At 42.8% G+C, this 144,179-nt stretch overlaps 4 protein-coding genes, 1 long non-coding RNA gene and 1 pseudogene across 5 annotated transcripts in view; 1 reads left to right on the forward strand and 5 right to left on the reverse strand.

The window, feature by feature from the left end:
• Positions 1-8,843, reverse strand: part of LOC129824126 (myosin light chain kinase 2, skeletal/cardiac muscle-like) — a 22,940-nt gene extending 14,097 nt beyond the window's left edge. Inside the window, exons 1-6 of the mRNA XM_055883491.1 lie at positions 6,807-8,843; positions 3,465-3,623; positions 3,200-3,281; positions 2,170-2,716; positions 1,618-1,946; positions 963-1,068 (exon numbers count right to left, since the gene is read on the reverse strand). Coding sequence (XP_055739466.1) covers positions 963-1,068; positions 1,618-1,946; positions 2,170-2,716; positions 3,200-3,281; positions 3,465-3,623; positions 6,807-7,340 — 1,757 coding nt within the window. The 5' untranslated portion in view covers positions 7,341-8,843. The remainder of the gene's footprint in view (positions 1-962; positions 1,069-1,617; positions 1,947-2,169; positions 2,717-3,199; positions 3,282-3,464; positions 3,624-6,806) is intronic.
• A 42,836-nt stretch (positions 8,844-51,679) lies between these two features.
• Positions 51,680-79,889, reverse strand: LOC129824485 (proproteinase E-like; annotated as a pseudogene).
• Positions 79,890-80,529: 640 nt separating this feature from the next.
• LOC129824127 (ranBP-type and C3HC4-type zinc finger-containing protein 1-like) lies at positions 80,530-85,764 on the forward strand. Its single transcript, XM_055883492.1, has 9 exons — positions 80,530-81,567; positions 82,004-82,178; positions 82,311-82,406; positions 82,513-82,654; positions 82,740-82,830; positions 82,929-83,208; positions 83,290-83,408; positions 83,592-83,702; positions 83,805-85,764. Exons 1-9 carry the CDS (start codon positions 81,310-81,312, stop codon positions 83,847-83,849), a joined length of 1,317 nt encoding a protein of 438 aa, XP_055739467.1. The 5' UTR covers positions 80,530-81,309; the 3' UTR covers positions 83,850-85,764.
• Positions 85,765-88,030: 2,266 nt separating this feature from the next.
• Positions 88,031-89,044, reverse strand: LOC129824130 (uncharacterized). The gene is made up of 2 exons (XR_008754716.1): positions 88,848-89,044; positions 88,031-88,623 (listed from the first exon to the last, which is right to left on the reverse strand). It is a non-coding gene; the product is annotated as an uncharacterized LOC129824130 (long non-coding RNA).
• A 1,786-nt stretch (positions 89,045-90,830) lies between these two features.
• Positions 90,831-92,706, reverse strand: LOC129824129 (exosome complex component RRP41-like). Its single transcript, XM_055883494.1, has 3 exons — positions 92,224-92,706; positions 91,565-91,771; positions 90,831-91,312 (listed from the first exon to the last, which is right to left on the reverse strand). Exons 1-3 carry the CDS (start codon positions 92,392-92,394, stop codon positions 90,953-90,955), a joined length of 738 nt encoding a protein of 245 aa, XP_055739469.1. The 5' UTR covers positions 92,395-92,706; the 3' UTR covers positions 90,831-90,952.
• A 2,712-nt stretch (positions 92,707-95,418) lies between these two features.
• Positions 95,419-109,283, reverse strand: LOC129824128 (cAMP-dependent protein kinase catalytic subunit beta-like). Its single transcript, XM_055883493.1, has 10 exons — positions 108,882-109,283; positions 104,594-104,655; positions 104,212-104,340; positions 101,502-101,600; positions 101,161-101,243; positions 99,793-99,919; positions 98,432-98,527; positions 98,163-98,285; positions 97,734-97,898; positions 95,419-97,013 (listed from the first exon to the last, which is right to left on the reverse strand). Exons 1-10 carry the CDS (start codon positions 108,925-108,927, stop codon positions 96,888-96,890), a joined length of 1,056 nt encoding a protein of 351 aa, XP_055739468.1. The 5' UTR covers positions 108,928-109,283; the 3' UTR covers positions 95,419-96,887.
• Positions 109,284-144,179: the final 34,896 nt, after the last annotated feature.

Below are 144,179 nucleotides of genomic sequence, written 5' to 3' on the forward strand. Positions count from 1 at the left end.
AGAATGTTACACATCAAGATAATACATCCCCTGAATTGATTGGGATTTCACGGTCAGAACTTGAACTATCAGAACTATTGTATCAGTATGTCCTCAAATACAGAATCAGATCTCTTCCAATACAGGAAAGTAATATCATTTTGTGAAGGTATTGTATCTTGTATTGATTTCTTCTTTATTTCAATAGATGAGAGTAAGAAGCCTCTGAAGATTTGGATTAGCGATTAGCTGCCAGCTGGCAGAGGAGGTATGGTTTCACATACCTTGAAGGCTTCGAGTAAAAATAACTTTGAAGCTATGAACCAGGGGAGAGGAGAAGAGAGGAGAGTTACACAACTCAACTTGTCGAGGACATCTCTCTTCTTCTCTCTCGATCTTTGATCTAGGTTAGATACTTTTTTCCCCGTGGGTACAGTTCCAAAAGACCCATTGGAGAATTGACTAATTTATAATAACTCAGTATGATGCAGAACAGAGTGCGACGGAGAGTAGTCGTTGATAGCCTATACTCCCTGAGGAACGATAAGCCTAAGCAGACATTATTTTACATTACTAGTTGAAACATTGCAGGAATAAATAAGAGATAAGATCACTGCTTTTGTCAATCGCACACAAGGAACTAATTAAATGTACTTCTGCTTTTAACCCAACCCGCCCGAAAGAAATACAGTACATACGTATAGGTTTTTGAAGAGTTTTGAGCAGCTACCACACTGGGCGCCCGGGGAGCTGTTGTGGGGGGGTTAAGAACCATGCTCACGGACACAATGGCATCTAGGACTTGATACTAGTAACGCTCCGGTTACTGGCTCGCCTCTCTAAACCTTAGGCAACCTGCCGCCCATGTGTTATATCATATGGATACAATTGTTCTTGAATTTGAAGATGAACAGTTGAAAAGTAATTTTTACCTCCTGGTTCAAGTCCTCATGTATCGCTAGGAACAGGATTGGAACACTTACCCTCCTAGAATCTCAACTCTGTTGATGGTGTAGAAGTTGTTGATCTGGTTGGGTTTGGCCGACACTATCCGATGGTTGAATGGAGCTGGTGGAGGAGGACTTTTGTCTAAAGGGAGGTATGAAATACATACAAATATATTCTTATTTATTTATCCTTCATTTAACCAGGGAAGTCACATTGAGATTGATATCAAGTGAGCCCTGGCAAACAGTAGCATGGAGGGGAAATATAAGCTGTATTGTTAATCAGTTAACATGTGCTCTTGTAATGGTACCTCAGGATTGTCATAATCAAGTAATCACCCTGTGCTTACTCACACCCTGTAGTAAACATGACAGAAGATACAAGCTTGGTTATGCAAACTTCAGTTCTCTCGTACTTTGCTACTCCTAGAGAGCATGCTTTTCTGTCCAAATCCAATAAGGTTATGAATATTTTCTACAGAAAGAGATAATTGCCACCATATCAGCAATCTATTGGATTTCATATTAGGCCCGAATCCTAAGATATGTTTGCGTAATTCCAGTCTTCCACTGAGATCCATATGTGATTTATGGAATCGTGTGCACATTTCAAATGAATAAGATTCCACCAACTTACCACCTTTCCACCAGACTTAAAGTCACGGTACCCCATAAAGATGCTGGTCCTCACCAATGAAGAACGGTTCCCCAGTAGACTGCTTGACTTCTGTGGCCTGATCTTTCCCCAGCCTCTTCTTCAGCTCCACACGGATATCCACCCCGTATGCCTTGAAGACGCTCCTTCCCTCATCCTCTGGTCCCTCTGCTTCTTCCTCCTCCTTCCTCTCCCCCTCCCTCTCCTCCTCCTCTCCTTCCTCTACCCGACTCTTCTTGTGGTCCTCTACTCCCAGGTCTTCCTCCATCACCCGACGCTTACTGCTGGTGCCGCCCTCCTCCATCTGGTCCTGTTTTGCTGCCTCCAGAGACAGAGAGGAAGCACTTTTGTTGTGGTCTTCACAGCTGGAACAGACGGACATGTTTTAGAAATGTTTTAGAAAATGTGGAATGTTGTTTCGCATGTGTGTATACGTGGAAGAGAGGGGTCAGCACATAAAGCACTATTGAAGTAGGGTGAGAGAAAGGTAGAGTAAGATAGTGTGAAAGGGGGACAAAGAGAGAGAAAGATAGAAATACATAGATTGAAAGAAATAGGAAGAAAGTGAGGGTAGAGGAGATACTGTACTTCTCGGGAATGGAGTTGGTGTCTCCTGGAGCTTCAGGGGAGGTTGGGAGAGAAGGGATATCCTTTACTGACATATCAACAGCTTCTGATGGGCCTTTAGAGAGTGTAGTGTCCCCCTCTTTCTCCTTCTCCCCCTCTTTTTCCTCTAGTCTTCTATCCTCCTCAGGCTTCTCTGTGGTTTTCAACAGCTCCTCCTTTTTCTCCTCTTCCTTAGATTCATTAAGGTGGTCTTCCTTCTCCTCCTTTTTTACAACCTCCTCCTCCTTCCTCTCTTCCACTTTTAGTCCATCTCCTGCAGCCTCCTCCTCAGACAATGACTCCTCTTCAGTCACAGGGGCCTTGGGGCCCTCGAGGATAAAGTCCAGCAGGTTTGGGCTGAGAGAACCCTCTGAGGCCCCTCCAGATCCAGCCTCCAGGTCCAGGAAGCCATCAGGGGTGAGGTGCTGCTGCTGCTTGTGACCTGATGATGATGATCTCTCTGCATTCTCCCTGTTGAGCTTCTGAACCTCCTCTAGTAGCAACACCTGCTTCCTAAGGGAGATGGTATCTGCAGAGGAACAAACAGAACAGCAGAGGGTATACAGTTCAAATTCATTCAACCACCTGCATGAACGTCACTTTGGTAACTTTAATCAGACAATTGCACAATACCTCAGAATGTCAACACACTCCTAGTATCCTCCTAAGAGGACGGCAAGTGGTTGTCTGATGTTTCTGTCTGAACTTTTGAGCTCTTTGATGTTTCTGTGTCATGATATACTTGTTAGTACAATACTGTTGTTTACGTCTGACAGGAAGAGTGTTGTGACTTGCCAGTTCCCTTTCCTTTGGCTAAAAAGAAAGTATCGATTTTTCCTCTCCCGCTCTCGAAGCTTTCAGAACAGGTGTTGTTTATATCTCACATGTTACATGTTGTGAGTGCTGCTGTGTGTGATTTAGGTTGTTTTACTAATAAAGGGCACTGTGTGTGTGAGGGGTGTATGGCTGTGATGTATTGTTGACACATTTGAATGTGCTGTGATGTGAGCACCTGCTGTGTCTGGGGGCTTCTTCTTTTTCTGTGCTTTCAGACCCGACTTCTCCTTCCCATCCTTCTTCTTGTGATCTTTTGGCTAAAGGAAGGGAAGAAGGCGATATAAGATCATCACGCTCTGCATTTGGTCTGCATGTCAACATTCTTTAAAATGAGGTCAGGTATGTATATTTCCCTTAAACCACTACCAGAATACAATGACAATATTTACTGCTCAGAAACGTCATGAAAACATGTTTTCTTTGAGCAATTTAACACATACAAAGTTTCCGGGGGGTTTGCTGTTTGCAAGGAAATTCTTTGGTCCGTGGAGCTTTGTTGTCTTGTTACTGTGAGTGGTCTCCGGGGTGCTGGGTTTGCGTTCACATGCAGGGTTTATCATCCCTTGAGTACCTTTAGTGGCTTTAGTAGAGGTAGTTTTCTGTTTTAAGAAGACAGACAGCATGGAAATGTTAGTTGGACATGGTGAATGGCATGCAACATGAGATGGATAAAGACACAGTTAGGAAGGGTAAGGAGGAAGGGTGAGCGGTGGTGAGGGGGGTAAGTTACAACTGAACAAGAAAAATGGAAACAATACATGAAAGAGTAAAGAAGGATTACATTTAAGTGACCGTCAAACATATAACCTAGCCTTATCAGTTGTTTTATTCAGGGTAGCACCCTGATACAGACGAACTTTGTTTCAGTCAAAGCATGCTGTTGATTGCACACAGCAGATGAATGGATAGGGTGTTACATATGTACGAGGCTGTGAATTTATAGCATATCACCTGTCATAGTGAGTAATAGCATGCAATGCCAACCCTGAGCGGAAACATTTCTCGCAACCAACCAAACACGTCTTCTCAAACAGACTTCAGTAAGGCGGGGCTCACTAGTACCACAGAAAACGCTCCAGTCCTTTTATGAGCAGGTCAACATCTTAAAAAATGTCTCAAGGCATGACCCTTGAGGGCCTCTTAGTTGTTGGTTGTGAGGTAAGCACTGCTCAGTAGTAAGGCAGAGAAAATATTACGAGGATAGGGTTTCCACAGTGACAGCAGTGTTTCTTCCTGAAGGACAAATCTAAGGATAGGGGGGTTGGGTACAGTGTGTGTGGTGTGTGTGCGGGGAGGGGAGGAGGGGGGGGCTAAAGTGACAGATGTCTGTGGTGGACAGACATCTCATACCTTGGAGTTGATGGGAGCCGGCCAGAGGCTGAAGGTAGAACCTGACGACAGCTCTGACGACAATGAGAATTCCTGGCGATCTGAGTCATACAGTAGCCAATAGCCAATCACAGAAGTATGGATGCTGCCATAACATCTGGACTTATAAACAGCAAACATCTGGTTTTCAGTGATACAGTATATTCAACCTAGCTTCCTTTTCCCCAGAAAACCGGATGTAGGGACCCCGCTCAGACGTTTCTTTTACACCTGCTACGTTAGGTTAGGACTTATATGACCTTAGAGTTGCTGTTTGAGTTTTAACCTCAAATCAAGCTGAAAATGTTATGTCTGTATCAAATGTGTCTGTTTTGTGCTGGAACTGTGTTGAAATGGAAGGACCCTTAACTAACCAAATAAGGGTCTGACTACATTAAAATGTTCCGATACCAGTACCTATTTACAGTACCCCTTTCCTTATTTCCTAGTTCATCTACTTTACACTACTCTACACCATGAAATGTGGAAACTCTTACGCTACACTGTATCTCATTGACCACCTAAATAAGTTGGTCTATGCTTGATTTGATTTTTAAAATAAAATAGATCCTGCAGGTAATATACCCTGGGCATGAAAACAGAAACCTGCCTGGCATCCACCCTTGTGCCAGTGATGGAGAGTGATGGGGTACCTATAACTCCCCCTTAAGGCTTTAATGCTAAACACTACTACCCATTGACTTTCAGTGTCTGTGCCTAAGACCACCCTCCGCGTGTTGCTGCTATTCACATTGTATCAACAATTTCAAGTGCTTGTTGAAGTTGGAAGTGACTGCCCTTTAAGCCCAGAGGAATTGGGTGTAAAGTTCATCTTCCACAACACAAACAGTGTCATACATTGTGTAACCCAGTGCAGTAGACAGTATGCATCAAATTCCTCTCTTTCTGTTATCTATTCAGTCCAGTACCAAATCTAGTCAACCAAATGCTTATACTAACTTCCCTAAGATACACAAATATATTTATTGTCACATACACCAGCTAGGTTCAGCCATGGTAGTACAGCATCAATGAAGCAAATTAGGGTTAAGTTCAAGGGTAAATCAACAGATTTTCACCTTGTCATCTCAGGTATTTGAACCAGTGACCTCTCAGCTACTGGCCCAATGCAATAACCACTTGGCTATCTCTCACCCCTGTCACTACCTGTTGCCAATGAATCCTTAACCAGTTAGATCCCTATTTAAGCCACATGCCTGCTTCTAGTACAAAGGCAAATACATTCTACAGGTCCAGCACTCCATCCCCAAGCAATACTATGAATCTGAAAACATCATCTACAGCATATAGCAACTGAAATCAAATCAAATTTTATTAGTCACACGCGCAGAATAAAACAGGTGTAGACCTTAGTGACATGCTTACTTATGAGCCCCTAACCGACAGTGCAGTTTAAAAAAATACAGAATACAACGATATAGAACCACTCCACTATTAAAAACACTCTCCCTATACAGGTCCATCCTCTTCTTCCTATTTTGAGCCCTTCAAATCTGAAGAAGTGCCAACCTCTGTGAAATGTATCATACAGTGTAAAGTACAGACATTGAGATCAATGGCTGTTTGACACTGTTACTATGGCTGGAGGTAAATAATGTACATGGGGGGTTGCCCTGAATCAGAGCTTGGAGAAGCCTAATTACCATGACTAAACGGTCACGTGGAATTAAACTGCCATCACAACTCGTGACCGCCGGTGTGGTTGTAATACGGTCACTGTAACAAGCCTAGTGGTGGAAAGTTCCCCACCAATTTTACCACTGTGTATAGGCTTTGGCACCTTCCATACAGTATGGCCTACTATGCATGGCACTATAAAAACCAGTGAAGATCGCTATAAACCAGTGGAGATTGTTATATAAGTCATATTGGTTTGACACATCTTCCAGCACTGCATGAGGAAAAGTAGCATGAGCAAAGCTACAATCCTTCCTTAGGAAACAGAACTCCACTTGACTAGTCAGCTTTGCTGCTCTGATCATTTTCCTCTGCAGTGGCAAAGTCATAAAACTAAATCAAATCATAAACCAAACATGTCAACATGGAACGCCGTGTCTATCTCCGAACCTATATACAACTGTGCAATTTTCTTAAGGACATGTAACTTGCAGGTCCATGAGGGAACAGTGAACCCAGCAATTCATCTAACCTAAGTTGCCGTCACATCCATATCATCAATCCATTATAAAAATATGAACGAAGTTCACATGAACGTATCCAGGGCTCCGTTGAGTGCGTAAAGTGCCTTAATAAAGCAACCTTTATATAGTCTACATAGACCTGCAAAAACACACCTCTTTGGTTAGCGCAGTTAGAACTCCCAGTCTCACCTTGTCGGTCGTCTTAGTAACTGAGCTCTTGCTCTTTTCTGCGGACGATTGCCTCTTAATAGCCATCTTGAGGTCTTTTGACTTGGAGGCCTTGCGTGCTGCCGGACCCATAAACATCATCTCCATAACCCGGGGGCTCTTCATCGTCTCCCCAATGAATCTGATGACCTGATGGATGCTGAGGACCAGCTTTTCCATCCCGTCCAGCTTCTCAGCCTGCTTCTCCGAGCGCTGGTCCAGCACTGTCATGATGGAGCTTATCTCCTGACACATCTCTCTCACCTCGCCCCCCATGCCCGTGCCCTGGGTTTGAGCCAGGGCCGGTGGTAGAGTTCGGGCTCTGGCAGGGATATGGATCTCTTCCTTATCCAACTTCAATGTTTCCATGTCCCTCTCTATACTGTCAATGTCCTGGGACATTCCGTCCAGCCGGTTGAGGACCTTCTCCTGGATGTTGATGAGTTTGTCCATCTTACTGTTCAGAGACTCAATGCGATTCTGAATGAGGTCCAAGCCGGCACCATTGCAATCGATTACGCTATCCATCGTGCTTGGCTTTCTTGAGGTTGAGTTATAGTTCACTATCTTGGAACTCATGATAGAATCATGTTAGGACACCCAATCGAAACAGAAAAAGGGTCACGTAAGACAGACAGGGAAACTTTTTGGGAAAATGTAGCCAGCCTTATCCCTCTGTGCTCATCTTCAAGTGTACAGACAAGCTGATCTAATGACGGAAATGGGAACGGAATGCCAATTTCTCGATGAAAAATAAGTGAACAAAATTCAAATCCATGAAGAGTAAAACAGAAAGATACAGCTAGTAACAGTCACTGTAATCTGTGAGATTGTCCCTATGCCCCTATGTCGCTCACCCACAGTTTGACACCTCTGCACTTCTCCCTACTGGAAGTGGTATTAAGAATGGAATAAGCTGATCTCCATAAATGTAAACAGAACAGCCAACGTCAGCAGGGGACCAGCAATGGGGGCGGAGGGCAGTGGGTGGCTGTGACGGGCAGGGGTTCGGCTCTGGAGGGGCTGTCAGACAAATGCCCACGACCGTCACCAGTCGCTGGCCCGCCTACCAAGTTTCAAAATGGCCAGTGTACACAGTCCCTCTCTCTGAGGCAAAGTGGAAAGTTGTCTGGGTTGATGCTAAACGCTTTGGGTTTTTTTTACTTTATTTGCATGTAAATTAGTAGACTTTTCAGTCTGACTTGGTGGTTTCACAATGATTAGGCTGAACAGGTGTCACAGATGGGGAGGGGAAAGGAGGGGGGACACTGACGAGTTTTATTTATAACCGGTAGGGGACATTTTTAGGTCAACTCAAAATATCAAACAATTGTCAAAAGATCCACTCACAAAGAACAGCTGTGTTTGCAAAAAAATATCCTTATTAATGACAGGTGGAGCAATTCACATCTTAGAAGTGTTTATGAGAGCCTAAAGAATAATGGTTGCGATAACATCGGGAAAATACTTGCATGTGAGCCTGATTTTCAGTATTTAAGAGAGTAATGTACGTTGCTACGGAAATCTCTTCGCTGGCTGCGAAACAGCTGTAACGAGCACCCACCCAGTGAGGGAGCAAGAGAAAATCAAGGCAGGTTCAGGTTGTAGCCTGTATTCCCCTTGGCGGAGAAAGCACTTAAGGTCTTTAGCCTCTGTGCTGAAATTGGAGAGGGGGTGACAGCCATGATTAATACTGTCTCTCTCTCACAAGAACATCCAGTCAGATCTTTCCCACACCATCACACACGCTTAGCCTACTCATAGACAGTTAAGACAGTTACAATTTGTTTTACTTAGTGCCTGGTAATTGGACCCCTCGACAGTGTACCCTATAAGCCTATGAACATATGCTTGATGCAGTGGTCCATCTGGGACATACAGTACCAGTCAAAACCTTGTACACCGACTCAAAGGTTTTTCTTTATTTTTACTATTTTCTAGAAAAGACATCAAAACTATGAAATAATACAAATGGAATCATGCAGTAACCAAAAAAGTGTTAAACAAATCAAAATATATGTTATATTTGAGATTCTTCAAAATAGCCACCCCTTGCCTCGATGACAGCTTTGCACACTCTTGGCATTTTCTCAACCAGCTTCATGAGGTAGTCACCTGGAATGAATTTCAATTAACAGGTGTGCCTTGTTAAAAGTTAATTTGTGAAATTTCTTTCCTTCTTAATGCGTTTCAGCCAATCAGGTGTGTTGTGACAAGGTAGGGGTAATATACAGAAGATAGCCCTATTTGGTAAAATACCTAGTCCATATTATAGCAACAACAGCTCAAATAATCAAAGAGAAACGACAGTCTATCATTACTTTAAGACATGAAGGTCAGTCAATCTGGAATATTTAAAGAACTTTGAAAGTTTCTTCAAGTGCAGTTGCAATAACCATTAAGCGCTATGATGACTGGCTCTCATGAGGACTGCCACAGGAAAGGAAGACCCAGAGTTACCTCTGCTGCAGAGGATAAGTTCATTAGAGTTACCGGCCTCAGAAATTGCAGACCAAATAAATGCTTCACAGAGTTCAAGTAACAGACATATCTCAACATCAACTGTTCAGAGGAGACTGCGTGAATCAAGCCTTTATGGTTGAATTGCTGCAAAGAAACCACTACTAAAGGACACCAATAAGAAGAGACTTGGTTGGGCCAAGAAATACAAGCAATGGACATTAGACCGGTGGAAATCTGTCCTTTGGTCTGATGAGTCCAAATTTGAGATCTTTGGTTCCAACTGCCGTGTCTTTGTGAGACACAGAGTAGGTGAACGGATAATCTCAGCATATGTGGTTCCCACCGTGAAGCATGGAGGAGGAGGTGTGATGGTGTGGGGGTGCTTTGCTGGTGACACTGTCAATGGTTAATTTAGAATTCAAGGCACACTTAACTATCTGGTTTGCGCTTAGTGGGACTGTCATTTATTTATCAACAGGACAATGACCCAAAACTGTGTAAGGGCTATTTGATGAAGAAGGAGAGTGATGGAGTGCTGCATCAGATAACCTGGCCTCCACAATCACTCAACCTCAACCCAATTGAGATGGTTTGGGATGAGTTGGACCGCAAAGTGAAGGAAAAGCAGCCAACAGGTTTCTTAGCATATGTGGGAACTCTTTCAAGACTGTTGTAAAAAAAATCCTAATGAAGCTGGTTGAGAGAATGCCAAGAGTGTGCAAAGCTGTCATCAAGGCAAAGAATGGCTTTGAAGAATCTCAAATATAAAATATGTTTGGATTTGTTTAACCTCTTGACGCTAGGGGTCATATATATATATATATTATTTTTTTAAAGAACGTTCCCAAGGTAAACGGACTATTTCTCAGGTCCAGATCGTAGAATATGCATATAATTTACAGATTAGGATAGAAAACACTCCAAAGTTTCCAAAACGGTCGAAATATTGTCTGTGAGTATAACAAAACGGATTCTGCAGGCGAAAACCTGAGAAAATATAACCCGGAAGTGATATTTATTTTATTCTGTGTTTCATGGCCAGTCTTTCTTCCATTTAAAGGGGTATCAACCAGATTCCTTTTCCAATGGCTTCCTCAGGCTGTGACCAGGCTTTAGACATAGTTTCAGGCTTTTATTTTGAAAAATTAACGATATTTTTCAAAAGTAGTCAGGTGTCCTCTGAATAGTGCCTGCGCGCCAGAAGGGAGCTCTCCATTTTGCTTTTCTCTCTTCTTGAATAGGTTATGGCCCGGTTGAAATATTATCGATTATGTTTGTTAAAAACAACCTGAGGATTGATTATAAAAAACATTTGACATGTTTCTACAACCATTATGGATACTTTTTGGAATTTGTCGAACGGAACAAGGCTTTGGTTTTCTGAACATAACGCGCAACCCAAATGGCGTTTTTTTGTGATAAAAGTAATATTTATCGAACAAAAATAACATTTGTTGTGTAACTGGGAGTCTCGTGAGTGCAAACGTCCGAAGATTATCTGAGGTAAGCGATTAATTTGATTGCTTTTCTGACTTTCGTGACCATGCTAATTTGGGGCTAGCTGTTGTAGCATTGATTGCTACACTCACAAAAGCTTGGATTTCTTTCGCTGTAATGTATATTTTCCAAATCTGACACGATAGGTGGATTAACAACAAGCTAAGCTGTGTTTTGGTATATTTCACTTCACTATTACTACTAATCACGTTCCTGACCTGTTTTCCTTTGTTTTTGTATTTGTTTAGTATGGTCAGGGCGTGAGTTGGGGTGGTTCTCAATCAGGGACAGCTGTTTGACGTTTCCTCTGATTGAGAACCATATTAAGGTAGGCTGTTCTCACTGTTTGTTTGTGGGTGATTGTTCCTGTGTCTGTGTATGTCGCACCACACGGGACTGTTTCATTTTCATTCGTGTATGTGTTCGTTCCTGTTAGTGCGTTATGTTCTCTAGTTCAGGTTTGTTCACATCGTTTATTGTTTTGTAGTTATTCAAGTGTTCTTCGTGTTCGTCGTCTTGTTTAAAATAAATCTATCATGTATTCATCACCCGCTGCGTTTTGGTCCAATCCATGCTCCTCCTCATCCGAGGAGGAGGAAGAAATAGACGAACGTTACAGTGATTGCATGATTATAAATATTTTTTGTAATATTTTTGCATATGGCGCCCTGCAATTCTAGCGGTTGTTTTGGAAAATGATCCTGTAAAAGGGATCCGTAGCGCAGAGAAGTTAACACTTTTTTGGTTACTACATGATTCCATATGTGTTATTTCATAGTTTCGATGTCTTCACTATTATTCTACAATGTCGAAAATAGTAAAAATAAAGAAAAACTCTTGAATGAGTAAGTGTGTCCAAATTTTTGACTGGTACTCTATGTGCTTTCTATGGGGTAATTCACATTGAGATATAGAGTTTTCCCACAGCCACTTTGGAGACAAAAACATATTGGATAATTGTTGTACTCCACTGCATACTGAATATGCATGTTGGCATACACAACTGTCATAAATTATCATCATGCATAGGTATATATATATTTTTTAATGGAATCTATTGCTATACTTATAATATTGTAATTAACAGATCGATAGATGATAATATAGTTTCACCCATGCAACTTGAACTGAACTAAGAGAACACTTCAAATGATCATGGTGTCATTGATGTGTGTGCCAACTCCCCCGTCCAATCCCGTCATATATTCAGGGATGATACGGCTAAGGAGGCATCCAGATTAGCCTGTCCTCCCAGGCCTCTGTGAAACATGTAGTTGACAAAGACAGGGGCCCACAGACTACAAACTGGGAGAGGGAAGGGAGGGGGGGGGGGGACCTGTCCTTGGGTACCAACAGGTGACAGAATGGCAATTTCGACAACGTAGGCTTAGCTTGTGTCACTTTCAGAGGTGCAGAGGGTTACCTTACGCAGGCAATTATTTTCATGGAATAAAAACGTTCCATCGAGGGGAAATGGAAGTCAAGGCGGGCTGCCTCAGAGGATTATTGCACACAAACGACGCTCATAAATCAACTTGGAGCTTCAATACTCACACTACCACTCATTCGATTACTACTAATTCAATTGAACATTGGCTGATCAACGGTTGCACTCAATGGTACAGATCCGAAAATATAGTGCTCTAAAGAATACTACAGCAGATATCTATTTACCTGAATATTTCTGTCCTCCAATACAGGCCTTGGAGCATGCTATAAACTGCAGCTCTAAGTAGCAGACCACAAAACTCTGAGCACAACTGTGAAAGCTTCCCCAGATATGGGGTAAAATGTTCACATCTACCTCGAAGGTCGATGCATATAATAGTGGTTCATATTACACTACATTGGTGTGGGCCGGCTGGGGGGGGAACTGTAAGACGATTAAACTGTGGATGAGACCGGGAGGAATAAACATGCTTCAGTAGTGGGGTTGATTACATAAACCAGAGGTCGAGTTTATATCACCAACACTTTAAAGTGAAACTGGAGCAGTGGCTGTCAGAGAGCCCAAACTCAAGTCCCTCCCTACCCACCCTCTTAACATAGTATGTGTGGAGCATTTACAACTTCAGCCACACACACACACACACAGGAGGGTTGCAGGTAGCAAAGGAATAACATGATCAAAATGTTATTTTATGTGTGTGTGTGTGTGTGTGTGTGTGTGTTTTAACTATTCTTGTGGCCGAGAGAAGTCCCCACAAGAATAGTAAACAAACAACAATTTTGCCAACTGGGGAAATTTTGTTTGTCCCCACGAGTTCAAATTTCTAGGGGATTTAGGGTTAAGGTTAGAATTAGTGTTAGGGTTAGAATTACGTTAAAGGTTAGGAGCAAGGGTTAGTGTTAGGGTTAGGAGCTAGGGTTTTGGATTAGGTTTAAGGTTAGGGTTAAGGAAAATAGGATTTTTAATGGGACTGAATTGTGTGTCCCCACAAGGTTAGCTGTACAAGACTGTATGTGTGCACGTGTGCGGAAGTGTGTGTGTGCATGCACGTGTGTGCGCACGAGCGTGCATGTTTGAACGTGTGTGTGTCTTATTCTGAACAGGACAAACAGTCTCTGCCGGGGGAGTATACTGTGTGGTATTAGAGTCTCTGCCTCTCTCACTCAGAACACGCTGATCTGGGATGCTCCAGGGTCGTGTGCTGCCTGCTGGGGGGGCCTGAGGTTGGACATCTATCCCCCTACTGTCCCCTAGCCCTGTCCCCCCATCACACTGCCTAGCCCACCAACTCTTTACCGGCCCTGGCGGTCTCTTGGAAAGTAAGGGGCAAAAACTAAAACGTGGTAGCTAAGAAACTTAACACCTGTTAACAGCTTAGAAGCCCCACACCATCACCCCCATATTCACTCGTTTTCTTTACAGAACTTTGTGGGATGGAACACTAGGCCAGTGTTTGTGAGACAAGATGAGTACTAAGGTTAACTGAATTTACTGTTCAAATAAATGGAATTAAAGAAACATGTTTGCGCGCTGGTATGTTTTTGCATATCAGTTAATGAAAAGGTTTTTGATTGGGTAATAAGAGTTTGTGTTATTCATTAGATAATTATTCTGTAGGTACCATTTCCTCAAGTACATTCCAGAGAAGTAGCAGACTAAAATGAAGATTAACTTTAATTTATTGATTTATCTTGCTGTCTTGCTTTTTATTTGTGATTTTATATTTTATATTTACAATGACGGCCTACACCAGCCAAACCCAGACAACGCTGGGCCAATTGTGTGCCACCCTATGGGACTCCTAATCACGGTCGGTTGTATTACAGCCTGGATTCGAACCAGGGTGTCTATAGCGACGTCAATAGCATTGAGATGCATTGCCTTAGACCGCTGCACCACTTGGGAGCCCGAGCTGCCTCCAATGTTTTTTAGAGAATTTTTGCAGTAAATCCAACTGGCCTCACAACCACGTGTAACCATGCCAGCCCAGGACCTCCACATCCGGCTTCTTCACCTGCGGGATCGTTGCGAGACCAGCCACCCAGACAGCCGATGAAACTGTAGAGTATTTCTGTTTGTAATAAAGCCCTTTTGTGGGGAAAAACAAATTCTGATTGATTTGGCCTGGTTCCCCAGTGGGTGGACCTGGCTCCCAAGTGGGTGGGCCTATGCCCTCCCAGGTCCACCCATGGCTGCGCCCCTGCCCAGTCTTGCGAAATGCACAGATTAGGGCCTAATGTATTTATTTCAATTGACTGATTTCCTTATATGAACTGTAACTCGGTAAAATCGTTGAAATTGTTGCATGTTGCGTTTATATTTTTTTTCAGTATAACACATGCAAGATCCTTACTGTGTATTATACCACTTACCTAATGGCCAATTAGTCTGAAATGTAAGGGTATCCTCCATGGAGCACGCCATACTGTTGCATACTGTACATGTACTGTGTTGCAATCTCGTGTAACCAGCAAGTCGACTGGATGTCCTGAGTTACAAATGGAAAGCTAAGCCACATGTATTAATAGTGCTGCAGATCTGACCAGATACCACGACAGAGAGGGGAACAGGAGAAGGTGATAGATCATCTTGTCTTTGGAACTTTACTGATGGAACACACTTTACTGCTGGAACACATCATTGCTCAACTACTAAACCAAAGCCAAGATTAACAATGATTCATCCGTAGTCAGCAGTTCTTTGAACCTAATAACCCACTGAGCTATTTATTCAGTGCGCTGCTCACAGTGTGCCAAAGGCCTGTCTACAGTGTATAGTGCTGTACAGATCCTATACCTCTGTTTTATCAAGATATCCCCATCTTTGCAATGAAAACGATCCAACTTGTGAAAAGGGTGTTCTTTTCCACACGTTAATGCTTGCCTCAGACTATGGAAGCCATGAATTCTGTATTAGCCGACATCCTCAATATTATACAGTGAGGCAGCTTCAAAATCATTCACTGCTGGGATCCTCGACTCACATTACTCTTCAACACTACCACACATACTGTAATCCACATTCCATGTGTTGAGCTCAGTAATTGAATTGAATGTGACATTTAGCTAAAGCACATCATGTTCCAGGAGATAATACAGCCAGTAGAGCTGTGATGGTTACCTGTGGTATCAGAGATGTGATCAGGACAACATCAGGGAAAATTGATCTTGACTTGGATTGATTACAATAAAAGATATTGTCTACCCTGGCCATTTCAGAACAATGAAAACGGTACTGTACGTGAAGAGGAGACTGTGGAACTAAATACAATTACATTCCCTGGGGAGTTATTCTTGGTGGCTGGATGGCAACTGTCTGGCAGTAAAGTACTGTGATTATGATAGGGTGATTCAAAAGGAAACCAGTTCCCTGCTGCCATAAAATTCCTTATCTACTCATGGACAGTACAGTACCCTTTGTCTGCACTGTATCACAACACCTGATGCTATAATAAGCCACATGCTCTATCCGTAGTTCCCCTCGGAGCACAGCGTCCTTTCTCCCCAACTGAATCAAATTGGGTGATCTCCAAGGCTTCACAGGCTACCCACGCTACCAGTGCCTTGTCCAGGGGATGGCCACAACACCCTCTGAAATCTGATTGGCCACCCCAGTGCCCCTACCCTAGAAATTCTGAGATCTGATAGGTCGTCTCTCAATATATTGAGAATTTTGAACAAGACGAGCACCAACAGCAAGACTCATCAATCTCACCAGAGAAAGCATCCGAGCGAGCGAAACAGCACCTCTCTGTCTTAGTAGGTGAAGCCCATGTATCTAATGCTGTCTGGCCAAAAAGAGCATGACAAGCGCGTGCATACATAGGAGGTCCCATAAAAAAATTAAGACCCTACCGAATGTTATGGTGTAATTTGCACTCTGGATGGCATTCTTAATTGAATTTACTTCTGTATGCTAATACGCTTATATACAGTCAAATTCTGACTTTGAACGCAAACACTGTAACAACATTGATTTATGATGCATTTGAACAGGGAACTGTACCAAACCTAAGCTGGAGCATTTAATGCATTAAACTATCATAATTATATTGAGGTTGAAAATGTTATGGCCCCCTTAAACAGGGTCTGTGCCCCACCTTGGCCACCCCATTCAAAGTGTTCTGGACACGCCACTGCATGCAACCCCCATTTGACAGGCGCCACTCTGACTACATGTCCACGTGGTGACCAACATGCCTTTTCCGCCTCAAACTAGCATACTCTAAAGGGAGAAGAACTGAAACCACTTATTTTTTGAGGAAACACATTGAGGAAACTTGTAAAGAGCTAATGAGTAATGAACTGCTTATGTCTCCAAGTCCCCCCCTACCTGACCCATCAACCGAGTGGTCCAAATCCACTGCTGTGACCTTGTGTTTACTATTGTGACAAAATGGAGATGTCTCATTACATCAATCAACAGAAGGGGTGGCTGTACAAATATGGGTACTTGGTGGGTATAAGAGAACAATTTCAGCAGGCATCTCTGTACTATCACACAGTGTCCTGCAATTTCATTTGACGTCAATAATGACGCTACTAGTTCAAAAGCATGCCAGCCTCAGTTGCCTTGTCTAGCCACCCCATAGTAAATATCTGTCATATCAAAACATGATGCCAGGTTCTAATAGACGCTATTAAACTGTACTGTTACTCACTGATTTGTAATGCTCTAGATGCCTCATGGAGAGACAGAGAAATAACCGTAGGCTTCTCTCTTTCGCACGGTCTTTTGCTCTTCCAATGGTTACGTCCATAACGTTAAAGACACCACACCATATATTCCCCACCTACAGTGTACAAATGAGGCCAGTTGAGGGGCATATTTAGTTGTGGGGACACCACAGATCCTGAATACTGAACAAAAATGTAGACTTCAACGATTTTACTGAGTTACAGTTCATGTAAGGAAATCAGTCAATTTAAATAAATTCAATAGGCCCTAATCTATGGATTTCACATGATTGGGCAAGGGCATAGCCATGGATGGGCCTGGCTCCCAAGTGCCCTCTCAGGCCCACCCATGGCTGCACCCTTACCCAGTCATGTGAAATACATAGATTAGGGCCTATTGAATTGATTTAAATGGACTGATTTCCTTATATTAACTGTAACTCAGTAAAATCTTGAAATTGTTGCATGTTGAGTTTATATTTTTGTTCAGTGTATTCAGAAAGTTGTCAGACCCCTTCACTTTTGCCACATTGTGTTACTTTTTGGGGGATTCCACCTGTGATAAATTAAATTGATTGGACATGATTTGGAAAGGCACACCTGTCTATATAAGGTCCCACAGTGCATGTCAGAGCAAAAACCAAGCCATGAGGTCGCAGGAATTGTCTGTAGAGCTCCAAGACATGATTGTGTCGAGACACAGATCTGGGGAAGGGTGCCAAAAAATGTCTGCAGCATTAAAGATCCCCAAGAACACAGTGGCCTTCATCATTCTTAAATGGAAGAAGTTTGGAACCAGCAAGACTCTTCTTAGAGCTAGCCTCCCGGCCAAACTGAGCAATTGGGGGAGAAGGGCCTTGGTCGGGGAGGTGACCTAGAACCCGATGGTCACTCTGACAGATCTCCAGAGTTTCTGTGGAGAAGGGAGAACCTTCCAAAAGGACAACCATTTCTGCAGTACTCCACCAATCAGACCATTATGGTAGCGTGGCCAGATGGAAGCCAGTCCTCAGTAAAAGGCACATGACAGCCCGGTTGGAGTTTTCCAAAAAGGAACCTAAAGGACTCTCAGACCATGAAAAACAAGATTCTATGGTCTGATGAAACCAAGCTTGAACTCTTTGGCCTGAATGCCAAGCGTCATGTCTGGAGGAAACCAGGCACCGCTTATCAACTGGCCAATACCATCCCTACGGTGAAGCATTGCGGTGGCAGCATTATGCTGTGGGCATGTTTTTCAGCCGCAGGGACTGGGAGAGTGGCCTGGATTGAGGGAAAGATGAACAGAGTACAGAGAGATTCTTGATGAAAACCTGTTCCAGAGCGCTCAGGACCTCAGACTGGGGCGAAGGTTCACCTTCCAACAGGACAATGACCCTAAGCACACAGCCAAGACAACGCAGGAGTGGCTTCGGGACAAGTCTCTGAATGTCCTTGAGTGGCCCAGCCAGAGCCAGGACTTGAACCCGATCTAACATCTCTGGAGAGACCTGAAAATAGCTGTGCAGCGTCGCTCCCCATCCAACCTGACAGAGCTTGAGAGGCTCTGCAGAGAAGAATGGAAGAAACTCTCCAAATACAGGTGTGCCAAGCTTGTAGCGTCATACCTAAGAATACTCGAGGCTGTAATTGCTGCCAAAGGTGCTTCAACAAAGTACTGAGTAAAGGTCTGAAAACTTATGTAAATTTAATATTTCAGTGTTTTTTTATTATAAATTAGCAAAAAAAATGGATTTGTCATTATGGGGCATTGTGTAGATTGATGCACTTTTTTTTTTTTTTGCAATTTTAGAATAAGGCTGTAACGTAACAAAATGTGGAAAAAGTGAAGGGGCCTGAATACTTTCCCGAATGCCCTGTACATGATCTGTATACATGACCCACTGGGGAGCCAGGCCCAGCCAATCAGAATGACTTTTTCCCTACAAAAGGGCTTTATTGCAGACAGAAATACACCTCAGCACCCCTTCAGACAATCTCACAGGTGAAGAAGCCAGATGTGGAGGTCCTGAGCTGGCGGGGTTACGGTTGTGAGGCTGGTTGGATGTACTGCCAAATACTCTAAAACAGCATTGTTTTTTCCTCTCCCCTGTAACTATTCCCCAGGTCGTTGCTGCAAATGAGAACGTGTTCTCAGTCAACTTACCTGGTAAAATAACAAAACAAAAAAAATAAAAAAAATAAAATGGAGGTGGCTTATGGTAGAGAAGCGAACATTCAATTCTCTGGTGGACATTCGTGTAGTCAGCATGCCAATTGTACGTTCCCTCAACTTGAGACATCTATGACATTAAAAAAACATGCTTGTCTTGTCCCCTAAATATGTTTTATACATTTAAGTTCGTGTTGAAAGTGAAAATCTACAACTATCACATAATTGCTGGCAAGTTCTTCAGTGAAAACAAACTGGTGAAACAGCACGTGGTCATTTTAAGTGTAAAGGGTCCAATGCCTAAGGCCTTCTCATATCTTACTATGGTGCTGACAAGTATCGGTGGGTTATGTTCTACTTCAAACTTGTATCCAATGGAACATCACACCTGTGCCAGAACTGTAGAGTTTAATACTGTTTTAAAGCAACAGTAACAGCATGCCGTCCTGAATGAACAAACTGAAACACTAAACAAAAAAAAGATATGTTTCAAAGCCATGCCTTTCTAGCTAAAGTCCTAGGTCACATGAACCAGGTGCTGCATGCTGTCCCGTGCTTTGGGAGATAGCAATAAGTAGAATTTTCACAACACTCATTGACATAAAGCAGACTCCACACTTCTCTTATTTACAAGACATCAAAAATACTTATTTTCTACCTGCACGATGGAGGGGAATGGATTCTGTGGGCTTCCTCCTGTAGCAGAGTAAATCCCAGAGCCTATGCCAGAGGTACGAAGCCATCAGACACATACTGCTCACTGGCCAATTGTCCCTGCCCTTGAAAAAGTTACCTATGGCTTTATCCACTCTCCGCTCTGTCTTTAATCTCAGTATCCAACAGGGTCCTCTCGAACCTCAGAGAGAGGATTCAGAGGCATCAGAGGGGAAGGTTAAGACAGATAGCAGAATGCTGATTAGCAGAGAGAGTGTGCCCAGTTTCCAGGGTTAGGAACGCCCAAACATTACTGCACAATTACCTCTGCTCCACTGCTCAAACTTTGTCAACTCCGTCAACCCCCACTCCTCAGCCCATCAGCTCCATGGGGTTCAAAGGACAGGTGGGTTTGTCCTGTAGACAAAAGAGTGACAGGTGCCAGCAAAGGGTGTCTAAGAGACAGACCTACTGAGAGGTCCGTGCTAAGTACGTCAGAATACGTCCTTAGCACCTTGGTTTGCAAGGGTAAAATCACTGGTTGTCTTACTAAAGATGATGATAATAGCACAAGGGAATGATTTATCGTGATGGGATATTATTTTTGAAAATATATCGTATTGGCTGTACCTGCACCAAACCTCTAGTATTTTTCCTTCGCCGATTGTTCTCCATCTTCTTTTCAGATAGGCTCATGGCTCTCTCTTGTCCCTCTTCAGCAGACATTTGGTGAGCAATATGTTTACAACATTAAATTGCAATAAGTATTGCATCGCAATACATATCGTATCGGCACCTAAGTATCGTGAGGTCCCTGACAATTACCAGCCCTAAAGATTCATGGATAAAAACAACATGTCAACAAACTTCATTGTAACTCTTAAAACTACCAAGAGCTGAGGGGAAACATGACATACAAGAAAGGGTATTTGTGATAATAGGGGTTCTATAGACTGCCTGAAGGTTGGAGACGTGGAACGGAGTGTAAATAGCCAGTACAATTCGATTCGTGCTGCAAAAGTCCCACTGGCATTCATGTGGTGTCTTACTCCCTACTGTTTTGATTGGCCTTTATACTTCAATTGACGATTACAAAGGGAATCTCTTTAGCTGAACTGTATTCATGTATTTCCACATCATTAGATTAGATTATCTTTCAATACGCATCAATGGCTGAGCATTTGTAATGTACACTAAATTGCATATACAGTAGTTACAAAATTCACTGTATTTAAATGCAGAATTAATGCATTAGGCATTATTTCTCTCCTGTGGTGTCTACCGGTATGTCAGCAGTACTTAAAATGTTCCTTAAGGTCTCTCTACAATGTTATGCTTCAGCAGAGCAGAACTGCTCAACAATGAAACATTTTGGCTGTGAAAGGACATACTGTCCCTGGTGGCTGGCAACACATCATCTGGCTAAATAAATCAAATCAAATCTGGCTAACGATACCAGCTTGACACTGAGAGGCAGCATGGTAGCAGAGATACCAAAACAACAGTGGCAAATGTGTGGCATGTCTGAAAAGCACCCTGGATTCCCTTGGCAACGCCACAGGCTCTGCCAAGCAGAGTGATGAGTTCACTGGTCTGGTGAATAGCAGCCTACCCTGCACAACTGCACAAACTTAAGTGTTGGCTGTCTCTGATGAAACAGAGGTATTACTCTGAAATACTTACTGTAGACTTGTGAACCATACCACTGGTCTTTGACTACTTATAGAATGCAGAACAGGGTGACGTGGGGTAACAAGCCCCCTGTAATTATTACAGAAACCACTTTAACAAAACGTTTCTATGGTAAACTGTTCTAATATTTTGATATATAATATATATATAATCTAATTCAGTTTTATCTATAAACGTTTTATATATACAAAAGTATGTGGACACGCCTTCAAATTAGTGGATCCTGCTATTTCAGCCACACCTGTTGCTGACAGGTATATAAAATCGAGCACACAGCCATGCAATCTACGTAGACAAACATTGGCAGTAGAATGGCCTTACTGAAGAGCTCAGTGACTTTCAACGTGGAACCGTCATAGGATGCCACCTTTTCAACAAGTCAGTTTGTCAAAGTTCTGCCCTGCTAGAGCTTCCCCGGTCAACTGTAAGTGGAAACGTCAAGGAGCAACAATGGCTCAGCTGCAAAGTGGTAGGCTTCACAAGCTCACAGAACGGGACTGCCGAGCGCTGAAGCGCGTATGTAAAAATCATCTGTCCCTTGGTTGCAACACTACCGTGTCCCAAACTACCTCTGGAAGCAACGTCAGCACAATGTCACAAGCCGGCTCATAGCCTGTGACAAAAATGAGGGGACACGAACAACAGGTATAGGCCAATTAAAAGTGTTCTTTATTATAAACAAAACTATTAACTTAAAACTAAGAAAACAGGAATGAGGTGTGGATGTATCATAATGTAAGGTGTATGTAAAGTGCATGGGTGCATGAATATGTGTGTGTGAACATGACTGAGTGAAAACTATGCAAAACTAAAAAGGAACAAACAAATCATGAGCATACCTGGAGGAGCAGAGAGAGAGAGAGAGGTGATTAGTAAGCAGTTTTATACCCTGAGCCCAGGTGGCTCCAATCACTTAACGACCCTCCTCTGCCTGCAGGAGGAACCGCCCCCTGCACTGCAGAGGAGGAGCCGTGACACCCCCCTCCTTAAAATGAGGGTCCCACCCTCAACCCAACATATTCCAAATAATTCAAATTTCCCCAAAAACCAAATAAACAAAAAAAAAATACCAATCCCGGCTCCTAGCAGTAGCCCCATGTCCCCCAGCTGACTGTCTGCCCCTCAAACTCAGCAGCCCTGGTACCTGGGGAGCAATTTTAGAGGAAAGAGGCGCAGACAGCCCGTAGGGTCAGCAGAGAAGAGATACAAGCTAGGTTAAAGGAGCACGGGACAGAGCATCAGCAATGATATTATCCTTACCACTATTGTGCCTAATATCAAGGTTGAATGGTTGCAAGAACAAAGCCCAACGCATCAGGCGCTGGTTGGGGTTTTGCAGGGACCTCAGAAAAACAAGTGGGTTGTGGTCAGTGAACACAGTTAAAGGGGTCAAACCAGAACCAACATAGACCTCGAAGTGCTGTAAAGCCCAAATGAGACCTAAAGCCTCCTTTTCAATTACAGAATAGTTTTTCTGATACTTATTAAATTTTCGGGAGAAGAAACTGACTGGACACTCAACCTTGTCGTCATTCTCCTGGAGAAGAACAGCCCCAGCACCGATTTGACTGGCGTCTACCTGCAATTTGAAAGGTTTCCCAAAATTTGGTGCTGCCAACACAGGTGCCAAACACAAGAGTCTTAACTGCATCAAATGCCTCTTGACACTGGGTGGACCAGATAAATTCAGCCTTGGCCTTCAACAGATTGGTCAGTGGGGACACTACTACCGAAAAGTTTACAAAAAGCACGGTAGTACCCCGCCATTCCCAGGAAGCGCATCAGTTCTTTCTTTGTAGAGGGCTGTGGGAACTGCTTCACAGCCTGAACCTTGGCTTCTACGGGACAGACAATCCCTGACCAACAACCTTGCCTAGGTATGTGACTGTAGCTTTGGCAAACTCACATTTTGCCAAATCAATACCTGTGTCCAACAGACTGCATCTCTGTTTCCAGTTTTAGTCTCTTCTCCTCAGATACACGATAAAATCTGTGTTTGATAGGCTTAGCATCTCCAATGTCTATATCATGTTCAATTAAGTGGGTTTGTGATGGAGTGTCAGAAAACAAAACAGGGTAGTTTCTAATAAGAGCTACCAATTCATCACGTTTCTCAGAGTCTAAATGATCTACCAAAACCCCAAGGTTTTGCAAAGTCTGGGAGTTTTTCAACCGTCCTTGTAAGACCTCATCTGAAACTTTAACTTCCTCTTCTCCCCCCTCCACCACCAAATTAAAGCCACAAGATGCAGGGACTGGGGCAGCAGTCAACACTGACCTCACTGCTGGAGTGCCTTCAACTTTGCTTAGATCACGGGAGTGATAACATTTTAACAGGTTCACATGGCATAATTTAGAGGACTTCCTATGACTAGGGGTTTCAATAAGATAGTTCAAATCTGACACTTTACGCAACACAGTGAAAGGACCACAGTATTTTGCCTGAAAAGGTGAACTTAGAGGCAGAAGAGCAAGTACCCGATCACCGGGACTAAACTCACGCAGCTCAGCCTGTCCGTCATATTTCAGTTTCATTTTCCGTTGAGAACATTTTAGTTTTTCTTTCGCTAGTTCACCAGCCCTATACAACTTCAACCTAAAGCCATTTACATAGTCAATAAGGTTCCGAGGTGGTTCCTCAGGCAAACAACCATCCTGCAACACTGCTAAAGGCCCACGCACCTTATGGCCAAACACTAAGTCATTTGGGCTAAACCCTGTGCTTTCCTGCACTACTTACGAGCAGCTAGTAACAGCCAAGGTAACCCCTCCTCCCAGTCGGCAGACAGTTCCGTACAATATGCACGAAGCAAGGATTTTAAAGTTTGATAAAAACGTTCCAAAGCTCCCTGGCTCTGGGCATGGAACGCAGTAGACTTGTTGTGTTTAACTTTAAGCTGTTTGAGAACCTGAGCAAATAAATGAGAGGTAAAGTTAGACCCCTGATCTGACTGGATGGTTTTTGGAATCCCAAATGTTGAAATAAATTGAGTTAAAGCTTTAACTACTGATTTTGAAGTTATGGTACGCAAGGAAAAAGCTGCCGGATATCTGGTTGCTTGACACATAACAGTTAATAAGTAGCTATGACCTGACTTGGACCTTGGTAATGGCCCAACACAATCGATAATAAGATGCTCAAAAGGTTGCCCTACGGCTGGTATTGGATACAACGGTGCAGGCTTTACAACCTGATTTGGCTTGCTTGTGCGCTGACACGTATCACAAGTTTTAATAAACTGAGATACATCCCGCTTTAAACGTGGCCAGAAAATTAACGAAGTATGCGATCATAAGTTTTACGAACACCCATATGACCTGCCACATCACCATGTGAAGTTTGCAACACTTTATTTCGCAAAGTAGTAGGTACAACTATTTGAAAGACTGGTTCTCCTAAACCCTAATCATAGTGTGGAACCCATTTCCTGACCAACAGCCCATCAAGAAGAAAATAACACTGAGCACTATTCCTCACCACTGAATCAGGAACCACTTTATCAAACAGATCAGCCAAAGTAGTATCAGCCTTTTGCTCAGCCATCAATGAATCTCTAGAACTAGTCAACTGTTCTGTCTGGAGTTTGACTGGCAACTCAAGACTTTCTGGCTTACTCTCAATCTCCTTACGAGAGGCTGCGCGGGTAACCGCACAAACTGGAAATACCTCAGGAGACACAGTTCTGATCCGGAGATTCCCTTGCAGGTGACACTGAAGGTTGCTTCTTACAGATGTTTAATTTGCCATCTGCCCACACCTTACTACCTGCCAAGTCATTCCCCAAAATCATGTGTACTCCCTCTACTGGCAACTGAGGTCTAACCCCAACATCTACATCACCCTCTACCAGACCACATTTTAGGGTAACTTCATGTAAAGGACAAGAGAATGGAACTAAACCCATACCACATACCATTACACAACGGCCAGTATCAGATTCTTTAGAGAACGGCAAAACAGATTCCAGAATAAAAGAATCTAAAGCTCCAGTGTCTCTTAGGATCTTGATTTTAACATTCTGGTTGCCATCTACCAGGGACACTACACCATCTGAAATAAAGGCTGAAAAATCACAGCGGGAAAACTGAGAATCAAACTCAACTAGTTGCTGAAACAGCTCACCCTGGTGGTCAGAGGCTGTAACAGGACTTGCCATCACAGCAGGTTTAACTTAAACTGACTGTTTTGATTTAAGCAGAGGACAATTTTTCTTCCAATGTCCTTCAACTAAGCAGTAGCGACAGGTATTAGCATTAACCGGTGCTTTAAGTCCTCCAGACCCAAACTTCTGCTGAGGCCTTTGGAAAGATGCCCCCAAAAAAGGTGACCTACTATTCCTAGGAGTAAAGTTATTCTTATGGTACATGTCACTGTTTGACTCAAAATGGCTTTTATGTGTTAGCCTGTACTCATCTGCAAGGATTGCTGCATCACTTGGAGACTTAACTTTACGTTCATTCATGTATGTAGCAACCTGGTCAGAAACAGAATTTTTGAACTGTTCTAACACAATCAAATTAGACAGACCCTCAAAAGTACTAACTTCAGAAGCTGTACACCAACGATTAAATGCAGAAGTCAAATCACAAACAAACTCAGAATAGGTTTGTGAATCTAACTTTTTCCTGTAACGAAAACGTTGACGATATGCCTCTGGCACAAGCTCGTAGAACTTCAGAACTGCTGATTTAACTTTAGCATAAACTTTACTGTCAGCTATACTCAGTGCTGCAAAAGCCTCACGTGTTTTACCTGTAAGTACACATTGCAACAACATAGTCATGTCCAAATCTGACCAAGCTCTAGCTTCCGCAATACGCTCAAATAAAGTAAAGTATGTGTCTGGATCTGACTCATCAAATTTAGGCAACAAACGAAGATTCTGTGAAACATCAAATTGTGGTAGTCTTTCCGGTCTATTAGCATTTCTCAATCGCTCTATCTCTAACTGCATTTGCAACAGTTCCCTCTGCTGCTCAAAAGTTAATGAAGGGCTAGACTGAACTTGCACCCTCACTACTAGCAGACTGACCGCCAAAAACACCCATTTCCCTAAGACCCTGCTTTAAGCTAGTTTTAACAGTCTCTTTAATTTTTTTATCAACAATCTCAATCTGATAATGTTCAGCAATTTCAATTAACTGCTCCTTAGTACACAACTCTAAGGCTACCTCTGAAGGAGCTTGAACAAAACTACACAAAATGGAAGACATTTTCCTTAACCAATACAACTATTACAAATGCTCCAAAAAAAACACAACTCACCTGCTGTCAGTCTGGGTTCAAGGACAGGAGCCACACCCCACTATCCTCCAAAACTACTAACTAACTGGCCCTGGTCTTCGTGCAGTCACATGTGGTGGGGTTTTATGCACACAAAACCAGTGGAGTGGAAAAGACAACCAGAAACTGGCGGCCCTCCCATAACCACGGAGGTGCTCCCGAGCCGATGTAGGGGAAAAGGGAAAGGGATGCTCTACCCACGTTCACTGCCACCTAAAACAAAAACACCACAAGCCTCCTATTGACACTTGCTGATATGCCTGAACAGGAGAGGACTCCCACCTGAACAAAACCCAGAAAAACACAGAGTGAATTGCTTAGCTACCAAGCTAACTGAACCAAAAGAACACATGGCTCTCAACTCTCTCTTAAACAAAATTGGCCTAACCAAAACATCCACTCAAACAAAAAAACATTTGGCAAACTAAACTAACCCAAATTAACTACTATCCCGGACGAGCCCCCACTTGTCACAGGCCGGCTCATAGCCTGTGACAAAAATGAGGGGACACGAACAACAGGTATAGGCCAATTTAAAAGTGTTCTTTATTATAAACAAAACTATTAACTTAAAACTAAGAAAACAGGAATGAGGTGTGGATGTATCATAATGTAAGGTGTATGTAAAGTGCATGGGTGCATGAATATGTGTGTGTGAACATGACTGAGTGAAAACTATGCAAAACTAAAAAGGAACAAACAAATCATGAGCATACCTGGAGGAGCAGAGAGAGAGAGAGAGAGGTGATTAGTAAGCAGTTTTATACCCTGAGCCCAGGTGGCTCCAATCACTTAACGACCCTCCTCTGCCTGTAGGAGGACACCCCCTCCTGCACTGCTCGTCGGGAGCTTCATAGTGCCAACTGTGTGGAAGAGGAATGATGGTCTGGGGCTGTTTTTCATGGTTCGGCCTAGGCCCCTTAGTTCCAGTGACGGGAAATCTTAATGCTACAGCATACAATGACATTCTAGACAATTCTGTGCTTACAACTTTGTGGCAACAGTTTGGAGAAGGCCCTTTCCTATATCAGCATGACATTGGCCCCGTGCACAAAGCGAGGTCCATAACTGGTTTGTTGAGATTGGTGTGGATGGGCCTTCCCCAAAACATTTGGAATGAATTGGAACGCCGAGCCAGGCTTAATCGCAGTTACCCCGGTACTTGGAAAAAACGGTCCTTAAAAAAAACATTTCATTAAATAACAAAATAAGTGTAAATTGTAGCAACTTTCCCTCCTACAGCCCCACATTTTTCTCAAAGTCGAGAGAGATGCCACCCTGTGGCTGAAGCACTGACTACATCTTGGTTCTGTTCTTTAATTCCATAGATTTATGGTTCTGGGGGTTCGAGTTACAGCCCACTCTTGGGGAACTCAGTAGACTAGAGCTCAGTAGACTCCTTGAGGACCCCCAGCCCATCCATGTATTTAAACTATTCAAGAGCTGGCACACCTGATTCAATTTGTCAACCAGTTATCAAGCTGTTGATTAAGTGAAAAAAGTTTGCTAGTTCAGGCAACAACAGAATTGTGAAACGGCCAAGGGTCCGGAGATTGCTGGAGATTGCATCATTGCTGCAGGGAAGGGACTTTAACACTAGATGGTGCCAGTCAACCAGTAACTTCATGTGAGTGTCAAAGTAAAAGGACACATGAAATCTGCCATATTTATTATGCCTACCTCCTCAAAACCTCCCTCCAGCTGGATGTGCTTCAGCTCCCAGAAGCAGCGCATGGTCTCCACTCTCTCCAGGTAGTAGAAGAACGCCAGCTTGGCTATGTTGTTCTGGCTGTCAGTGTGCTGGCGGCCCACCTTCAGCTTGGCCACCTTGGCTGGGGGAGACACCCAACCATGGTGGGTATTCTCTGTCCGGCCCACCTTCAGCTTGGCCACCTTGGCTGGGGGAGACACCCAACCATGGTGGGTATTCTCTGTCCTCTGCAGGGGGACCTCTGGTGCCTGTCTCTCATGGCTGCTGGGCCTCTTGTCTGAGCTGAAGAGAGATCAAATATAGACAGTCAGAAATGCATGTAGTTGCAACAGAATATGTTGCTCCTGACAAGAAATGTTGATACACATTTGGATAAAGGGAAAAATAAGAGTTGATTTACTTCACCTGTTCCACATTGCATCTAGCCCAGAATCCCACTATCTGCAGAGCTATAAACAACAAATCCCATAATCATGCTAAAAAAATGTGACACACCTAAACTGAAGACACAAGCGGCTCACATGTTGCAAGTGAACTCAAGAAATATGAAGTGAGATTGTAAAAAATGACACCTGCAATAATAAATGTAAAAGAGAACACGTGGTGAGTTCCCTCAGAAACAATACCCAATACCCACCCATACACACTTTCCATCTACCTCAGAAACAATACCCAATACCCACCCATACACACTTTCCATCTACCTCAGAAACAATACCCAATACCCACCCATACACACTTTCCATCTACCTCAGAAACAATACCCAATACCCACCCATACACACTTTCCATCTACCTCAGAAACAATACCCAATACCCACCCATACACACTTTCCATCTACCTCAGAAACAATACCCAATACCCACCCATACACACTTTCCATCTACCTCAGAAACAATACCCAATACCCACCCATACACACTTTCCATCTACCTCAGAAACAATACCCAATACCCACCCATACACACTTTCCATCTACCTCAGAAACAATACCCAATACCCACCCATACACACTTTCCATCTACCTCAGAAACAATACCCAATACCCACCCATACACACTTTCCATCTACCTCAGAAACAATACCCAATACCCACCCATACACACTTTCCATCTACCTCAGAAACAATACCCAATACCCACCCATACACACTTTCCATCTACCTCAGAAACAATACCCAATACCCACCCATACACACTTTCCATCTACCTCAGAAACAATACCCAATACCCACCCATACACACTTTCCATCTACCTCAGAAACAATACCCAATACCCACCCATACACACTTTCCATCTACCTCAGAAACAATACCCAATACCCACCCATACACACTTTCCATCTACCTCAGAAAAGATGCATTCATTTTGAGTGTAGAATCTCAATCTGATCCAATGATGCCATTTGAGGGAGAGATTTTTCTCATAATTCTACTATTAGAATGGGGTATCTGGTATTATACCACCCAACTAACCAAGACAACTCCTTAGAATGATGTTGAACGTTAAAGGCCATTATCTCCTTTCACAGCTCAACACCATTGTGTGACAGTGCCCACACACCATTGTAATAATAATACTCGCTCTTTTGGATCACGGTTTGTGTTGTACTATGTATTACGTTATCTGGGACAAAGAACAACATCTTTACCACTGACCAGTACATATCGACTAAAACATATTTGATCCAAAATCATTTTTTCTTACAGCATGCCATGATTGTTTTAATATTCATACAAAGTTGAACAAACTACAGTAGTAATAACATAGTATCACTCTGATGACAACTGATAATTAGGATATTTATTGTTCATATCTACATTTTGTGTAGTATAATATGATAGCTCTTCATTGTGGCACAGAACTACGCTTTATTCCTGTCTGTGTAAATCCTGATAACAAGTAACGGGTAGTTAGAGCAGGGCCAACCCTCTACACCCTGCTAGGCTAAAGAGGTGCTAAGATGAAAAACATAGACATCATAGCATGCATGAGATAGCTTTGTCCTTTAACCATGTACCCTATAATGCTTTTACACAGCGACATTACAAACCAATGTACAATGAGGGATAGTGCCAATGGTATTTCATTTGCAGGTAATTTAAAGCACTATGACTTACCATTCATATTGAGTCACTTTTTGGGTGCTCAGCACTTCTTTTCCTCCCATGTATCTCTTTTTTTTATCTCTCTGTCTCCGTCTCTTGTTGTCTGTCTGTATGTAGGATACATTCCTCCATCATATGGAGTGTGGGACAGGGACTCTGATGGGGGCAACCACGGAGAACCCTTTGTTACAGGTGAACGCAGCTCTGCTGAGCAGGTGCAGGGTCCTGGTTCTGGACAAGCTGTCTGTGGAGGCGCTGGGGATCAGCGTACTGGAGAAGATCTCGGTGAACTCATGGATCAAGACGAGTTAGACTCAGCCGAGCTCGGATCAGATTAAGTAGATAATGCCGTCTCCTCCGGGAATGCGTCCCTTGTTATCACTGAGCTTGACGGATTTCTTGGGGACATGTCATCTAGAAGTCTCAGATTACTGAAACCTGATTGGTCGAGTGTGAGGTCCTCTCGCTCCTCTGTGCCCTATAGGCAGACAGCCCTGGCAGTTGTTCTCTCTCTCTCTCTCTCTCGACAGTGATGGAGGAGTGTGTGTGTGTGTGTGTGTGTGTGTGTGTGTGTGTGTGTGTGTGTGTGTGTGTGTGTGTGTGTGTGTGTGTGTGTGTGTGTGTGTGTGTGTGTGTGTGTGTGTGTGTGTGTGTGTGTGTGTGTGTGTGTGTGTGTGTGTGTGTGTGTGTGTATGTGTGTTTGTGTGTGTGGCCTAGCCCGTTTAAGTGAGACAGCTAACAACTGCTGTCAGCAGATGAGGGCTCAGTTTTAACAGTCTGCTAGATATATGGCAGGGAGTATTCATGGTCAACATGGGTGTTAGTGAGTGGTAGAGTTGTTATATTAGTGTTTAAAGATGGTGGTGCTGGTGCAGTAAGGGTGAGAAGCCATGGAGTGAAATGCTGTTTGGTTGTGTACAGATCTCTATGCTCAGGTGGACCAACCTTCTCTATTGCATCTCATCGTTACATCTTACCCTGTTTAGAAGCCAGACGAGTTCCCTTAGTACATGTTCCTTTGTACAGTACGTGCCCTCCCTTATTACCATCCTGACCCCTTCTCATTTGATCGGCCCCCCTTTTCTAAAAGTCATTAATATAATTAAAAGGATGGTAGGAAATGTAATGAGCTGTTAGGGTCACAAAGCAATGGAATGCAGTTCAGATGTCAAGTGGATTGAATGTAAACAGTATAGGTTATTTATCTACCCTCATATATAATGAGTGTACAAAACATTACGAATGCCTTCCTAATATTGAGTTGCACCCCCTTTTGCCCTCAGAACAGCCTCAATTCATCAGGGCATGGACTCAACAAGGTGTTGAAAGCGTTCCACAGGGATGCTTGCCCATGTTGACTCCAATGCTTCCCACAGTTGTGTCAAGTTGGCTGGATGTCCTTTGGGTGGTGGACCATTCTTGATAGACACGGGAAACTGTTAAGTGTTAAAAACCCACACACACTCAAATCAGTGTACCTGGCACCTACTACCATACAAAGGCACACATACAAAATCCATGTCTCAATTGTCTCAAGGCTTAATAATCCTTCTTTAACCTGTCTCCTCCCGTTAATCTACATGGATTGAAGTGGATTTAACAAGTGACATCAATAAGGGATCATAGCTTGGATTTACCTGGTCAGTATACCTAGTCATGGAAAGAGCAGGTGTTCCTAATGTTTGAACACTCAGTGTAGATGTGTAGATGGATTGTTGAATTTAGGCACATAAATCAGAATCAGAAAACTCAAACCTCAAATTATTTTTAATTAAATAGAAGAACTGCATACATCAACTTGAAAGATGATTGCACAAGTAGACTCTGATAGATGCCAAAAGAGATGGATAGATGTTGCTATCTGAGCCCTTATTCCTGGAGGTAAGGGAATAAATACTCTGACATTCTCTTCAAAAAGGATGCGTTTTTCAAATAGCAAGTCCCTGGCCTGGTGGGTTAAGTGTGAGTTCATGAGGGTCAGTATTAAAGGGGTCGGTATTGGTGACGAGAAGTCGACATGTCCGGACTCACTTGGAGCTGATGGAGTGTGTGTGCATCATTCCCGGGACCAGGAGTTGTTTTCAACACTCCCCGCTCATTCTCATGGTGTCACCGTCGACTCAACACTGTCAGCTCAACACTATCCTGTGTGTCTGTCGTCTCACCTGACACACAGGCAAGAAGAACAATCAGTTCAAGGCTAACTTCTCTCCAGCTTTTACAATGACATTATCACCCATGCCTATTAAAGATGCTCCCCTGTACCGGTGTCAAGTGGAAATCTGACTCCTGCTGATGTAACAGTATAACTTTAAACCGTCCCCTCGCCCCGACACGGGCGCGAACCAGGGACCCTCTGCACACATCAACGACGGTCGCCCACGAAGCATCGTTACCCATCGCTCCACAAAGGCCACGGCCCTTGCAGAGCAAGGGGCAACCCTACTTAAAGTCTCAGAGCAAGTGACGTAACTGATTGAAATGCTACTAGCGCGTACCCGCTAACTAGCTAGCCATTTCACATCCGTTACACTGACTCCATGAAGTTGTTTTTGGTAAGGATGTTGAAATTGTATTTGTCACCTTAGTGGCCAAGTGGAACACATCTCTGTTGTGTACTTGTGTTAAAGACAGGTATATTTGAGATAACAGAGAATACCTTAAATGGCTTTGAAATTTGCATAGTTGACTAATTTGCCGTTAAAGGGATACTTTGGGATTTTGCCAACTCATTTTCCCTTTATCTACTTCCCCAGAATCAGATGAACTTGTGGATGACATTTCTATGTCTCTGTGTCCAGTATGAAGGAAATTAGAGGTAGTTTCATGAGCTAATAGTAACTACCATTAGAGTAATGACTGGAATTAGAGGACTGGCCACCCCTCATAGCCTGGTTCCTCTCTAGGTTTCTTCCTAGGTTTTGGCCTTTCTAGGGAGTTTTTCCTAGCCACCGTGCTTCTACACCTGCATTGCTTGCTGTTTGGGGTTTTAGGCTGGGTTTCTGTACAGCACTTCGAGATATTAGCTGATGTACGAAGGGCTATATAAAAAAAAACTTGATTTGATTTGGAAGTCTATACAGTAAGTATCTCCGAGCATGCTAGCAGTTCCACGAGTTCATCTGACTATGGGGATGTAGATAAAGGGCATCATTGCCAAAATCCTTAAGTGCCCCTTTAAAGGTACTGTATCTAGGTCAAATTGTTCATTTGAGCAATATGAGATGGAAGGGAGATCCATGCAATAATGGCTCTATATAATACTGTACGCTTTCTTGAATTTGTTCTGGATTTGGGGACTATAATTTAATGTGTTACTGTTTCCATGTTTTGTAAACCAAAGGTCTATATTGAGAAGAAGGCTCTGGACACCATAGCCCTCCTGTGTGATGGCGACGACCGGGCGGGGCTCAAAAGGCTCCAGTTGGCCGTCCAGGCCCGGGTGGGTGCGGCCCGTCCTGGCCAATCAGCACCCGGCAGCGCCCCTCCTCGAGACATCATGCCTTAGGAGGAGCATGTGAAGGAGGGCCTTCAGAAGTCCCACATCCTCAATGTCTACGCAAAGCAGGTGAGTCCAATGGTTCAATCGAAAAAAAAAGTATAACTAGTCGCATAGCTATTGTATTATCCAGGTGCATGGAAAACAACTGTACACTAAATTGAAATTCCAGAACACTGATGAGCTTGATGCTCCGCAATGGTTCAAGCGTAACATTAGAAAATATTATATTCTATTGATTCATCTGCGAGTCAGTGGACATGGACTTTTTAGGTTGTACTGTACTGCACTGCTCCTCACTGGAATGACACAGACATTTAGATGACAAATGATGCTGGCATGATGTTGTCAAATGATGTGGCGACATCCTGTCTGGTTGGCTTCACAGCAGCTGCCCAGAAAGAATGACCCAAGCAGTCTGTCTCTCAGCCCATGGGAATGGATAGCAGAATAAACCTGTGAATAGTTTAGTTGTGTTTCAGAGGTCTCTAGTGGTATGGTGAATGTGCTGTTGTGTCCATAGAAGTAACGTTCCCTTCGCTCTGATTCTAAGAGATGCAGTCAGATCCAGCCAAGGAACACAGTGCGTTCTAACACGTACAGTATACTCTTTCAATATGCCCTGCATTAGCTGAATCAGGCCAGGCCAAGCGGCTGGCGCTAATTAGGTTAAAATCCTCACACAGTGACTGTATCAGTGATGTCAATGTGGTGTCAGCCTGTTAGGCGCTATGGTGCCAACTGCCCTTTATTGGTGCTTTAGAAGCAGGGGCTGATTGATGTCACTGTCATCTTCCTGGAATCAATGAATAACCAGAATATCTTAGTCAGACACTTAGGAAATTAGTAGATTCTTTGGCGTGGTCATTAGGGCTGGGAATTGCCAGGGATCTCACAAGACAAAATTATTATGATGCTTAGGTGCCGATGTGATATGTATTGCGATTCTCACAATTCTATACAGTATGTATTGCGATTTGATACTGCAATTTTATTGCGATTTGATGTTCCAAATATATTGCTCACTCTGCTGCAGAGAGACGAGAGCGCGAGAGAAAATCTGTTTTGATCAGTCATGGAATAAAAGTGCTGAAAACATTTTGCAATGTGCAAAGCTGTCATCAAGGCAAAGGGTGGCGACTTTGAAGAATCTCAAATATAACATATATTTTGATTTGTTTAACACTTTTTTGGTTACTACATGATTCCATATGTGATATTTAATAATTTTGATGTCTTCACTATTATTCTACAATGTAGAAAATAGTGAAAATAAAGAAAAACTGTTGAATGAATAGGTGTGTCCAAACTTTTGACTGGTACTGTATATAAAATATTTTTTTACAAATTGATACTTGGAGACAAAGTATTGATACAATATCAGCCAAAACAATATTGTGATATGTAACTGTATCAATTTTTCCCCCCATCGCTAGTGGTCATAGACTATAGTATATGGTACCCGCCATTACTCTTATATTATATGCATTAGTGTCTGCAAAGGGAACGTGAGGGGACTTGATCCTTTAAAGCTCTGGTTCTCAGCTTCACCTTTTCTGTCAACCTCAGTTGAGGATGGATATGGGGTCGGATGACCATTCCCACTGACTGTTCTCAATATTCCTAGTATTTTATTTCTCAGTGCATAACACCCTGTCATGATTTCACTAGTAAGTCAATCCAACACTACAAACAAGCCATACAACAAGAAAGGATCATTGAGTTTTGGGGGGAATCCTGATGACTGCTGCTGCTGCCAACCCACCACCAGAGACAGAGGGATGTCGCTGTCTGCCATGCACCATAACAAGTGTTTTCCAGCTGGCATGGGAGTTTATTATCAGAGCCCCTGACATCCATCATCCTCCATGGCCTGGTGGATATTACAAAATGCCTCCAGGAGGACAAAGCCCTATCCAAAATAGCTGTGTCAACACACTAATGCCTCATGATTTGGGCTTGGATATGGAGGGTTGGGGAGGCAGGGGAGTCATCCATCTTGGACAGAGGGGAGAGAGGGACACCCTGAGTGACAAATGAGACAGCGTTGTTCCAGATTAGAGGACGGCCGTCTCATAATGGGATTTTGTCACAGCATGGGGCCGACTGGAAGCAGGGGATAGACCCTCACTTGCTTGCAGGGCTGGGGTCAATTCCATTGACATTCCAGTGAATTCAGGAAGTACAGGTAACTGACAAAATAAAGGAAACACTTGAGTAGATGAGAGATACAAAGTATTTTGAAAGCAGGTGCTTCCACACAGGTGTGGTTCCTGAGTTTATTAAGCAATCAACATCCCATCATCCTTAGGCTCATATACAGTATAACAATGCCCAATTGCCCATAATTTTGTCTACCCTGGCTATAAGAAGAGATCTCAGTGACTTTGAAAGAGAGATCTCAAAGGCACATAGGGGGTTTAAAGGGTGTCTGAGCGTGTGTGTGTCTGTGTGTGCGTGTGTCTCAGTCACCAGATCTCAACCCAATTGAACACTTATGGGAGATTATGGAGCGGCAACTGAGACAGCGTTTTCCACCAGAATCAGCAAAACACCAAATGATGGAATTTCTCGTGGAAGAATGGTTTCGCATCCCTGTACATTGAAATTCCAATTATCTTTAATGCTTTGAAATTGAAATTGTAATTTGGCTTACTTTCTGAACTGACTGGAATTGAAATAGACCCCACACCTGCTAACCTGGTTCCAGACCTGTTTTGTGTTGTCTTGCCAACATATATGGTCATTGTCACAGCATAAAATGTTGATAAGGCAGGAAAAACAGATCAGGGACTAGGCTAGAACGTCACCACAACGGTGGGTTCATTAGGCTGGGGGTGCTGGGGTACTGACTGAGGTCCTCAAAAGAATCCAGATCTTAAGTTAGCCTATGGAGTTAAAAGAGCTAGACTTTCCTCGGAAGGTGCCCCGGGAAGTATTTAAATATCTTAGCTTTACAACAGGAAAACAAATATAACCTAGACCCAGCTCTGCAGCAGCATGACTTTTATCTCAAAACTTGCAAGACAATGCAGGATGGATGTTTTTACCAGCTATAGCCCTAATGGTAAATGTAGTGTATTTAATGTTTTGTCATGACAAAAACATGGCTGAAATTCATTCATGTCATTGTATGTAGACCTACGTAGATCACTATTCTCTTATGTGAACACAATCGGATACTGCTTTATTAAGTGTTGTTAGCGTGAAGGATATTTAAATTAAGCAATTTTAAATATGAAACTTAAAACAAGCGACTTTGGTCAACCAAGCTTTTGTCTGGATTTGTTTTGCAGTTTGACATTTACTGGGATGACTCATGCACTGAAGGCAGCTCTGCAGGGCAGTCATTAGCTGACATAGCAACAAAGTCATACAATCGGATTTTAAACCTAACCTTGACCGCAATGCTAACCTTATGCCTAACCCTAACCTTAAATTAAGACCAAAAAGTACATTTTTGTTTTCATACATTTTTCCCGATATTACTCAAATTTTGACTTTGCAGCTGGCAGATCGAGTAGAAATCGCTCTTCCTCCAGGACAAGATTCATTCCAATAAACACCAACCTGCGTTTGTTTCTAAGCCATCTACAGTTAGCCAGTAACCTCTGTTTATCGCTCTTTGCCTTGGAAAGCCGCCAGTGAAGCTCTGGACAATTTAGGCCTCATGTCACAATGAGTACAGGCTAACTCTGTATTTCAGATGGATGAAGTATGGGTGTGGATTGAAGGGGGATGGATGGAAAACAGTAGGGACAGCTTGGCAACACACACACCCCTCACATGGATCACAAGGGAACAAACCTGGGTTCAAACAGTAATTGTTTTCTTTCAGATACTTTGACTGTCTGGAGAGTTTGTATTTGTAGAACTATTCCATCGGCTCCATTGCGCCAAGAAAACTCAAATAATGCGCTGCTTTCAAAGAAAATGAATACTATTTGAACCAAGGTCCACTAGGCCAGGGAGAAACATAAGACTAAAAGACATTAACATCCCTTCCACTGGCCCTTTCATGAGATTCAGCTGTTGGTCAGTCAGGAGCAGGGCAGAGATTTACTGTACCCTGCTTCTCTATAGGGCTTTACCAGGGGTGATGAAATTTCCCCACTGCTTAACTAATGAAACGGATATGTGTGTGACGACGTCGGGAATTGGCCTAGGGGGTTTAGTGTCACAAAAAAATGGTGATGACATGCCACCTTGACAATGATCTGTCCAAAGATATAGAATGATCTGTCCATAGAATAATTTTGCTATTTGATTTTGAATTGTAAGACCCCTTGACGTAAGTGTATATACAATGAGCTCCAACAGTATTGGGACAGTGTCAGGTTTTGGCCAGGACTGTTCTGGTTTTGGTCACTAGATGTCCCCATTGCACCTTTTTTGAACCTTTTGTTTTTTCCTTGCTCTAATTATTGTTTGCACCTGTATGTCGTTCCCTTGTTAGTATGTAAACCCTGTGTGTTCCTCAGTTCTTTGCTCAGTGTTTGTATGTTAGCACCCAGCCCCAGCCTTGTTGTGAACATATATTTTCTCTTGTTGGATTTTCCAGAGGTTCTCTTGTTTTGTTGTTGTGTATTTTGGATTAGTCTTTTGAGGTTTGTTTTTTCCCTTGCTGTTCTTACCACTTTGTGGATTTTCTTTGTATTTTGGAAGATATCCATTTTTTGCCTTTTGGCTTTATTTTGGACATTGTGGATTTATATTCTTTGCCTGAAGATCTTGTTCTTTTATTAAACCACCATCTTTAGTACTGCTGTGTCTGCCTCATCTTCTGGGTTCTGCCGATTTATTAGTGACTGTTTCTCGCACCGGGTCCTGACAGAAACACTGAGCCCTTAATATGAACCCAGAGGCAGCCAGTACCCAGGACTTTTTTCCCATGCTGTCCCACCACGAGGGGACTGTCCAACGTCACGAAGCTGCTCTGGTTCAGCAAGAGGCCTTAATGGCTGGACATTCTCAACTTCTGTCGGAGATGATGACTTCCATAAAGCAGATTTCTGATCAACTTTCCCCTGCAACCGCTTCTGCTCCAGTTCATCAGATTCTAGTGCCCGTGGCAGTTAACCCCCTGGCTGAACCTCGTCTGCCGCCTCCCCAACGGTTCTCAGGTGATCCGAGTGTTTGTAAGGGGTTTTTCACCCAATGTTCTCTCTCCTTCGAGCTGCAACCCTCGTCGTTTCCCACCGACCGGTCCAAGATAGCATATATCATCACCCTGCTGTCGGAAAAAGCCCTAGCCTGGGCTACTGCTGTGTGGGATGCCCAAAGTCCTTGCTGTGCCAGCTACTCTACCTTTGCTGAAGAATTCAAGCGAGTGTTTCAAGGTCCTACCAGCGGTCCTGACTCAGCCAAACAGCTCCTGACTCTCCGCCAAGGTCGGCGCAGCGTGACGGACTATGCCATCCAATTCCGCACGGTGGCAGCAGCGAGTGGCTGGAACGACGAGGCGCTCAGTGTGCTTTTTGAAGGGTCTTTCCGACACCATCCAAGATGAACTGGCCACTCGGGAACCACCGGACAACCTCGAGTCCCTGATCAAGTTGGCTTCATGCATAGACCAGCATCTGAGAGAGAGAGAGCTCAACCGTAGATCTCTCACCCTAGCTCCTATCGGTCCCAGCTCCGAGTCTCCACCTTTATCCTCGCTGACTCCACCGGAACCCATGCAGGTTGGACGCATCTCCCAGGCTGAGAGAGACCGCCAGATGAGGGAGCGATGCTGTCTATATTGCAGCAAACCGGGCCATTTCCTCTCCACGTGTCCCGGGCTCCAGGGAAAACGCACTCTCCCGTGCAGGCCTGGGAGGACTGTAACGGGAAACATAACCTCCTCCCATCCGTCCAACTCCCGCCTGCTCATTCCAGTTACCCTTTCCTGGGACAACCTCAAGCTTTCCCTTCAAGCCTTGGTAGACTCTGGAGCCGCAGGTAACTTCATGGATGGTGTCTGGGCGAAGGAGAATGGCGTTCCCTCTGAACCTCTAAGTGACCCCATAAGGCTTACTACGCTGGATGGAAGCCCTTTGGGATCTGGACTTGTCACTCGTGTCACTACCCCCTTGCGACTTTCAGTTTCCCAACACCAGGAAGTGATGAACTTTCATCTGACCTCGTGTTCCGAGTTCCCTCTCGTCCTTGGATACCCCTGGCTTCACAGCCATAACCCTCACATCGACTGGTCTGTGGGCACTATCAAGCAGTGGGGTCCTACGTGCCAAGCCACTTGTATCTTCCCAAGTTCCCCGAGTTCCCCTCCTGAGTCTCTAGAATCCATCGACCTGTCCCGAGTTCCCGAGTGTTACCATGACCTCAAACCGGTATTTAGCAAACAGAGGGCCACCAAACTACCACCCCATAGACCTTACGATTGCCCCATCGACCTGTTTCCGGGCACCTGCCCCCCCAGGGGTCGGATCTTTTCCCTATCTCCTCCCGAACGAGCGGCTATGGATACCTACATCAAGGACGCTCTGGCAGCAGGCCTCATGCGTCCATCCATCTCGCCGGCGGGAGCAGGGTTTTTCTTTGTGGCTAAAAAAGACGGGGGATTACGTCCTTGCATCGACTACTGGTGACTTAATGCCATAACCGTCCGTAATCGCTACCCGCTACCCCTTATGGCCACAGCCTTTGAGCTGCTCCAGGAAGCAGTGGTCTTCACTAAGCTTGACCTGCGGAACGCATACCATCTTGTGCAGATCAAACCCGGTGACGAGTGGAAGACCGCTTTCAACACGCCTACTGGTCACTACGAATACTTGGTGATGCCCTTCGGCCAGACCAACGCCCCGGCTGTGTTCCAAGCGCTCATAAACGATGTGCTTAGGGATATGCTTAACATTTTCGTGTTTGTTTACTTGGATGACATCCTCATCTTTTCGAGCTCCCTTCAAGAACACACTAAGCATGTCAGACAAGTGCTCAAACGCCTCCTGGACAGCCATTTGTACGTTAAGCTGGAAAAGTGTGAATTCCATTCCTCTCGAGTACAATTCCTGGGATTTGTAGTGGAACCTGGTCGAGTCCAGATGGACCCCAAGAAGGTAGAGGCGGTAGCGGATTGGCCCACCCCCAAGTCCGTTAAGGAAGTTCAGCGTTTCCTGGGCTTCACTAACTTCTACCGCAAGTTCATCAAGAACTTCAGCTCGGTGGCAGCCCCTCTCTCAGCTTTAACCAAGGGTGGCAACACAAGGTTTCTGTGGGGAAGAGAAGCTGAGACGGCCTTCCAAGGACTCAAGCAGCGCATCCTCTCTGCTCCCATCCTGACACTACCGACGGCGGATGAACCTTTTGTGGTGGAGGTAGACGCATCAGAGGTTGGTGTTGGAGCTGTCCTGTCTCAGAGGGGTGAAGACAAGAGGCTTCATCCTTGCGCCTTCTTCTCTCACCGGCTTACCCCGGCCGAGAGGAATTACGATGTGGGGGATCGTGAACTCCTAGCGGTTAAGATGGCATTGAAGGAATGGAGACACTGGCTCGAGGGGGCTTCTCAACCGTTTCAAGTGCTTACGGACCACAAAAAATCTGGAGTATATCCAGCAGGCGAAGCGGTTGAACTCGACAAGCTCAATGGTCTCTTTTCTTCAGCCGATTCCAGTTTATCCTCACCTATAGACCCGGGTCGAAGAATCTCAAACCAGATGCCTTGTCACGAGTCTACTCTCCTGCCATTCGAGAAGATACTGACATGACTGTTCTTCCTGCCGCTAAGATCGTGGCTCCAATCTCGTGGCAAGTTGAGGATACCGTGAGACAAGCTCAAGCCATCGAACCGGGTCCTAAAGGAGGTCCTGCCAATCGGTTGTTTGTTCCCAAGGCAGCAAGATCCCAAGTCCTTTTGTGGGGGCACTCCTCTCGCCTCACCTGTCACCCGGGCGTAGGTCGCACCTTGGAGTTCATTCAGCGTAAGTTCTGGTGGCCCACCATAAAAGAAGACGTTGCCACTTTCGTCAAGGCCTGTTCCGTGTGCTGCCAGGGCAAATCTTCTCACCTCCGCCCTCAAGGACTCCTTCATCCTTTATCTATTCCCCACCGACCCTGGTCACATATCTCGTTGGACTTTATTACTGGCCTTCCTCCGTCCCATGGTAATACTACTATCATAGTCATCATCGACAGGTTTTCTAAGGAGGCCAGGTTTGTTCCCTTGACCAAATTACCTTCTGCCAAGGAAACAGCTGAGTTGGTGATTAACCATGTGTTCCGAGTCTTTGGCATCCCGCAAGATATGGTTTCCGACAGAGGTCCCCAGTTCGCCTCAAGGTTTTGGAAGGCCTTCTGCCAACTCATAGGGGCCACGGTACCATCCGGAGTCCAACGGCCAAACTGAGAGGATGAATCAGGAGCTGGAAACCACCCTCAGATGTATGGTTTCCCACAACCCGTCCACATGGTCATCCTTCATTGTTTGGGCCGAGTACGCGCACAACACCTTGTGCTCCTCCTCCACTGGTATATCCCCGCACGAGTGTCAGTTTGGCTATGCTCCTCTATTGTTCCCGGACCAGGAGGCAGAAGTCAGAGTGCCTTCAGCCTCGAGGTTCATCAAACGCTGTCGGCTTACGTGGAAGAAGGCCCGTCTTAATCTTCTGCGTTCCTCACAGCAGTACCAACGACAAGCCAACAGACGTCGCCGTCCCGGTCCTACCCTGTACCCCGGCCAGAGAGTATGGCTCTTAACAAAAAACTTACCGCTACGGGTGGAGTCTCGCAAGCTGTCCCAGAGATTCATCGGAACCTTTAAGATTGCCAGGAGAGTCAATCCCGTTACTTTTCGCCTGCACCCCTTAAGATCAAACCCACATTTCACATTTCTTTATTAAAACCTGTTTTTTTCTCCCCATATCCCGGCAGGCAGACCTCCCCCTCCGCCCCGTATCATCGGAGGCCAGTCGGCTTATACCGTCCACCGGATACTGGACTCCCGCCGGGTGCAGCGGTCCTGGCAGTATCTGGTGGACTGGGAAGGCTACGGTCCCGAGGAGCGCTCCTGGGTTCCTGCCAAGGACATACTGGACCCTGACCTCATTCGTCAGTTCAGGGCCCTCCACCCTGAGAAGGCTGGTAGGAACGTCAGGAGCCGTTCCTAGGAGGGGGATTCTGTCAGGTTTTGGCCAGGACTGTTCTGGTTTTGGTCACTAGATGTTCACATTGCACCTTTTTTGAACCTTTTGTTTTTTCCTTGCTCTAATTATTGTTTGCACCTGTATGTCGTTCCCTTGTTAGTATTTAAACCCTGTGTGTTCCTCAATTCTTTGCTCAGTGTTTGTATGTTAGCACCCAGCCCCAGCCCAAGCCTTGTTGTGAACATATATTTTCTCTTGTTGGATTTTCCAGAGGTTCTCTGGTTTTGTTGTTGTGTATTTTGGATTAGTCTTGAGGTTTGTTTTTTCCCTTGCTGTTCTTACCACTTTGTGGATTTTCTTTGTATTTTGGAAGATATCCATTTTTTTGCCTTTTGGCTTTATTTTGGACATTGTGGATTTATATTCTTTGCCTGAAGATCTTGTTCTTTTATTAAACCACCATCTTTAGTACTGCTGTGTCTGCCTCATCTTCTGGGTTCTGCCGATTTATTAGTGACTGTTTCTCGCACCGGGTCCTGACAGACAGGGACATTATTTGTTGTTGTTTTGGCTCTGTACTCCAGCACTTTGGATTTGAAATGATACAATGACTATGTTGTTAAAGTGCAGACTGTCAGCTTCAATTTGAGGGTATTTTTATCTATATCGGGTGAACCATGTAGAAGTTACTGCACTTTTTGTACATATTCCCGCCATTTTACGAGACCAAAAGTATTGGGACAAATTAACTTACATGTGTATTAAAGTAGTCAAAAGTTAGGTATTTTGGTCCCATATTCATTTGTAGCACGCAATGACTACATCAAGCTTGTGACTACAAATTTGTTGGATGCATTTGCTGTTTGCTTTGGTTGTTTCAGATTATTTGGTTCCCAATAGAAATAAATGGTAAATAATGTATTGTGTCATTTGGAGACAATTTTATTAAGAATATATTATATATATTATATTAATATTATTAAGAATAGAATATGTTTCTAAACACTCCTACATTAATGTGGCTGCTACCATGATTTTGGATAGTACTGAATGAATCGTGAATAATGATGAGTGAGAAGGCATAAATATAATACTTTGAAAAAATGCTAACCTCCCCTGTTAATGTAATGGTGAGAAGTTAGCATGTCTTGGGGGTATGATATTTGTGCGTCTGTAACTTTCTCACTCATTATTCACGATTCATTAATGATTATCCGTAATCATGGTAGCAACCACATTAACGTAAAAGTATAAGATGAGGATGTGCTTTTAAAAAGGCAAGGGGAAATGGAGAACGTCTCACTTTTGCCGTCACAAGCCAAGTTGGTCAAGAACTACTGCAGTTATCCTTTACCATCATCCCAGGGATCATCCCAGGGAACACTTACTTTGACCTGTGGCAGCTGTATGCTGTGCTCTGTGTCAGAGTAACCTACTTTCTTATTTTCCTTTGGTCTGCACCTCGTCTAAGTTTTTATGTGTGTGTCTCCAGCTCATACAGACAGTTGTTCTGTGCCTGTCAGGAGTCAACTCTTACTACTCAAACAGGTATAGACCAGGTTATGGGATGTTCTGACTGGACGGATTGGCTCTGCCCTTCCTCAAGCTGTATCTCTCCCAGGCCTGCCACTTCATCAGGATGCCAGAGTGTGAGGTGCGAGAGCAGTCAGAACATGTGACCAAGGGAAACCAAGAGTTGTCCTTACATCTGCCTCTGTTAGATATCAACTTAATTATGTTGTGAATACAATAAAGAGTGAGGTTAGATTTTACCTGAGGAACTCCTTATTTTCCTACCCTGGTATCCGGTATACCTTTTAATATTGTGCCATATCACAACACTAATAAAGTTAATTCTCTCTCTACTCCCTTATTTTCTTCCCTCGCTCCTTCTCTCGCTCCCTCAGGTTATCCTGGCTTAGTGTGTACTGTACCTGGCCAGGGCTCCCAAGTTAGTAGAGCTTTACAAGGCGTATTGTAACGTGAAGCCCAGTCTGAGGAACTGCCATCTGTTCCCCTGCACCTCTGGAACACCCCATGCTGATGAAGGACCTGGGCTACTCCAAGGGCTCCAAGTACAACCCTGCCTTCGGCTCCAGGACATTAACTACTTAATCTGGAACCCCTCTGGCCCTTAAAATTGCACAGCACTCAGAGAGAAGGGCACAACGACCCCTAGCCGCAAAAGGCATGGATTTTTTTAGTGTGCATTACGGCCACAAAGGGGATGCCGCCGTGAAATTCAAGGCATTACATTTTGAATGAGAGACTAATGAAGTGTGTACAGCCTGCGCAAAAAAACAAAGCAGAGTTCATGCCTTCAAGCGACTTTTTTCAAATCATCATTAGTTGCATCATGCAGCCTTAGAATGTACTACAAATAAAACATATAGCCCAATGTTTGTAGAACAACTAAAGTAACTCTATATTAAGTGCATAGGAGTACATGTTTCTTTGTTAACCTGTTGAGGATGGGGGCGCTGTTGAGACTATTTATGCTAATCGTGTAATTTTTGAAACGGCTTCCCACAAAATCCTTGATCGTACAATATGCATATTATTATTATTATTGGATAGAAAACAGTCTATAGTTTCTATAGGAGTTGAAATTTTGTCTCTAAGTGGAACAGAGCCCATTCTACAGCAATTTCTCTGACATGGAGTCAGATTTCAGAAATTTTGGCCACTGTTCTGGAGTCAGTTAAAAGGGCACTGTTTTTGCTATGACTATACGGACACTGCTTACGTCTTCCCCTGGATGCCTTTACGTGATGACGATTTCAATGGGGTCGATTGCGCGTTCACAGGCCCTACAAATAAAAAAACCCTGTAGGTAGGAGCTCCTTTGCAGCTGCGTAATGCGCGTGGAGGACATCGACCTGCTATTTTTCCAAGCGTTAGTTTAGCCTGTTATATTTTATATCACCTGTTATATCATGTTTTTACTCGTTATAGGAGTTAAAAACATCATAAGGTAGTTAATTTAAAGCGTTTTATAGCAATTTATATCCGTTTAGTGCGATTTTGGGACATTTATTTCTTTAACGCTGTGAATAGCTGGGCACGCTTTCAGTTCATCCCGAACGCAGTTGGCATTTCCACATGGCAAGAGGACAGCTTTCCACCAAAAGACGATTACTCCCAAGAAAGGATCCTTTGCCCAAGATACTGATGGAAGAACAGCTCAAAGTAGGACATTTTTATTATGATAAATCGTGTTTCTGTCGAAAAATGTTAGTGGCTTAGGACGCCATGTTTTTTGACGTAGCTTCGCTTGGCGCAAACTGTATTGAAAAGTAAGGATAAATTAAAAAATGTAATTCCGCAATTGTATTAAGAATTAAATTGTCTATCAATCCCTGTCCACCCTATATTTTTTAGTCACGTTTATGAGTATTTATGTATAAGAGTAGATCACTGTCTAAGTGGCGCAAGGACATTTTCTGACCAGCTGAGCTACATTTCACATTGTCTAACCATGATTTTGGTGGCTAAATATAAACATTTTCGATCAAACTCTATATGGATTGTGTAATATGATGTTACAGGAGTGTCATCTGAAGAATTCTGAGAAGGTTAGTGAAAAAATTAATATATTTTTGGCGATGTTGACGTTATCGCCCACTTTGGCTAGAATCAATGCTGGGCTGCTATGTGCTATGCTAATATAACGATTTATTGTGTTTTCGCTGTAAGACACTTAGAAAATCTGAAATATTGTCTGTATTCACAGGATCTGTGTCTTTCGATTAGTGTATGCTGTGTATTTTTACGAAATGTTTGATGATTAGTAAGTAGGTAAACACGTTGCTCATAGTAATTATTCTAGTCCATTTGTGACGGTGGGTGCAATTGTAACCTATGCCATCTACCTGAAATATGCACTTTTTTCTAACAAAACCTATCCCATACCATAAATATGTTATCAGACTGTCATCTGATGAGTTTTTTTCTTGGTTAGGGGCTATAAATATCTTAGTTTAGCCGAATTGGTGATAGCTACTGGTGTTGGTGGACAAATAAAAGATGGTGGATTATGCTAATGTGTTTTTAGGTAATAGATGTACATCTTTACATATTGTGTCTTCCCTGTAAAACATTTTAAAAATCGGACATGTTGACTGGATTCACAAGATCTGTGTCTTTCATTAGCTGTATTGGACTTTAATGTGTGAAAGTTAAATATTTAAAAAATATATATTTTTTGAATTTCGCGGCACTGGTTTTTCAGTGGGGGTGGGGGGGGAGTGCCGCTAGCGGCACACTCATCCTAGACAGGTTAACTGCTCAACACAGAATAGCTGCATGTGTACACTCCCTCAAATCGTTTGGAGAAAATATTTATATTTTATTCAGCTTTGTTCAATTGTATTCTTCATACTATAAAATCATTCCACAGAATTCTAAGCAAATCTTGTCTGCTAAATGAACTAGTGTAGCCCACCGCCATTTGGCATAGCCACATCAGGACCTAACATAAGGACAACTCAGAGTATGCTGTTCTTTTCTTCTGAAATAGACTACATTTTCTTCATATCATGCGTCTTTAGACCTGTCTAATATAAATAATTGATGTATTGTGATGGTGTAAGCTATATTACATGGATAGCCTACAAGCCACTGTGTGGATGCCAGGAGACGCTAAATGTGTTCATGTTAATTACCGGTCAATTACTGTGAGACCGACTGTTATTTTCCTGACAATCACAGGCTGACAAAATTTCGTGACCACCACAGCCCTAGTCATGGGTCAACCTCAAAGGTAAGAGGTTAACCGCATCTCACTCACATGGCTCTACATCAGGTGATTGGGTCTTTCACACAGGCTACAAGTGAAGACAGACACATCAGGGACACAATTGCAATCATCCTTATCCAATGCTGAGGTGCATATTGAAGATATTGGAAGAACTGTCCACATTTACTTTTCGTCAGCCAACAAGATGAGTGGGCCTATCGAACTAGCCTATGTCAATCTACTATCCCCCATAGTACAAAAGTCGACCGATTCTATTCTGTGCAAGAAATAAATATTCCAAACATAGTCTGGGACAGTTAACCCTCGCAGGGCTGCTGGCCCAGACGGCATCCCTGCCGCGTCCTTAAAGCATGCGCAGACCAGATGGCTGGTGTGTTTACGGACATATTCAATCGCTCCCTGTCCCAGTCTGTTGTCCCCACATGCTTCAAGATGGCTACCATTGTTCCTGTACCCAAGAAGGCAAAGATAACTAAACTAAATGACTACAGCCCCGTAGCACTCACTTCTGTTATCATGAAGTGCTTTCAGAGACTAGTCAAGGATCATTTCACCTTACCGGCCACCCTAGACCCACTTCAGTTTGCATACCTCCCCAACAGGTCCACAGACGACGCAATCACCATCACACTGCAGACTGTCCTATCCCATCTGGACAGGTATCTTCGACAAGCGGACCGTCGCCGGACCCCAACTCCCCGCTACCGCATTGGGCAGAGGGTACGGCTTTCCACTCGGGATCTGCCCCTTCGGGTAGAGTCCCGCAAGCTGTCTCCCCGGTTCATTGTTCCTTTTCCCATCTCCAGAGTCCTGAGTTCCACTGCTGTCCGTCTTGTGTTACCCCGTACCCTCCATATTCACCCTATCTTCCATGTGTCTAGGATAAAGCCTGTGTCTCACTGTCTTTTGTCTTCTGTCTCCAGGCGACACCCCGGAGGAGGAGCATGGATCGGACCAACACGCAGAGTGGGTAGTGGTCATGATAATTTATTAATTCAAAACTGAACACTAACATGAAACAAAATAACTAAATGAATACAACCGACAACAGTCCAGTGTGGCACGAATACAAACACGGAAACAAACACCCACAAAACGCACGTGAAACCCCGGCTGCCTTAGTATGATTCTCAATCAGGGACAACGATTGACAGCTGCCTCTGATTGAGAATCATACCAGGCCGAACACAAAATCCCAACATAGAAAATCACACATAGACAAACCCACCCAACTCACGCCCTGACCAACTAAAAAAATACAAGACAAAAGAAAACAGGTCAGGAACGTGACAAATTTTCTTCATTTTAAGAAGTTATTTGGCCACTTTGGTTGTGATTACAAACATTATCTACACATATAGGCCTATGGGAGAGGCTACATGAGATGTGTGACTATTTTTTGAAAAAGACGCAAAAAAAGGGAGTTTCCTATGCTGGGCATAATTTACACGTGATAATATATAGTTCACAAGTGATAGGCTATTCTTGATTTAATCTTGTCTTTACATATACTAAATAATGTATGTGTGAAATTTGTTTTTATTTAGAATGGACCATTATCACGCACCTGTCTCGAAACAGGGACAGTGTGAAAAAAGATATGTCATCTATGCACTTAAATAGCGAATTGAGGACGCTTTTCCTGTGGTTGATTTTCATGCCAGCCAGGTAGGCTATATTCCTATTGTTAAGATAAACAATGTGCTTAATATTAGGAAAGTTGAGAAATAAATATAGTAGGCCTAGTCTATAGAAAGCTGATGGGATCCTCCTCTTTTTAGTAAAGGCCATCACTCTGTTTTCTCGCGCAATTGAATAGCCTATAGAAATGTTGGGCAACATGAGCTCATGGGCTCTCGTGAAGTGATTAGATTTTTGATTACGTTTACATTGATGTCAGAGTGATTAGAGGGACAATCGAGTTCTGAGTACAAGGCAGTTAGCAAGTTTGGTAGGCTACTAATGCCTTTCAGCTGCATCAGAGCTTGGAGAAGCCTAATTACCGTGACTAAACAGTCACGTGAAATTTGACTGCCTTCATGACTCATGAACGCCGGTGTGGGTGTAACACAGTCACCGCAACAGCCCCATCCATAACCTCTGGCATCTGTCAAGGTTACTGTGAGGGTTATTAGGCTGAAGCTTAAAAAAAATCTGACTAACCCTAACCCTAACACAAATCAAACACTAATGACTAAGACAAATTTTGAGTTCAGTTTTATTTAAATTGTATTTATTTAACCTTTATTTAACCAGGAAGGGCTCATTGAGATTTAAAATATATTTTTCAAGAGCGTCCTGGCCAAGATAGGCAGCACCAAGTCATTACAAAAATTACAGACAGACAACATGAAAAACTACAAGTAATCTAGTAAAAACCATTGAATTCACAAGAGTATAACAAAATCAAAAACAGCAAATTAAAAACATTGACAGGTCAGGGAATCAGCCTCAAAATCCTTCATCAGTGATTTAAAAACACCAATCGGGACAAGTTCTTCCAGTTTAAAATTATTTTGTAAGGTGTTCCAAGACGATGGCGCAGAGTACATAAAAGCCCTTTTACCAAATTCAGTTCGGACATTTGGAACAGTTTGCAGGATAAAGTCCAGCGAACGAATAGAGTACCCACCACATTTCTGAACAATAAAAATGCCCAAATAAAAAGGTAGTAAACCCAAAATGGCTTTGTAAATAAAAGTATACCAGTGACTGAGCCTACGAGTGACTACAGAAGGCCAGCCAACCCTGGTATACAAAGTGCAGTGGTGCGTAAGGGTTTTGCAGTTTAAAATATATCTCAAAGTGCCATGGTAAAGAGTGTCAATTGATCTCAAACACTGAGCGGGAGCATTCATATATAAAATATCCCCATAGTCTAGTAAAGGCATAAATGTAGCTGATACTAGCCTCCTTCTGGCTTCAAAACAGGCCTTATTCCTAAAATAAAATCCCAATTTCAGCCTCAATTTTTTTTTTTATTGTTGAATATGCAATTTAAAAGAGAGGCCGTCATCAATTAGAATTACAAGATATTTATATGAGGTTACAACCTCAATCTCCTTGCCCTGACAGATAGTAATAGGTGAAAGGTTCAGAGGTCTATTTCTTGCATTAGAAAACACCATTAGTTTAGTTTTGTCATTATTGAGGATAAGCTTCAATTGACACAAGGTATGTTGAACAGTATAAAAAGCAGTTTGCAAGTTCTGGAAAGCTTTTGTAAGAGACGAGGCACAACAGTAAATAACAGTATCATCAGCATAAAAATGAAGTTGTGCATTTTGGAAATTTTTTTGGACAGCATGATCAACTGATACAGCATGATCAACTGTATCAAAAGCCTTAGAGAGATCAATAAAAAGTGAGACAGTGCTGTTTTTTGTCAAGGGCTTCAGTGATATCATTTAAAACCTTCATGGCTGCTGTAATTGTGCTATGCTTCTTCCTGAAGCCCGATTGGTACATTGATAAAATATAGTTAGTAAATAAAAACTATTTTAGCTGTTCACTTACAAGGGTTTCAAGTATTTTCACCAGGGGTGACAGCTTTGAGATTGGCCTAAAATTATTTTAAAAAGTTGGATCCCCCTTTTAAAAGTGGTAGGACAAATGCTGATTTCCAGATCTTTGGAATTTCATTACATTCCAGGGTTAGATTGAACAGATATATACGTGGTTCAGTGATGTTATCACTTTGTTAAATAAATAAATATAATATTGTATTGTATATTGTTACCATTAAAACATTTTTTATTCTCTCACATAACAGTATGAGGATATATTTTGTCCAATATATAGAAAAAGAGGAACAGTAATTACCACATTTTATTATAATGCATTTAATCATCTAGTACTCTAGATCATAATATGTAAGGTATAGGGTTTTTCTTCAGTTTTGAGCCATTGTCTGCAAACAAAAGACAAATGACCTTAAAGTTAAAACCTCTTAGGGATCGGATCCCGTTAGCGGGATCAAAATCGACAACATCTAGTGAAGATTACAAAATTGTAATATTAAACATTTATGAACATACAAGTGTCTTACATCATTTAAAAGCATAACTTCTTGTTAATCCAACCGCGTTGTCAGATTTCAAAAAGGCTTTACGGCAAAAGCATACAATGCAATTATCTGAGGACAGCGCACCCACATCAAAATACTTTTCCAACCAGCACCGGCTTAACAAAAATCACAAATAGCGATAAAATAAATCACTTACCTTTGAAGATCTTCCTCTGTTTGCAATCCCAAGGGTCCCAGCTACCCAACAAATGTTTGTTTTGTTCGATAAAGTCCTTCTTTATATCCAAAAAGTCAGTTTAGTTTGTGCCATTGATTTCAGTAATTCACTCCTTCAACATGCATACAAAGGAATCCAAAAAGCTACCGGTAAACTTCGTCCAACCAAGTCAATCAATGTTTCTAATCAATCCTCAGGTATCCTAATATGTAAATAAACGATAATATTTCAGACGGAAAGAACGGTGTTCAATAGAAAAGGAAAATAACAAAGAGCACACCAAAAGTCTCCCTGTCATGATGAAAACACCTTGGATAAACTACAACTACTTGTTTGTTTTTCAAGAAACAAGCCTGAAACCCTTTCTAAAGACTGTTGACGTCTAGTGGAAGCCATAGGAACTGCAATCTGGGTTCTATTTGTTTGTATATCCCATAGGCTAGCATTGAAAAGGTTTGTGACTTAAAGAAAAAAAATCTGAATGGATTTTCCTCAGGTTTTTGCCTGCCATATCAGTTCTGTTATAATCACAGACATTATTTTAACAGTTTTTAGAAATTTCAGAGTGTTTTCTATCCAATTATATCAATTATATGCATATCCTAACTTCTGGGCCTGAGTAACAGGCAGTTTACTTTGGGCATGTCAGTCATCCGGAAATTCAGGATACTGCCCCCTAGCCTCCTATGCACTGCCACTTGGCTTTTTCTTTACACCAACTCTCTTGCAATCCATGTGCTGTTGCAACAGTTCTGCTGCGCCACAGTTCAGTCAGTTAATCCCTACTAGGTCTCGGGTGCCATTATTTTAACTATGTGATATTACTCAGCAGCTAGACAGCCTCGGCCTGGGGCCTCATAAATTACGTCATAACTCACCTGACTGATCCAGTGGATGAAGGAGGCAACACGGGTGAAGACAGTGGGTTTCTGGGGGATGTTGCAGCCTTTACCATTTGCAAAGCTGGTGACACACTAGACATACCACCTACCATCTGCCCTGACAGTTCAGTGGCCCACCTGAATCACCCTGGAGAGACACAAGAAGACCAGGGTGGAGGAGATGGGGAAAAAAGCAACTAGACACATTGCAAATAATAAAAAAATGTCTGACGGTAGTACATACACAAAACACGACAAACATGCACTGTACACACCTGCGTTCACTCACTCACGCACACACCCACACAGACATGCACTCATCCACACACACACATACTGTACATTCATACTACAGCACACATCACAACTGCTGCTACCAGAATAGTATTATTATTGCTAAAAACTGTACAATTTGAACACTTGCCCCCATTCTCCTCTTCCCCAAAACACATGTAAATATTGGATTATAAATTGGACCTTCCTGCTTAATAAATGCTTATTCTGCTGAGCCATTTACTTTATGTTCATATTCTTATATTTTATTATGTTTTATTGTTGTTGCCTTGTCGAGAAGGGACATGCAAATAAGCATTTCGTTGGACGGTGTATACCATGTGTATCCTGTGCATACGACAAATAAAACTTTCAACTAGAATGCATTCATCCAGTTTGGTGACCTCTACTCACATGACACATGATCATGGTGGTCTTTGCAGAGCTGCCCCACCAGTCACTATGGCTACAGACGCTGTGCTCCACCAGAGGAAGCAGGTCCTGCTGCAGGTGGTTGGCTGCTGCACCACCAGCTGAGAGAGGGAGAGTGAGAGAGAGAGAACGAAGAAGTAAAACAAACAACACTGTATAATCATGTAGCCCTATATGTTTGCCATCATAATGTGTTATGATACATTTTGGCATTAGATGCCTACATAATGCCTAATAAAGTGAGACAGCAGTAAAAGTAAACAAACAGTATTTGACATGGGCTGCATTGAGTGTCTTACAGTAGATGCGCCCCCAGCCGGTGACATAGCAGGGCTGGTTGTGGGTAAGGATGGCACCGCTCTCTGGAAGGCAGGCCAGCTGGACCTTGTCATTGATCACAGCACTCCTCACCAGCTTCAGGAGGGCAATGTCGTTCCTGAAAGTAATAGGAGAAAGCAAACACCAAAGGAAAAGGACAACACTGTCAGGGCAAGAGGATCTTATGACTTTGACAATATGAGTTCTGTCTGTTTTGTTACAGCCCATGTTTAAACAGCAAAGGTAGATGATAACAGTATCATGTTCTGTTCTGTCGCTGGCTCAGTGCGTTTCAACATCGTCTGCCATTATTTATTCAGCTGTTTGTCTCTGAAAGTGACTCCTTATTAGAACCTGTTGTGTACTATATTTCTGGGCAGATCATGAAGGAGCATGAAGGCCTTACCCACATGAGACACAGTAATCGTTCCAGTCAGGATGGAGGATCATCTTGTCCACCATGATGGACTCCTCATAACCCTCTGTATTCATGTCATGCTCTGCCACGACCACTCTGTGTGTGTGGAACCTGGATCAGATCAAAGGGAAGAACACAGGTGAAAAATATGCAGAAACACTGGTGAAGTAACCTGGTTGGCCCAGATCTGTTTGTGCTGTATAGCCAACCCAACAGGCCTGGGGCGACTAGGCTACAGGTGAAGAGAATGTTTATTTTACTCCGCTGACGAGTGCAGCATTTGGTCTTACAGTGCCACATGCTGGTAGGGCAGACAGAGTATCAGTGTTTGTTATGCCCTAGTTTGGTGATAGCTAAGGAGTGTGTAAGAGAAAGCTTCTCAGGGAACATTATGGGAACAGTTTTTGGCAGGGTTTCATAGAGCAGCAGGAGAGCCTATATATAAAGGTGTTCAATGTTTCTGTCATACCCCAGCCCTATTTATTTATTGGATGCCTATTATGATACTAGCTATATTTGATAGACTCATACAGCCATTTGCATGGCATATTGGACTCGCGTAATGCAGTGTGCAGCCGTCATGACCCAGTTATCAGCGATGAGTGTACCTCCGCAGGTGGGGAAGAACGACTCCAGAGAAACCTAAGAATAAATGGCAAACCCATACATGGGTCTAAACAGTAACATAATTGTGTGTGTGTGCATGTGTGTGTGAGTCTATATTAATAAACCAGGAATGAAAAGTATGCATTATGAGCTTTCATCGGATAAGTTACAAATCGAAAAACAGGCAGGTCCCTAATCAGCAATTCAGCTCATATAAAGGGACTTGTAGGTCAAGATATGTGGTATAATTAGTTCAGGACTGGGGATATTTGTGAGATTATGCTAAAATACTGTATATGTGTCTACGTATGTCTCCAAAAGCGTATGTTACAACAATTTGTCTATTTACAGTATGATACTTTTTTTTGTGTAATAACTCATTAACAACGCAATTAATGTAAGTTTATCATTACGCTGTACGCTTATTCATACTGTAATTCCCAGTCTTACCTGCCATGGCCAGCTGTAGGGTCGAGCTTCTTCCCCGTTCACAACCCTGCTGGTGCGGGGGAGGCAAGTGGGTATGCCACAACCTGAGACTAATGAATACATACAGAGATAATGACTGGCAGTGTAAGTGATCGCTCAAAAACAGCATCACAAAATAGCGTCCGCTCAGGTTCATTACAAGTAATGAGAAAATCCACATATGCCCTATCTTATGAGCTACAATCCATGTTTTGCAAACCACATAGGATTCTATCATTTCAGTGACCCTTTTTTTCTCTCACTTTTCTGTCATAGCTTTGAGAATAAACAATTGAAAAATATCATTCTAATGCACACTCACCTGCAGTGACTGCTAGCACCAAAACAAATGCCAGTGTAACGGCAGTCCTCCTCCTCTTCATCCGAAGAGGAGGAGTATTGAGGGAACCAAGGCGCAGCGTAGTGAAATGACATACTTTATTAACGAAAACACGAACTTGACTAAACTAACAAAAACAACAAACGGTGTAGACAGACCTAGACGACGAACTTACATAAAACAAGAAGAACGCACGAATAGGAAACATAGACTACACAAACCGAACAAACCGTAAACAGTCCCGCGTGGTGTACAGACACAGACACGGAAGACAATCACCCACAACGAACACTGTGACAACGCCTACCTAAATATGACTCCTAATTAGAGGAACGCCAAACACCTGCCTCTAATTAAGAGCCATACCAGGCAACCCAAAACCAACACAGAAACAGAAAACATAGAATGCCCACCCAACCTCACGTCCTGACCAACTAACACACATAACAAACTAACAGAAATAGGTCAGGAACGTGACAGCCAGTTCCAATAATTTCTCAATTCTCCTTTCACCCCAAGCCAAGGTCTATTGTATGAGCTCATAGACCATTATATACCCAGGACAACCTCTTAATCACTAGGCCTGCCTGGGATCAGACTACCCACTCTCGAACTGCTGATCAGTTTTTTACAGGTGGCATTGAAAAACGATTGAACCAATTTTCTTCAGCCTCCAGAGGTTGAATACGTGCTGCTAACTGGTATCTCTGTTATTTGGGGGCGCTGCTCTATTGCATCCTGCAGTGTGTATGACGTTTGGTGTGGCGTTCTTTTATGTTTTTAATTTGTACACTTCGTTTACAAACAATCTGCCAACCATGGATTCACAGTGGTGGGGTGTTGGACTGATTTTGTTGATCGTGTACATACCCGCTATAAACGGACAAAATTTTGAAAACGCTCCTGGCAGCGGATTCCAAATACAGCAGGGAGTTCTTACTACAATGCAACTCAAACACAAACGCGATGGATATCCCAATGGCCCATCTAATCCCTGATTGTCTGCGAGTGGATTACAAACCCAAATGCAAATGTTGGAAACGCGGGGGAATCAGACAAAGACTTAAAAAAATGAAAGAACAAACTTCCCTTACCCACCACCTTGATGATTAATTAATGTCAGGTCACTGAGGGGGAATGAGGATGAGCTGTCAGCAAATCTGCGCTTCCAACACGAATATCGGGAGGCCTGTTTGCTTGGCTGGATGACAGTCCTGGACAGAGAAGTGGAGCCGGCCGGCACTCTGATCCTGTAGCTCCAAGGCATAGCGATTGGTCTCTACTATGTCTCCCACCAGCTCCTCTGTCAGAAACAACTTGAAGCACTCTGCCTCAGTTGGAAATCAAAGCAATCAGCAGGGCCAGGAGTGAAATGACTGGTGGCCTTCCAGCTACCACAGAACTCCTGTACTTCATCCACTGTCAGTCTGCCACCATCACCACCAGCATCTTCTAATGGAACTGGGACTCATCAAAGCAATCAGCAGGGCCAGGAGGGGTGAAATGACTGGTGGCCTTCCAGCTACCACAGAACTCCTGTACTTCATCCACTGTTGGTATGCCTCCATCACCACCAGCATCTTCAAAGGTACCTGGGACTTCGTCAGTGGACAAGGGAAATTCAGATTCAGGGTTCTCAATGACTACAAGTTTGGGGGGCAGCTCCTCACTCAGTCAGAATCTGATTCCTGACTTTCATACTCTGACTCATTGTCAGAATTTGAAAAAAATCTCCAGAATTTCCACATTTGTTAATTGCTAATGCTTCAGCTTAGCTCACTAGCTACATACAAAAACAACAACACTGAATGGTTTACAGTGAGAGGGTACGTGGTTGACTGCCGGCAGGCGCCACTTGTATCAATAAATCACTATCAGAAAATGTTTTGTGTGGCAATTATTTGTGTATTTACGGTTTTATTCACATGTTTTCAAATCTAGGTGACAAATCATGCATTCCGATTCTTGCACAGATTGTAATGGGCACATATTATGTGTGTAAAATACTTTTTTGAAGGTTGTACGGATTATGATGAGCTAAGCTAATTCCAGCTGTGTAGCCATGTTTGTTGACATTCAATGCATTCTGGGTTCACGTAATCGTCTGTTTGACCAAAGATGTTATAACAAAATGAGGTGAGTAAGAGTTCACAGATTTTTTGAGGACTTCCGGAAATGAATGGTGGGATGTGAACGACGGTAGATGACACACCCCTTCAACATGCATACTATAAACAGACCAAACTTATTATTGTATTCGATTTCTGGGAGGAAAAAATGCATGGGTGCGTGCGGAAACTAATCGTCGGATTACTTTCAATTTCTAAAAAGTGCTTTACCTAATTATTTCGATCAATGGTGAGCTCACCCGTGATGTGATTAATTATACATAGTAATTGCTATTAGCTAATTCATATTATGTCAGCCGAGAGTTAGAAAATATGACTGCGTGTGTTGGGTCAATCTTTCCTCAGTTAGCGCTAGGACAAATGTAGCCTACATTTTTCCGGTTAGGATGATTGTGTTATGCTATATATACTTCTGTGAATATCTGAACATTGAATCCAAAAATAAACTGCTCACATTCTGGACATAACTTTGTAAGGACTGTGTTTGTGTAAATAGTTTCTGAAAAAAGTCAGGAGGAGCCGCTAGAGCCGTCCGTCAGTCAGGAGCCGCCAGAGCCGCCAGCCAGTCAGGAGCCGCCAGAGCCGCCAGCCAGTCAGGAGCCGCCAGAGCCGCCAGCCAGTCAGGAGCCGCACAGAGCCGCCAGCCAGTCAGGAGCCGCCAGAGCCGCCAGCCAGTCAGGAGCCGCCAGAGCCGCCAGCCAGTCAGGAGCCGCCAGCCAGTCAGGAGCTGCCAGAGCCGCCAGCCAGTCAGGAGCTGCCAGAGCCGCCCTCCAGTCATGAGCCGCCCTCCAGTCATGAGCCGCCCTCCAGTCATGAGCTGCCCTCCAGTCATGAGCTGCCTTCCAGTCATGAGCTGCCTTCCAGTTATGAGCTGCCCTGCAGTCATGAGCCGCCAGAGCCGCCAGCCAGTCAGGAGCCGCCAGCCAGTCAGGAGCTGCCAGAGCCGCCAGCCAGTCAGGAGCTGCCAGAGCCGCCCTCCAGTCATGAGCCGCCCTCCAGTCATGAGCCGCCCTCCAGTCATGAGCCGCCCTCCAGTCATGAGCCGCCCTCCAGTCATGAGCTGCCTTCCAGTCATGAGCTGCCTTCCAGTCATGAGCTGCCTTCCAGTTATGAGCTGCCCTGCAGTCATGAGCTGCCCTGCAGTCATGAGCTGCCCACCAGTCATGAGCTGCCCGCCAGTCATGAGCTGCCCTCCAGTCATGAGCTGCCCCTCAGCCCGGAGCTGCCAGTAGTCCGGAGCTGCCCTTTAGTCCAGAGCTGCCTCTCTGTCCGGAGCTGCCCTTCAGTCCGGAGTTTCCCCTCTGTCCGGAGCTACCCTTCAGTCTGGAGTTGCCCCTCTGTCCTGAGCTACCTCTCTGTCCTGAGCTACCTCTCTGTCCTGAGCTGTCTCCTATATCTAGGGGGGACCTTTGTGAAGATTCCTAGGTCAAGGTCGGGGGCGAGGGTTGCCACTCAAAGGACGCTAAGGAGGGGGACAAAGACAATGGTGGAGTGGTGTCCTCGTCCTGCGCCGGAGCCTCCACCGCGGACAGATGCCCACCCAGACCCTCCCCGTGAGTTTTAGGGGTACGTTCGGAGTCCGCACCTCAGGAGGGGGGTACTGTCACGTCCTGACCATAGTTCTTATGTGTTTTGCTTGTTTAATGTTGGTCAGGACGTGAGCTGGGTGGGCATTCTATGTTGTGTGTCTAGTTTGTCTGTTTCTGTGTTCGGCCTAATATGGTTCTCAATCAGAGGCAGCTGTCAATCGTTGTCCCTGATTGAGAATCATATAAAGGTGGCTTGTTTTGTGTTGGGGATTGTGGGTGGTTGTTTCCTGTGTCTGTGTTTGTGCCACACGGGACTGTTTCGGTTAGTACGTTTGTTGTTTGTATTTTGTCTAGTTTTCATGTTCATTAAATCATGGAAACTTACCACGCTGCACATTGGTCCTCCGATCCTTCTCGCCTCTCCTCGTCTGAGGAGGAGGACGACTTAGACTGCCGTTACAACAATACCAAACAGCCGTGAAGCTAAAGGCTATAGTGCCAACAAACAAAGATAACTTCCCACAAAGACAGGTGGGAAAAAGGGCTACCTAAGTATGGTTCTCAATCAGAGACAACGGTAGACAGCTGTCCCTGATTGAGAACCCTACCCGGCCAAAACATAGAAATACAAATAATAGAACGAAAGAACATAGAATACCCACCCCAAATCACACCCTGACCAAACCAAATAGAGACATAAAAAGGATCTCTAAGGTCAGGGCGTGACAGATAGATACTGGTGGACAAGTAGGCATATAAGCAAAGAATGGAGAGGACCCTCTCCTCAGGAAACGCAAGGGTGGCCTGGCAAGGGATTAAATCCATGGCTAGTGCCTCCCACATAGGCAGGGGAAAACCAGTGCTGACCTTGGGAGACATGAGTGCCAGAACATGGCTAATGAACTGAATGTTTTCTTCTCAAGATTTGAATCAGACAACTTTGTGTCGGAGATAAAACAACTGGAAGCATCATTACAAATGTTTGAGAGAGTTAAACAGTCTGATGTTTAAAAGTTGTTCAGGAGATGTAACACATACAAAAACCCAGGCCCAGACAAAATAAGTGGGCATGTGTTAATGCACTCTGCTGAACAATTGGCTGGTGTTTTTACAGACATTTTCCAATCCTCACCCGACCAGCAACACGTGCCAGTATTGTGGAAAAACTCAATAATTTACCAATTCCTAAAGCATCTAATCCCTCTGTGCTGAATGACTACCGCCCTGTCGCTTTGACATCCTTAGTAATGAAATGCCTTGAGAAACTTGTGAAAAGTCATATTCTCAGTCACCCAGAAGCTTCTCGACCCATTTCAGTTTGCCTATCAGCCTAGCAGAGGAGTTGATGATGCCATTCTTACCCTAATTAACATGGTCTATAGACATCTAGAAGGTGCCAAATCCCATGTTAGGGTTCTGTTTGTTGACTTTTATTCTGCCTTCAACACAATCCAGTCCTACATTCTGGCACAGAGACTCATTCGGGACTTCTCCTTAGATGGGGGGTCTAAATAGGTCCCCACGTGTCAGACATACGCAATACCAACAGGCTCTCCTCAGGGATGTGCTTTGTCTCCACTCCTGTACATCTTGTACACTAATAGTTGTACTAGTTCCCATCCTGACAGACACCTCGTTAAGTTTGCTGATGACACTGCCTTGTTCAGCCTGTTGCATGATGACAAAGAACATCATGGCCCGGTCCTAGATTACTTTGTAGAGTTGTGTGAGAAATCACACTTGGTCCTCAATACCAACAAGACCAAAGAAATAGACTTCAGGAAGCGTACAACACCTACCTCTGCAACATCTATCAGAGGTCAGATTATAGAGATTGTAGCGGAATACAAATATCTGGGTGTCCCCTTGGACAAGTTTCAGTGGAGTAAATGTACAGACCTGTTCAACGAAAAGAGTCAACAGAGACTGTACTTTCTCAAAAAGCTGGGATCTTTTTATGTTGACTGTACTATACTGACTCTGTTTTACAAATCTTTAATTGAGAGTATTTTAACTTTTTGTATTGTTTGTTGGTTTGGCAATACCACTGTCAGCCAGAAACATATGCTGAGAAGGACTATCACCACAGCAAACAAGGTACTTGGAGTCAAACAGACAGGCCTGGATGAGATCTTTAAGGTCAGGGCCCTCCGCAAGGCCAAAACATTTTAGACACAAGCCATCCCCTGTAACAGGACTTTGAGCTACTCCCCTCTGGGCGCAGGTATAGGGCAACCCTCAGCAGGAAAAACAGAACTAGACAAAAATTTGTGCCAGGAGTGATATCCCTCCTACATAGCTCGTACTAATGTTCTTATCGACTCAGTAAGGCCAGCAGGCTAGTCTAAAAAAAAAAAATGTTTTATTGGTATGTAACTGTTATGAAAGTTGTATTGTCAATTTCGTTTTGTATTTAAACGTCACTTTAAACGTGTACATGACACTGCAAAAGAAAATCCAAACGGGGACAATAAAGTCAGTAAGTAAGTTGTGCCTTCTTCACCACACAGTCTGTGTGAAGTGACCATTTCAGGTCATCAGTGATGTGCATGCCAAGGAACTTGAAGCTTTTGACCCTCTCCACTGCGACCCCATCAATGTGGATGGGGGCATGCTCTCTCTGCTGTCTCCTGTAGCCCATAATCAGCTCCTTTATTTTGCTTACGTTGAGGGAGAGGTTATTTTCCTGGCATGACTACCCCAGTGCTCTCACCTCCTCCCTGTAGGCTGTCTTGTCGTTGTTGGTAATCACTGTTGTGTCGTCAGCAAACTTGATGATTGAGTTGGAGACGGGTGAACATAGAGTTCAGGAGAGGGCTGAAAGAGCACCCCTGTAGGACCCCGTGTTGAGGATCAGCATGGCGGAGTTGTTGTCGCCTACCGTCACCACCTGAGGATGGCCCGTCAGGAAGTCTAGGTGTTATGTTGTACAGGGAGGGGTTCAGACCCAGGGCCCATGGCCCTGAGCTTTGTGTTCAGCTTAGAGGGCACTATGGTGTTGAAGACTGAGCTGTAGTCGATGAACAGCATTCTCACATAGGTATTCCTTTTGTCCATGTGGGATAGGGCAGTGTGTAGTGCAATGACGATTGTGTTGTCTGTGGATCTGTTGGTGCGGTATGCAAATTGTAGTGGGTCTAGGGTGTCAGGTAAGGTGGAGGTGATATGGTCTATAAAGAGCGACTGCCCCTAAAAAAAGATATAATCCCAATGTGTTTAAAGGATCACTGCCGGTTGAGATTGGAAAGCCCTGGACTACAGCCAACTATGGTTTGCATACCCTGCCGAAGGACCAGGTGGTTGTAGTTCGTTGGTCTCCAATGGTGGTGAGTTTACTGGTAGCTAGACTATGTTAGACTGGTTATGTATCCGGTTATGTAAATTGTAAATGTATCCGGTTATGTAAATTTTGATAATCATTATCACTATCATCGCTACTATAGCTGACGTTAGCTAGCTACCTAACTAGTTAGCTAACTACCTAATTAGCTGTCTAACATTAGCCTAACTCAATACAACTCCGTTACAACACATTTCAAAAGAAGTCAACTAATTAGTAGGAAAACCTTTTGTCTTGATTGTGATGTCACCAGATGTAGATGCAGTAATGTTATAACTTTAGCCAGCTAAGATTGAGGGAACCACCACACATTAACATTGCTAGCTATATTTCAAACTTCGCTAGTAACAGTAATGGCAACATTGCCATCTCTCTAAAGTAAATTTGACAACATAATATGTTAAAATTGTTGCTGACACCCTAATGCCTCCAATTTTGTTGTCAGCATTCCGTGAGGATCGACGCTGGAGACAGGAAGCAGGTACAGGGAGAATATTTAATGAGCAAAGGACATGAAACAGGACAGGAACAGCGTCTGGACAGGGGGAAAAATAACGACATCAATGCAGACACAGTGAACAAACGGGGGAGCAGACGGTTATCAACAAAGGGAAGGAGTCCAGGTGAGTCCAATGAGCACTGCTAGGCGTAATAATGGTGACAGGTGTGTGTAATGAAGGGTAACCTGGCGCCCTCGGATGTCAGAGAGGGAGAGCGGGAGCAGGCATGACACTATAAGTAGGAGGTGAAATCTAGTTACTCGTTTAAACTGAGTGGGGATACAGAATGTAATTTATATATCAACATGGGTTCTCTTTGGAGTAATTTGTTGTCGTAATCACCTCTGTGTGGTGGATGAACTTTTTAGATCCCAACGAAACGCAATTCATTATTAATAGAATGATTTTGTTCTATAAAGTGTCTCGCAACTGGCAAGGTGATATCTAGACGTATGATAGTGGATTTATGTTCTCCAAGGCGAACTTTCAAGGTGCGCAATGTTTTTCCAATATAAATCTTATTGCAAGAACACTGTAACACATAAATAACTCCTTTACTAGTGCAAGTTATACATTACTTTATCTCATAGGTCCTAGAAGTCTGATGGCATACTAAATTAGAACATTTCCTTATGGTGCTACATGAGGTACATGATCTACAGGGGAAGCATCCTTTTACGAATTACTCGTTCTCTGTCTGACCACATGTGATTTAACCAATATGTTTGACAGATTTCTTTTGTTTGTAGGTGAAAAGGTGGATTCTGGAAAGCAGGATCTAAACTTCCGTCGCCGACCGAGATGGCCGCCTCGCTTCGCGTTCCTAGGAAACTATGCAGTATTTTGTTGTTTTATGTGTTATTCCTTACATTGGTACCCCAGGTAATCTTAGGTTTCATTACATACAGTCGGGAGGAACTACTGAATATAAGAGCAACGTCAACTCACCATCGTTACAACCAGGAATATGACTTTCCCGAAGCGGATCCTGTGTTTTGCCTTCCACACAATACAATGGATCTGATCCCAGCCGGTGACCCTAAACAACGACGCCGTAAAAGGGGCAAACGAGGCGGTCTCCTGGTCAGGCTTCGGAGACGGGCACATCGCGCTCCACTCCCTAGCATACTACTCGCCAATGTCCAGTCTCTTGACAATAAGGTTGATGAAATCCGAGCACGGGTAACATTCCAGAGAGACATCAGGGATTGTAACGTTCTTTGCTTCACGGAAACATGGCTCACTCGAGAGACGCTAACGGAGTCGGTGCAGCCAGCTGGTTTCTTCACGCATTGCACCGACAGAAACAAACATCTTTCTGGTAAGAAGAGGGGCGGGGGTGTATGCCTTATGATCAACGAGACATGGTGTGATCATAACAACATACAGGAACTCAAGTCATTCTGTTCACCAGATTTAGAATTCCTCACAATCAAATGTCGACCGCAATAAATACAAAGGGAATTCTCTTCGATTATAATCACAGCCGTATATATTCCCCCCCAAGCAGACACATCGATGGCCCTGAACGAACTTTATCTGACTCTTTGTAAACTGGAAACCACACACCCTGAGGCTGCATTCATCGTAGCTGGGGATTTTAACAAGGCTAATCTGAAAACAAAACTCCCTAAATTCTATCAGCATATCGATTGTGCTACTAGGGCTGGTAAAATCTTGGATCATTGTTATACTAACTTCCGCGACGCATATAAGGCCCTCCCCCGCCCTCCTTTCGGAAAAGCTGACCACGACTCCATTTTGTTGCTTCCAGCCTTCAAACAGAAACTAAAACAGCAAGCTCCCGCGCTCAGGTCTGTTCAACGCTGGTCAGACCAATCTGATTCCACGCTTCAAGACTGCTTCGATCACGTGGATTGGGATATATTCCGCATTGCGTTCAACAACAACATTGACGAATATGCTGATTCGGTGAGCGAGTTCATTAGAAAATGCATTGACGATGTCGTACCCACAGCAACGATTAAAACATTCCCAAACCAGAAACCGTGGATTGATGGCAGCATTCGCGTGAAACTGAAAGCGCGAACCACTGCTTTTAACCAGGGCAAGGTGACCGGAAACATGACCGAATACAAACAGTGTAGCTATTCCCTCCGCAAGGCAATCAAACAAGCTAAGTCCCAGTATAGAGACAAAGTAGAGTCGCAATTCAACAGCTCAGACACAAGAGGTATGTGGCAGGGTCTACAGTCAATCACAGATTACAAAAGGAAAACCAGCCCCGTCGCGGACCAGGACGTCTTGCTCCCAGACAGACTAAATAATTTTTTTGCTCGCTTTGAGGACAATACAGTGCCACTGACACGGCCCGCTACCAAAGCCTGTGGGCCCTCCTTCTCCGTGGTCAAAGTGAGTAAAACATTTAAACGTATTAACCCTCGCAAGGCTGCCGGCCCAGACGACCTCCCTAGCCGCGTTCTCAGAGCATGCGCAAACCAGCTGGCTGGTGTGTTTACGGACATATTCAAACAATCCCTATCCTAGTCTGTTGTCCCCACATGCTTCAAGATGGCCACCATTGTTCCTGTTCCCAAGAAAGCTAAGGTAACTGAAACTGTAAACGACTACCGCCCCGCAGCACTCACTTCTGTCATCATGAAGTGCTTTGAGAGCCAATTCAAGGACCATATCACCTCCACCCTACCTGATACTCTAGACCCACTCCAATTTGTTTACGGCCCCAATAGGTCCATTGACGATGCAATCGCATTCACACTGCACACTGCCCTATCCCATCTGGACAAGAGGAATACCTATGTAAGAATGCTGTTCATTGACTACAGATCAGCATTTAACACCATTGTACCCTCCAAACTCGTCATTAAGCTCGAGACCCTGGGTCTCAAACCCGCCCGGTGCAACTGGGTCCTGGACAATCTGACGGGCCGCCCCCAGGTGTTGAAGGTAGAAAACAACATCTCCACCCCGCTGATCCTCAACACTGGGGCCCCACAAGGGTGCGTTCTCAGCCATCTCCTGTACTCCCTGTTCACCCATGACTGCGTGGCCATGCACGCTTCAAACTCAATCATCAAGTTTGCAGACGACACTACAGTGGTAGTCCTGATTACCAACAACGACGAGACAGCGTACAGGGAGGAGGTGAGGGCCCTCGGAGTGTGGTGTCAGGAGAATAACCTCTCACTCAACGTCAACAAAACAAATGAGATGATCGCGGACTTCAGGAAACATCCAGAAAGCGAAGTCAGTACAGGTGCATCAAAGCTGGGATCGAGAGACTGAAAATCAGCTTCTATCTCAAGGCCATCAGACTGTTAAACAGCCATCACTAACATAGAGAGGCTGCTGCCAACATACAGACTCAAATCTCTGTCCACTTAAATAAATGGACTTAATAAAGGTATCACTAGTCACTTTAAATATCACCACTACAATAATGTTTACATAGAGGTATCACTAGTTACTTTAAATAACGCACTTTAAAAGAATGTTAACATATCCTACATTACACATATAAACTGCTCAAAAAAATAAAGGGAACACTTAAACAACACATTGTAACTCCAAGTCAATCACACTTCTGTGAAATCAAACTGTCCACTTAGGAAGCAAGACTGATTGACAATAAATTTCACATGCTGTTGTGCAAATGGAATAGACAAAAGGTGGAAATTATAGGCAATTAGCAAGACACCCCCAAAAAAGGAGTGATTCTGCAGGTGGTGACCACAGACCACTTCTCATTTCCTATGCTTCCTGGCTGATGTTTTGGTCACTTTTGAATGCTGGCGGTGCTCTCACTCTAGTGGTAGCATGAGACGGAGTCTACAACCCACACAAGTGGCTCAGGTAGTGCAGTTCATCCAGGATGGCACATCAATGCGAGCTGTGGCAAAAAGGTTTGCTGTGTCTGTCAGCGTAGTGTCCTGAGTATGGAGGCGCTACCAGGAGACAGGCCAGTACATCAGGAGACGTGGAGGAGAACGTAGGAGGGCAACAACCCAGCAGCAGGACCGCTACCTCCGCCTTTGTGCAAGGAGGTGCACTGCCAGAGCCCTGCAAAATGACCTCCAGCAGGCCACAAATGTGCACCAACTAGCCCCCCGACACAAACTACTGCAGCATAAATACTGGAGGCTGAGACAGGAGCGGTCAGGAGACACTGTGGCCCCATCCGAAGAAACCCCCGGACAGGGGCAAACAGGAAGGATATAACCCCACCCAGTTTGCCAAAGCACAGCCCCCGCACCACTAGAGGGATATCTTCAACCACCAACTTACAATCCTGAGACAAGGCCGAGTATAGCCAACAAAGATCTCCACCACAGCACAAACCAAGGGGGGGCGCCAACCCAGACAGGAAGATCACATCAGTAACTCAACCCACTCAAGTGATGCACCCCTCCTAGGGACGGCATGAAAGAGCACCAGTAAGCCAGTGACTCAGCCCCTGTAATAGGGTTAGAGGCAGAGAATCCCAGTGGAGAGAGGGGAACCGGCCAGGCAGAGACAGCAAGGGCGGTTCGTTGCTCCAGAGCCTTTCCGTTCACCTTCACACTCCTGGGCCAGTCTACACTCAATCATTTGACCTACTGAAGAGATAAGTCTTCAGTAAAGACTTAAAGGTTGAGACCGAGTCTGCGTCTCTCACATGGGTAGGCAGACTGTTCCATAAAAATGGAGATCTATAGGAGAAAGCCCTGCCTCCCGCTGTTTGCTTAGAAATTCTAGGGACAATTAGGAGGCCTGCGTCTTGTGACCGTAGCGTACGTATTGGTATGTACGGCAGGACCAACTCGGAAAGATAGGTAGGAGCAAGCCCATGTAACGCTTTATAGGTTAACAGAAAAACCTTGAAATCAGCCCTTGCCTTAACAGGAAGCCAGTGTAGGGAAGCTAGCACTGGAGTAATATGATCAAATTTCTTGGTTCTAGTCAGGATTCTAGCAGCCGTATTTAGCACTAACTGAAGTTTATTTAGTGCTTTATCCGGGTAGCCGGAAAGTAGAGCATTGCAGTAGTCTAACCTAGAAGTAACAAATGCATGGATTAATTTTTCTGCATCATTTTTGGACAGAAAATTTCTGATTTTTGCAATGTTACGTAGATGGAAAAAAGCTGTCCTTGAAACAGTCTTGATATGTTCGTCAAAAGAGAGATCAGGGTCAAGAGTAACGCCGAGGTCCTTCACAGTTTTTTTTGAGACGACTTTACAACCATCAAGATGAATTATCAGATTTAACAGAAGATCTCTTTGTTTCTTGGGACCTAGAACAAGAATCTCTGTTTTGTCCGAGTTTAAAAGTAGAAAGTTTTCAGCCATCCACTTCCTTATGTCTGAAACACAGGCTTCTAGCGAGGGCAATTTTGGAGCTTCACCATGTTTCATTGAAATGTACAGCTGTGTGTCATCCGCATAGCAGTGAAAGTCAACATTATGTTTTCGAATAACATCCCCAAGAGGTAAAATATATAGTGAAAACAATAGTGGTCCTAAAACGGAACCTTGAGGAACACCGAAATCTACAGTTGATTTGTCAGAGGACAAACCATTCACAGAGACAAACTGATATCTTTCCGACAGGTAAGATCTAAACCAGGCCAGAACTGGTCCGTGTAGACCAATTTGGGTTTCCAGTCTCTCCAAAAGAATGTGGTGATCGATGGTGTCAAAGGCAGCACTAAGGTCTAGTAGCACGAGGACAGATGCAGAGCCTCGGTCTGACGCCATTAAAAGGTAATTTACCACCTTCACAAGTGCAGTCTCAGTGCTATGATGGGGTCTAAAACCAGACTGAAGCATTTCGTATACATTGTTTGTCTTCAAAAAGGCAGTGAGTTGCTGCGCAACAGCTTTTTCAAAAAATGTTGAGAGGAATGGAAGATTCGATATAGGCCGATAGTTTTTTTATATTTTCCAGGTCAAGGTTTGGCTTTTTCAAGAGAGGCTTTATCACTGCCACTTTTACTGAGTTTAGTACACATCCGGTGGATAGAGAGCTGTTTATTATGTTCAACATAGGAGGGCCAAGCACAGGAAGCAGCTCTTTCAGTAGTTTAGTAGGAATTACATTGACATTTTACATTTAAGTCATTTAGCAGACGCTCTTATCCAGAGCAACTTACAAATTGGTGCATTCACCTTATGATATCCAGTGGAACAACCACTTTACAATAGTGCATCTAACTCTTTTAAGGGGGGGGGGGGGGTTAGAAGGATTACTTTATCCTATCCTAGGTATTCCTTAAAGAGGTGGGGTTTCAGGTGTCTCCGGAAGGTGGTGATTGACTCCGCTGACCTGGCGTCGTGAGGGAGTTTGTTCCACCATTGGGGTGCCAGAGCAGCGAACAGTTTTGACTGGGCTGAGCGGGAACTGTGCTTCCTCAGAGGTAGGGAGGCGAGCAGGCCAGAGGTGGATGAACGCAGTGCCCTTGTTTGGGTGTAGGGCCTGATCAGAGCCTGAAGGTACGGAGGTGCCGTTCCCCTCACAGCTCCGTAGGCAAGCACCATGGTCTTGTAGCGGATGCGAGCTTCAACTGGAAGCCAGTGGAGAGAGCGGAGGAGCGGGGTGACGTGAGAGAACTTGGGAAAGTTGAACACCAGACGGGCTGCGGCGTTCTGGATGAGTTGTAGGGGTTTAATGGCACAGGCAGGGAGCCCAGCCAACAGCGAGTTGCAGTAATCCAGACGGGAGATGACAAGTGCCTGGATTAGGACCTGCGCCGCTTCCTGCGTGAGGCAGGGTCGTACTCTGCGAATGTTGTAGAGCATGAACCTACAGGAACGGGTCACCGCCTTGATGTTAGTTGAGAACGACAGGGTGTTGTCCAGGATCACGCCAAGGTTCTTAGCACTCTGGGAGGAGGACACAATGGAGTTGTCAACCGTGATGGCGAGATCATGGAACGGGCAGTCCTTCCCCGGGAGGAAGGGCAGCTCCGTCTTGCCGAGGTTCAGCTTGAGGTGGTGATCCGTCATCCACACTGATATGTCTGCCAGACATGCAGAGATGCGATTCACCACCTGGTTATCAGAGGGGGGAAAGGAGAAGATTAATTGTGTGTCGTCTGCATAGCAATGATAGGAGAGACCATGTGAGGACATGACAGAGCCAAGTGACTTGGTGTATAGAGAGAATAGGAGAGGGCCTAGAACAGAGCCCTGGGGGACACCAGTGGTGAGAGCACGTGGTGCGGAGACAGATTCTCGCCACGCCACCTGGTAGGAGCGACCTGTCAGGTAGGACGCAATCCAAGCGTGGGCCGCGCCGGATATGCCCAGCTCGGAGTGGGTGGAGAGGAGGATCTGATGGTTCACAGTATCAAAGGCAGCCGATAGGTCTAGAAGGAGGAGAGCAGAGGAGAGAGAGTTAGCTTTAGCAGTGCGAAGCGCCTCCGTGACACAGAGAAGAGCAGTCTCAGTTGAATGACTGGTCTTGAAACCTGACTGATTTGGATCAAGAAGGTCATTCTGAAAATAGGATAGAATAGGATCCAGTATGCAGCTTGAAGGTTTAGAGGCCATGATCATTTTCATCATTGTGTCAAGAGATATAGTACTAAAACACTTAAGTGTCTCTCCCGATCCCAGGCCCTGGCAGAGCTGTGCAGATCCAGGACAGCTAAGCCCTGGAGGAATACGCAGATTCAAAGAGGAGTCTGTAATTTGCTTTCTAATGGTCATGATCTTTTCCTCAAAGAAGTTCATGAATTTATTACTGCTGAAGTGAAAGCCATCCTCTCTTGGGGAATGCTGCTTTTTAGTTAGCTTTGCAACAGTATCAAAAATAAATTTTGGATTGTTCTTATTTTCCTTGATAAAGTTGGAAAAGTAGGATGATCAAGCAGCAGTGAGGGCTCTTCGGTACTGCACGGTACTGTCTTTCCAAGCTAGTCGGAAGACTTCCAGTTTGGTGTGGCGCCATTTCCGTTCCAATTTCCTGGAAGCTTGCTTCAAAGCTCGGGTATTTTCTGTAAACCAGGGAGCTAGTTTCTTATGACAAATGTTTTTTGTTTTTAGGGGTGCAACTGCATCTAGGGTATTGCGCAAGGTTAAATTAAGTTCCTCAGTTAAGTGGTTAACTGATTTTTGTCCTCTGACGTCCTTGGGTAGGCAGAAGGAGTCTGGAAGGGCATCAAGGAATTTTTGTGTTGTCTGAGAATTTATAGCATGACTTTTGATGCTCCTTGGTTGGGGTCTGAGCAGATTATTTGTTGCGATTGCAAACGTAATAAAATGGTGGTCCGATAGTCCAGGATTATGTGAAAAAACATTCAGATCTACAACATTTATTCCATGGGACAAAACTAGGTCCAGAGTATGACTGTGGCAGTGAGTAGGTCCAGAGACATGTTGGACAAAACCCACTGAGTCGATGATGGCTCCGAAAGACTTTTGGAGTGGGTCTGTGGACTTCTCCATATGAATATTAAAATCACCAAAAATTAGAATATGATCTGCTATGACTACAAGGTCTGATAGGAATTCAGGGAACTCAGAGAGGAACACTGTATATGGCCCAGGAGGCCTGTAAACAGTAGCTATAAAAAGTGATTGAGTAGGCTGCATAGATTTCATGACTAGAAGCTCAAAAGACGAAAACGTAATTTCTTTTTTTGTAAATTGAAATTTGCTATCGTAAATGTTAGCAACACCTCCGCCTTTGCGGGATGCACGGGGGATATGGTCACTAGTGTAACCAGGAGGTGAGGCCTCATTTAACACAGTAAATTCATCAGGCTTAAGCCATGTTTCAGTCAGGCCAATCACATCAAGATTATGATCAGTGATTAGTTCATTGACTATGACTGCCTTTGAAGTGAGGGATCTAACATTAAGTAACCCTATTTTGAGATGTGAGGTATCACGATCTCTTTCAATAATGGCAGGAATGGAGGAGGTCTTTATCCTAATAAGATTGCTAAGGCGAACACCGCCATGTTTAGTTTTGCCCAACCTAGGTCGAGGCACAGACACAGTCTCAATGGGTATGGCTGAGCTGACTACACTGACTGTGCTATTGGCAGACTCCACTAAGCTGGCAGGTTGGCTAACAGCCTGCTGCCTGGCCTGCACCCTATTTCATTGTGGGGCTAGAGGAGTTAGAGCCCTATCTATGTTGGTAGATAAGATGAGAGCACCCCTCCAGCTAGGATGGAGTCCGTCACTCCTCAGCAGGTCAGGCTTGGTCCTGTTTGTGGGTGAGTCCCAGAAAGAGGGCCAATTATCTACAAATTCTATCTTTTGGGAGGGGCAGAAAACAGTTTTCAACCAGCAATTGAGTGCTGAGACTCTGCTGTAGAGCTCGTCACTCCCCCTAACTGGGAGGGGGCCAGAGACAATTACTCGATGCCGACACATCTTTCTAGCTGATTTACACGCTGAAGCTATGTTGCACTTGGTGACCTCTGACTGTTTCATCCTAACATCGTTGGTGCCGACGTGGATAACAATATCTCTATACTCTCTACACTCGCCAGATTTAGCTTTAGCCAGCACCATCTTTAGATTAGCCTTAACGTCGGTAGCCCTGCCCCCTGGTAAACAGTGTATGATCGCTGGGTGATTTGTTTTAAGTCTAATACTGCGGGTAATGGAGTCGCCAATGACTAGGGTTTTCAATTTGTCAGAGCTAATAGTTGGAGCCTTCGGCGTCTCAGACCCCGTAGCGGGAGGAGTAGAGACAAGAGAAGACTCAGCCTCAGACTCCGACTCGCTACATAATGGGGAGAAACGGTTGAAAGTTTCTGTCGGCTGAATGAGCGACACCAGTTGAGCATTCCTACAGCATTTCCCTCCAGAAGCCATGAGAAAGTTGTCCGGCTGCGGGGACTGTGCGGGGGGTTTATACTAACGTTACTATCTGTACTTACTGGTGGCACAGACTCTGTTTCTTCCTTTCCTACACTGAAATTACCCTTGCCTAACGATTGCGTCTGAAGCTGGGCTTGTAGCACAGCTATCTTCGCCGTAAGGCGATCGTTCTCCTGTATATTATGAGTACAGCGACTGCAATTAGAAGACATCATGTTAATGTTACTACTTAGCTTCGGCTGTTGAAGGTGCTGACGAACCATGTCCAGATAAAGCGTCCGGAGTGAAAAAGTTGAATGAGGGAAAAAAGTTGCGATGGAAAAACTAAAAATATAAACGGTAATTAAAAAGAAAAAAAACAAAACGTAAAGTTGTCAGCTAGCAAAGTAAAGTTGGCAGCAAAACGCACAGCAACAAAACGCACAGCAACATCCTTCTAAGCCGCGTGCTGCTGCTTGTAAGGGTGGTCACGATGCCTGTACCTGTGTTGTCAGGGTGTAAAATGTTGGTTCCCATTTCCCTTCCCCTGCTGTCTTGGCGGGGGAGGAGGGGCGCCAATACGTTGCTGGAGCGCCCTCGAGACATGCTGAACTGTTTTCCAGTTCCTCTGAGGGGTGGCGGTAAGGCGCATAGTTGCCAAGAACTCCTGAAAAGTCTCTCTGTCTTTGCGCAGTTTTGTAGTATGCTGTATGATGTTGTCAACTCCTGGCCAAAAGGTGGAATCTGGTGTGAAGGGGAGCGCCAAGAATATTTTCTGAGCTGGCGGTGGCAGTTTTAACTGTGTCAGCCAGGGATGGTGGCATGAAGTCCCCACTGAAGCCAAAGCCTATCCGTTGACACGTGCCATGTCCGTCTGGAGCATAGTGAGCAGCCTTGAGACCTCTGTAGCCTCTTTAAGAAGCTTGCCACCAGCCCCTGGGAGGCAAGTGATCAGCAGGGCCGAGTCAGGATTGCAGCATTAAAGCCGCATTTACGAGGATTACCATAATGGAGAGGGTCCGGAAAGAGCTTTGCAGCCATTCATCGCTTACTCTTTCAGTAAGCGGTGGGTGGTCGAACACGGCCCGGAACCGGCGGGTGAACTCGGGGTAGTGATCCCTCGCCGAGTCTGGGCCACTCCACACTGCGTTGGCCCACTCCAGGGCTCAACCCGTCAGACAGGAGACGAGGACGCTCACGCTCTCCTCCCCCGAGGGAGTCGGACGAACGGTAGCCAGGTACAGCTCCAGCTGGAGTAAGAACCCCTGGCACCCAGCCGCCGTTCCATCGTACTCCCTGGGGAGCGCCAGACGCAGAGCACCGGATCCGGACGCCGGATGAGGGGTAGGTGGTGCTGGCGGAAGAGGAGCTGGGGGTGAGGTAGGGAGGCCACTCCTCTCCCATCGGTTCATCCTCTCCATCATCTGGTCCATTGCCGACCCGATACGGTGGAGAATGGCTGTGTGGTGGAGGACTCGCTCCTCCATAGATGGGAGAAGAGGTGCCCGAACATGCAGGGGAGCCACCTTCAGTGGGAGTCGTGACACAACTAAAAGGAAGAGGAAGACTTCTGAAACCCCAAACCCTGGCCTGGTCTGCTCGGTCTGTTTCGCAAGCGTTCCCAGTAGTCTAACAATATTGCACCTTTGGGTTTAAAAACTCTGATAAAACTTAGTGTATGTAAACTTCTGACCCACTGGAATTGTGATACAGGGAATTATAAGTGAAATCATCTGTCTACAAACAATTGTTGGAAAAACTACTTGTGTCATGCACAAAGTAGATGTCCTAACCGACTTGCCAAAACTATAGTTTGTTAACAAGAAATTGGTGGAGTGGTTGAAAAACAAGTTTTAATGACTCCAACCTAAGTGTATGTAAACTTCCGACTTCAACTGTATATATACACCTCTCTCAACGAGTGCAGTGTATGAAGTCAGAACATCTGCTGTCTCAGCCACTGCCTGTCACCAAGGGTGTACCCCAAAGCTCGATCCTAGGCCCCACGCTCTTCTCAATTTACATCAACAACATAGCTCAGGCAGTAGGAAGCTCTCTCATCCATTTACATGCAGATGATACAGTCTTATACTCAACTGGCCACTCGCCGGATTTTGTGTTAAACACTACAACAAAGCTTTCTTAGTGTCCAACAAGCCTTCTCTGCCCTTAAACTTGTTCTGAACACCTCCAAAACAAAGGTCATGTGGTTTGGTAAGAAGAATTCCCCTCTCCCCACAGGTGTGATTACTATCTCTGAGGGTTTAGAGCTTAACCTCATACATGTACTTGAGAGTATGGCTAGATGGTACACTGTCCCTCTCTCAGCACATATCAAAGCTGCAGGCTAAAGATAAATCTAGACTTCGTTTCCTCTATCATCATCGCTCGTCTTTCACCCCAGCTGCCAAACTAACCCTGATTCAGATGACCATCCTACCCATGCTAGATTACGGAGACATCATTTATAGATAGGTAGGTAAGGGTGCTCTCGAATGGCTAGATGTTCTTTACCATTCGGCCATCAGATTTGCCACCAATGCTCCTTATAGGTGTCACGCCCTGACGATAGTTTGCTTTGTATGTTTCTATGTTTTGTTTGGCTTAGGGTGTGATCTGAGTGGGCATTCTATGTTGTATGTCTAGTTTGTCTATTTCTATGTGTTGGCCTGATATGGTTCTCAATCAGAGGCTGGGGTTTGTCGTTGTCTCTGATTGGGAACCATATTTAGGTAGCCTGTTTTGTATTGTGGGTTGTGGGTGATTGTTCCTGTTACTGTGTTCCTGTGTTTTGTGTTGTCACTTTAAGGGACTGTTTCGTCTTCGTTCGTTTATTTGTTATTTTGTTTGTTTCACGTATTCCTATTAAAATGGATACTCACCACGCTGCATCTTGGTCCGACATTTCTTACTCCTCAGACGAGGAGGACGAAGATTTCCGTTACAATAGGACACATCACTGCACTCTATACTCCTCTGTAAACTGGTCATCTCTGTATACCCGTCGCAAGACCCACTAGTTGTATATTATTTATAAAACCCTCTTAGGCCTCACTCCCCCCTATTTGAGATAACTACTTCACCCCTCATCCTCCACATACAACATCCATTCTGCCAGTCACATTCTGTTAAAGGTCCCCAAAGCACACACACCCCTGGTTCTCTTGTCTTTTCAGTTCGCTGCAGCTAGCGATTGGAACGAGCTGCAACAAACACTCTTACTGGACAGTTTTATCTAAATCTCTTCATTCAAAGACTCAATCATAGACACTCTTACTGACAGTTGTGGCTGCTTTGCGTGATGTATTGTTGTCTCTACCTTCTTGCCCTTTGTGCTGTTGTCTGTGCCCAATCATGTTTGTACCCTGTTTTGTGATGCAATCATGTTATGCTGCTGCCATGTTGTGTTGCTACCATGCTGTGTTGTCATGTGTTGCTGCCATGCTATGTTGTCTTAGGTCTCTCTTTATGTAGTGTTGTTTTGTCTCTCTTGTCGTGATGTGTGTTTTGTCCTATATTTTTATTAAGTTTATTTTCATTTTTATTCCCAGACCCCGTCCCCGCAGGAGGCCTTTTGCCTTTTCATAGGTCATCATTGTAAATATGATTTTTTTTCTTAACTGAGTTGCCTAGTTAAATAAAGGTTAAATAAAATAAATACAGTTGAAGTCGGAAGTTTACATACACTTAGGTTAGAGTCATTAAAACTAGTTTTTCAACCACTGCTCAAATGTCTTGATAACAAACTATAGTTTTGGAAAGTCTGTTAGGACATCTACTTTGTGCATGACACAAGTCATTTTTCCAACAATTGTTTACAGACAGATTATTTCACTCATAATTCCCTGTATCACAATTCCAGTGGGTCAGAAGTGTACATAAGCTAAGTTTACTGTGCCTTTAAACAGCTTGGAAAATTCCAGAAAATGATGTCATGGCTTTCGAAGCTTCTGATAGGATAATTGACATTATTTTTGTCAATTGGAAGTGTACCTGTGGATGTATTTCAAGGGCTACCTTCAAACTCAGTGCCTCTTTGCTTGACATCATGGGAAAATCAAAAGAAATCAGCCAAGACCTCAGAAAAAAAATTGTAGACCTCCACAAGTCTGGTTCATCCTTAGGAGCAATTTCCAAATGCCTGAAGGTACCACGTTCATCTGTACAAACAATAGTACTCAAGTATAAACACCATGGGACCACGCAGCTGTCATACCACTCAGGAAGACGACGTGTTCTGTCTCCTAGAGATGAACGTACTTTGTTGTGAAAAGTGCAAATCAATCCCAGAACAACAGCAAAGGACCTTGTGAAGATGCTGGAGGAAACAGGTACAAAAATATCTATATCCACACTAAAATTAGTCCTATATCGACATAACATGAAAGGCCGCTCAGCAAGGAAGGAAGCCACTGCTCAAAAACCTCCATAAAAGAACAGACTACGGTTTGCAACTGCACATTGGGGTCAAAGATTGTACTTTTTGGAGAAATGTCCTCTGGTCTGATGAAATAAAAATAGAACTGTTTGGCAATAATGACCATCGTTATGTTTGGAGGAAAAAGGGAGAGGCTTGTAAGCCGAAGAACACCATCCCAACCATGAAGCAGGGGGTGGCAGCATCATGTTGTGGGGGTGCTTTGCTGCAGGAGGGACTGGTGCACTTCACAAAATAGATGGCATCATGAGGCAGGAAAATGATGTGGATATAATGAAGCAACATCTCAAGACATCAGTCAGGAAGTTAAAGCTTGGTCGCAAATGGGTCTTCCAAGTGGACAATGACCCCAAGCATACTTCCAAAGTTGTGGCAAAATGGCTTAAGGACAACTATTGGAGTGGCCATCACAAAGCCCTGACCTCAATCCTATAGAAAATTTGTGGGCAGAACTGATAAAGCATGTGCGAGCAAGGTGGCCTACAAACCTGACTCAGTTACACCAGCTCTGTCAGGAGGAATTGGCCAAAATTCACCCAACTTATTGTGGGAAGCTTGTGGAAGGCTACCTGAAACGTTTGATCAAGTTAAACAATTTAAAGGCAATGCCACCAAATACTAATTGAGTGTATGTAAAATTCTGACCCACTGGGAATGTGATGAAAGAAATAAAATATGAAATCAATCGTTCTCTCTGCTATTATTCTGACATTTCACATTCTTAAAATAAAGTGGTGATCCTAACTGACCTAAGACATGGAATTTTTACTAGGATTAAATGTCAGGAAATGTGAAAAACTGAGTTTAAATGTATTTGGCTAAGGTGTATGTAAACTTCCGAATTTGACTGTGTATATATATATATATATATATATACTGTACATACATTGTTTTATTATTTATTTTTTACTTTTACTTCACTACATTCCTAAAAGAAAGATGTACTTCTTACTCCATACACTTTCCTTGACACCCAAAAGTACTCGTTACATTTTGAATGCTTAGCAGGACAGGAAAATGGTCCAATTCACGCACTTATCAAGAGAACATCCCTGGTCTACCCTATTACCTCTGATCTGATGGACACACTAAACACAAATGCTTCATTTGTATGTTATGTCTGCATGTTGGAGTGTGCCCCTGGCTATCTATAAATAAATACAAAATAAGAACACTGTGCCATCTGGTTTGTTTAATATAAGCAATTTTAAATTATTTATACTTTTACTTTTGATACTTAAGTATATTTAAAATCAAATACTTTCAGACTCAAGTAGTAGTTACCTGGTTGACTTTCACTTTTACTTGAGTCATTTTCTATCAAGGTATCTTTACTTTTACTCAAGTATGACAATTGGGTACTTTTTCCACCACTGCCAAACAGATTAAATAACACATATTGTATATCTAGCAAGCTAGGTTGCTATGTTACTAGGAAACAGTGAAGATTAACATTAATACAAAAATGTACCATTTTAAATCTCTAAAACTGACGTTGGTTTTACTATTAAAATATTTGCCTAAGCATGCCTGATAGACATGTTCTGGTCACTGTGCAAAAGTTGAGGGTTATGCCATATTTATTTATATTAAGCGAAATATTGTTGTAAATGTAATCTCTATGACTGTTGATGTTATGTTGGCACAGTTCAACTGTTGTTCAAACTACAATAGGAGTAATTTATTTAATTTGTTTGTCTTAGACAATACCGTGGTGCCTGGCTTCTTCCTGGAGTGGATTCTAGACACAAACAGAATTACTTGGTCATGTAGGGGTCCACATTTTGTTTTTTTCCCTAGCTGATTAAAATAATCGAAGCTTGATGAACAGTTCATTATTTTAATCAGCTGTGTAGTGCTAGGGCAAAAACCAAAACGTGCACCCCTTGGGGTACCCAGGACCAAGTTTGGGAAATGCTGGTCTAAGCACAACCCAAAAAAACTTGCCTTATTTAAAAGTGCTGTCTTTAAACCTCCCCCAGCCCATTGACTTTGACAGATCATTCTTGTCAATAGTAGCCCTTTGCGGGGGCTTTTAGTAGACATGTCTTTTCATTGTGTTTTGAGAATCTGCAGAGAGAAGAATGAGGTGGTTCTGTCATTACTGTTGGAGTCTTGATTTTATACCTTTCAGTGTCCCCTGCTGGTTTCTGTCCCACAATCTTGTGCTCCATAATTGCAAGGTGTGCCCGCTCCCTCATGCTTTTGTAGCCAAAATGCTGCCGCCTTCGGGTATTTTTCAGCAGGGCACTGTGGAATGACTCCAGATAACCTGAGTATTACAAAGAGAAAAGGTCAAAAGAGAAGAGGGGTAAATTAAATTGATTACATGGTCTGAAAGGTGCTCTGTGGTCCAACAGAAGTTCTGAGATTGCTGGATGTTGTTCGTTTGAAGTACACAATGCCATCGTCCACGTTTGTGAGCATGCCCCATCTACCTTAGCGGACTTTCTGGTTCATTATGAGCAGACGAATATACAGGAAGTCAAAACTTCCCGATTCTACCAGTGAAATGAAAATGTGCTAGTTCTAGCTTGAGGTTTGGATAATGTTAATGATAAAAATGTAATGTTGTTAATATAGTAATGACTATATGGCGTGGCAGAGCTAGGGTGAAATTCCCCTTTAAGCTTGAAAAGCTGGTGAATGGCAAGTTGAACGGTTGCTTCCTGGGCTTAAGGAGAATCGCCATATTCCATGTGTCCTGTAAAGCCATATTCTGGTCCAGATCGTAGTCAGATATGACTGTACTGCGCAGCAGAGCATGAGCAAATGTCTCAGCTTCACAATGTTAGTGATCAATTTAGTGTTACCCGAGCCCTGCCCGTACCTTAGTTATGGATTAAAAACAGGCCTTACCCACCCCTAACATGAAGTTTAATGTCGGGTAGCAGAATTCTACTTTGCAGCCTGAATGGAGAATATTTTATGTACAAACCAGTCCATGGGGGATATGGGCACAGATAGAACAATGAGACAGATATTTCACCGGATGTATAAATGTGAAGCATCCACTTGGCGTTTCCACTCACGACCAAATATGGTCGTGAGAGGAAGCCCACTGGCCAGCAGTGGGAGAACATGGAACGAGATGGATTTTGACCGACATTCCGCAGATTTTGTCATCGATGAAACAGTTGATCTCATTAGAGTTTTCTGTTCTCAAAACTTGAATATGTTATGAACGGAGTGGACTAAGTTTTGTAGACTTTACCCTTTGCAAAAGCTTTTTAAAATGCCATTGTTTGTTCTGCCCACTATGACTAATTTGTTCCCGTTGGGAACGGCAGGCTGTGGTCCATCTTGTGTATAGCCAGTTGCATAGATTCCATTTGGACGGTAAGATGAAACGACTCAGTATCGCGACCTATCGAACTTTATAGTGAACGCGTTATTATTGTATTAGACTCACTTTAAGTATAATTGATTGTTTTCCTCCTCATGATCAATAATATACTTATTTATCATTGGATATTATTATTATAATACCGAATACAACATTCATTAACGTTGCAACAATTAACACGGTGTGCAAAGCTGTTGTTTTTTTCCCATCTCGATTTCGGATCATGTCTATTAAGACCGGTTTCCATCGGAGGTAAATAAAGGACGAACCAAGCTACTTCCTGTTTTGATATTTTTTGGGGGGGGTTGTTTCGTTTCACTATCGTAGCTAGGAGCGAGACAAGCCAGATAGATAGCTACAATGAAACGCTATCACTTTACTAACAGGTAGGCTGTTAAAAAACAAGACTGATACAAACTAGCGATACCGACATAGGTACCGTTGTGCTTTGGAGGTTCCAACTGTTTTTGTGCTTGTGGAATATGGCACTGAGTTCTGGCGGTTGGGGTAAACCGCCTGTGCCAGCCCCGTCCCAGTCTGTACATGGCGGGCCCGCGCTGGCTAACTGCAATACCGTGTTGATGTCGGTACGGGTGTCGGTTTGCCATTCGGGTATTCGACCGCTTTGCCTCCCTGGAGCTGGCGATGAGGCTCTCCGTCTTCAACTTAGCATGGACCCCAGCAAATCTGGAGAGTTTCGGCTAGCACTGAGGGACATTAGCGGAAGCGGCCGTAGTGTGGTAAGATACACTGCTCTGTAACGTCTAGATCTACTGTATCTCGACACCTGATGTAATGCCATGCAATACATTTCATGCGTTGACATGTGAAATTGCACACGTGTTTGTTGGTTGGAGCAATATCTGTTAACAGAAAATACAGTAGTCACTGAATTGGAATCTTGTTTAATCAAATACTACAGTAATCCTATTGGTTGGAAACGATGTATTGTGATGATTACAGTTTACTTATCTGTCCTTTGTGTTTGTCTGTACAAGGGAAGACAAAATGTTCTTTATGGAAGATTATTCCAGCATGTAAACAACTAAACATCAAAGTTAGCACATTGCCACTGGGGTTACAGTTTGTCCCTCTAAGGTGAAGTTGGTCCATATCCATGAAGTCCACAAAGATAAGAGATCTAAGCAAATTATTCTCTTTATTTCTTTCTCCCAGTTCATTGCCGAGTTTGACCTGCGCTCTGTGCAGTATGAGGTCAAGTCCCCATGCCTTCACGAGATGCGCTTGGCCACGCCCCCTCATGACTGTATCCGCTTCAACTTCCGCTGTGACCTGGAGGCTGAGCAGTGGGCCACTGTGGTGATGTCATCACTAAGAGAGGCACACAGAGGTCAGAGGGCATGGCAGTCTTTTTCCTCTTGTTTGCTTGCTTAGATGCATTCATGTCGTTGTGTATTAGGAGTGTCTTCCTAGTATACCATACTATGGCTAGCACAATTGACCACTCTCTCCCTCACTGTAGTTGCTGTAAATAGTTCCCCACATCCTATGGATGACCGACAGCAGCACGCAGCAGAAGCTCTAGAACAGTGCAGCACAGCCTCCTTACCACTCACTGGTGAGTACCCTCACCACACGATTCTCCCACTCTCTTCCTACCACATTTGCAAGACTACATAGGGTACATTTTTCTGTGTGTGAGTGAACATGTTCTCTCTCTGAAGAGGAGCTGTGCTTGGAGCTTGCCCGGGCGATCGAGGCAGGTGACAGCCAGGGTGCTGCTCAGCACGCGTCTGCTCTAGCTCGTCAGAAGGCAGTGCTCACTATCCAACTGTCTGAGAAGAGTTACGCCAAAGGAGAGATAAGGTGAGAAGTAACAGGCAGTAGCTTGGGAGTAGTACAAAAGAACATGGATAATGTGTGCTAATAAAGTTTCATGTCTCTATTGCAGTTTGTCTGTGGCAGTGGAAGACATCTCCTCTTCCTGTTGCGTCACAGTGAAAGTCTTTCCCCACATGACTGTCGCAGCACTCAAGCAGCAGGTCAGATACATTTCTGTCTCTGTTAGCTAGAATATTTGGGCTACATTCGGCAAATGAAACTGTCCACAAATCTCTCCTCTGTCATTGCTCTCTCTCAGGTGTTTTTGGAGTATGGCTTTCACCCTCGCGTGCAGCGCTGGGTGATTGGACAATGCCTTTGCACAGAGCCTAGGACCCTGGCCTCGTATGGGGTCCAGAGGGATGGGGATACGGCCTACCTTTACTTGGTCTCAGCCCGCCACGCCCGCCTCACCCGCCAGCTATTCCAGCAGGACCAGGAGGGTGCCCAACTCACCCCACCCCCCAGCAACGGGCCTCTGTCCCAGGACTGGAGGGGCTACAGCACCCTGCCCTCCAGGCTCAGCCACAACACCCAGGGTAAGTTTACCTCTTGGCATGCACTTACACACATGTGCACACATGACTGAACTCCTTTTTCATTGTTGTGATTGGCTGTAGGGAGCACCGGAAGTGGGGCCGAGAGGTTGGGTACGAGCGAGATCCGAGACACCCTCAACCTGGAGACGCTGCATCTTATCGATAAACCTGATAAGCCCAGCAAAGCCAGTAAAACACAGGTCAACCCCGATGTTTAAATTTGTCATTGACTGTTTTTACGCAAGATGATCGAGTTGAGCACCTACTCTTCCTTTACTTGATAGTTCCATGTAGCTAGTGTACTGCTGAACATCACTGGTTGTGATACACTAATAGAAAGTTCCTACTCTCACACACATCCTCTCTGTCCTTCTGATCTGCAGACCGAATGGGCGTGTCCCTCCTGCACCTTCATCAACAAGCCTACCCGACCAGGCTGTGAGATCTGCAGTACAGCCAGACCTGACTCACGCAAGCACAGCCGCATACAACAGGTACTGTATCTATGGCATGCCTACAGACAGATGGCACACATCACTGTTATTCTCCCTTTAGTAAACTATAGTATTTTCTTTATTCTCATCTGTGTGATAAAGGAGAAAGGAAGAAGAGAGGAGCAGATCAGTGCATTGAGCAGTTAACTGCCTCAACTGTAACTTATACGATAACCTGGAAGACTGATCACTCACACACCAACTTAGAGCTACAAACCCACCACCACTACTGACATACTATGATGACACCTCTGGACGCTGCAGCACAAACATTGAACTCCACTTGCTGAGGCTCATAAAAGGAACTACCTGTATAGTCAATGAGCTGGCTTTTGACTCTGTGGACATGAGTCAGCATCTTTTGCCTTGTGGCAGACTTTACCATTTATTTATTTTACATAAGGGATGGGGGGGTGGACTAGTCCAATATTTATTTTAGAGGGGTGGGTGGTGCTTCTCTCATCCCTCTACCTGATATATCTCAGATGAGATATAATTGTATATTTTGAAGTTGGCCAACTGTGAAAGTCGATACTTTGAAAGCTGAAAAAAGCTGTTTTTAAAACCCGGGCCTGTATTTAAACAGTCTCAGAGTAGGAGTGCTGGCTGTCCCAACCCCCCCAAAAAATATTGGTCGACCGAAAGTAGTCTGTTCTTTCGACCAATCGATTGGTCAAAAATGTTTTTTTCTCATATATAGACACACCCTATGTGTTTTAATAAAATCAACTATATTCACTATATATATATTCATATATTCACATGTCTGCTGCTTTTAATGGCGCTGCCAGGTAGCCTTGGTCTACTTCTATGCGTAATCGGGTGCATATCTTTACTCAACATTTGAGTGCTCCAAACAAAAAAGACTGAGTAAATTGACAACTAAAAAATGGAATGAAATAAACCTAAACTTGTTTCTCACAAGTGTAGTATATGTTGTGCACTCCGCAAACAGTGTCCACTTCGACAATGAGAACGGTAAGACTAATAATACTGAATGCATTCACAGAAACTACCGTAAATAAATTAACAGTAAATGTACTACTGGTGATACGGGTGTGCCATCCTCGCGGCCTCCAATGGATTTGTACACTGAGACAGGCGCGAATCAGACAGGTCTCACGTGCCATAAAAAATACATAAAATCAAATCTTCATTGTCACATACACATGGTTAGCAGATGATACACATGGTTAATGCGAGTGTAGCGAAATGCTTGTGCTTCTAGTTCTGACAATGCAGTAATAACCAACGAGTAATCGAACCTAACCATTTCTGCTCAATTTGACTGCTCGACTAAAATCTTGGTCGACCAGTTGACTAAATGGGGTGAGCCCTACTAGGATCAGATTAGATCATAATTAAATAAACATGGGGGACCTGATCCTAGATCAGCAATCCTACTCTGAGACAATGAGGGGATTCGATTAATGCCCCAGGTGAACCGGGTAAGAGTTGATTGCGTTCCAGTTGGAACCGAGCGTGAGCCAGGTGCCCTGCTTTTAACGGTGAAGTCAGCTCAAAGCAACCATGATGTAGGTTAAGCAGGTGGGGTAATGAGTAGGATTCTGTGTTTTCACATGCAAACATGATTACGTGGATAAAAACACTGACAAGGAAAACTAGTTAAATTCGAACAGGTTTTTTATGTAAAAGATGTTTCTGAATGATGCCTTGTTGACATGACCGAGCGGCGCAGATTGCTGTTTGATTTGAGATTGGCGCTTCTCTCTCACCGCTTTTGCCCGTTCATGGTTCAGCTTAATCAGGCACCCTCAGTGTGAATACAGGCCCAGGTCTGGTCTGTCATTGGTTGGTGCCATATTGTTTTATAGGAGGGCAATTGCTTGCTAGGAGGCTGTGGAAGTGACAGGGTTTTAAAAGTGCTTTTATTTTTATAACATTGTATTTAGTGTTTTAACAGAATGTTTGGCAATGTTGACGCGTAATGCGTTTCACCTACTTGCCAATAAGTTTCTGTCTGAACTGTGATAGTGACAATGTTTTGTCAGGAACATGACTGTATAAAATGGTGTTAACTGAATAAACATAAGTTAATCAAGTTTGAATTAAGTTATTTCAGCATTTATAAATTAGTGTTCAAGTACTTTTTTTTAACATTTGAAAGTAAAGACAATTCTTAGTTCATACAGTAGATGCAATTATGGATGTTTTTACTTACCATGAGGTTGGCAGTAGGATGTTGCTACCTCCTTAACATTCTATTTTGTCCCTTCCAATGTCAGTGGAACTGTTGTTCAGTTTGATCAATTAGCAGAATATTCACTAACATAACCAAGAAACATCCAATACAGTTTTAGTTATGTATTTGGGTATGATAAACCATCCCATGCACACAAGCCTGAACCCAATACAATTCTGCCACACATGTCATTTATAAAAATAAAATACTTTAACATCTGATCCACAGATTTATTTTTTAAGAATCTTGTAAGAGTCTGCTGACTTCAACAGGCTTCAAGCATCCTTTTAAAGAGGCATTTTCTCAGCCATCTGCACTACAGGTATGATTGAAGAATGAAGGAAGTATTAATCATGGGCTTTGCTACACAGAAAGCAGCAGTTGACTACTCTGTTGTCAACACATTGATTAACCAGTAGATCTGTATCAATATCTTTGAAAATACCATAGAAGTATCATTAGCTTTTACAACAATTCAATCTGTTTTCTTTTATCATACTTTGGACCAGTGTGAGAGTATCGCTCCACTAGCCTACCTATTGTTCCTGCAGATAATAGCCAAAAAGTCTACCAGTGTGCAACTGATGAGTCAATCACTTTAACATCACTGTCTGGCAAGTCCTGATGGACTTCATATCAAAAATACAAATGAGAACATTAGTTTACTTGTCCCAATGTGATATCATAGACATAACTACATTGTATGATTTATGAATGTAAAGAATATGAGATCGCCTTTATTCAGTCAGTTCCACACCATTTATAAACTAGTAAAGCTTGCTGTTCGTCAATCAAATCAGAGTAAGCCTTTGTACCAGCACTTCGTGGCTGTATATGAATTGCAAAGGAAAATAAATTAACGTGCCAGAAAACAATAGGCTAAATGGATTTCAGCTCATCATGACGACATTATATGGGACGTGCAAATTGACTCACAGACGATGAAGCATCATGCTCTCACCCTTTGTGTAAAGAAATTTGACTGCAACCACAGCGTACACAACACACACCCACAGGTACGGAGAGGTGGGACAGACAGACTGTCAAACCAGCAGTGTTTCCCTGTCATCGCTCATTTTATGATTGACAGGCACCTGTCCTATCAAGATCGCTAGAAGATGCATATCGTTCATTCTAGTGGGAGGGCTCGGCTGCCTATTTTACTGATATACGAATTGAAAAAGTAGCCTAGTTAATTTAAGTGGAAAAAGTACCCGGCTTAAAATGAGTGTGTAACCGGCTCTATAGCCGACAGCCGGCGCTAGTGGGAAAACAGGTTGTGTTTTCTTTGAGTGTGTGTATTTGAGAGGGAGAGAAAGAGAGGGATGTGAGGGGTTGTGTGTGTTGTGTGGCAGGGCCTGCTGTGTAGATGACAATAGCAGTGAGGACCACAGTTTCAGTCTCAGACACAGGGAAGTGTTACATAGCCATCTGCTGAGAGAGGATGGGGAGGGTGTACAGAGCTACCCCTGTCATATGACTGATCACTACTGGAGTCAGTATAAACAGGATCCCTGGGCTGATGGGAGGACAGACGAGGAGAAAGTAAATTCCAACCATCCCCTCTTGGCCAGGTCTCCCTTCGGATAAAGGTAATCTGACCTCAATTGGACTACCTGGTTAAATAACGGTTAAATAAAACTAGAATCCCCAAGGTCCCAGAGGTCGTAGGACACACGCAGCAGCATGACGACAGCCAGCTGGCCGAAGGCGGGCATGTAGTAACCACTGGAGGCAAAGCGAGAGAGTGGAGGGCATGAGAAGTAGAACTGGTGCAGACGCTCCAGGAGGTTGTTCAGCTTCCGGTATATCCCCTCCAGGAGCCTGAGGATGAGGGACACACACATGTTTATTTGCATGGAATTTTAAGAGTGAAAATGTCCCCATAGAAATTACAAAAATGTTAATGTTTTCTGATCATCTGAATTGAAGCTTGGACATCAGTAGTTGACCTGCCGATGGTGGTGGTGTTGGTCTTGTACTGTCTGAAGGTGTTGATGCCCCTGACGGTGGTAGCCTGTTATGAGAATCATGTTCTTGATGTTCATAAACCAATTCAATTAAACTACTCAGTCTGCTATATCAGGATTTGTAGGATACTGATAGAAATGAAAACAGAGGCCAGTCTACAATAGTCATGAATGTTTATTTACGAGAGCTCTGCTAATCATTTCCTGTACATTGGTCTATATACCTCACATTTTGTCATAAATGTCCCTCCTCTCCGAGACAATGACAATATAGTTTACAAGTCTTCTCCTTCTCATACATTGTCTGCCACCTGTTATACAATCTACTACAAGCCCAAGGTCTCTCCCCTCCCTGGGTGAGGACAGAATGTCCTGTAAGGAACACAGTAGTATAGTTTGTCTGTGGATAGCTCCTCTTATCATTTGTTTCACACTTGCACCCTGCCTACGTACCAAAAAGGAACAAAAAGTCCCCGTTCCAATTCTGACCAAAACCACACACATCAGATTTATAGTTGTATGATAAATAAATGTCATACAATCATACAATGACAGGGTAGAATTCTGTTAGTTATAGTTCTACGTTAAATGTATACATCATTTAGTCATTATTCATAAGATTCATAACACAGCCTCTATGTGGTATCTAAGGAATGGGCCGTGGTTCCCCCAGGGCCGCCCGCTGGCCTGCTTCAACAGCATCATGGTCTGGGCCGCGTAGCTGTAGCCCAACGTCATTCCTCTGGAGCTGGATGGAGAGAGGGCAGTCAGCATGACAGCCAGATAATTAAACATGTTATTACTGGCTCGTCCTTACCTGACACAAATACAGAGGAAGGGGCAAGCTGAAATGTTTGTGGTGTGCTATTATTAGACCTCTGAAAACATTTTTAAAAATAGAAGTACCTTCTGCAAGTATATCAAATTAATTACTTACTGAAGTAACTACTGGCATTTGGACTTCCTCCTTACCTTTCCCTGGATGGTACACAGGTATACCATATTCTGGCAGAAGGCTTAGAAGAGGTTGGCCAGGTCCAGGTTTGGCAGCTGGCCATTGAGCCCCTCCAGCACCAGGTGCAGACTGGTGATGATGTCACTGCTCTGCTCCAGAGACAGTGCTGCCTGGATGGAGCCACCTCTCCCCTGCAGCGGAGACCAGTCACCACCTGGGGGACCCAGAGTGAGGCACAGTGTTGGCAGGTTTGGGGTTGATGGTATAGAGACATTGAGAATAAATACAGAGTCCATAATGGTGTCTCTACGACTGGTGCATTTCAGGGTTACATCATTACAGAGATGCAGGTACTGACCAGTGGTGTTGGTATCCCTCGAGCCAGGCCTGCATGCCAATCAGTTCATGTTCATTCACCAGAAAGATATCCTTAGCCCAGTGGATCTGACCTGAGAAGAGACCGAATCATTGACTGATTAATTAAAGAAAGAAGGTAGGGGTGTATGCTTGTGTGGTGCTTCTCCAATGGTCTGTGTAAGTAGTATGCTTACTCCTGAAATACTGGGCAAGGCCCAGCCTGGTCGTTGTTGTTTCCCTCACTACAGGGGGCGCTCAGCACCAGGGCTTCAGTATGAGGGGCTCTGGGGGCCCGCAGGATCCCATAAATGTTAGTGCCATGCACCATCTGACCGAGACTGACAGACAAACAGAGAAAAGGATGAGTGAGAGAAAGAAGAAATTAAAGCCTGAGAGGAAGGAATGCATCTGTGTGAAAGTGTGTGCACACTGTGATCAAATTAAATGCATGTTTAGACATCTTTGTCTTAGCACACACTCGCATATCTCTCTTTGTTTTCATCGGGGAAGGGAAGTTTGCAGGTGAAGCTCTGAGTAAACACTTCCAGCCTTTGAGACTGCATAGTGTACACCAGCCAATCCACCGGCATCTCACTACAGAGGAGAGGAAGAGAAACGCAGAAGGAATATTATGGGAGAGGACAGGGGGATTATATCATTCTTACAGCTGGAATTGTGATAGGTAAATTAAGCACTGAATGTCAAAGTTGGGGTTAGTGATAGGAAGGGCAGATCATTTTTCCTGACCTTAGTGATAGGCAATAGGAAGAAGGCTTATCAGGCTGACTCGCCCTACTTTTATAGGGGAACCATTTAAATGATACCCCACAAAGTGGATTGGGTAACCTTACATCAAAAGGATGCCCAGTTACATTCCATTCCCCAACGGATTCTCCCTCGGGATTCTACCACGACTCACCAAATTGGTGCATTGGAACAGGTGAGAAGGTCGGTCAGGGCTCGCCTTTGGTTTGGGTCAGACAGCAGTCCCATATTGTTGCCTTGTACCACTCACACTGGCTCAGTTGGACCCTAGGAAACTAAGACTCACACAATAATATAGCGTTAGCGCTCAACATCGTTAACCTAGCTAGCGTACCTGCTAACCCAATATTGATTGGGAAGATGTGTTAGCTGGCGTCATAGAACCAGGTACGTTGCACACGCAAATACCGAAACGGTGTTTATTTTCAACCAAACAATGTCTTAATACCTTTACAAATGTCTAGTTATAAGCCAGAGCCTACCTCTCGGGTACAGTAAGTGTAACACCCAAGATGACAGGTGCAGCTAGGCCATACTGCGCTACATGTTTTTCCTCGTTTCTTATGGTACTATTGTGTGACGGACCAACTCAACTATCGCTTTAGCAAAAAAACACTTCACATTTTGTTCAGTATACATAAACATAGATTACTGTATTGTCATTTATGACTGGCTCTCCCTATTGGTTTGGAAGATGACCTTAACAAAGTTTCACAGAAATCTATTACAAAAACACCCGGTTCAGGTGATGTTACAAATCAGTAGTTTTATTTTTGCTGACTGATTTATCTGATGTAGACCCTTATCTATGGCTCTCTGTCAACCAATCATCTCAGTCAAGTTTATGGATCATTCAAAACACAGACAGAACACATCAATGGGTTTAGATTTCATTTTTTATAAAGCATTTCATACAAAAGCATAACACGATTGTACAATAAAAAAGGTTTACTCCATCTGCTCCTCTACCTCCCCTGCCTTTCACGCAGACCAATCTACATCACTCTCCAGTCAGAGCAGACACCTCCTGTAGATGCTGCCTTACAACCTCGTCCAACACTTTGCTGACGCCCTTACAGGCCGTCATTGCCGCCTCCATCAGTGTCTCTAGGTGGTCCTGGTGGAGTCGGGCGTCCATCTGTAGCAGGGCGATGTGCCCGCCACGGGGCAACAATGCCAGGGCCAGTGATGTGCCCCCTCCACTCTCTTCAGCATGGCACAGGTCTGCCAATGGGGTCTCATCCACAAAGCCTGCAGTGCAGGCGCACACATAGTCACGCATGGGGATGCCCGCATCGACTACTGCCAGAGTGGCGGCGTTCACACATGCGCTGTAGTTCCCTCCATCTGACTGCAAGATCTGAGAGGGAAGAGGGAGTGTGAAATGTTTCAATTCAAGTCAGGATGTTTTTTTAACCCCATGTTTCAGGGTTCAAATTGATGAAGAAATCTCGATACCCGAGAACATGAAACGAACCAAACAAAACTTAAAATTGGTTCCAAATCCCAAAGACAGGATATACAACCACTTTAATTTCACCATTTTATGAATAGCATCAGACTCCACCACAACCCATTTCATAGTTCATTCATATCTGAAATAGTGTGGTACCTTGACATAAATGTCTATTTGAGAGCGTGGGTACAGATTAGTCAACACTGCTGCCTCGAAAGTCTGCTTGAGGTGAAGGCTCATCTCTGTGGACTTGCGATCCCCGTGGGGTCTTCTCTTCCTCTCCGCTGTACTGAAGGTAGCCATGCTGTATTGGCAGTTGATGACAGCACGGTCATGGAGGGTCTTGCTGCGGGAGCCTCGCACCTGGAGAACAGAGTACATTTGATTTTAAATGCACCCCTCTCTTACCCCTAACTGCAGTCTCACTGATTCTTCAGGTATTGCGCCAACTGTTCCTTCTCAATCACTGTATTGGTGGCAGCAGTGATATATACCCTCACGTTCTCTTGGGCCATAGATGGGAAAGTGTAGTCTCCCTGCGTATACTACCACATTTGCAAAGATGTCTGGACCTGCCAGGTGGCTAGTTTAGCTCTCTAGACTAAAACAAGGGAACAAGGGGGCTGAACACATTTACGTTGGCTATGTTGGAAAAATTACAATTTGGATAAACAAACTGATCTGAAATGCTAGCCGAGCTGAATAAATTTCCATAGCTAATTCATCTCAGTTGTATATTAGCTAGCGTGTTGTTATCTATGTAACGTTAGCTAACTGGGTATCTTGCTAACACGCTATTTTAGCAAGAAACTTACTTCATGAGGACCATACACAACTGCCAACGCTTTGGTATTTCCCTGTTCTATGTACGCAGACCCGTCAGCTTGGGCAAATACACCCATACGAGCTTGTACTTTCCGCAGTTCAGCAGGTTTTCTTCCATCAAGACGATATCCTTGATCTGACAATAATTCCAAGCCTGCCATATTTTAACGTTTGAACTGGCGATAGAAAACTACGCACGTGTGTTATACACTACATTACCCACACGCCCACTGGAGTAGATACGGTGGCTTTAGGCAACCAAAATAGTGATGTACACTTCGCGAACGATTCATTATTTTTCAATGACTTGATTTTTCGTTTTTCTGAGTCACTCGTTCATTTCAGTCGTTCGTTTGACCCACTAGTGCTGGTTGCAATGAGACAAACAGCAGGATTAATACACGCTCCTACGGCTCAGCGACCCCAGAGATATGCTCCAACTACTAACTGTCTGTCATATGAGCGCAGTAAAATAGATCATGAAATAAGCATAGAGAAGAACAATGCATGTTTAGAACTGATAATTATTCACATAATGCAAGAATGAGTGCAATTAATTGATTATTGAATGTTATGGACACAGCTTTGTAGAACCAAAACATACACAGCCTCTGCTCAAATTACTCGAACTCGAGAAGGAATCGTTTGGGACTGTGCTCATCACCCTCACAGCAAGCAATGCATTCCGCCAAGAGTTGTTCACAATATAGTATTGTTGCGCCACAACTAGATCTCGTTTCAAATGTATCTATAAATAATATGATTTGTATGCCTAGCAGTCAACAAATGTACATTGTTTAAAGCACACGTTTACAAGTCTTGTCACAAATGATAGCTCCAATATACCCCCTATGGTCATCGACTCGAGTTTTCAGTTCATCTTTCGCTGGTTGGGGGTCCTACGTGCTCTGGGTATTACTGATTCAAAGGAACGAAATGAGTCGAAAGATTCGTTCTTCTGACCAAACGAGTCGAAAAGATCCAAGTCAGTAATAAGAGCCGAACTTCCCATCACTAACCTATAAGTAAACCAAATATGGTGTGGCGACCTTACCAATACATTTAAAGTAGTGATGAACTTTAAAAAAAAACAAATCTCTGATGTAAATTGCATGGAAATATAACCAGTTTCCATTCACTCTTTTGCGAGCATGCGCGTGCTTTCTCATTTGTCGTATCACCACAAGCTCGCACTCATACGTATCGCTTGAGTCCAACAAAATGGAATAAGGTTGTGGATAAAGTAATACACCATTTAATGTGTACCACATCTAAAGACCTGCATCACTGTATAGAGCGCTTTGCTATTTACAAAATGACCTTTTTGTGTGCCTTTGTGTTTATCCATGGCCCTCTAGCCGAATTTGTACTTGTAGCCTTTTCCTGCAGTCAAAATACCCAGTGTCCTCATGGGTGTAATATTATTTCCACTTATTAATAAACACCATGTACAACATTTTTTTACAGAAAATTGTGTTTGTTATAATTCGTATGTGCTGTATATAAAGTGTAATATTTGGATGCAAACTCAAATTGGAATACATTTGAACTCTGTATCTGATATGGTAGTGTCTCCTTTTTTTAAGCCCATAACCATGTGTGTGACGTATATATTTTTGTTTCAAAGTAGATTTGTTTAAGACCAAGAAACACTGTGTGACGCTGATTTAGCCCACCGCAGTAAAAGGTTTTAAGGAGCCTACCCTTCGTTAATAGTTAAGGTCCAAGGACCTTATTTTCAGAAGTAGACTGGCTATGGCAGCCAAAACAGCCAAATACTCCATCTAAACCAATTTGTAAGTCTGCTAAATGACTTAAATGTAAACGTGAATAGACTCTCAATTGCAATGTGGTTCTAAAACGTAAAGCCTTTAACTTTCATATCACATCAAACTAATTTTACAAACGCGAAATACACACTTACTGTACACTGTTTTACCCGGCTTTATCACAGTTGCCGCAGACAATATTTTTCCTCAGAGACAACACGTTTCTGACGGCCTTCTGTTACATACAGGTGTTCGGGACATGCGAGATAGCTAATTAGCACAGGTGGTCCTTCTGTCATCCGTAAACACGCGCTGTAACATGGATATGGCCGTGTGGGAACACTAACCCTATAAAAAGGTGTGTATCAATAATTTTTTCCCTCGCTGATATGAACGATAAGTACTATGCTTACAAAAAATTATGCTTGTACCGCAAGCGATGCGTGTTAATGTTCAGACTGAGCGTCGAGGCTCTTAAACTCCCCCGTACAGAAGACGCCTTTGTTCAATAAATTGACTAATGTAATAGAACTGAGAGTCATTGTGGAGTGCTAGTGGCCCCCATACTGCAGCAGCAATGAGGAAGTCTATTGCTGGTGCGGAAAGTTTCACAAAAGCATGTGAAATCTAAAGGAAAAAACATATAACATACCATTTACATAAAAACATAGATTTGGTACAAAATAAAAGTGAACCACCCATTTAAGACTTTTGGCATAATGGTTTTGGAATGACAGTCACAGGGAAGAGGGTTTAAGGTCTGTTCAGGGTAACTCCTAATTAAACTACACTGGTGTCAGGAGTAGGATAGCACATCCCTGACGAGTTTTAGGCACATTTCATTGGAGGCAAACTGCCATTTTTTCATATATAGCAGTCTACTACTAAATCAGACCTATTCTTCCTATATTGAACCGCATCAGCTTCTGAAGAGCTTGGATTCCACATTTAACACATCTCCCACTACCATACAAATATTTTAAGACAGCTAAGGAAAACACATTTTCTTCAGGAAATGTAATCATTTGTGAATCGTGAACAGTAAAATAAATATTGATGGAATTTCCTGAATTACTTCATTTATAGCCAAACTCGTTGAAATGATTGCTGTTGTAATGCCAAAGCCTTCTCATTTGACTGGGAAATTATGAAAGGATTTAACTGAGAGAAGTGGACATGCCAAACAAAACCTATGACATACGCGAAAGTGATCCAAAAATAAATAAATCATAAACTTCATGTGGTAATTAACATGTACATGAACATTTCAGTCATGATGTGTGATGAAGCCTGGTCCCTCTCTTGGACGTTATCCTGCATTATATAGTTTGACAAATATAAGGCCCACACATGAACACTCCTAGAGCAGTATGCCGTTATTTACACCACAAGATTACAAAAGAAACTTTCCAAACGTTGACACTTTAAAAAAAAAAATGTATTAGCATCTCTAATGTGTATAAATAAAAACATATGAAACAATGCATATACTTATAATGTAATGAGCTGAACAATGACTGGATTATATGTGATACAAAGGTCAAGGAGCAGTCTTGTTTGTCTTTTGCCAGTGTATGTCTGTGAGAAAAAACTAATGTACCTTAATCAAGCATTTCAAACTATGCATACCTATAAGTTGCAACACTACATTCTGTCATAAGAATGAAACAAACAAGGAAAGGAGGGAAGTCAAGAACAGCAATAGGGAAAAACATGGGGGAAAATTGTGTTTTGTGATCCCTTTTGAGAAGCTTGCAAGACTGCTTAGTATCAACATATTGTTATGAAGTGTGTACTGGTTTTACTAACAATGTTGAGGCAAAAGCCACAACACTGCACACACTGAACTGATCAATTTAAAGAGCGCACCTCAAAAGGACTTGATTTCACTTTAACGCATCAGGAGCTCTGCAGCTCCACAAATTCATTTAAAAGTGTCCTTTTTTATTAGCGGACCTGAAATCTTAGGGACCAAAAAACCTTCAGTTTTAATCCATGTATTAAAATGTTAAATAAAAAGGAGAGATTACAAATTCAACAAATTCTAGAATTTCTCTGACCACTTATGTTATTTTCTGTTTGTAGTTGGGTTCGCCATTCCTTGCAATGACTTCCCTTTTACAGGGCTAGAATACCAATGGGCCAGAGAATGGATGCTTTGTGGGGCTGTTGGAATTGGTCTAAAGGGGTCTACAGACAAAGGCAAAGAAAGGAAGGGACCTCTCTTCCTCTGTCACCCAATTAGTTATATTTTGGTCATGCTCTTAGCACTCAATGGTGTTTAATGTGTCTTACTTAGTGACAAAAAATATACACAAAGGACAAATACTATTTCTGAAAGCTGGCCAAAACATTGTCCTAGTAGAAGGTGAGAATAATTTTCAATTGAAAAGCATCAGATTTGTAACAGACCATAAAATCGAAACTGTTGACGACTGGAGGCACTGCCCTACAAAACCACACAACCATGTGTGATACTGCCACAGACAAGTCGGTTTGAAGTTACACTGCGTGGACTTATATGAAATTGGCCTCTCTCATATAGTTGCCCTCTCTGGTTTTCCTCCTAAATCGAAAAATTTCACATCTGTAAAGGGGAGCACAACATCCAAGACAACTGCTTCAAAGTTCAAAAACAGAGTGGGTAGAGGGGATTAAAAAAAAGGTGGCGTGTCTGCTTTAATACGCAGGTATATGTGACAGTGAAGGTGTTATCATTGGCACCCAAGGATCATGGCGACCTCATTCAGCCTTGTGGAATGAAGGAACTACCTAGTAATAGTTGAACAATGGTCTCTGCTCCAACCCCAAGTCTTTAGAAGAGTGCAAAGATCCCCTTATTTTTCATGTGTGTTTTAGCCCTGATATATCCACGTGTGCACGTCCTAAAACTCGGAAAACTCCTTTGCACATTTTTCCGTTACAGAAACGCGGATCTCCTCCTCTTCGTAGTCGTCGAAGTTGCTTGTGTCTCCAGCGCCTCGACACTTTGGTATGAACGGGGCTTCCACCTGACAACACAGAGAGCAGGACAACCAGGAGCGGAGTTAGTGTGCCTTAGAGGAGACCAAGCCAGTACTTCAATGAGATTCTAATACTACAAGAATTTTCAGATGCCTAGGTAATACCTCCTTTCAGCAAAATGCATTATGAAGTAATTCTAGTAAGCCAAATACAAAACATTATGAAACCATATAAAGACTATTGTTGCAAGATCATAATACTCAAGAAAGTGCTACTGGACACTAATAAAATACAGAGGCCTTGTCTGAACACCCGTACTTGTGTTAGGATTTTTGGCGATGCAAAAATAGAACGTTTTATAGAATGTCAAATTTAAAAATGTAGTATACTTTAAATCCCAGGATGTCATACTCATTTCGGCTTTTCATTTAGAATTCGCTGCACCCTATTGAAGAAGAGAATAAGTGTTTTCAGACACATGTCTGTGACATCAGCTGATAACCAGAATAGGGGACACGCTCTGCAAAAATGTACGAGTGGCGTGGAACAAGAGAGATTGTGCATGTAGATTACGCCTTCTCAGTATGGATGAGTAGTATGTTGATATGTTGCTGAAATAGTATGTAGTATGATTAGTAGACAGTATGTTGTTTTAGCAAGTAGTAGGCAAGAATTTGGCCAATGTGTTTCATAAAAGTTAGGTGCTATAAAGAGCAATTCAACTCCGCATTGATAGTCTTCATCCTCCAACACAGCCTTGTATGTACCTTCCTCTCGTAGATGGCAATCCAGTCCGTTGTAGCGAACCACTTGTGTCCTTTGATGTCGTTGACGCCGTTCTTCAGGTTGCCGTAGCGTTTGGTCAGGTCCACCTGCAGCAGGTTCCTCAGCAGGTCCTTCAGGTCAGAGCTGAAGTGGGATGGGAAGCGGACCTACAGGGGGACACAGAGGTTTGTCTAAATGGTCATGTATTGAGAAATGTACATTTGCTCCTAGTTGGACCTGTATAGTAAGTGATTAAAGACAGAAGAGGCTAAGCCAAAAGCAAGCCAAGCATTCATTGGGCAGTTAAAACCTCCTACTGAGTTAAACTTACTCCATGAGAACATGACAGGTGTTCAAAATGTGTTAAAATTGGAGGTTAAATAGGTAGGCCATTTCAGACATGCGTAATGTAAAAATGGACTTGTCCATACCTTTCCAGACACAATCTTCTCATAGATCTGAATAGGCTGGTCAGCGAAGAAGGGAGGGTATCCAGCAGCCATCTCATATATGAGGACCCCCAGGGCCCACCAGTCCACTGCTTTGTTGTAGCCCTACACACAGCACAATGACAAATGTAGTTCACATACACATATGTAATCTAAATTCATGGCAACAAACTAATGTTCCATGTCTTCAAATGTAGTAATTTAATGCACTGTGTGTGTGAGAGAGAGAGAGAGACAGACAGGAATCTCACCTTGCTGAGTATGATCTCGGGCGCCAGGTACTCTGGAGTTCCACACAACGTCCAGGTTCTGCCTTTTACCCTCTTGGCAAATCCAAAGTCTGTCACCTGACCACCAAGAACACGTACAGTCGGTAAAGCAACATTGCAGAGAAAACATAACCCATCATTTCTGCACAGCACTTTGAGATATCAGCTGATGTAAGAAGGGCTTTATAAATACATTTGATTTGACATTACAGTATACGCCATAGGCAGTGATGTGTCATGCACAGTGCTCCAGTTGGCCCGGTGCTCACCGGTACACAGTACTGGCACCTCAAATGTTCTACTGCTTGAGTACAAGGATGCAAACTGGTGAGGGCCCAAAATGGTAACACAAAAATTCACTTGGACACATAAAATGTGTGAGGTGTAAGAAAAGTGGCTTATTTTCAGAGAATAACAAGTAATAAATACACATTTGAATAAATCTCAACACTCCTAACTTTACAAACCACAATAGACAGAGAAAATGGTGTCCTGGGGTAGGGGGGAGTTGGGCTCTTTGGTCTGGTTTAAGGTTTATTATGACAGGTAATGATAATCTGCCTCCCCAGACAGAAATACATAGGGCACTCTAAAATCTGTTAAATTGTTTTGCCAAATTCTGTTCTTGGTTTAGCTTTTCCAGGTTTCAGAATTTCTCTCAAAAATCACCCTTTTATTGATAGAACATAACATAACAATGCTTAAAACCACATCAGGAGACCACATTTGAGGTCAAAAAATGTATTCATCTATGTGGGAGAGTGTAGTTGCCCTTTAATTCAATTGTGCACCAGCAAGAGACTGTTTGGCTAGTAGCAGTGTTTCTTTAGCGGTGTTTCATGTGAACCTGATTGGTACAAATTTATCATGATATCATTCTGCCAGCCAGGTATGCCTACTTTGCAGACATTTAATTGGGATTTTCTTTTTGGAAAGCCTTTAGAAATGTTTCAGCATGCTAACTGGCTACACAACACACACAGGTGTTACTTCTTCAGAAAGTTGCAGGAAATACATATAACTGATGCACTATTTTCAGGAATTATGAGAAACTAGTGCAATTTAAGTAATTGTCATAAGTTCAATACATTTTAATACCTTCCTGTGCTCAGTCAATGATTTCAATATGAGACACAGACCCCTTCCCCTTTTTCTCTTCGGATCTACACGATTCACTTGGATGGCCTATTTTGAGATCAAAGCGGTGAATATCGCCGAAAAGCGACGGGTTTTCATCTCTGTCAGTAGGCCTACCGGCATCCCTTATGCAACATTGACTCTAAAATAAGAACCCTGGTGCTGTAAAATGAAAATGATCCACTTGAAGCACTGGTCACACATACCTGGATGTAGCCATGCTGATCGATTAGAAGGTTCTCAGGCTTCAGATCTCTGTAGATAAGGTCTAGTGAATGGAGGTACTCGAACGTCAGTACTATCTGGGCTGCGTAAAACCGTGCGTGCGGTTCACTGTGAAGGAAAGGGAGAAGAATCTGTTTAACTGATCACGTAGTAGGCGCAAAAATGTAAGCTGAGTTGTAATTAACTACCAGCTATATGAGCACTGAATTTAAAATAAAAACACACACTCCCCTCTGTATTTATCTGGACAGTGAAGCAAAAACATATAATGCACGAGTCCCCCCCATTTGAAGGCGTCATAAGTATTTGGATTTCTGTTGTAGTGTATTCTGGTTGGTACAAAAGTTTACTATATGGTCCCATATTCCTAGCATGCACTTACTACGTCAAGGTTGTGACTCTACAAACTTGTTGGATGCATTTGCAGTTTGCATTTGCAGGATTATGTCGTGTGGTAGGTAGCCTGGTGGGTAGGAGCGTTGGGCCGGTAACCAAAAGATTGCTGGATCGAATCCCCAAGCCGACGTTCTGCCCCTGAGCAAGGAAGTTAACCCCCAAAAACAACTGGGCACCAATGACGTGGATATCGATTAAGGCAAGCCCCCGGCACCTCTCGGACTCAGAGGAGTTGGGTTAAATGCGGAAGACACATTTATGTTGAATACATTCAGTTGTACAACTGGTATCCCCTTTCCCTTTCTCAATAGAAATGAATGAGAAATAACGTATTGAGTCATTTTCATTGTATATAAGAATAGAATATGTTTCTGAACACTTCTACAGTAATGTGGATGCTACCATGATTACGGATAATCATTACGTTACAGCCTTATTTACAATAAACGTAACTCCAAAACAACATTATTTATAATTAATTTCTGTTGGGCACAAAATAAATCTGAAACACAACCAAAACAAACTGAAAACGCATCCAACAACTTTGATTCACAAGTGTGATGTAGTCATTGCGTGCTAGGAATATGGGACCAAATACTCAACTTTTAAAACTGAATTTTCTAAATACTTCCAACAACCTTCAAAATGGGGGGACTAGATACATAAAGTGCATTCATTTCTAAATGGTAAAACATAAGTATGAAAATACCCTCAAATAAATGATGACATTCTGTACTGTCACCTCACATAGAACTTTTGATATGAAATCTAATTCTGGAGAACAAAGCCAAATTAAAATGTTATAAATTCACTGTCCAAAAAAAATACACAAATGTAGGTTAAAAAAATGTTTCCCAAAACAATTTTCAATCAACAAATGGAAAATCTATAAACAACTTATAATCAACCAGATATTGTATTGATGAGCAGAACGTTGACAGACAGACACTCACCTGAACCTTCCGATTCGTCTTAGATGTGAAAACATCTCTCCTCCTGGAACATACTCCATCACCATGTACAAATTGGAGTTGTCCTGTGGAGGGACACAGACAGACGTAAACAAATCCAGTCAGATACTGAGGTAACTGAATAATAAAGAGGCCATATGTATTAAGCGTCTCAGTGCTGGGATCAGCCCCCCGCGGCCATTTAAATCAAATTCATTATGATCAAAAAGGAAAAACGAGCCCTAAATCAGCACACCTAGTTTGAGACGCTTGATTCATAGCCTCTGATCTCAATGGCCAGATTAAAAACACTGTATGCAGAAGGAAAAAAAACTGAACTGTACCTTGAAGGCATAATCAAGTCTGACGAGGAAGGGAAAAGACACGGCCTGCAATATTCTCTTCTCATTTAGCGTGTGCTCTATTTGCTTGAGTTTCACCACCTACCAGACAAAGAAGTGATCATCAGACAACAGTCTTGACCGACAGTTTAAGTACAGTTTAATGATGGCATGACAAAGTTGTAGAGGTTTTTTGGGGGGGCTTTAGTCTCGTAATTACCAGACTGAGGTAGCAGACCATTTATGTTAGCTCGTGAGATCAGGAGGCTTGCGTGGCTAGGGCAGCTTTTAGATTGCATTCCAGTAATCACATTTTTGTCAGACGCGCCAAATACAACAGCTGTAGACCTTACCGTGAAATGCTTACTTACAAGCCCTTAACCAACAATGCAGTTAAAAAAAAATAGAGTTGTGAAAATATTTACTAAATTAAAAAAAAGAAAAAAAGATACAATAACGAGGCTATATACAGGGGGTACCGGTAGCGAGTCAATGTGTGGGGGTACAGGTTAGTCGAGGTCATTTGTACATGTACATAGGGGTAAAGTGACTATGCATATATAAACAGTGAGTAGCAGCAGTGTAAAAACAAAGGGGGGGGCTGACAATTTTTTGGCCCTTCCTCTGACACCGCCTAGTATATAGGTCCTGGATGGCAGGAAGCTAGGCCCTAGTGATGTACTGGGCCATACGCAATACCCTCTGTAGCGCCGTACGCCGACCAGTTGCCATACCAGGTGGTGATGCAACCGGTCAGGATGCTCTCGATGGTGCAGCCGTAGAACTTTGATGATCTGGGGACCCATGCCAAATCTTTTCAGTCTCCTGAGGGGGAAAAGGCGTTGGCATGCCCTCTTCACGACTGTCTTGGTATGTTTGGACCAGGATAGTTTGTGGGTTATGTAGACACCAAGGAGCTTGAAACTCTCGACCCGCTCCACTACAGCCCCGTCAATGTTAATGGGGGCCTGTTCAGCCCTCATTTACCTGTAGTCCATTATCAGCTCCTTTATCTTGCTCACATTGAGGGAGAGGTTGGAAAGAGACTATGGTATTATAATCCAGACACTAACAGGTCAGATCATATCGGTGCATGTGATGGGAGGAACCACTGGCAGACATTACACATATATATCATACACTGCTCAAAAAAATAAAGAGAACACTTAAAAACACAATGTAACTCCAAGTCAATCACACTTCTGTGAAATCAAACTGTCCACTTAGGAAGCAACACTGATTGACAATACATTTCACTTGCTGTTGTGCAAATGGAATAGACAAAAGGTGGAAATTATAGGCAATTAGCAAGACACCCCCCAAAACAGGAGTGATCCTGCAGGTGGTGACCACAGACCACTTCTCAGTTCCTATGCTTCCTGGCTGATGTTTTGGTCACTTTTGAATGCCCCTTGTGAGACCATATGCTGAAACATGCACATTTGTGGCCTGCTGGAGGTCATTTTGCAGGGCTCTGGCAGTGCACCTCCTTGCACAAAGGCGGAGGTAGCGGTCCTGCTGCTGGGTTGTTGCCACGTCTCCTGATGTACTGGCCTGTCTCCTGGTAGCGCCTGCATGCTCTGGACACTACGCTGACAGACACAGCAAACCTTTTTGCCACAGTTCGCATTGATGTGCCATCCTGGATGAACTGCACTACCTGAGCCACTTGTGTGGGTTGTAGACTCCGTCTCATGCTACCACTAGAGTGAGAGCACCGCCAGCATTCAAAAGTGACCAAAACATCAGCCAGGAAGCATAGGAACTGAGAAGTGGTCTGTGGTCACCACCTGCAGAATCACTCCTGTTTTGGGGGGTGTCTTGCTAATTGCCTATAATTTCCACCTTTTGTCTATTCCATTTGCACAACAGCAAGTGAAATTTATTGTCAATCAGTGTTGCTTCCTAAGTGGACAGTTTGATTTCACAGAAGTGTGATTGACTTGGAGTTACATTGTGTTGTTTAAGTGTTCCCTTTATTTTTTTGAGCAGTGTACTTATGTTATGCCACCAGATAACATCTACAGCAGCGGTATTCAAAGTTGGGGTCGCAACCTTGCAGTGGCGTTGCCCATTAAAAAATTACAAATATTTGAGGACATGTTATTGTATGGAACAAGTCACAACATACATTTGAGAAAGATCATTTAAAAAAATACATTTACATTTACTGAATTATACATTTAAAAATACATTTACTGAATTAAAAGTTATTTGTTGATGTAAAAATCGAAATGTGCCGATTTAAGGTTGGTTCATTGGTTCATTAGATTTGGGATGGGGCCGCCAGAAATTCTAGCGGAAAAAATGGGGTCCCGCTGGAAACGTTTGAATACGACTGATCTACAGTATTTTATTTCATTCTTGCCCCATTTTTTGTTTGATATTATTTTGTTGGAGTGGAATTGCACACTATCTTTACTGTATTTTTGATGCTTCATTTAGACGGGTACAAACAGCTGGGATGAGAGTAAGGAGGTAGACATAGGTGGAAGACGGGGTTGAACCCAGGTCTTCGGTGGGGAGGCATGCATGTGCTTGCTGCCTGGAGTGATACCCACTCGACCAAGGCTTTGCACTTGTGGCCCCGTTTGATGCCCTAAAATAGCATCTCTTCATCCTCTTCCCATAGCAAGGTGATACATTGCCTTGTCAGCTCATACATGGGTTACCCGTCCTTGAGAAGGCCAGCTGTTTTCCACTGGGCACCAACCTTTTGCTTGTCCAGTATTTTCATGGCGAAGAACTGCTCTGTTCCTTTATGTTTGACCAGCATGACTCTTCCAAACGAGCCTGTACCCAGGGTCTTTAGCCTGTCAAAGTCATCTAGGCCCGTCGTGCTCTAGAATGGGTCACACAAAACACAGGATGTGGATTACCTAATGGATATACCACAGCAGCAGTCCCAGGCTTTTACTCAGTTCAACGTAGATATTCCCCACATCCACATATCCTTTTCTATACACATTGGTGAAGGACTTTGGTTGAGAAGAAGGCAAAGAGATAGGATGTGAGGAATCACAGAAAGAATAAATGAGAGAGTCCCCAAACCCTGGATTTGTAGCTCCAACCTTAAGAGCATGAAAACATCTCACCTGTGGTGGACATTCCCATTTCCGTAAGAAGTCTTCTTTGGCTTTGGCTAGGAACTCTTTCACTGTATGGAAGAAAGATATACACAGGCAAATTAGCTAACAGGAAGGAATTGTCTGTCAACGCATGATTAATTCCTATTTATTGACTTGAGATTTGATTTGCATGGAGTGGGCAACAAAGTACAAAGGACATCTTAATGGAATCTTATGTGGAAATTCTAGAACAGTGACAGGGTATCAATTGTAACAACATCTGTATGAAATGGAATTCAATGGAGACAAAGACTGGTAAGGTCTAACTAACCAAACTCCTATCTGCATTTTACATCCACAAAATACATGTACGGAGAAGGGGGGGGGGGGGGGGGGGGACAACATCAAAACGTTTCTTTTTAGTGATACAACAAAACACACCAACCAAAACGGACAGTCTAAGTAAGAAGTGATGCCAAGAGCTCCATTTCTCTTTTTTAAATAGGTAGGGGGATGTAAGAATTCACTAAGACAGGTGAAGAGGCTGGGCTCTCTCGAAGCATGCAGAACTCTTGTGCATCACTTTCTGCACTGACTGTGCATTAGGGCCCAATACTGTTCACGGGAAGGCTTTAACACAGAGTATTATATACAGAATTGTTTTTGATGAGCCAGGACAAACCAAAACACATGGAAAAACACAGCAGACAAGAGATATCCAGAATGACAGAATGCAGATGACAAAAACACAGAGGTTTAGGTAATGGTTTTGGCAGAACCTAGATCGAAGCATATACTGAACCACTACTACAAGCCAAGCTTGGGTTCATTTACAATAGAATCAATGCGTGCAAGGTTTCAGACTTCTGTCATTTTGGGAATCTAGTGGAAGAATGGGCATACCAAAAGTCTCTATAGATCACCCAAGGATTTGCAGGAACAATGTGGAAGGGATGATGTGGAAGAGAGAGAGAGAGAGAGTGCATAAATCTAACAAGTATATCAGATCAACAAACATGGACCATATGCAGTGAAGAACAATAGAAGATGACAACGAAGGAAAGAAAAAGACAGTATTAGATACAGAGAGAAAGAGTTGTCATTCTTCTTCTGGAATTCAGTGTGACAAAGAAAAACAAGGCGACTAATTAGAATGTTTGTTAATGACACCTGTGGGTAAGAAAGTTACAACAGACATGACTAGGATGGCAAATGCTGTACAAATACAAAGATGTAGCAAACAGAAAAAGGCTTTAATAATTGTGCAGTTATTTTTATATAGGCTACAGTGTGTTGAAGCACTAAAAATCCCACATAACCCTGGCCTGAAAAGTAGACTATACTGTATATGATTTTTTTTATTAACACATTTACATAGTGTATTCAGACCCTTTAATCAGTACATTGTTGAAGCACCTTTGGCAACGGTTACAGCCTCAAGTCTTCTTGGGTATGATACTATAAGCTTGGCACACCTGTATTTGGGGAGTTTCTCCCATTCTTCTCTGCAGATCCTCTCAAGCTCTGTCAGGTTGGATGGGGAGCGTTGCGGCACAGCTATTTTCAGGTCTCTCCTGAGAATTGTCCCAAAGCCACTCCTGAGTTGTCTTGGCTGTGTGCTTAGTGTCTTTGTCCTTTTGGAAGGTGAACCTTTGCCCCCCCAGTCGGAGGTCCTGAGCGCTCTGGAGCAGGTTTTCATCAAGGATCTCTCTGTACATCATTCCCTCGATCCTGACTAGTCTCCCAGTCACTTCCCGCTGAAAAACCTTTGGTACCCTTCCCCAGATCTGTGGCTCGACATAATCCCTGTCTCGGAGCTCTACGGACAATTCCTTCAACCTCATGGCTTGGTTTTTGCTCTGACATGCACTGTCAACTGTGGGACCTTATATAGACAGGTGTGCTTTTCCAAATAATGTCCAATCAATTGTATTTTCCACAGGTGGACTCCAATCAAGTTGTAGAAACATCTCAAGGATGACCAATGGAAACTGGATGCAACTGAGCTCAACTTCAAGTCTCATAGCAAAGGGTCTGAATACTTATGTAAATAAGGTATGTTTTTTTTATATTTGTAATATATTTGAAAAAAATTCTACAAAACCTGTTTTCGCTTTGTCATTATGGGGTAGTGTGTGTAGATTGAGGATTTTTATTTATTTAATACATTTTAGAATAAGGCTGTAACGTAACAAAATGTCGAAAAAGTCAAGGGGTCTCAATACTTTCTGAATGCACTGTATGACCACCTAGCTAATCTAAATGTTTACATAATCAGAGCTGGTTATGGTTAACTGTACTGAATGGGATCCCTTTTAAAATACATAAGCTAGGTGTCCAGTATTGAACAGTAGAATAAGGTAATAAGGTACACCTCAGTACAGTACAGTTTTTAGAGATCAGCACCACTAAGTTCATATTTTTAGAACATGGTTGGCTAATGCAAGATTTTCCATTAAAAAAAAAATACCTAACATGTTTAACAACATGGAAGGTTGTGACATGGAACAGTGAAACAAGGCTCATTCAGTGTCAGAATTAGCCTACCTCCCTGACAAACTGGGAGTGTTTTGACATCTCCCAAGAGCCAAGCCAAGACAACGAGTCTGAGTTGGTGAGGAGGTTAGTGCAACACACACATGGGCTATTATCAGGAACCAGGTTGCCGGCACTGTAAACAGCAATAGGGCAGACAAATCTGTAGCAGCAGCAGTTTAGGGCACTGTGGCTTAGACAGGTTTAACACCAGAAGGTTGAGAGACTGGGGCTCATGTTATGTCAAAACAGACAGGAAAACAGACAGCACAGCACAGGCTTTAAGTTGCACTGATCAGATCAAAGAACACCGCTTGCTTCCTGAAACTGGAAAGATACCTGTGGCTGACCAGGTTCCTGTGCCTCTGCCTGGTCTCTTCCAACACTTCAGTAAATGTCATATGAACAGATTAACAGCATTGTAAAGAGACAAAGCTTTTAAACGACCTAGATACATTACCATAAACTACCATAAATTTTCACATTTGGCCGTACATATATCAAAGTGAAGTAGATGGAACAGCACATATGCAAACTCACAAGTCAGTGGCATTTCCCAGACTAACTTATGCCAGATTAGTTTGCAAGCAGTTCACACACATTCAGATCTGGACACAAACCAACGCCTCGATATTCCTGACTGTATAGGAATTCATGGGGAAACATTTAAAATGTATCAAGTCATGCAGTGCATTGATCATCAGCATACATATGTCAAAGTGTACCACTGCAAATTAATACAGTCCCAGAGCTAGTTGCGTCAAAGCTTGTAATTCCCCTTATCCTCTTACGAAGGTCTGGTGACAAGCTGTTCCAGTCAATGACAAACTGTGCTGTGTGTATGTGCATGTAGAACTGCACATCACTAAGATTAAACAGACTCTAAACCAAAATGACTTGTGAGATAAATCACTTGGGAAGGTTGTATTACGGGCCTGGTTTTATGAATGGCAAGTGGGCATTTGTCATTTCTTCACCATATTTGGTCACTGTTTAGAGGAGCGCTAGAGAGTACTGTAGAGGGAAAGCTGTATATATATATACAGCGCCTCAAGACTGAGATGTGGAGGCAGTCTGATAATTGAAACCCCATACTTATTAAACTACTTATCCTTAGTGTGGTTAATCTAACATGACATTTGTAAATAGTTTAGGAGTGGAGTGAATTTTTGGTTGCTAATGATCTATCATATTTGTAAAATTACAAATTAGCTAGCTAAAACAACTCTAATCTACAAACGCAATATCAAAACAACAGGCCTCATAGGCTATGAGACCAACACACGTCAGAGAGTCAAGCCTTTGGCTGGCTATGCTACAGTACTGTAGCTGGCATTGGACATTACTCTGGTTTGGTGATGTCTCACGGGCCTGGTGGTGGCTAACTAACGCTGATATACAGCTAGCTCTCACTGACGTTAGCTAGGTAGACAACATCATAGCGAAAGTGCTAAAACAACCCGCTAGCTAGCTAGCTAATGTTAGTAGCTAGCTAGGCCTCTGGACCAGGTTGTAACTATTTAGTTACACATCCCTTGTACTAGTGATCTAGCTGAGATTAGGTCAGAAACCAATTACTATAAATTATCGTCGATAGCCAAATATAGGGGCAAGGGTGTAATTCATGTAAAAATGTTTACAACATCAGGGATACATTTGCGTGTGCGCCCTCCCGATGTTGTCCATAAAAAATGTCAAATGTGCTAATGTCAGCATACTAACTGGGTAGTTAGCTAACTTTAGCTAGTAAAGAGAATGCTCCACGATCGCCCCAACTCACCGCTCTCCAGCTCGTTGCCTTTCTTGGCGGTAGCAGCGTTTCCCATGGTATGGAAGACACGGCGATCGCTCAGACTGCGGGAGATGGTGGTAGCTAGCTACAGCTGTTGTTGAGTGGTGTTCCCCTTGTAGGCAAAATCGTTAATTTGGAACTATATAGAGAAATTCAATTGATAACGTTACAGTCAAATATGAAAGAAGGAGCCCAAATCCCTGTTCACCACCCCCCTTCTCTTCTTTAGATATTCCCCTTCCTGGCTCTTCTCTATCTCGCTGACTTGCAGCTAGCGGTCACTGCTCTCACACTTCTCCCCCCAAGCGTTCACTGTTGATTGCTTGGTCAAAGACCTTCTATGTGAAGAGATGGGATATCGCACTCAATCTGCTTCCGCCTTTACTAAAGGCTTTAGTTAGAGGCTTGTGAGGTGGTCCAGGGAAGAACGACTGCCCCCTCTCACTGAAGCCACAGAAATTCAAGGCCGACCGCGGTACTGCAGACATTGTTTGCAGAAAACAGGACCCCCCATTATAGTGAATGTAAAAATGGCATTCTCAATCTTCTTGGTCAATCTTCGTGTAAATACAAAAATACGCCAGATGTATGTCCGTGAACTGATTATAAAATAAATCTCACACAGAAGACGTTATAACGATAATTAAGTTGCTAATAGCAGCCTGCAGTACCCCGGTCAGTACATCACTCTAATAATAAGGGTTAACCCACTTGGTGGGAATTGTAACTTTTCAAAATGTATTAAATTATCTTTGGTTACGTGGCTCATATAGCAAGGACCGCTACAGTATGATCAAATACAGCTAACCCATTTAGCTAAATAGCTGTGGTAACTACAATACACAGGCAAAAGTATGTGGACACCTACTAGTCGAACATCTCATTCCAAAATCATGGGCAAAATTATTGAAATGGTCCCCCCTTTGTTGCTATAATTAGCCTCCACTCTTCTGGGAAGGCTTGCCCCTAGATGTTGGAACATTGCTTCCATTCAGTCACTACAGTCCCTGGTTCGAATCCAGGCTGTATCACATCCAGACGTGATTGGGAGTCCCATAGGGCAGTGCACAATTGGCCCAGCGTCGTCCAGATTTGGCAGGGATAGGCCGTCATTGTAAATAAGAATTTGTTCTTAACTGACTTGTCTAGTTAAATAAAGGTTAAAAAAAGGTCAACCACTAATGTTGGGCAATTAGGCCTGGCTCGCAGTCGGCATTCCAATTCATCCCAAAGGTGTTCGATGGGGTTGAGGTCAGGGCTCTGTGCAGGCCAGCCAAGTTCTTCCACACAAATCTCAACAAACCATTTCTGTATGGACCTTGCTTGGTGCACAGGGGCATTGTCATGCTAAAACAGGAAAGGGCCTTCCCCAAACTGTTGCCACAAAGTTGGAAGCACAGAATTGTCTAAAATGTCATTGTATGCTATAGCGTTAAGATTTCCCTTCACTGGAACTAAAGGTCCTAGCCCGAACCATGAAAAACAGCCCCAGACCATTATTCCTCCTCCACCAAACGTTACAGTTGGCACTATGCATTGGGGCAGGTAAAGTTCTCCTGGCATCTACCAAACCTAGATCTGTTTGTTGGATTGCCAGATGGTGAAGCGTGATTCATCACTCCAGAGAATGCATTTTCACTGCTACAGATTCCAATGGAGACAAGCTTTACACCACTTCAGCCAATGCTTGACATTGCACATTGTGACTTTAGGCTTGTGTGCGGCTGCTCGGCCATGGAAACCCATTTCATGAAGCTCCCAACGAACAGTTCTTGTGCTGACGTTGCTTCCAGAGGCAGCTTGGAACTCGGTTGTGAGTGTTGCAACTGAGGACAGACGATTTTCACTTGGCGGTCCCGTTCTGTGAGCTTGTGTGGCCTACCATTTCGCGGGTGAGCCGTTGTGGCTCCTAAATGTTGCCACTTCAAAATAACAGCACTTACAGTTGACGGGGCAGCTCTAGCAGGGCAGAAATTTGACGAACTGACTTGTTGGAAAGGTGGCATCCTATGACGGTGGCACTTTGAAAGTCACTGAGCTCTTCAGTAAGGTCATTTTACATATACAGAAAATATACACTGTATTGGCAAGACATTCTATATAACAAAAAGTATTAAGATCTGAACATGATAAAGATCTGAGAAAGAGGAAAAATGCTGCAAAATGACTCACTCTTCAGTCTCCATTGACTTGCAATGGATTTGATTATGCTGCATATACTCTATGGGAGTGAGAGTGAGAGAGAGTGTGTGTGGATTTCTTTAGATATTGTCTATATATAAATTGGTCTACATACCAACAAATATTAAGATCTGATCATTTGAAGATGTATTCAAATGTGTAAATGTGTCCAAAGACTAAATATAGTACCATACAGAAAGGGATGTATTTCACAAACATTGAGTTGATCATATAGGTAACAATACTATACATTTTAAACAGTTTAAATCTGATAAAAAATAAGAAACCTGCACACCGCTCTTGATAGTATCACTGCTCTTTAATAAGCGTTACGTATCGGCCTCACGGCCTTGTTGTTTCTCATTTTATTCAACTGTTACCATGGGCCGGCAAAAAAAGAAAGCTCAGATGTGCGAGTACCTTCTGAATTTTGAAAAACAGTTTAATTCTAAATTGTATTTCAAAATAGATACAGTACCAGTCAAAAGTTTGTACACACATACTCCTTCAAGGTTTTTCTTTATTTGAACTATTTTCTACATTGTAGAATAATAGTGAAGATATTAGACCGGTGTAAATCTGTCCTTTGGTCTGATGAGTTCAAATTTTAGATTTTTGGTTCCAACCGCCGTGTCTTTGTGAGACGCAGAATAGGTGAACGGATGTATCTGCATGTGTAGTTCCCACCGTGAAGCATGGAGGAGGAGGTGTGATGGTGTGGGGGTGCTTTGCTGGTGACGCTGTTGGTGATTTATTTAGTATTCAAGGCACACTTAACCAGCATGGCTACCACAGCATTCTGCAGTGATACGCCATACCATCTGGTTTGCGCTTAGTGGGACTATCATTTGTTTTTCAACAGGACAATGACCCAACACACCTCCAGGCTTTGTAAGGCCTATTTGACCAAGATGGAGAGTGATGGAGTGCTGCATCAGATGACCTAGCCTCTACAATCACCCGACCTCAACTCAATTGAGATGGTTTGGGATGAGTTGGACCGCAGAGTGAAGGAAAAGCAGCAAACAAGTGCTCAGCATATGTGGGAACTCCTGTTGGAAAATCATTCCAGGTGTAGCTGGTTGAGTGAATGCCAAGAGTGTGTCATCAAGGAAAAGGGTGGCTATATTTTGATTTGTTTAACACTTTTTGGGTTACTAGATATGATTCCATATGTGTTATTTCATAGTTGTGATGTCTTCACTATTATTCTACAATGTAGAAAATAGTAAAAAATTAAGAAAAACCCTTGAATGAATAGGTGTGTCCAAACGTTTGACTGGTACTGGATGGTGAAGTCATTTTAATGATTCTTTCAAATGTTCTCAAAATCCCAACTTTGATTGACACTGTAAGTATGATAGATCATTGCAATCTTAATATTTAAATGTGGCCTGTCTAGACACTTGAAAGATGTTGACATCAAATTTTATGCATTTACACCAAACAGCATTTGTGCTGTGGCGCATTTTGATATTGTACAATACATAGTTAGAGAATTTGAATGGGTGATGCGTTGCTGATGTCAATACAGTGCATGGAATGTGCAGTAAGGGACAGAACACAGAGCATAAAGTAATCAATTTGAACATTCTAGAGCAGTCAACACGGTCAAATATGTAATGTCATAATGGGCCATGTTTTCAAATCAGGAAGTCCTTGAATTCAAGTTGTTATTTGTCACTCATATATCACTTTTTGGGATCAGCTGTCACCTTCTCATATTTCAATATTCCAAGTTCCTTCCACAATTTGATTTGAACATAAACATTGAAAAAGCTGAAGTAATGAGCAATTCATCAACCCATCTCTGACTGTCATTGAGTGATTCTTTCCCTTTTGTCATAAATGTAGTAGTAGCAATAGTAGTAGTAGTTGTAGTAGGTTTCATTGGTTTCTCGCAGTCATAGACTGAATTGTACACAAATTTACAGTCATGACATCAATCATATATAATTATCAAATAGTAAAATTGTAAACCAACAAAACACATGGATATAATGTTAAAATATGCAATATATACAAAGCAACATTATTACAACGACAAGGTTTGGGTGGCAGCTTTAGAAAATACATCTTTAGAGTCCTTAGGGAGGCATTTCTAAGGCTTCTGGGCTATATGGTGCGTGCATTGATCAGTTTAGTGTGGAATGGGATGGGAGAGTTCTGATAACGGCCTGTGAGTGTCATGGGAGTGTTACGTTTTTGGCTGTTGCAGGTTGCCCATCCTGCTCTCCAAGGACATGATTACGAGGGTTTCGAGGGTTTCCCGGTAGCTGGTGTATAACCTGTACAGAATTATTCTGCAGGCTCTCTTCTGGACACGTTACAGCTGAGCAGTCAGGGTTTGAGGCCAGGCAGGGACAGCATACTCCAGAACTGGTCTTATGTAGCCTATGTAGATGAACAGTAGGCCTGCTGTAGGTACAGAGAAAAGTTTAATGTGCTTGAGGAGGAACAGCTTCCTGCTCTTAAAATATATATTTTTAAAGTAAGACTAGGCCTCCATCTAGTGGAAATGTGTGACATACTGTAGATTTAATTCACCGCAATAGTTTCAAATAAAATAGCCATATAGCTCTTTCAACAATTGCATTGATATTTATTTTGTATATAATGATCATATCTGATTCCTTACACATATCTTTATTAATTCTAACAGTCAAACTTCATGTGATTAAATAAATAATTCATTTCCCATTCTGTGATAATGTAAACATTGACTACATCTCACTGTTTTTAAGTCGAAAGTATTTGAGGTTGGTTAAAGGGTCTTCAAAGTACATGATCTTTTCCCATTGAGATAATATGGACTTTCCCCCCTAGATTTTTTCAAGCACATACGTATATGGTTTCAAATTGACCTGACAGTACATACAACATCCAGCAGGGAGAAGCATTACTCTGTGAAGTAAATTGTTGATTTAGCCTCAGAAAATGAAGTCTTATATAGTATACTAACTTGTAAGCATTGAGCCTATGCTTGAGGACCACCTTTAGCAGCCTCAAATAGATTGTCATTCTTGCACCAAATGCATATACAGCTAGATCATTCTAATCAAAAGAGAATGCATTTTAAAGTCAGACTGTGTGTGCAATAATGTGAAGACACATGGATATTAAATGTGAAAGTGAGTCTGTTTTCAATCTTTCATTTCCTCTATTTTCTCATTCCTCTCACCAACAAACAGCATGTCATGTTCATCCCAAAGAACCAGCTGCTCTCCATATTGCCTTTCTTGCTTTCCGTTTCATGTTCTTTGCAAAGCAGGGTCAAAGGGAATGCAGATTGAAGTTCTCAAATGATTGAATGAGAGGCCACAAATTTTCCCATCACTGTTATGACTAATGTACAGTAACCCTGTCACATAGTTTTGCATTATTTATCTTGTACATGTTCACTGACCTCCAAAAAGGAATTGAATTGGAGAGACTTCCCTTGCATGGGATGTTCATTTCTTACCTGCCTTTCATTTCATTGTGGTGGTGGTGGTGGTATGCCGGCAGGTAGTCTACTGTAGTCTATGGCCAAACACCTATGTTTGTGCTTTGCCAATGTGTAGTGAGTGGGGTCACCACATGTTGAAAATAAAATCCTCATGTGTTTTTTATCATGGGAAAGTTATCACTGTTCTGTGAGGTGGTTAGAGTGAGACTAATTTAGAAGTTATGAGACGGTTATAGGGATAGGAGAAGAGAGAGGGAGGACTGAGGACACACAGAGAGGGAGAGAGAGACAGAGAGAGATGATCTGGCAATCTCTTTATTATCAATCACTAGCTCCTATTAGGATGTTGCATGTGGTTCCAGGACATTACCCATTTCCTCCCCTGTATATCAGAGCCTGCATCCCCTCTCCTCCTCCCCTCCTCCATCCTAATTCACTCCAGATGAGCACAAGGGGACATTTGATTTAGTGTGCAAAGACACATGTATACAGCTGTGTCTGCCTGTCTCAAACAGCTGGTGCCGGGCCCGAAATACAACAGCAGGCAAGAGCCCCAATCACACATTTGTTTATGTAATTAAAACAGAGAAAATCTAAGCCAAAGAAAGATCTTTTTCTCTTTCTGTTCTCATCAGATGGGGACTGATCTAGTATTTCATTGGGATATAGTTCTTGGCTTTGTTTGCCACTCATATAGTGAGTGCTGAAAAGTACAGTTCGTGGTCTAATGATGTGCAGGTGATATAAGCCATGTGCTGCCGTCAGAAGACATTCCAATAGCATGTCAACAGTGTAGTCTTGAGCACTGACCCCTTCGTTCCACTGACGATGTACTTTTGGCACTGACAAGCTCAAACAACGTGTTGTATACATGAAGCAAGTGTATTATGTACAGTGCCTTGCTGATGATTTGCATTTATTTAATCCATTTTAGAATAAGTCTGTAATGTAACACAATGTGGAAAAAGTCAAAGGGTCTGGATTCTTTCCGAAGGAAGTGTATGTTTTTGATGCAGTCTATTGCAAAGATGCAGCCTTCTTGCAGACCTTTGATGCAGCCATCTCTCTTCCAACAGAGCATTCATTATTTTGTCAGAAAATGTATTATACACTAAAAGCAAATACTTCCTGACTCCTTGAGTCATCGAGTCCTGAGCTCAACACAACATAGATTGGCTATACAGTAGAGGCAACTGACAAGCAGGCTTCACGTCTTAGTTACACAAGGTTTTCTCCAGCTCTACCAGGTTTTCTCCAGCTCTACCAGGTTTTCTCCAGCTCTACCAGGTTTTGTCCAGCTCTACCAGGTTTTGTCCAGCTCTACCAGGTTTTGTCCAGCTCTACCAAGTTTTCTCTCTACCAGGTTTTGTCCAGCTCTACCAGGTTTTGTCCAGCTCTACCAGGTTTTCTCTAGTTCTACCAGGTTTTCTCTAGTTCTACCAGGTTTTCTCTAGTTCTACCAGGTTTTCTCTAGTTCTACCAGGTTTTCTCTAGTTCTACCAGGTTTTCTCCAGCTCTACCAGGTTTTGTCCAGCTCTACCAGGTTTTGTCCAGCTCCACACAGTTGTACCTTTGTAACTCACTCCTCTCCTGAGTGTCAAGGATTTGATCCAGGGGATTTACAGTTTAGTGCCCCCTCTGCCACCTCTCCACTGGTCGGGTCTGGGCACTCTGTCCCAGAACAGCGGGGTGCCCTTAGTCTGTATTTGTCTGGGAATGTTGATTTGAAACCCATAAGGTGTAGTAGGGTTTGTGTCTATTTTGTTTCACTCACGGTACCAGATCTCTTTGTCCCATTGTGGGTTATGGCTGTCTGGCTGCAGAGAGAACGCTTGTGCTGCTGTTTTATGCCTCTATACAATGAACCCTGCATGGCTGCACTGTCTAGTGTCTGCAACATAAATGGTTGTAATTTCCCCTACACAGAATATTATGAGAGAGATAGAGCTAATTTACTTTTCAGAACAGAGGATGGTTCCAGAGTGCTCAGACGGTTGAACAAGCAGCTAATTTGAGATAGATGGCCAATCTGCCTTTGAAGTGCTGCTTCAGAGTTATACAGCTCAGAATCTTCCCTGGTACTTACAGAACATGAAAAGGATACTACAGTCCTTTTTTTGACACTACTGACTGTCCTCAAGTCACCCAAGCATTACATTTGTGTTGGTATGTGCAATGTTGTTAAGTAGCCAAATGAATGAAAGAAGGAAAAGATGATGATACTTGTGATGTTGTTTCAAATCAAATCAAATTTTATTGGTCATATACACATGTTTCGCAGATGTTATTGCGGGTGTAGCAAAATGCTTGCTTTCTCTGGTGCGCTTTGTTTATTTTACCCAGAGAGGAGAATATATCTTGAAATTGGTAATAAATGAAATAATATTTTCCTCTGAACAACCAACTCCAAATAGTTACAGTTTACAGGAGGACATTCAAGCTTGACATTAGAGGCAATGCAAAGATGCAGAGAGACCCCGTCTCAGCTATACAGTCTACTGCCACATTTTGGAGACAGAGCAAAGATTATGGGAGGATAGCACTGCATACAACATGGCCATCTGAGACAGATCAAAGCAGAGACAATGAAAGCCAGAGTGAGTGCTCCAGCCCCAGTAAGCTCCTTTTAAAATGTCTGTCTCCACTACCCCACCCTCACTGACTGTTACATCACTCTCTTCAACTGTTTCCATACCCAAATGATCAACTTCTTGGAGAGAGGCTCACATACTCTTGGAGGCCCCTTTTGCATGAAGACTGGACATTGCACAGTAAGTGGCTCAGACATAAATCCTTCAAACGAATGCAAACACCCCAGTAAATGCTCTGCTGAACGGCAATGTCATGAAGCCTATGTAATGCTAATATAGATATGACATGACACAGGTCCTAACCATTTACGATGGGATATATATGATGACAAATGGCTTGCCATTACTCATGCAGGGGGTTGAGATAGAAACTAAGCAAGATGTTGTCTCACAGGGGGCTCTGACAGGAAGTTCAGCTGGAGAAGTGTTACCGTGCCTGAGAACTCCACGTGGAATCTCAACAGAATTTCAATAGCCTATCGGGAGCTGTCAAATGACTCCTCCTGTTGTCCATTGAGTCATCCATAATTCTATTCTTGAGTTCCATATTGTCTCTGTTATTAGGTGAAGGGGTGTCAATGTCATTTTGCTGAAGGGGCCATCTGAATCCAAGTGAAGGCAAATCTCTTAGACACCTGTGTAGATACATGCTCATAGTGTAGCAATTGATTTTCCTAAACAGCATTAACTTTACATGATCTGTTATGTGAATAATTTCCCTCCAAACATTTTCTTTCCTACTAATCTGAGGCTAGTGTTGGGATGTCTTGTGTGGGGAGATTGGATCAGATTGTGGGCCTGAGGCCATTATGACTAACAGGCCACATGTTCGACACCCCTGTCTCAGGCCTTTGATTTCACAGCATTGACAGGGCAGGTAGAGTAGTATAACAAGTCTCTAGGTGTGGTCACCACTTCCTCCTCCCTCCTGAGAGGACCAGATAAAAACAGGACCGTCCACGACACAGACACAGCGCTGCCTTCACTGCCTCGACTTCTGGACGGACATACTGCGGCAGAACAAACCTGTGTGATAATGATTGAGATCAAACCCCCCGTGACCCGACAACGCTTGTCACTTCCTACAGACAGCAGCTCTCCGAGCACTTATGATGTCTGTGGAGATAGTGAGGATGAACCTCCTCAGGGGACGAATCCTCACTTTGATGATGCTACATTTCATCAAGCCTTTTGAAGCTTTTTTCTCTCCCCCCTTTCTCTTTCGCAGTGGGCTAGTGCTTGGTTTGCTTAAGCATTGGTTTTGTATGAGTCATAGCAGTTACATTATTTCCTCAGTAGTCCCTATAGACAATTATATACATGAATATAGACCAGCACCTCGTTATGAAAAATCTGTATTGTCCTCTCTATCTATGCTGTTGGATTAGAATGTGTTTGGTTTGCTGCAGGTTTTAGAATAGTGCAAGAATGTGTGAAGCTGGTATGAAAATGGTGGTCTTCATAAACGCCACATACAGTAAATGCTTCACAAAGTGTAAGTCATACTTATACTACTGTACTAAGGCAAGTGGAAATGGCAGATAGGATACGCTGTCCTTGAGCAACATAGGCATACCTTTCTTTAACCACTGTTGATGTTAATTGGAATACTTTTGATTACTTTTTAGAACTGTTTCATATGCACACAAAGGTACAGTGTTCTCTAATGAAAAAAACACCACACTTGAGTTAATAAATCCATTCATCTCTCTCTCTCTCTCTCTCTCTCTCTCTCTCTCTCTCTCTCTCTCTCTCTCTCTCTCTCTCTCTCTCTCTCTCTCTCTCTCTCTCTCTCTCTCTCTCTCTCTCTCTCTCTCTCTCTCAGTTATTGTTTCCTTCCTTCTGTCAATGTCATTTGTACAATCATGGTCACCTCATGTCACCTGTGGTTAGCTATTTCATACACCGAAAAACAAGTTATTCCTTAGCTCTTAAGGTTCCTTGGACAACTTTTGCCCAATAAAGAACCTTTGAGTTAAGTGAAGAGTTCTTGACGTAGCACCTACGGTTCTTTAGAATTCTTAATGGTTCTTGAAATGTATGGAAGCCTGCAGACGTGTCGCTTTCATAGCAAATAGCAAAATGGCCAGTGTTAACTAGTGTTGACTTTTCAGTGTAACATTTCTAGTGTTGATTCAGGAGTTAAATGAGCACTAATTGGTGTAAAAAAAAAATAATCTAAGTGTTGGTGTTAATATCCAGAGTTGAACCAAAACCAAGCCCATCATTATCATATTTTCCAGTATGCTCTATTACAGGTAGATTTTTTTTACTGTTATTTTCAATGTTTTTGCTTAAACATTAATTGATTAATTCTTCTTATGCTGCTCAAATATTAACTTAACTATTCCAATCTGTTATTTGAAATTATTGCTCCCATTAATGAAATGGTTGTTCCAGTTCAGATGTTTTAGATAGTCTCCTACACTATACAGTGCCTTCGGAAAGGATTCAGACCCCTTGACTTTTTCCACAATTTGTTAGTTTACAGCCTTATTCTAAATTGTATTAAATCGTTTTTTTCCCTCATCAATCTACACACAATACCCCAAAACAACAAAGCAAAAACAGAAATGTTTGCTAGTCTAAAAAAAATAATATCACATTTACATAAGCATTCTGACTCTATACACAGCACATTATCGAAGCAGCTTTTGCAGCAATTACAGCATTGAATCTTCATGGGTATGACGCTACAAGCTTGGCACACATGTATTTGGGAAGTTTCTCCCATTCTTCTCTGCAGATCCTCTCAAGCTCTGTCAGGTTGGATGGTGAGCGTTGCTGCACAACTATTTTCAGGTCACTCTAGAGATGTTCGATTGGGTTCAAGTCCGGGCTCTGACTGGGTCACTCAAGGACATTCAGAGACTTGTCCCGAAGCCACTCTTGCGTTTTCTGTATCCTTAAGGTCGTTGTCCTGTTGGAAGGTGAACCATCGCCCCAGTCTGAGATCCTGAGTGCTCTGGAGCAGGTTTTCATGAAGGATCTCTCTACTTTGCTCCGTTCATCTTTCCCTCGATCCTGACTAGTGTCCCTGTCCCTGCCACTGAAAAACATCCTCACAGCATGATGCTGCCACCACCATGCTTTACTGTAGGAATGGTTCCAGGTTTCCTCCAGATGTGACGCTTGGCATTCAGGCCAAAGACTTGAATCTTGGTTTCATCAAATCAAATCAAATTGTATTTGTCACATACACATGGTTAGCAGATGTTAATGCGAGTGTAGTGAAATGCTTGTGCTTCTAGTTCCGACAATGCAGTAATAACCAACGAGTAATCTAACCTGACAATTCCACAACTACTACCTTATACACACAAGTGTAAAGGGATAAAGAATATGTACATAAAGATATATGAATGAGTGATGGTACAGAACGACATAGGCAAGATGCAGTAGATGGTATCGAGTACAGTATATACATATGAGATGAGTAATGTAGGGTATGTAAACATAAAAGTGGCATAGTTTAAAGTGGCTAGTGATACATGTATTACATAAAGATGGCAAGATGCAGTAGATGATATAGAGTACAGTATATACATATACATTATATTAAGTGGCATTGTTTAAAGTGGCTAGTGATACATTTTTGATCAATGTCCATCCATTTCCATTATTAAAGTGAGCTGGAGTTGAGTCAGTATGTTGGCAGCAGCCGCTCAATGTTAGTGGTGGCTGTTTAACAGTCTGATGGCCTTGAGATAGAAGCTGTTTTTCAGTCTCTCGGTCCCTGCTTTGATGCACCTGTACTGACCTCGCCTTCTGGATGATAGCGGGGTGAACAGGCAGTGGCTAGGGTGGTTGTTGTCCTTGATGATCTTTATGGCCTTCCTGTGACATCAGGTGGTGTAGGTGTCCTGGAGGGCCGGTAGTTTGCCCCCAGTGATGCATTGTGCAGACCTCACTACCCTCTGGAGAGCCTTACGGTTGTGGGCGGAGCAGTTGCCGTACCAGGCGGTGATACAGCCCGATAGGATGCTCTCGATTGTGCTCGATTGTGCTACTGCGCCTTCTTCACAACGCTGTCTGTGTGGGTGGACCAATTCAGTTTGTCCGTGATGTGTATGCCGAGGAACTTAAAACTTACTACCCTCTCCACTACTGTCCCGTCGAATCTTGTTTCTCACGGTCTGAGAGTCTTTAGGTGCCTTTTGGCAAAGTCCAAGCGGGCTGTCATGTGCCTTTTACTGATGAGTGGCTTCTGTCTGGTCCCTCTACCATAAAGGCCTGATTGGCGAGTGCTGCAGAGATAGTTTTCCTTCTGGAAGATTTTTCCATCTCCACAGAACTCTAGAGCCATGCAATTTCCATAGACAAACATTGGCAGTAGAATGGTCTTACTGAAGAGCTAATTGACTTTCAGTGTTGCACCTTCATAGGATACCACCTTTTCAACAAGTCAGTTTGTCAAATTTCTGCCCTGCTAGAGCTGCCCCGGTCAAATGTAAGTGCTGGTATTGTGAAGTGGAAATGTCTAGGCGCAACAACGTTTCAGCCGCGAAGTGTTGAAACACGTAGCGCATAAAAATTGTCTGTCCTCGGTTGCAACACTCACTACCAAACTGCCTCTGGAAGCAACTCGGCACAAGAACTGCTCGTCGGAAGCTTTAAGAATATGGGTTTCCATGCCCAGGCAGCTTCACACAGGCCTAAGATCAGCATGCGCAATGCCAAGTGTCGGCTAGAGTGGTGTAAAGCTTGCCGCCATTGGACTCTGGAGCAGTGGAAACGTGTTCTCTGGAGTGATGAATCACGCTTCTGGCAGACCGACGGACTAATTAATCTGGGTTTAGCGGATGCCAGGAGAACGCTACCTGCCCCAATGCATAGTGCCAACTGTAAAGTTTGGTGGAGGAGGAATAATGGTCTTGGGCTGGTTTTCATGTTTCAGCCTAGGACCTTTAGTTCCAGTGAAGGGAAATCTTAACGCTACAGCATACAATGACAATCTAGACGATTCCGTGCTTCCAACTTTGTGGCAACAGTTTGGGGAAAGCCCTTTCCTGTTTCATCATGACAATGCCGCAGCGCACAAAGCGAGGTCCATACAGAAATGGTTTGTCGAGATCGGTGTGGAAGAACTTGATTTGTCTGCACAGAGCCCTAACCTCAACCCCATCGAACACCTTTGGGAGGAATTGGAACGCCAACTGCAAGCCAGGCCTAATGGCCCAACATCAGTGCCCGACCTCACTAAAGCTCTTACTGCTGAATGGAAGCAAGTCCCTGCAGCAATGTTCCAACATCTAGTGGAAAGCCTTCCCAGAAGAGTGGAGGCTGTTATAGCAGCAAGATGGGTACCAACTCTATTTTAATGTCTATGATTTTGGAATGAGCAGTTCGACAAGCAGGTGTCTACATACTTTTGGTCATGTAGTGTATCTTAGTCTTCTCAACCCTAGTAGTCATTCTGAATCAGGTTGTGGATATCCCCACTGGCTGGATTCCAATTGGAATTACACATTCCTTTGCAAGCCAACATAATGTGACTTGCATGCCTGATGTGGCATGTTTACTATGAGTTTCAGGCCAATGTATTAGAGTAAAACTAGGTCCTCAAAATAAGAAACATGAATTGAATGGTTTCAAATAATGTAATTTTAATGATAACATATTCACTTAGGATCTAATGGTGACAACCACAGGGCTAAAAATGAATGAATGCAACAGCCATGTCTCTGTCACTAGCAAGCACAGTCACTGGGTGGTACTGGTAACTCTAAAATTCACTCTAAAGTCATCCTGGGAAATATGAAAATAAGGCTTAAAATCCTACAGCAGGGCTATTCAATTCCGGTCCTGGAGGGCCGACTAGGTTTCTGGTTTGGGATTTCTGTATGGTTCTTCAAAGAACCATCCCATTTATGGTTCTTCAGAGGCCATAAAATGGTTCCCCTATGGCGGTGCTCTCAAGAACCTTATTTGGTTCCAACTTGCACCTTTATTTGTAAGAGTGTAGTCTTTGACAGCTGTAATTACTGTTTGAATATACGCTGTTCCACTGTTCATGTCTCCTAATTCTCAGCACATCCAGATCTCAGCATACTCTAGGAGAATCCATCAATGGTGTCAGTGTGGTGGCGGACTCCAAGCAAATAAAACGACCACTGCCTCAGCCTCTGGTCTCAATATCTGTCCATTATGATCATCTGGCATTCCCCTGCATAACGTTTCACTAAACAAGATGTGACTATGGACTGACCATTCACAAACACCACTCAGATTATCCGAGTTTTAAATGGTAAGAATGTTGTAGGAGGTGTTTTTAATTTTTTCTACCTTTCTCTTTTTTTGTCATTTGAGATGAGAGGCCAAAACTGTATTAGTGCAGCTGTGCTTGACAGAGAAAACACTGGTAACATTATAGAGTGCATGCAAAAGGTTACAGTATGGCTGACTGGCTGTCTCTCATTATTTTACTCTCAGCACATTGCAGGAGTGTTTTCAACCCCTCTGTTTCTCTCTGAAAAGTCTTACAGTCTGTCTCCAATGGACACCAGACAGACCATGACAGTAGGTGTCTACTGTCTCTGGCTTTTCATTTTATTGCAGCTCTGCCTCCTGTGCCTAAAGTTTTTTTTTTTAAAGTCCACACCGCTCTGCCTTTACCCATTGTAATTAAAAGAAAGTATTCAGAGACAGGAATCAGATGAAAGACCCAGAACGAAGGCACCGCTGAGACCAGCCAATGCAGAGCTCAGTTACACCCTTAATTCATATTCCTTTTGTTCCCTTTCAGGCGCATAGAGGGGTTTTAAGCAGCCCCGAGGAGTGATGGGCCTAATGATAACCGAACAGGTATACATTTTAGCAATTTCCGTTGTTACCAACTGATTCAAAGACCCCAACCCAGGGTTTTATGATATCAGATATCATACTATAGAGGGTATATTATATCTCCTTAAGTTCCGATTGTGCCTTGAATAAGTAACGCTTGGTGTCAGTAGTGCCTTGGGTTATGAAGGACAGAAGAGAGCAGCATCCCACTGCGCGCTATATATTCTCCCCATTAGCTTGGCCCACAGAACCACCCGTAGATATTATACTGTAACGTATTAAAGAATAATGTTCATGCCATTTGTGCAAAATCTTCAAATCTACTGTAGGTACTGATAATGATGGAAGCTCATTTTAATGGGAATACTGCATATACAGGATATTGAGGCGTTGATATTTTTCCATCCTTCCTTTTTTTCTAGGGCCCTGGAGTTGGATTGGTAACCCAGGCAATGACAGTTGTATGAAAGAGTATGTTGCACCTTTCTTCTCTCACTCAGGCTGTGTTGAGTGGGTCTTTTTAGCAGTCTTGTTAGAAGAAGCTGTAATTCCGGAACAAACCATGTTGTGGCGCTCTGTACACTCTCGCTGTGACACATTACCCTTTGCGCTCTAGATGCCCTATCGCTTGCTACCTCATTAAAAGGAGTGATGATAATAAGTCCCAAAGATCCCATGATCGTGCAATGAAGTCGTCTCGAGTCACAGATACACACACATCGGCTGAATATACATCCTATCAATCCTAGCCCTTATCTCTCCTCTGAAATGACTGCACACCACATAGTTACTTATTCCCCACACATTCGCATGCGCACGCACGCACGCACGAACACACACACACACACGCACGCACGAACACACACACACGCACGCACGAACACACACACACACACACACACACACACACACACACACACACACACACACACACACAGATGTACAGTCACATGTGCAAACACGCACACATACACACGCACACCACATTCATCAGAACTGACATATCAATCTTTTCTAAGAAGCCATGTTTTACTGTTCTTTTTATACCTCTCATTTCCATTTAATTTCTTCATAGGTGTGTGAAATGTGTTTATTTATTACTGATTTCAAATCATTTGAAATTGTTTACAGTCATTTCAAAACCTTGGGCTGGATTCAGTCCGTATAGCAGAAGTATCGCTGAAAATCTGCGTTATAGCTCGATTGTCTTTAAACTTCAACGTTCCCGCGTTCATGGAGACTGTATTCACAGTTAACTCTGCATATGTCGGCTCAAGCGGAAATTACCTTTGTATTTTAATGTGAATCTTCTGCGATACTTCTGCAATACAGATTGAATCCAGCCCAAGGTTTTGAAATGACTTGAATTCATCCCCTTGTTTTTACAGTCCAGCACCCTTGTAGGTGCTCAGTAGATACACAATGTAGACCACATGCACTCACGGCATGGCTTTGACAAGAAATTCAGACATGCGTGCTTCGTCCTGATCTTGCCGTTTACACTGATCTAAGTAAAAATCTGTTCAGAATGCGTCTTTTAATTGCCTACACCTGTCAAAAAATGTGGGCACAATCAGAATGTGGACAAGTTCAGGACTAAGGATGCATGTTAGAACTAGGTATAAACAGAGCTAAGAAAACACATGTTTAATCAACAAAGGTTAGAGCATTGAAATAGATGGGTTACAGAGCGTTGCCTTGCTATGTTGTTCGAGGAGGTTTAACGAGAAAGACACACATCTGTATTCTCCTCAGATGGCTTGTGTTAGTAGGATCATGCAGATATGGGTCTTTTTCCTCTCATAATTAAAACCCAGATGTCATGCTAACGGACACACATCTCCTCACAGCTATAAAATATTATTTATGACTCCGCAGTCAACATGACTAATGCTTCACACGCAGTACTGTACTCACTCACTTTGAAAAATTATTTTTGATTTTGGAATTTGATGGCAGTAATCAATTCCACCCCATATACCAAACTAACTCCGTACCACAAGCCCCCACCTACAGTGTTCTGCATGTACAGAATTATGGCACTAGGCCCCATCTTGTTGAACTCATGTTTTGTATCTGGGAGGCCAGCGATGTGTACTAAAATATGCTTTGTGCTAATTATTTTAATTTCTGGAGTCGAATGTAGCGATAATAATATTATTGTCTAATAAAAACCACCCATGCCAAGACTTGCTGCACAACAGACAAATAGGTTTATGTAACGTTGCCAACCTCAGAATTGCTCCAGGGTCGCTGTTGATAAGTTTTCAGAACTCTATTGGAGGTATGCGACACCATTCTTCCACAAGAAATTCAATAGTTTGGTGTTTCGTTGATGGTGTTGGAAAACGCTGCCGCTCCAGAATCTCCCATAAGTGTTCAATTGGGTTGAGATCTGGTGACTGAGACGGCATATGGTTTATATCATTTTCATGCTTTTCAAACCATTCAGTGACCACTCGTGCCCTGTGGTTGGGAGCATTGTCATCCTATGGGAGCATAGTCATGGTAGCCAATCTAATAGGCAACTAGGCCTGCCCAACATTTTTATTCATGACCCTAAGCATGATGGGATGTTGATTGCTTAATTAACTCAGGAACCACACCTGTGTGGAAGCACCTGCTTTCAATCTACTCTGTATCTCTCATCTACTCAAATGTTATTAACCACAAATTAAAGATGAAATAATAATTGATACCTAATTTAAACACAATATGTAAATAGAATGAAATAAACATTACATCACTAATTAATCCCACTATGAAACATGTTTTTGCATTGCACTTTATCAAGATGAAGTTAGGCAATACATTTTTTTTATATTTACATACATGTATATTTGTTCGTGAATTGGACAATATGACATCTCCATGCATTGTGTCGGCTGGTGGCATATTTCCTGTATCCATCCTGAAGTGCCAATTAACAGAGTTGGATATGAAACGGCTGTGGAGAGGAACATTGCCCTGTTTAACATAGAGAACAAAAGCTTTTGATGTCCCCAATGAATTATGCCGCGAAATTACAGTACCTCAACAGATGTGATAACATCTACACATGGAACGCATGAACAATACATAACAGCGATATGACAGTTGTATTTCAAACATAAATGTTTGATTATGCTAATAAGACAAACGAAGAAGAAGGTCTGTAAAGGAAGGCAGGAAGCCACAGCAAAGCACAGTCAATGTCTTTGTGGTGTGGCACGGTTTTTCTGGAGACAAAGGATTGGTAACAATGAAAACATGGCAACAGAAATATAATTTATATTCTTGAAGAAGGTGATGAATTGGAAAGCTGTGCTTACAGAGCCTGGTGATAATGTCAACAAATATAAAAACTGGATTCAAATAGTATTTTTTCTCTTTTGGAATACTTGATGTGTGCTTGTCTGGTGCTTGTCTGGTGCAATTGAACCAATGGAATAGTCCCAAATGTTCAAACCGAGCACATCTGGCACTCAATGCAGGCTCAATCTAATGCCCAATGTTTGGAAAAATTATCATATTTGAACCAATAGGTCTGACAAATACTGATAACATTTTAACTGGAACTTATGTAGGTTGAAGAAGTGGGAGAATTGAATAGCCAATCCTCACAGGCTACAGAATAAGAAGGCGTGACCCAGTTGTAGCCTCCAGCACATGGATGCCCTTGTTGACAGTGCTTGTCATGGCACAGTTTATGAGCCCAAAACATACAATGTTTCCAAGAACTAGCTAAGAGAAATCTCCTTATTTTTTCACCTTACCTTGTTATTACATCCCTGGCACTGTCTGTCATTATAATTACTCACAGCGGAAAAGCATTCTGACTCTATGCCAGCCCACTATACATAGAATGGAAGACAGAGTTAAATGGAGACATACCTGAAGTGACAGAAACTTGGCAGGGCTGAAATAGTTTCCAGATAGTTAATTAAACTTAGCGACTGCCACGGCAGTCCAGGCCGGCCCAGTCAGTCGTAATGAGTGCCGGGATAAATACTAGCATTCATGATGACATGTCACAGCCCCTACATGTCATCTGTGTACTGGCCCCCTTTGTTTGCACTTTGTTTAGAGCTGAACTCACAGGGTATTTTCATCAAGAAAATAAAACCGAGAACTATGTACGTGAACTTGGTGTGTTGCCATAATGTTTTGCCAACATACTAAAAGCCATTTGTATAATTAGGTCAAACAAGACTGTATTGTATGACTCAAGATTCCTCAACAATATTTGAGCAGGATGTTAATGATATGCCAAAAAATGTCTTGGTGACATTAAATTATTTAATCTATTTGAAAGAGCTACAATGTAGTGTCATGTATTCACACTTAAACACTAATCTCATTGTTTTATATTCCAATGTTTTACTAGTGTTGTCTTTTATACTGTAAGTTATTTATAGGGGGTATCAGTTCAGTTATTTGGACACAGAGACTTGTAGAGGCAGAGGAGGCAGAAGTGGGGGAGAAGGAGGAGTTTGGATACACAATACACACAATAACTCATGTTTCTTTTGAACACTAAATCAAAACCCAGGAGGTGGAAAAAGGGCCACCCATGTTGGTCTATTACATTGGCTAGTAATCTGGTTCTAGTACAAAACAGTTCCAGTTCTATAGAGTTGCAGATGTAGAAGCAGCCATATTGTAGTAGGACTAAAAGGCAAAGACAGTGGCCGCTCTGGTAGCCAGTCGTATGTGGAACATTCTTCTGGTTCTGAACACCTCTGCATTTCCCCCAACATCACTATACATTGCTACACTCTGACAACATCTTTAGAAGCTACATCTCAAAATCTCAAAACCAAAACGGTGATGTGAAAGGAGTGAAGATGAAACATCTGGTGGATAACACCTTTCCTAGGGAAAAAAAGTAATCGTGCTCGAAAAGAAAGAGATTGCATGTGTCATAAAATTGGATATGAGGAATGGTGGAATTGAGCAGAAACTGAAAACGGGGTGGAATGTGACACTTGGAGGAGTGTGATTACACAAATGAATAGAAAACAGGTGAAGTCATCTTTAACACTGGGAGACTATACATGTCAGCAACATTAATCAATTAAAGGTATTTTCGCAGCCATCTTTCAGTACAGCGAAGAAAGTTTCATTTTGGGATTGGCGAAGAAGAGAATCCACCCTAGTTAGAATTTACATTGACCTTCTCAGCCAACGGCCTTCAATATTGGGTTCCCAGCTAGTTGTGGTCCGTGGCACTGGGCCACTGGCTCATGCAAGTCCGACCATAGAACCCATGCTGCGAAGCATTAAAACCTATTCATCAAGTCTACTGGCTAGGCTCCAGTATGTTTGACAGTGAAGAATCGAGGTGGAAAGTTCAACACCACAGCACTGTCCAAATCAATAGATGGAGGTCTGAGAATTTAGAAATTATGTTAACAATTTGTTAGGAAAACGGTTTGGAAAGTTATATTAGCATGAAGCTCGATGCCGATCCAATCAAGGCTTGACAGGTTAGTCCCCACCCTCCAGTGGACGTCATCCTCCATGCCCATTGTTTGCCTTGTACCTGACAGAACAGACTCTGGTATTTTGTTTTAACGGTGCTGAGGTGATTTAAGGAACCATAACAGAAAAAGACATGCAGTTCATATTCTCATGGCTGTCTTGGTCTAAACACATCCAGATTTTTATAAAAGCGTTGTACAGGGGGGTGATTTGCTGACATTATTTACACGGGGAAAGTTTTGCAGCCTTCCTGTCGGCCAGCAGATCGGGATTTGGGAATTTTTTGGCAGTGACCTCCATCTAGATTTGTGTGCTAGCGGGTCGTTGCCGCCCCCCCCCCCACCCTCCTTGAAAGCCCACCACCCCCATACAGAACCAAAGCCTGAAACTCATTCAGAAGCAGCTCTCTTCCTCTGTCAGTAACACCAACACCCCCCAACCCTCAACATTCTAAATGTATGCCCTTCGATGTTTCTATCACGTCTATCTTTGGAGGGGAACTCTGCAGACGCTTCCTGTATCCCCTATGAGAAGAGTGATGCAACGGTGAAGAGCCAGCAGTCCAACAGATTGGGTTCTCTCTTCAGCAGCCATATGGGACCACAGAGAGCCCAGTCTGGTTTTCATCCTCAGTCAAGTCAGTCAGCTGCCCTACCCTAGCTCTGTACACAATGGATTGGGAGCAGGCCCATGACTTTGACTTTTAACTCACTTTGCAGATTCCATGCTCTGCCGCCAGTCTGGCCCAATATGCTGCGCAGAACCTCCCTTGATGTGTCAGCCAGAGCAGCTTTGAATCCAATCATAAGGCCATAGGTTCCCCTGTAATAGTCCATCCCTGTTCCTGGAGAGGGGACACCAGGGAATTGCGTTTATGGTCAGCAATGTGGAAAAAGACAGATTGATTTTTCGCCACAAATCTCAGGTCCCTCAGTGATGTATTTCAGCAGAGAAAAACTGATAAATAGTCCAGTAAATCTATACGGTAGTTAATCTGAGGAGATAACAATTTACTCCTTCGGCTCGCACACTATGGCTGACAGTCGTTTATCACAATCTTTGTGAATTTTTCTTATCAGTTAAAAAGCACTGAATCTAATATGGTGATGGAATAACGCCATCATCATCTCTTCCCACACAATTCCTGCCGAGTATATATCTTTCAGTCAAACACTCAAACTCATGGTAAAAACTCATAGGAAAGAAGAGGGTCCATTTTGTGCATTTTCTTATCAGTTCAAATGCACTAAATCTAATTTTTTGCTATACAATACAGCCAAGTGTTCTATACATCTTCCAGAATGCACCATCAAACTCATGCTACTACTCACGCTACTTCCCAGACAGATGTAGGGAATCAAGAGAGTCCATGTGCATTTTCTTATCAGTTAAAAAGCAATTAATCTAACATAATGATAGAATAATGCCATATCATGTAGGCAGGCTATTTCTATAGTGCCAAACATATTCCAGAATCAAACTCATGTTACTACTCAAGCTACTGAACAGGCTGTTATAACTAAGAAATCGAGAGAGTGGATTTTGCACTCGTTTGGAATATGATTGAACGAGTTAATGAAGTAAATCTGGACTGAATTGAATGAGTCAGTCTGTCTGCCTGTCAAGCAGGTTGTCAGTCTGTCAAGGTTTTCAAACACCATTTAGCAGGCTGAGCGTCTCAGTGGTCTGTTTTGAGTGGTTTCTCCCGGCCTTCGTATCCGTCACACAAACAGAGGCAGCCCCCAGGTCTAGTCTATACCTCATCCTTCTCTTCCATATTGGACTCGGAGCGAAGTAGAGAGAGGGCTTTCAGGCTATAATTAAATTCCAATCCCAGCTCTCAGTTCTCCACTGGCCGTCCCCGGCTCTCTCAGTGGGAGGTTGAGAAGTTGGGATTGCCGCCTGTTGTGGTTTGTTTGAAAGCTCTCTGGAAGAGTTCTCTGGAAACCCCTGCTATAACGATGGAATTCGCACATGTGGTGCAACAGCAGTGGGCCCCTCTATGCTCAGTCAGTACAGGCGGAATCATAGAATCATAGAATAGAATCATGTATGGTTCTCTGTCCTGCTCATTCAACTGGGAGAAGTCAAGAGCCTCACTGCTTATTGTGTGTGTGACTCACGTCCCCCCGTCTCTCTCAGGGGGAATGGTATTCGTGTATACTGTCACATCATCTGTCATTGTCGGTTATGAAAAGCCATGATAGCCTGCATATGATATCACAATTATGATAGCTTGCCATCATACACGCATTATGACACATACCTCGAGTGCTGCACCACTCCATTCTCCACTTTCTTCCACTTTTTCTTCCTAGTACTGCACTCCCAGCACACTACCACCGACAACGGCAGATCATTGGCATCGATCCATGGATACAAACTGGAATCAGCTGCAGCAGCAGGGTGTCAGGCATTGCCTCCTGACAGCGATATGAGGGCTGGACTGCACAAGTCCAGTCGGGCAGGCAGGGACTAGCACTGTAGGAGAGACAGGCAGAGTTCTGCACCACTGATCCACATTGACAGTGATGGACAGGTTCTGAGAGGAGAGCTGATGGCCGGGCTTTTTCGCCGCTCTGGACAGTTCTTTGAAAGGATGGACAAGACGGTCGCAGGGCTTCTAAGTCAGCAGGGCGTTTTGTCTAGTGTGTATGTGTGTGTGTGTGTGTGTGTGTGTGTGTGTGTGTGTGTGTGTGTGTGTGTGTGTGTGTGTGTGTGTGTGTGTGTGTGTGTGTCTGTGTGTCTGTGTGTGTGTGTGTGTGTGTCCTTGCTTGCGTGTGTGCATGTGTGTGCGTGTAATGGAAAACGGACAAGCAGAACAAAGAAACGTTAAAGAGGAGGAACACTTGAGTTATTGATTCTGTTGGATTTTTACCCCTCACAAATGTCCATACAAGACATACAAGATTCCATTAGCCTATGTAACTCTGATGATTTAGTGACAAAACATTGTTAACATGGTGGCTGAATACTACACTGCAATGGAAAACGAATGTATATGGTCATTTGGGGTATTATCAACAGTAACATACTGTGAAAGCATCATACTGCACTGTAAAAAATATATATATATTGAGATTCAGTCAAATGTAGCGAAGTAAACTACATTTGCAAAATGTGTTGAGTTGACAATTATTTTTAAGTTGAGTTGACTTTTTAACTCACTCAAAATGTCAAAATGTGTTAAATCAAGTCAAGTTACCAAAAAACAATGTGTTTATCAAATTAGAAATTCACAACCATAAAGTCAAAACAACTGAAACAGTCGCGTTGACAAAAAACATCAAGTTTATATAACCAGAACATCAAATTGGCTTAACTTATGACATCAAGTTGAATCACCTAGGAACTATATGTTTACTCAACTTATACATTCACAACATCAATCTACTGAAGCAACGTAACAGCTGTGTTGACTTAACATGTCAAGTTAAGATGACTTCAACTTGTCTAATTGTCTATTTGTAGAATTAAGTTGAATCAACAAAGATCAATGTGTTTACTCAATTTAGAAATTCACAACCAAAAAGTAAAATCAACTGAAACAACATAACAGCTGTATTGACTAAAAATGTGAAGTTCAGATGACTTCAACTTATTTTGGGGGGCAGAGCTTATTTGAATAATACCCAGAATGGTTTGCAATCGTTAATTGTTACATTTACATGTTGGTAATTTAGCTGACGCTTTTATCCAGAGCAACTTCAATTAGTCAGTGCATAAAAAGTTACAAGTAAAACGTTTCTGTAACAGTACTGAGAATGTCATTATAGTTAAAGTGTTATGTTAGTTGGTTGACATCACTGAGTGCACTGCTAGTTTTGAAACTGGTGAAAAAGCTTACACGGGCAAGAGACAGATGGGAGCATAAAGGTCCCTACTGAAATCTTCATTATATCATTGTTACACTATAAAAATATATATATATTTCTTACAGTATCTTACAGGTAACTAGCTGCCAGTAAGTTACTGTAAAAAAAAAACATGATTTATTTTACAGTTTAGGTTTGTTTAGTGTACAAAACATTAGGAACACCTTCCTAATATTTAGTTGCATTCCCTTTTGCCGTCAGAACAGCCTCAATTCGTCGGGTCATGGACTCTACAAGATGTCAAAAGCGTTCCACTGGGATGCTGGCCCATATCGACTTCAATGCCTTCCAAAGTTGTGTCAACTGGGTGGTGGAACATTGTTGATACACACAGGAAACTGTTGAACGTGAAAAACCCAGCAGCGTTTCAGTTCTTGACACACTCAAGCCGATGCGCCTGTCACCTGCGAACATACCCCGATCAAAGGCACTAAAATCTTTTGTCTTGCCTATTCACCCTCTGAATGGCACACACACACAATCCGTGTCTCAATTGTCTCAAGGCTTAAAAATCCTTCTTTAACTTGACTCCTCCCTTAATCCTAAACTGATTAAGTGGATTTAACAAGTGACATCAATAAGGGATCATAGCTTTCACCTGGATTCACCTGGTCAGTCTATGTCATGGAAAGAGCAGGTGTTCCTAATGTTTTGTACACTTGTTGTGTATATAGTCTACTTAACTTGATAGTAAGTTATATTAATTGAAAATAAGGAGTAATTTGTAAATGGAGGCTAGTTATCTCTACTGAAACCTAAATTGATTAAACTATAAATAGTATATTTGACTGACAAACTGTAAAGTTGACTTAACTTTCATTCATTAGTCAAAGTCAATTTGGTGTAAATTACGATAGCGTGAAATTTATTAAATTAAATTTAAAGCTGATAGAGCTTAAAAAAATTCCATGCAACGTTATTTCTGGAAATTCTATAGTATTGTACTGTGTCATTACACAGTACTTACTTTGATTCTGTAATAAGATTACAATAGGTGTACTGCAATATGAAATACAGTACTTGCCAATTTGCTGCCTGTAAGTTACTGTCACATTCATGGCAAGTTTAACACTTTGATATTTTAAGTTTACATCTGCAGTGCTGACACAGTCAGAAACAAGTCCTATCATGCTATGAGCAGGAGTTATGTGTCACAGAAAATGTTCCTCTGCTCCTCCCAGCTAATCCAGTGTTCAGGTTCCTTGCTAACTCATTAATTCAAGATTAAACGTCCCCAAGAGAAGCAATTAATGCTAAACTTATTAGACAATATGCGGCCCCCGGGGCCGCAGTCTAATCTGGATGGTAGGGCCCCGGGTTGTGTCACTTACCCAGCTGTCAGCTCTGATGACTCACACACACATGAACACAGACGCACGCACGCGAAAACACAGACACACACACACACACCCACACAAACACACACACACACAGAGTCCCAAAAGTGTTTGTGTGTGTGTGTTTGTTTGTGTGTGTGTGTGTGGGTCCGTGCATGTGTCTGTGTGTGTCTGTGTGTGTTGTTTACTGATTGAGTCTAGGCAAGAGGATCTATAGTGTATAGTATGTACAGTATGTGAGTGTGCAGAAGCCTATGTGTGTGTGTGTGCATGTGAATATTTCTGTGTGTATCTCAAGGACAACTAGGACAACCTCCTCAACAGACACACATTTTACAGACATGCACACATCTGCGGAGAGCAGACTTGTAGAGGAGAGCTGTATGTCCTCTTTATGACAAAATTAATCTTCTCGGAATACTTATGACTACTCCTTTAAGATTTGTTCTTCCTGTGCAAAATATATAGGCCTATGCCCAAAACATGTAGCACAATTGATGTACTGTATTTTTATCATTAATGCTACAATACTCTAGAAAGGGGCCACATCTTACCCATTGCTGTCCTCAACTACTGGACACTATGTTGCTGGAGCGCAATTTTTCACAGAGTAATCCCCTGACTCAAGCCCTTCTATTATGATCTAATTTATGTCTTTTAAACGTTGCCTCGATCAATAATTAACGAGACACAATGTATGACAAATTAACAATAATCGACTAGTCTACGGCAAGCACTGGGAATCTTCAGGGGGTTAAGAAGAAGGGTGTGTGTGTGTGTGTGTGTGTGTGTGTGTGTGTGTGTGTGTGTGTGTGTGTGTGTGTGTGTGTGTGTGTGTGTGTGTGTGTGTGTGTGTGTGTGTGTGTGTTTGCATGAGGTGGTCAGAGACTCAGAGACAGCCCCAGCTTTAGAGGCTCTTGTGAGGTTGGTAAACATGTTCCTGTTCACTTTTCCAGCTGCCATTCTTAAATGGCACATTAAACTCCGGTAAACCCTAAAAGTCACCCGGGAACACATTAAATGCTCTTTGAGCATCAAGTGGGGTCAAGGACAATCCTGTTGCTCTATTCTCTTTTTTTCTTATAAGTGATTTTTTAGGTGTACATAGATCGACACTAATAGATCACAAATAGTCATATATCACATAAAAATACAAATAATGTTTTTTATTCACTTATGCAAAATAGTTACAACCTAGAAATATTGGATACGGCACAGCCAGAAGAGGACTGGCCACCCCTCATAGCCTGGTTCCTCTCTAGGTTTCTCCCTAGGTGCTGGCCTTTCTAGGGAGTTTTTCCTAGCCACCATGCTTCTACACCTGCATTACTTGCTGTTTGGGGTTTAAGGCTGGGTTTCTGTACAGCACTTTGAGATATCAGCTGATGTAAGAAGGGCTTTATAAATAAATGTGATTTGATTTGGATACTTCAATTAAATAAATAGGAAGCCACTGAACTTCCTGTTATAATTTTTCATGTGAATCCATAATAGAATAATGCGGAATGAAAAATTCATCATGTTTCAAACATGTTTGTTTTCTGCTATTAGTTGATGTGAGTCATCATGAAGATAATTCATTGTAATTCTGTGCGATATTGTATTATATAATGAGTGTACAGTATTATACTACGCATATGTGCTGTAATTTCCCCTGCCCCAGACAGATTATCTGCTACAGGACCACTGTGTACTAGACGGATAAGGATGATCAAACAACCGTGGTTTTAGAGCTAGATGTTACATCTGGTCCTATTGTGGTTGGTAGCCTATGACAGATACTGGAACGATAAAGCGTATTGCTCCGAGAGCACTGAAACACGGCTAGTTTACCTTTACACTATCACGGCCACAAAAACACAGCTCCCTCTTATATGGATGAAGAACCCTGACTACCTATTGAATGTAGGCTACAGCTTGGAATGATGCACTCAAAGAACAGCTTTTCATATTAAGATGAGAATGAACGTCATAAAGGCCTATCCAGGCCTGTTTTTCAATACATATTGCAATGTTAATACCACGCACAGCCTTGAATCAATACATTTGTGCCCTGTAGGAGACACTGACTAACAAAAAGAACACTTTAAAAAAAAGCATTGTGGGGATAATAATGTAACATTAAAAGCCACGTCTTATTCTGTAAAATGAAGGTGACTGTATTATGGAAAAGGTTCACACAAATGCACTTAACATTTATATACACAAAGTGAAGGGCTGTCAATAGTTTTATCAAAGCATAGTCTAGTAGTTTGCTTGGTTATAAGGAGATATAAGTTGAGGAAAGTTGAGGAATGTTTGTAGAGTGTACAGTGGGTATAATAGAGCAAGTGCTAACTGTTTTGCGGAGTGTTTTTCTTCCTTCTTTTCTTACACAAGAAAAACAGATTACTGGAGTTCACACTGACTCTGCTCTTAAAGAAAATAGCACGTATCTACACCTCCCCTGCTGTTCCCTGCATCCATTTTGTTCTTCCCTCATTTGTTTTCATGGCAGGTAGTTGCCACGGAAATATGACTTGACCAATATCCTGCACGAAGGCAGTGATACATCAATGCATCACGATGCAAAATTCTAAATGTTTTTCTGTCTGTTCTGTGCATGACACAGGGGGCATTATCATGGTACCAGCTGTCATTTTAAATGAAAAATAAATATCCACATTGTGTTAGGTATGAATTCCATAAGGGAAAAACAGATGTTAAAGTAAACCCTTTGGTTTCATAAGGTTTCATTGGATTCACGATATAGGCTTGTTGTCACGATCGTCGTAGAGAGGAGACCAAGGCGCAGCGTGATGATAATCCATCTTCTTTTAATAAAGAAATAACACTGAACAAACTATACAAAATAACAAAACAAACGTGAACGCTATAAACACTGAGTGCAGACATGCAACCTTACATAGACAATAACCCACAAACCAAACTGGAAAATGGCAACCTAAATAGGATCCCCAATCAGAGACAACGATAAACAGCTGCCTCTGATTGGGAACAAATCTAGGCATATATAGACCTACATATGCCTAGACTACACACACACACCTAGACATACAAAAACCCTAGACAATACAAAACAATCATATCCACCCTCGTCACACCCTGACCTGACCAAAATAATACAGAAAACATAGAATACACCAGATCATGTAGACCCTGGCATTATGTGGCTTAGCGATGAGGAGAAACTGTATTTTTGTTGGGGCCATTGTGTATTTCGGTGAGCAGAATTTTTTTATGAAGCCTGGAATAAAATTAAAGGGTGACTTATAATTAAATTATACAAATATTTAGCTCCAGATATATAGCAAAGTGCACGAAATACACTACCGATCAAAAGTTTTAGAAGACCTACTCATTCAAGGGTTTTTCTTTATTTTTACTATTTTCTACATTGTAGAATAATAGTGAAGACATCAAAACTGTGAAATAAATAGCCACCCTTTGCCTTGATGACAGTTTTGCACACTCTTGGCATTCTCTCAACCAGCTTCACCTGAAATGCTTTTCCAACAGCCTTGAAGGAGTTCCCACATATGCTAAGCACTTGTTGGCTGCTTCTCCTTCACTTTGCAGTCCGACTCATCCCCAACCATCTCAATTTGGTTGAGGTCAGAGGATTGTGGAGGCCAGGTCATCTGATGCAGCACTCCATCACTCTCCTTCTTGGTCAAATAGCCCTTACACAGCCTGGAGGTGTGTTGGGTCATTGTCCTGTTGAAAAACAAATGATAGTCCCACTAAGCCCAAACCAGATGGGATGGCGTATCGCTGCAGAATGCTGTGGTAGCCATGCTGGTTAAGTGTGCCTTGAATTCTAAATAAATCACAGACATTGTCACCAGCATAGCACACCATAACACCTCCTCTTCCATGCTTTACGGTGGGAAATACACATGCGGAGATCATCCGTTCACCCACACCGCGTCTCACAAAGACACGGCGGTTGCAACCAAAAATCTACAATTTGGACTCCAGACCAAAGGACAAAATTCCACTGGTCTAATGTCCATTGCCTGTGTTTATTGGCCCAAGCAAGTCTCTTCTTATTAGTAGTGGTTTCTTTGCAGCAATTCAATCATAAAGGCCTGATTCACACAGTATCCTCTGAACAGTCGATGTTGAGATGTGTCTGTTACTTGAACTCTGTGAAGCATTTATTTGGGCTGCAATTTCTGAGGCTGGTAACTCTAATTAACTTATATTCTGCAGCAGAGGTAACTCTGGGTCTTCCATTCCTGTGGTGGTGCTCACGAGAGCCAGTTTCATTATAGAGCTTGATGGTTTTTACGACTGCACTTGAAGAAGCATTGAAATTTCTTGAAATGTTCTCTATTGACTGACCTTCATGTCTTAAAGTAATAATGGACTGTCGTTTCTCTTTGCTTATTTGAGCTGTTGTTGCAATAATATGGACTTGGTCTTTTACCAAATATGGTTATCTTCTGTATACCACCCCTACCTTGTCACAACACAACTGATTGGCTCAAACGCATTAAGAAGGAAGGAAATTCCACAAATTAAGTTTTAACAAGGCACACCTGTTAATTGAAATGCATTCCAGGTGACTACCTCATGAAGCTGGTTGAGAGAATGCCAAGAGTGTGCAAAGCTGTCATCAAGGCAAAGGGTGCTTTGAAGACTACTTTGAAGAATCTCAAATATAAAATATATTTTGATTTGTTTAACAATTTTTGTTACTACATGGGGTAACCAACACCATGGGGTATTATTTCATATATTTGATGTCTTCACTATTATTTTACAATGTAGAAAATAGTAAAAATAAAGAAAAACCCTTGAATGAGTAGGTGTTCTAAAACTTTTGACCGGTAGTGTATATTGATCTCTCACACTTGAATCTTCTCTTTGTTTTTGTTAGACTTCAGTACGGCTTTTGACATTATCAATCATAATCTGCTGCTGGAAAAATATATGTGTTATGGCTTTACACCCCTTACTATATTGTGGATAAAGAGTTACCTGTCTAACAGAACACAGAGGGTGTTCTTTAATGGAATTCCCCAGGGAAGCTGTCTAGGCCCGTTACTTTTTTTCAATCTTTACAAATGGCTTTGAGTAGAGCCAGTGTGTCTATGTATGCGGATGACTCAACACTATACATGTCAGCTACTACAGTGACTGAAATTACTGCAACACTTAACAAAGAGTTGCAGTTAGTTTCAGAGTGGGTGGCAAGGAATATGTTAGTCATAAAAAATGTAAAAACTAAAAGCAATGTATTTGGGACAAATCCTTCACTGAACCCTAAACCTCAACTAAATCTTGTAAAAAATAATGTGGAAATTGAGCAAGTTGAGGTGACCAAACTGCTTGAAGTAACCCTGGATTGTAAACTGTCATGGTCAAAATATATTGATTCAACAGTAGCTAAGATTGGGAGAAGTATGTCCATAATAAAGCGCTGCTCTACCTTCTTAACAGCACTATCAACAAGGCAGGTTCTACAGTTACTCGTTTTGTCGCACCTAGAGTACTGTTCAGTCGTGTGGTCAGGTGCCACAAAAAGTAACTTAGGAAAATTACAATTGGCTCAGAACAGAGCAGCATGGCTGGCCCTTGGATGTACACAGAGAGCTAATATTAATAATATGCATGTCAATCTCACCTGGCTCAAAATGGAGGGGAGATTGACTTCATCACTATTTGTATTCATGAGAGGTATTGCCATGTTGAATGCACCGAGCTGTCTGTTTGAACTACTGGCGCACAGCTCGGACACACATGCATAACCCACAACACGTGCCACAAGAGGTCTCGTCACAGTCCCCAAGTCCAGAACAGACTATGAGAGGTGCACAGTACTACATAGAGCCATGACTACATGGAACTCTATTCCATATCAAGTAACTCATGCAAACAGTAAAATTAGATTTACAAAACAGATAAAAATACACCTTATGGAACAGCGGGGACTGTGAAGCAGCACAGACACATGCAGACACACACACACACACACACACACACATGGATTTTGTACTGTAGATATGCGGTAATGGTTCCTTGGCAGCAGCTAATAGGGATCCATAATAAATACAAATGCCTTCCGTTTTATTTTTCTGTATTTATTTGTATTATTTTTACTGCTCTAGGTTTATTATTATTGCTTGGATAACCTTATCTACTTTCATGTATGTATTTATTTTCATTCTTTATGTGGTGCGCACTGCATAGAAGAATGATCACTGAATTATCACTGTGAATCGTTGTAGTATGTGTCAATTCATCCCTGTAGGGGATGGGGATGCTAACTGGCAATTTGACACACAAACAAATATTCATTCATTCATTCATTTCATTCATTCATAATGTTTTGAAGTGACAAAACACAGTGCTATTCTAAATTTCACAGTTGAAATAATCTCAAATATGCCTACATTTCTACCACTTTAAACACTGGCTGCTGTAAAATGTAAACTACTAAACTTTGACTGTTAACAGGGCGACAGCAATCTTCTTACAGACAATAATTTCAACAATAACCCCCTAAAGGCCAGGAGAAAGGAGAACCATATATTTCTAACGGAGTCAGGTAAATTAAACTAGAATCAACAACATGGTTGCAGTTTGACAGACTATTGACGATTGGCCTTGATGACAATGACTGACTCTCTGCCGTGACTGTTTGTCTGCCATCACCTGTTGCCAGGTAACGTAACAAGAAACGAACTAATGCAGTTCAATCAACATATTTTCTTCCTCCTCCCTCCCTCGCCCTCTGGTTCATGGGAGAGGCTCCACTCAAGGTCAGAGACAAGCTGAACCTCTTAACCTGTTGGGGATGGGGGCGCTGTTTAGACTATTTATGCTAATGTGGCTAATTTTTTAAACGGCTTCCCACAAAATCCTTGATCGTACAATATGCATATTATTATTATTATTGGATAGAAAACAGTCTATAGTTTCTATAGGAGTTGAAATTTTGTCTCTAAGTGGAACAGAGCCCATTCTACAGCAATTTCCCTGACATGGAGTCAGATTTGAGAAACGTTGGCCACTTTTCTGAAGTCATTTAAACGGGCACTGTCGTTGCTATGACTATACGGACACTTCTTACGTCTTCCCCTGGATGCCTTTACGTGATGACGATTCCAACGGGCTCGATTGCTCGTTCACAGGCACTACAAATGAAAAAAACCTTTAGCTAGCAAGTCTTTTCTTGCTGCGTAACGCGCGTGGAAGACACCGACCCTCTCCTGTTCCAAGCATTAGTTTAGCCTGTTATATTTCTCCGGTCATCTTTTCACTCGTTATAGGAGTTACAAACATCACAAAGTAGTTAATTTAAAGCGTTTTATAGCAATTTATATCCGTTTAGTGCGATTTTGGGACATTTATTTTTGCAACGATGTGAAAAGTTGGGAACGCTTTTCAGTTCATCCCGAACGTAGTTGACATTTCCACATGGCAAGAGGACAGCTTTCCACCAAAAGACGATTTCTCCCAAGAAAGGATCCTTTGCCCAAGATACTGATGGAAGAACAGCTCAAGGTAGGACATTTTTATTATGATAAATCGTGTTTCTGTCGAAACATTTTAGTGGCTTAGGACGCCATGTTTTTTGACGTAGCTTCGCTTGGCGCAAACTGTATTGAAAAGTAAGGATAAATTAAAAAATGTAATAACGCAATTGTATTAAGAATTAAATTGTCTATCAATCCCTGTCCACCCTATATTTTTTAGTCACGTTTATGAGTATTTATGTATAAGAGTAGATCACTGTCTAAGTGGCGCAAGGACGTTTTCTTTACCAGCTTGTCTACATTTCACATTGTCTAACCATGATTTTGGTGGCTAAATATAAACATTTTCGATCAAACTGTATATGCATGTTGTAATGTGATGTTACAGGAGTGTCATCGGAAGAATTCTGAGAAGGTTAGTGAAAAAATTAATATCTTTTGGCGATGTTGACTTTTATCGCTCACTTTGGCTAGAATCAATGCTGGGCTGCTATGTGCTATGTGCTACGCTAATATAACGATTTATTGTGTTTTCGCTGTAAGACACTTAGAAAATCTGAAATATTGTCTGTATTCACAGGATCTGTGTCTTTCGATTCGTGTATGCTGTGTATTTTTACGAAATGTTTGATGATTAGTAGTTAGGTAAACACGTTGCTCATTGTAATTATTCTAGTCCATTTGTGATGGTGGGTGCAATTGTAAACTATGCCATATACCTGAAATATGCACTTTTTTCTAACAAAACCTATCCCATACCATAAATATGTTATCAGACTGTCATCTAATGAGTTTTTTTGTTGGTTAGGGGCTATAAATATCTTAGTTTAGCCGAATTGGTGATGGCTACTGGTGTTGGTGGACAAATAAAAGATGGTGGAATATGCTAATGTGTTTTTAGGTAATAGATGTACATCTTTACATATTGTGTCTTCCCTGTAAAACATTTTAAAAATCGGAAATGTTGACTGGATTCATAAGATCTGTGTCTTTCATTAGCTGTATTGGACTTTAATGTGTGAAAGTTAAATATTTTAAAAAAATAGCGCCACGCTGATCCTAGACAGGTTAAAGGGTAGCATAAATGTAACCACATGTAACATATGAATTTGCATTAGTATACACAGCAAAAGTCCTAATGCAAAGTTACACCTCACTTTCCTATTGTTCAAGTTATTACATATAACCAATCAGAATTCCGAAGAATGCCGAAGTTAGAAAATGTTTTTCTGGGTTAGGTGATGTAACATGGAGGACCCGGCAAGCCAGCCTATTCCCTATAATGTAAACTCCAACAGAAATACCTTCAAATGTATAACTTCAAATTAAACCAAATAGTTTGTACTCATGACAACTGGTTTCAATTTCATAATCAGCCAACTTACAAGCAAATACATTAGGAATTTATTGTTACAAATCAACTTGCAAGGTTGATAGCCAACTAGCCTGCTAACGTTAGCCCTACTAGCCTGCTAACGTTAACCCTACCACCCTGCTAACATTAAGTTAGCAGTACATGAGTCAGCCAGTTGCGATCAACATCTAGATACAGCTACATTAAAGTGAAACCAAAGTTTGGGAAATACATTTTGACATCTAACCAGTTATCAAAGAATTGTAGCTATATGCAGTTATCTTAGCCAACAAGCTAGTCAGCCAGCTAACGTTAGCTATTTAGCCAACTAGCTATTAGTCTGGCCACCCTATCCAACAACCACGGTTACGATCGGCAAGCTACAGTCCAACTACTGGAAACCAGCTAGAACACAACTAACACAACATAACTAAAACATAATCCCAGATCAAAGCGAAGAGATAGCAGAGAATTACAGATTAATGGCTGGGGTCCAGCCGATGTTAAAACTTTTAAAAGCGTGCAGGCTGAGTCAGCTACCCCTACCGGGGGGAGGCGGGTGTTTCCCTCGCTGATGGAGAGTCAGGAAAATCCCAAATAGATAGATTCCAGATGTCCGTCAAAGTGGAAAAAATTACAAAACTCCCGTAGCTTACTTCACGGAGAATACAGTATACCGAAAGTTGACAAAACAAAAAGGAGAACAGATGAGGTACTACCAGTGGCGTGTATTCATGGATACCTCCAAAGAATTTGAAGAAAAAAAG

This window comes from Salvelinus fontinalis, chromosome 26 (genome assembly GCF_029448725.1).
Source record: "Salvelinus fontinalis isolate EN_2023a chromosome 26, ASM2944872v1, whole genome shotgun sequence".
In the NCBI taxonomy this organism is placed as follows: domain Eukaryota; kingdom Metazoa; phylum Chordata; class Actinopteri; order Salmoniformes; family Salmonidae; genus Salvelinus; species Salvelinus fontinalis.

Bases quoted from the DNA above. Each gene is read 5' to 3' on its own strand.
- LOC129824127 (XM_055883492.1), top strand. From the start codon at position 81,310: ATGGCACTGAGTTCTGGCGGTTGGGGTAAACCGCCTGTGCCAGCCCCG. The intron at 82,407-82,512 runs GTGAGTACCCTC...CTCTCTCTGAAG, and splicing joins AGCCTCCTTACCACTCACTG to AGGAGCTGTGCTTGGAGCTT. The intron at 83,409-83,591 runs GTCAACCCCGAT...TCTGATCTGCAG, and splicing joins GCAAAGCCAGTAAAACACAG to ACCGAATGGGCGTGTCCCTC.
- LOC129824129 (XM_055883494.1), bottom strand. From the start codon at position 92,394: ATGGCAGGCTTGGAATTATTGTCAGATCAAGGATATCGTCTTGATGGA. The intron at 91,772-92,223 runs GTAAGTTTCTTG...TCTGTTCTCCAG, and splicing joins TTGTGTATGGTCCTCATGAA to GTGCGAGGCTCCCGCAGCAA. The intron at 91,313-91,564 runs GTACCACACTAT...CTTCCCTCTCAG, and splicing joins AAATAGACATTTATGTCAAG to ATCTTGCAGTCAGATGGAGG.
- LOC129824128 (XM_055883493.1), bottom strand. From the start codon at position 108,927: ATGGGAAACGCTGCTACCGCCAAGAAAGGCAACGAGCTGGAGAGCG. The intron at 98,528-99,792 runs GTATGTGTGACC...CTTGGTGGTCAG, and splicing joins ATCAGCATGGCTACATCCAG to GTGACAGACTTTGGATTTGC. The intron at 97,014-97,733 runs GTACATACAAGG...CTGTGTTGTCAG, and splicing joins TTGCCATCTACGAGAGGAAG to GTGGAAGCCCCGTTCATACC.